The sequence below is a fragment of the Crotalus tigris genome, unplaced genomic scaffold, assembly GCF_016545835.1.
Source record: "Crotalus tigris isolate CLP2741 ecotype Arizona unplaced genomic scaffold, ASM1654583v1 scf7180000018002.1256989, whole genome shotgun sequence".
Classification (NCBI taxonomy): Eukaryota; Metazoa; Chordata; class Lepidosauria; order Squamata; family Viperidae; genus Crotalus; species Crotalus tigris.
Window position 1 is genome coordinate 295,670 of NW_024096767.1, and position 144,179 is coordinate 439,848.

Below are 144,179 nucleotides of genomic sequence, written 5' to 3' on the forward strand. Positions count from 1 at the left end.
TCTTTTACTTGTCTCTGATAAGTCTCCTGTGTAGTGTTTTTGTTACCAGCCGTAGTGAATCACTGTTTTTTAGTTTAGCTGGAGTTGCTTTTCTGAGTTGCTTCTCTTTCTCTCTCACACTCTCTCTGAAGAACAGGAGCTAAACCAGCAATGCAATTTATCAAGGAAAAACTCCTAGATCTTCTGGAAGTTAAAATTGTAAGAGCAGATTGGGATACTGCATCCAGTTTTGGTCACCACAATGTAAAAAAAAAGATGTTGAGACTCTAGAAAGAGTACAGAGAAGAGCAACAAAGATGTTCAGGGGACTGGAGGCTAAAACATATAAGGAACGGTTGCTGGAATTGGGTATGTCTAGTTTAACGAAGAGAAGGACGAGGGGGACATAGCAGTGTTCCAGTATCTCAGGGGCTGCCACAAAGTAGAGCGAGTCAAGCTATTCTCCAAAGCACCTGAAGGCCGGACAAGAAGCAATGGATGGAAACTAAGTCCAATGGAAGACAGACTATAACAGAGTGAACTAAGAAATAAAACTATGACATGTGCATGAAAAACAATATCTTTTTTATGTCCAATTTTTTAGCTTCATCATTATTCACTTTTATTCTTGCAGTAATATACACCCATCATGATTTACTAGTACTTTTTAATAGCTTCCTTTCTGAAATGTTTTAAAATTCCCTTTAAATACTGTCCAAATATGTACCATTAATACATACTGTATATGGTATTGAATCCCATACCACATTTTAGCTGTATGTTATAGATAAAAATGTATGTACTCTTTTTTTATCTGCCACATATTTCCATTACAATGAGTATATATAGGATTTATATTGCACCTTTATATTCAGTTTGATCGGTCAAACATCAAATGCAAAATAATAAGAAAAAATAAACTCTAATAACAAGCACTGTGTGAATCTGCACTTCAGAAATGTCATTAAATTGAATGTATGAAATCTTTAAATCTGATTGACAGTTTGTAAGGAGTTATCAAATCCATTGGCATAATGACTCAGAAATTCTATGTTATTATATAAAATTTAACTCGGAAAAATCACACTCAATCTATTCAATTCACACAGTCTTATTGATTAATACATCAGTGAGCAAATAGAAGCTTGGTCAAAAGGTCCGTGTTGGATTGCCTTGTGATGTCAATAAAAGTCCACAAGACAATTTCTGATAGACCCAAAGGTGCTTTTTCAAAAGGCTTTCAAGACTTTCAAAAACAAAGTCCAGTTGCCTTTTGAAAAAGCACCTTTGGGATAACCATGACCTGGATGACTGAGAATCTCCATAGACAACTTCTGACAGAGATAATAATAATAATAATAATAATAATAATAATAATAATAATAATAATAATAATAATAATAATAATAGTGGCAGAATAGAAGAGAAAGAGCTGGAGAAGATAACAAAATACAAAGACCTACAAATAGAAATAGAAAGACTGTGGCAAAAGCAAGCAAGGGTAGTACCAATAGTAATAGGCTCCTTGAGTGCAATCCCAAAATAACTGGAGCACCACTTGAACACCATTGGCATTGACAAATTCAGTATTAGTCAATTGCAAAAGGCGACTTTACTAGGAACTGCTTCCATCCTGTGATGATACCTATAATACCATCAAACAGCCACATCTGCCTATCCCAGGTCCTGGGTAAGGACTCGATAGGTAGACAAAATGCCAAATCCAGTCTGAACTTCTGGCTGACTGTGCAATGATTGATAATAATAATAATAATAATAATAATAATAATAATAATAATAATAATAGGCAGACCAGAAAAATAATGACAATGAATCATGCCCTTCATCCACGCAGTGACATTGATAGACTTTATCTACCAAGGCAAATAGGTGGGCGTGGAATGCTACAAGTACATCAGATGGTTGAAGAAGAAAAAATGGCTTTGGAAGAATATCTGAAGAACAATGATGAAGATGCACTGAAATTAGTATATCAGGAAGGCTTACTAACTACTGGAGAGACCAAACTGGCCTACAAGAAAGACCAAATGAAGAACAGAATAGAGGCATGGGAAGACAAAGCACTACATGGCCAATACATGAAAAAAATAGCTGGGAAAGCAGATAATAATAAGACCTGGCAATGGCTAAGAGCAGGAAAATTGAAGAAAGAGACCGAGGGACTAATTCTGGCTGCACAAGACCAAGCCTTAAGGACAAATGCATACAAAGTCAAAATTGAGAAGACAGCAACAGACAGTAAGTGCCGCCTATGCAAAGAAGCTGAAGAAACAGTGGACCACCTGGTAAGCTGTTGCAAGAAGATTGCACAGACTGACTACAAGCAGCGGCATGACAAAGTAGCAACAATGGTGCATTGGAAGATCTGCAAAAAATATCATTTGCCTGTAAGCAAAAACTGGTGGGATCATAAAATAGAGAAAGTCATAGAAAATGATAAAATTAAACTGCTCTGGGACTTCAGAATTCAAACAGACAAGCACCTGCAACATAACACCCCAGACTTAACAATTGTCGATAAGAAAGACAAAAAAGTCTGGATAGTGGACGTGGCAGTGCCTGGAGACAGCAGAATAGAAGAGAAAGAACTGGAGAAGATAACAAAATACAAAGACCTACAAATAGAAATAGAAAGACTGTGGCAAAAGCAAGCAAGGGTAGTACCAATAGTCATAGGCGCCTTGGGTGCAATCCCAAAACAACTGGAGCACCACTTGAACACCATTGGCATTGACAAATTCGCTATTAGTCAATTGCAAAAGGCAGCCTTACTAGGAACTGCTTCCATCCTGCGACGATATCTGTAATACCATCAAACATCCACATCTGCCTATCCAGGTCCTGGGTAAGGACTAGACAAAATGCCAAATCCAGTCTGAACATCTGGCTGACTGTGCGATGATCAATAATAATAATAATAATAATAATAATAATAATAATAATAATAATAATAATAATAATAATAATAATAATAGGAAGAAGAAGAAGAGAAGAAGAAGAAGAAGAAGAAGAAGAAGAAGAAGAAGAAAGAAGAAGAAGAAGAAGAAGAAGAAGAAGAAGAAGAAGAAGAAGAAGAAGAAGAAGAAGAAGAAGAAGAAGAAGAAGAAGAAGAAGAAGAAGAAGTAGTGATAGTACTACTAGTAGTGGAGAAGATAACAAAATACAAAGACCTACAAATAGAAATAGAAAGATTGTGGCAAAAGCAAGCAAGGGTAGTACCAATAGTAATAGGCACCTTGGGTGCCATCCCAAAACAACTGGAGCACTAACTGCGATTAGTCACTTGCAAAAGGCGGCCTTACTAGGAACTGCTTCCATCCTGCGACAATATCTGTAATAACATCAAACATCCACATTTGCCTATTCCAGGTCCTTGGTAAGGACTCAATAGGTAGACAAAATGCCAAATCCAGTCTGAACATCTGGCTGTCTGTGCAATGATCCATAATGATGATGATGATGATGATGATGGAAGGGATCTTGGAGATCATCTAGTCCAACCCCCTGCTCAAGCAGGAAAGCCTATACCATTTCAGACAAATGGCTGTCCAGTCTGTTCTTAAAAACGTCCAATGTTGGGTCATTCTGGAGGCAGGTTGTTCCACTGATTAATTGTTCTCACTGTCAGTGGGAAGTTTCTCCTTAATTCCAGGTTGCTTCTCTCTTTGGTTAGTTTCCATCCATTGCTTCTTATCCTGCCTTCAGGTGCTTTGGAGAATAGCTTGACTCCCTCTTCTTTGTGGCAGCCCCTGAGATATTGGAAGACTGCTATCATGTCTCCCCTCATCCTTTTCTTCATTAGACTAGACATACCCAATTCCAGCAACCATTCCTTATATGTTTTAGGCTCCAGTCCCTTGATCATCTTTGTTGCTCTTCTCTGCACTCTTTCTAGAGTCTCAACATCTTTTTTTTTTTACATTGTGGTAACCAAAACTCCATCTCCCACCTTCAGAAACTTTAAAACAGTTCATATTAACTCATCTCTCTAGCCATGTAAAGGTTAGTATTGACATGCTAAATTTTCTCCAGCATAGAACTGTTCGCCCTGGAGTTTTGGGAGGAAAGGCACAATTACTAGCAAGTAAAAAGATATATATGTTAAAATAACTGAAAATCCTTAGGGAGAAACTCTTTAAGCATGAGCAGTCTGGAAAGAAGGATGAATACGCCAAATTCATTGAGTATAGAAAGTTACATGATTGCCGCAATAGTGCAAAGTCTGCTTGAGAATGGAAAGGCTGCCGTGCTAAATAAAAGCCTGAAACAATTTTTGTCAAGCTCCATTTGCTTTTCTATTTTCTAGAAATAATGGCTAAAAACAAGCAGAATCATTAAGGACATGCAACTTGGTTTGATTATGGTTACCAGGTGATGGGGATGAAGAATATGGGATTCTGATGTAATGAGGCAGAAGGTGAACATGTCATTTAACTGTGGGAACATTCCCAAGAATTCAGTGTCTGCTTTGACATTTTTATTCTCGGTCAGTGGAGATATATTACCTTGTGGATAGCAGCTAGTGGTTTATAAAAATAAGCCAGTGCTACATTTTTGTTGTGTGTGTATATATACTTGGCCTTCGGATTTTTATTCTATCTTTCAGAAGCATCACTTCATAGTGCATGCTATAAATATAAAATGGTTTCACAGAAGTTATACATCCTCTGCCCTGCTGTGAACTGGTTATCTCCCATCACACTGTTATCACATAACTGTTTCCAAATGTACATTTGTGGAATTTTGTTTTTCAATTAGCTCAGGATAGAATAGAACAGACTGGAGATGCTACTAGCAATTTATCTTGGTCAGAAAGTGGCATGCCGGCATTATTATAAAAAGATCCGAGGGCTACAGCTTTAATTCTTTTGCAAAAAAAAAATAATAATAATAACAGCACTCAGATTTTTCTTTCTCCAAAATGCTAGAATGCAGTGGTGGGATTCAAATATGTGAACAACTGGTTCTCTATGTGGATGCTGCCTCCAGAAGTCCATTCTAGGTCCGGGCAGCAAAAAAATAGCTACCGTATTTTCCAGCATATAAGACGACTCGGCGTATAAGATGACCCCCGACTTCAGAGCTGATTTGCATGCTTAGAAAGTCATCTTATATGCCGGAAACTAGCATAATTTCTGGCGTATAAGATGACTCAGCGTATAAGACGACCCCCGACTTCGGAGCCAATTTGCATGCTTTAGAAAGTTGTCTTATATGCCGGAAAATACGGTACTGGTTCTGCCAAAGTGTTGTGAACTGGCTGAATCCCACCACCAAATGCAACATATAATTATATATTTGCAACTGACCAGGATCATTCCTAAAGGGACAAACTGTGAAGGAAACTTTTTTTTTTTCCTCACTGCCAGACTGGCAAAAGAAGGGGAAGTTTCATGTCGACCTCCAAAACTCTAGAAAAATTAAAATGCAGTCTGATAACTAGAATTCAGTTTTCTTTGAATAATCTAAATGACTTTATTCCCCCAAGCCAAAATGTAATTATAAAGAAAACACTGTCATGATATTGCATTTCACGAGGCTGCTATTTGTTGTATTTTCCTAGTTTTGTAGCTTTGATATGTTAACATATATCTACATTTGTCTGCTGCATTCATTATGTTTCATTTAATTATATTTCCAGTTCAGGTATTCCTGTTTAATCTTGTGTTTCAATTTAATAATTATCTTGGGACTAGCTGTGCCCTTCTCCTTCTGCATAGGTAAAAGATTTTTTTATCATAAGACTAGTCTTCTATCATTTAAATCTGATAACAACAAAACGACAACAGCCACAATAATTAAAAAAAGGTGTGAATTTCTAAAAATGAACTAAAACCTCTGAAAAATACATGGTGAAATTTTCTAAGCTTTCACAGACATTGCCTACTAAAGCTCTGAATTCATTTGATTGGAATCACCTTTGTTCTTAGGGAATATTTATGAATAAGAAAAAGAAGACACTCTCAAAAGTTCAACAACTGTTTAGGATTTAGATACAAATTCCTGGATTGTACAAAATTTAAACTAGGAATTATCCCACGGAAAGTGAATCCAAAATTGACTTTTCTTTCTGTATGGAAGAAAGAAAACCATGTGCAAATCTGAAGTTTCTCCTTCTGCTTGAACATTTAGTTTTAAGACTTGTATTTGCATGTAAAAAAAGTAGTTATTTTGTCTTTTGCATAGTTTAGGAAAGAGGGTTTGGGCAGGGGACAGAAAGGAAGAACATACAATAATTAAATATCAAGTTATAGGCTGCTGGACTAGATGGATCAGGGTCCAATCCAAAAGTATCCTGCTGGATCAGACTCTTTTCCTATTTAGACCAGCAATCTGTTCAGGCCAATCAATGCACAAGGAAGCCCCTTGATTTCCAGCAGAAGGTCTTCTGGTGAATATAAATCACTGGGACCTGATGGCAGATATTATCTCAAAACCATTGTACCCATGTATTTCAAAAATCCTGGAACACCGGGGAAGTACCTGAGATTGGAAAACAGCTGATGAGGGGAAAAAAACAGACCAAGGAAACTATAGACAAATCAGCCTAACCTCAATGCATGGGAAGATACTGGAAAAGATGATTAAAAAAACAAAACAAAACAAAAAACAGATCTGCAAACATCTAGAAACAAAGTTATAACTGATAGCTAGCCTGGGTTTGTTAAAAACAGATCATGCCAAACTAATCTTATTTCATTCTTTGACAAGGTGACTAAATTAGTAGACCAGCAAAATCCTGTGACATAGTATACTTAGACTTCAGCAAGGCATTCAACAAAGTAGACCACAACCTACTTCTTGGTAAGCTAGAAAAATGTGGGATAGATAGCATCAGCGACTTGTCACTGGCTGACAAAATGTACTCAATGAATACTCCTTAATGGTGCTACACCTACATGGATGAAGTAAACAGTGGGGTACCACAAGTTCCGTCTTAGGCCCATTACTCTTCAATATCTTCATAAATGATCTAGATGAAGGAATAGAAGGGGAGCTCATCAAATTTGCAAACCTTGAAGCTCAACACTGCCCAATAGGTACCAGCTATGAAAGCATGCACCAGTGAGTCCATAACTTTCCAAGATGCAATCTAGAATTAAAAATAAAAATAAAATTGTAGGTCTAGAATTTTGGGAAGAGGAGCATAGTTTCTTCTGGTCTACTTTATCTACACTGTCCATAAGTTTGTACAGTTCAGTCATGTGGCTCTCATTTCCTTCTTTTTCTGACCAAAAAGCCCTCAGTGTTGCAACCTCATAGGGAAGCTGCTCCAGATTCTTGGCCATCTTAGTTGTCCTCTTCTGGACCTTCTTTAGCTTCAATATCTCCTTCATGAGATGTAGCAGCCACAACAACACATGATATTCCAGATGCAGCCACACTGTTGATTTATACAAGGACATTAAGATATTGACATCTCTACTTTCAATGCAGTTTCTTAATAGTCCAGGGGTCTTCAAATTTGGCCCTTTTATGACTTGTGGACTTCAACTCCCAGAATTCCTTAGCCAGGCACACTGGCTGAGGAATTCTGGGTGTTGAAGTCCACAAGTCATAAAAGGGCCAAGTTTGAAGACCCTGTAATAGTCCCTAAGTTTTAAACATTGGATGTATACTTGTCTCAACATAATTATGGAGCTGTTTCTCTTTACTCTGAGACCTCTTTCCACATCAATCACTATTAACTCCGATCCTATCACTTTGCATGAGAAGTTATTTTTTTTTTTTTTTTGCACCAATGTGCTTCTTTGAGAACGTATCTATACTCTCAATAGTCCAAATATTTAACAGGTTGAAAATCTAACAGAATAAAGTGTTGAACAGTTTACAACAAGATTAGAAGAAGAGAAGCTTTGTAAACTTCAGGAAGTTTAAACTAGGGGGATTACTGGAAAAATAACATAATCCCTTGAATTTCCCTTGAATAAAACTTTTTTTTTTTTTACTATTCACAAAATAAAAAAAGCTAGGACCCAAACCTTGAACATTAACCTACAACATTACATTGATTTGACCAATATTTATAGTATTGATTTTGAGGATTCATATCTATTTGGAATTTATTTTCTCTGGGGATGTTTGATGTTGCAGCAAAACTACCATAAATTTGAGTTTGATGTTCTCACTGGGTTTTCAGGTTGCTAATCCATATTAATAGCATAGCAATATTTCTGAACAGCTTTTATAGGAATACTGTATACTTTATAGGTTTTTTAATGTATGAAATTATATTTTAAGGCATGCCTTTCTAATAAGGTAAACTGTGTAGCCAACAAGATACATTTTAGAAGTATTACAAATTATCAATTTGAGAAGAAAAGCATTATTTGTAATAGCAGATACAATTCCAATCTTAGGAAGAGAGCCTCATCTACAATTTTCATTAAAAAGCTCAATGCTCTCACTTGTAGAAAAGTGAAAATTTTAACCCTCACTCTATATACTACATAGTTTTCACCTTCATTGTGAAAAGGAATCTACAAATCCAGACTTAGCTTTACAGAGAAATATGCAACAAAATTATCGAATAGTATCCCCATTATCCTAGGTGTAAATCAAACATTTCTGAATATTATTCCCTTGCTCTGCTCACTTACAAATCAGATAGCACTCCTGAGGTAAGAACGCACAGCCTTGCTCATATTTTATCAGTATATGATTTTTTAAAAAAATGAATACTCAAGTCTTGCCATTGTTCTATCATCTTATCTGCTCTCTGGATGAATTAAGATGAATTAAGATGAAACAATTATCTGAGATCCTTGGTGCTTTCTGAGCTTGTTGTTTTTTTTTTAAAAAAAAGTTTCATTACACAACTAGGTAACATTGTCATTGTTAGAAGAGAGTGTGAAGTAAAGAAATATGAAATAACCGTACCACACATTTCGTTCAGGAACTTGGGGGTTGTGACCTTTTGAATCTAGACTAACAACTCAACAATCTAGGCTGGGCAGGAAAAGACTGATCTAGGAAGTTTATCTGATTGACAGGGGACTTAAACATAGATTTGCCCAGTGATAGTTAACACCTTAATCACTGCAGTCTATTCTTATCTATTTATGGACCTGATAAATCAGTAAGTTTCTATTGCTAAAAAATGGATGGATCATATCTTCTAGCTCTTCCCATTCCATCCATTTGCACATTTTATTTGAAAGCTAACAGTCTAAATAGTATTTCTCAACTTTGACAAATCTACGATGTGTGGATTTGATCTCCAACAATTTCCCAGCCAATTTCTCGGATAACATACTAGCTGGGGAATTCTGGGAGTTGAAGTCCACACAGCCTAGAGTTCCTAAAATTGGGAAACACTGGGCTCTTTTATGACTCGTGGACTTCAACTCCCAGAATTCCTGAGCCAGCCTGGCTCAGCTTGGAAACCTCTCTCTTTCCCCTCAGTGTGACTGGCTCAGAAATTCTGGAAGTTGAAGTCCACGAGTCATAAAAGAGCCCTGGTCTAGATTATGAATTGAGCAATATCAATCTTTTAAATTTGGAAGGTCAACAGTAGCTGTCTGAATGATTGTTGCTGGATGCTTAGAAGGATAACAGATTGTAAAAAAAAAAAATAGCTAGTAGTAGCCTTGTAGTGCTTGTTTGCAACACAGTTAGACAAGTACACCAGGAGATGGCTTTATTCACTCTAAGCCTCTATAATCCTAGGTTATTTGAAAGAGGGTGTACTATTTAAGTTTCATTCTGCAACCTGGTGATATGAATGCTATATCAAATCTGTGAAATATGGTTGCAAATTAATATTCAACTTCCAAGCAGAAATCCACTCTGTTAATCCAATACAAAATCTCTTATTTAGTAATGCATTTTTCCCCTAAAACTGTATTTTTAAGTACATGCAAATTAAACTAATAAATTATTGCTTTCCTGCATGGAGATTTACCTTAGCACTCAATAAAATAGGATGAAATTATGTGTTATGTAAACAAATTGCAAATAAGTTTTCTTTTAAAAAAAGTCAGAATGCCAATCCTGATTTAGAACAGCCAGCAAGAAGGGATGGGATAAATCCTAGGCCATCCAGTGATATAGGAATTCAAATAAATAAGAACTTTTCTAAGGGCAATATTCATGGGGAAAAATGGAAATTATTCTCTTTTCCTTAACCCCATAATCTCAAACCAACATCCTATAGTCGTATTATATATGTGTCTTTCTGATTGTGTCTATGTAATGTTCAGAGACCTCTGAAATCCCAAGATCAGGATATTATTTTTATTACCATTAAAATGTATAGTTTTGGAGAAATTTTTTAGGTTGTATAATTGTAAATTTCTTTTTAACTCCATCTTTATTCCTGGTAACTTCCTGTATAAGTCCCTTAAATTTTCCTGGCAACAATTTCAGAACTGGTTGATTATTGTCTCCTTCGTTGGGTTCAGAGAGAATGGTCCCTAGTCTGCCCCGTTCGTTTCATGGCTAAGATCCTTAAGTTCAGAACTAACTGGTTCTCATCCAATCATTCTTTGTTTTTAATTTCCTTTTTCTTCTTTACCTCATTAGTCCTGTCTTCCACAATAACATTTTGCAACAATGCTTTATCATCTCTCACTGATGTACTGAACTTTCAGCTTAATTGTTCCTTCTATAAATTCTGCAGGAGGTGCACTCTTGGGATCAAGGCTGCTAGCTTCCTTAGTCATCTCCATCTATAAGAGACATTCTTCTAGCAGGAAAACTGAAACTCCCACAGTGAGAGTTGTGAAGATGTCAGGATGTCATGGACGAAACAATAAGTACTTTACAAAAGACTGGAAATCTTTTATTGACTTTTTTTTTAACTGAAAGAATGAAAAAAAAAGTAAAATGATAATTTATGAAGTTGACGGTTGAAAAGGATTAAATAAAAAGCTGAAGATATTTTTGTGACACCAAAGACAAAGGGGATATACTAACTGTTGAAAAGAAGATTGGAATTATCTTTCTTTCTTTCTTTCTTTCTTTCTTTCTTTCTTTCTTTCTTTCTTTCTTTTTCTTTCCCTCTCTCTCTCTCTCTTTCTCTCTTTCTCTCTTTCTTTCTTCCTTCCTTCCTTTTTTCCTTTCTTCCTTCTTTCCTTCACTTCTTCACTTCTTCATTTCTTCCTTTCCTTGTAGTTTTGCTTTTTTATATTTTTTTTCTTTATATTTATCTTTATCTAAATTTTTTCAATAAAATTATATATGTACGTAATAAAATAAATAAGATTATTTTTTTTCTACTTGGGCTACAGCACAAGTCTGGGTGAAAGATTAATTTCTAATTTCTCCTAGCATTAGATGCAGTCTCTTTCTTGCTTTTACTAGAAGTACTTTGGTGAGAAGAAGATAACAACTACAGATAAAGTTCCTCTACAGCAGGGGTAGGCAACCTTGACTCTTCGTGGACTTCAACTCCCAGAATTCCTGAGCCAGCTATTCTGGGAGTTGAAGTCCATGAGTCATAAAAGAGCCAAGGTTGCTTACCCTTCCTCTAGACCTATTATATTCCATCCATCCCTGTTTCATCCATTTACATTTCTTCCAAGTGCTCAAATAATAACAAGAAACAGAGAGAAGATGACTAACAATGCCCTTTAGTGATCCTCTGCTTTGTTGCTGTTAATTTCTGGGAGAGTAATTCTCAAACTGTATACTGGCAGCAATGCAAGGGTTGATCATACAGCTTGTATGCTAGAGGTCAGTACCTAAGAATCATTGCAGATTTCTGTGTTAGTTTAATTCAGATTATTCAAATTGTGACTTTGACAGTCAAGCATGAGTAGACATGGCTAGGAATCAAGACAGAAATAAGTGAGTCTTGATTATCTGCTTAAACTCATGTAAATTCCTAACCCATATGTCCCAAGTAACCCCAATCAGTACAAATGTGGCACATAAAGCCAATCTAATTTGACTCAGAGTAACTTGTTGGGATGTCAACAGATGGCTTCAGACCAGAGCAAAGGCAAAGTTGACAGTGACATTTTGAAGTACTCTTACATTAACACCTGCAGCCTCTGATGGATACTTGATAGTTCATCTTGGCAAAAAAAGATACAAAAATTGGGTAGGCATTTTCCCCTCTCTTCTTATGAGCTGAATAGTTCCTTTTTCAGGGAAATATTGAATACAGCTGGGACTACTTTTGGCTCAAGATAGCTGATAGTGAAAGATTTGACAGTAAAACTCTATTTTGAGAAAAAAAAAGGGGGGGGGTTGTTGCTCGTCAACTTCTAATAGTGTCAATTAACAGTATGGTTTGTCTTTCAAATGTGTTTTGGTATACTTCTCACCAGAATCTTAGTTTTCAAATATCATTCTTGTTTTCACACTCACACTGGTGAAAATATGCTATAATGTGCAATATATTTTGTTAAGAAATACAGTTAACCCATTCCATAACTTACATCGGGGTCTTCAAACTTGGCCCTTTTATGACTTGTGGACTTCAACTCCCAGAATTCCTCAGCCAGGCACGCTGTCTGAGGAATTCTGGGCGTTGAAGTCCACAAGTCATAAAAGGGCCAAGTTTGAAGACCCCTGACTTACACAAATCATTGTAGTGGCTTCTATACCATCAAATCTTGTGACCCATATCTTGTTTTATTTTAACAGGTTGTGGAACTTTGTTTTGCTGATGTGAATTATTATTATTATTATTATTATTATTATTATTATTATTATTATTATTATTATTATTATTATTATTATTATTTAAAAAGGACATCCTTCTCATGCTGTTACTCCAGCACATAAATGCAATGGCTGAAACCAATCATTTTATCTATTGAAAAGAAGCAGGAAGGTAAGCTGAATAATTATGAGAAAAAGTAGGTTAATTTACAGGAAATATATGGAGATGGGCAATATTGCACTGAGCCAACTATATCCTACCAGCAGAGATAGCAATTGTTGTTTTGTTTCAATCATCAAAAAATAATACAATCAATAAGCAGTTAAAAAAAAAGAAAAGGGCAATATTTTTGGGTAATTTAGCACCTTTAATTTTGGATAGCAGTTTGAAAGCATATAAATATGAGTAGGTAAAATAGGTAACATTTTGATTGGAAGGTGACAGGGATCTGTGCATCTTTGGCATATAGACACACTGGCCACATGACCCTGGAAGTGTCTTTAGACAATGTTAGCTCCCTTGGCCAAAAAATGGAGATGGACATCACATCCTAGAGTCAAACACAACTGGACACAATTGGACCTTTCTAATTTTGGACAGCATTTTTTCTCCACTGTTCTTGACTTTTCAACACCCTCTGGGCTACTGCCATATACTGTATTAATTTACTAAGGAGTAGCGATGCCTAGCACATGAAGAGTCTATCTTTAAAAAAAAAAAACCACACAACTGCCAGGCTTATTAAAGCATACCGATTTACTAAGCCTACTTAGGATTGTGCTGCTCTTACAGATCAAGAGTTATAAGCATGGAGGCCCTGTTCATGCTGAAACATGAGCATAGTACTGCATAAGACAAGAAGGCAGTGCAGAGAGTGGTGAGGATGGCAGAAAAGATTATTAGCAGTTCCCTCCGTTCCATACAGGATGTGGCATGTAAATGTTGCTTGAGCAGGGTCCGCAAGCTTGTCTGGAACACCCCACATTCTCTTCACAACCTGTTTTCCTTCTTACCTTCCAGGAAGAGGCTCCATGGTGTCTGAAGCAAAACATTCCATACAGTTTCATTCCATACAGTATCAACTTTTGTGGACTCTAAAGCTTTCCCTTTCTGCTAGGTATTCAAGATGGACAGTGATTAATACTTATATGTTAGATATAAGGATGTAGGTATATACATATGTTGTATATAGCATGTTTATATGGGTATTATGTAGGTGTACACTTTTGAGAGCAGGCAACAAATTTCATTTTTTAATGTGTGCCAGTGTGCCCACAGTAAAAAAAAAAATGACAATAAAGGTTATTTGTCTGTCTGTCTGTCTGTCTGTCTGTCTGCCTGCCTGCCTGCCTATCTGTCTGTCTGTCTGTCTGTCTGTCTGTCTATCTATCATCATTATGTCTGCCTGCCTGCCTGCCTGCCTGCCTGCCTGCCTGCCTGCCTGCCTGCCTGCCTGCCTGCCTATCTATCTATCTATCTATCTATCTATCTATCTATCTATCTATCTATCTATCTATCTATCTATCTATCTATCTAGTAGCAGCACCTCTCTTTAGTTCACTGAAGAAACCTTGTCTTTTTTCAGCTTTCTATATGGACCTAGACAAATGAGTCCATTCTATAAAACAGCCACATTGTTTGTTTGCTTGCTTGCTTGTTTGCAACTCACATGGAATCAAGAAAAATAGAGCATTATAGAGTAACAGAGAAACAGGTGAGGTCCGAGTGTGTCTTCCAAAACTTTTTCAGATCCTGGACAGTCCTAGCATTTATGGGATGGCAGCCATTCCCCACAGGCTCACTTCAACCTGGATGCCATCTTATGTCAAAATATTCTGAGTAGCTAGCCTAGACTTGTGTATCTCTTAATTTAATTAGGGGATTTTGTAAAGGTCTTGCAGAAATGTTCCGAGCTGGGTTGGGAAACTCATCTAATTCTTTCTGTAATGTTTCACACAAGGAGATTGATGCAGATGAGGAAACCAAAGTTGTTTTGTTTAGGTTTTGCAGCTAAAAGCACTTATTAATTGGTCACAACACAACTTGATATTGACAGGTTACCAGTGACTGTTGCATTAACAGAGGCCTTGAACATCAAGGAATGAAAGGCAAAGAGAACCACCTGCAGACACAATGGATTTCTCCCAGAGTGAAAATTATGTTAAGCATTTAATATCTAATTTGACCTCCCAGTGCTTTCTCTAGCATATTTTATTTTGAAAACTCTCGACTGATTAAAGTTTATATTTTGAGCGTTCAGAGATATTTTTTTTTAGGATGTCATAATTATTACTTGCTAGATGGATTGACTGCTTGCATGCTATTTAAAGAAGAGAATAAAAGTTGGTGGAAATCTGCAAAACATTGTAAAAATTCACATTGTGAAGGAAAGAAAAAGAAATCGAATGACATTTTTTTCTTAGATTAAACTGACTTTGGTATTTTATCCACCTATTGAGTCCTTCTCACCTTTATATCATTTATCTCTATATCTCTATCTCTATCTGCATGTCATCTGTATCTGTATATCATCTATATCAGAGGTCTTCAAACTTTTATGACTTGTGGACTTCAATTCCCAGAATTCCTCAGCCAGGCATGCTGGCTGAAGAATTCTGGGAATTGAAGTCCACAAGTCATAAAAGTTTGAAGACCCCTGATCTATATATATCTATCTCAAAGCTGTGGACATACCTAACACACCTGCCTTCTACTTTCCTCATGACAACAACCCTTTGAAGTAGGTTGGGCTATGAGAGAGTGACTACCACAAATTCACCCAGATAGGTTTCAAGCGTAAGGAAAGCCTAGAACTTGTAGTCTCTTTTCATGTTGCTCAGAATTATATCTCTGCGCTCTTTTTTTTTAAAAAAAAAAACACTATTTCTTTCCTTCCATCCTTGATTAAAAAAAAATGTTCTTAAGTAATTGGCAAGTAGTATTTTATAATGTAACTCTTGCATTGACTCTGCATTACAAATGTTGAAGGAAAAGTCTTCATCATGGTTCAGTCCAAGCCAGGAATAAACAACATGGCTACTGCTTTAGAAAGAAGGTTGCAGTTTATTGAAGAGGAGAGCCAGACAGAAAGATGGCTCTGGAAGAAAAGAGAGTGAGCACATGTAGGGAGTGGGTTTTTATACCCTCTGGGACTCTTGAGGTTTTTTCCTGTTCCTGTTTGAGGCTTTGTATTTCCTGTGTCATGTATTCTGACCTGAGTCTGGGTGTGCCCTTTGTCATCTGTGGGTTAATCCTATTATATCCTGTCTTAGAGTTTGGGTGGGGTATGTAGATTTTAGGTGTCTTTGTCTTTTTAATTTTCTATCTGGATAATCCTTCCTGGATTATTTACATCTGCATTTCTACAGAGCTGGTTTCTGCTTGGAGGAGGGAGACTTGGAGCTATTAAGAAAAACTGGGCATGCTTTTCTGCCTCTAAGTTCCTTTGAGGAGATATATTTTCTGCCCTTTTAATATTTCTCTGGGGGGGCTGACTTCCCGCACAAAGAACATCCTTTTTTAAAGTATCTGCTTCCTGGATCATTGGCACAAAAAAGGAGGTGCAATTTTTCCCCCTTTCCTTGATTTTTCTTGTAAATATTTGATACAACATTGGTAATTGTGGTTGAAGCTTCTTGTAGGATATCTATCCAAGTCTTTTCTGATTCAGGGGGAAAAAAAGGAAATCTCTCCTAAAAAAAAATATTAAAATGCTACTGCAATCTTTTATTCTAAAGAAGAAGAAAAAAGAAAACCCACAAATTTAACTTCTACCTCTGGACAACACATTGTTGAATATACACAATAGTTCTTAAGACTTCCATCATAAACACATTTTTTTTTTTTTTTGTGAGATAGGAACTTTCCAAAGCGCCTGAAGGCAGGACAAGAAGCAACGGATGGAAACTAATCAAGGAGAGAAGCAACCTAGAACTAAAGAGAAACTTCCTGACAGTTAGAACAATTAACCAGTGGAACAACCTGCCTCCAGAAGCAGTGAATGCTCCAACACTGGAAGTTTTTAAGAAGAGACTGGACGGTCACTTGTCTGAAGTGGTATAGGGTTTCCTGCCTGAGCAGGGGGTTGGACTAGATGACCTCCAAGGTCCCTTCCAATGTTGTTGTTATTATTATTATTATTATTATTATTATTATTATTATTATTATTATTACTACTACTATTATTATTATTATTATAATACTTGGAAGAAGCCAATCCATATCTGAGTTTCATGTTGTGTTTCTGAGTTGGAGTTGCACTACTTCAGAAAGTTTTGTCGCACTTTCTTAATCTCACATAATTATAACTGATAGTATAAATATGCACTAGATCTGCAAGCCTATCTTTTTTTTTGTTTGTTTGTTTAATGCATTTGTCTTCCTGGTTGAGGGGACGGGGAGTTGGTAAAAGAAATCAAAATATCTACTTCTATTTTGTTGAAAATGTCTCAGCTCTCTCTTACTGTTCTCCTGAATCCATAGAATAAAGACAATTCATTTCTTTCTGGCTGATTTAGCAAAGTGAATGTCTCAACCAGGACATATTCAGCAAGAGAATACTGTATTTTTGCTTTGTATAGCAAACTAGGATGGCTGTCACATCATTGCCCTCTTTGGATGTGCAACCAATCAGCAGCTCATGAAACTGCCTTCCAAATTCGGTCCCGATTTATGCATATTTTTAAATGGATGAATAAAATTTAAGAGCTAGCATAGTGCATTGATCATTAAAACAGAATAAAACTCCCTGTAAGAGTCTGTGCCTTTTATATCCAAACAGCTGGTTCACCCACAGCGAATTCATTGAAGTCAGTGGAACCAACAATTGGGAAATCTATTTTTCTGAATTACAAGAACATTTATGGCCATGATAAAAATCATGGAAATATTCATCAGATGACAGTCAATAGGACTGTTCCAACATAACTTTTTTACCCTACAGTATGTGTCCTCCTCCCTTTTCAATTACCTCCTTTAATCACAGTTGTTTATTTACTATAGTCAACAGAATGGAACCTGGTTTAGATCAAGTAAAGGAAAACACAGTCAATATCCCATAGATTTAGTAGAATAGCTGATATTTGCATCGTGCACATCAGGACATCTAAATATTTCTTCCAAAGCCTTCACAGCTACTCCACAAACAGTTAATCCATTGCATATTTCTTTTTCCTGTAGTCCAGTGGTTCTCAACCTGTGGGTCGGGACCCCATTTGGGGTCGAACGACCATTTCACGGGGGTCGCCAAACAACATAGTCCGCCATTTTTTCCCCCTTTACCTTAGCTGTGCTACTCCCTTTTATTCTATTGGCTTTTGAAAGCCAATAGAATAGACTCTCTTGAATAGAGTCTAATTCTATTGGCTTTCAAAAGCCAATAGGAATTGTCCAGGCTGTCTCTGCCCTGCTGAGCCCGCCAAAAGTCCCATTCTGCAAATGGAACTTACGACCAGTTGAGTAGTCCTCGACTTACGACCGGTTGGGGGTTGCGGCATTAAAAAGGTTGAGAACCACTGCTGTAGTCAATCCTAAAAGGCAGAAGCTGTCTACCATTTCAATAATTCAGTACTAATTACTTCTCTTTTGGTGTCTAGTAAGTCAAAGTCAGTTTATTACTTCCAGAGCTGTTAACAGTTTTCTGTGAAAATGTTTTATACTGTCGTGCTGTGGGTAGAATCCGTTGCAAGTTGATCTGTAGCTTTTAATGTACTGGTAGTTCAATAATAGTTGTTGTTTTTAATATCAACAAAGGGGAACTCAGGCTGCAGAAGACATTCAGAATAGTTTCTATTCTGCAACATTATGCCAGATGTGTGATGGGAATGGACGCATCCTGAGCTCCCTGTTATAATGCAAAAGTATCTTCATCAGAACTTGTGTCAGTTTTAGCACTGAATTAGAAGGATTATGACTCTCCTAACTCTCATGTAGTTGGATGCTTTTGTTGTTCAGTCACTAAGTCATGTCCAACTCTTTGTGACCTCAGGGACCATAATATGCCAAGCCCCAATTAATCAATCAGAATAGAGCTGGAAGGGAACTTGGAGGTCTTCTAGTCCAGCCCCCTGCTCAAGCAGGAGATCCTATACCCTTTCAGATAGATGGCTATCCAGTCTTTTCATAAAAACCTCCAGTGATGGAGCACTCACAACTTCTGGGGACAACTTCTGTTCCACCAGTTAATTGTCCTCACTGTTAGTAAGTTTCTCCTTAATTCCAGCTTGCTTCTCTCCTTGATTAGTTTCCATTCAATGTTTCTTGTCTTGCCTTCTGGAAAATAAATTGACCCCTTCCTTCTTGTGGTAGTCTCTCAAATACTGGAATACTGCTATCATGTCCCCCTTAGTCCTTCTTTTCTCTAGACTGGCCATACCCAAATCCTGCTCCCCACCCCCACCCCCGTCCTCCACTGTCTCCAAGCCCAAATTCATGTTCATTGTGTCAATAACACTATCTAATCATCTCACCCTCCCGTTCTCCTTTTGCCTTCAGTCTTTCTTAACATCAGGGTCTTTTCCATTCAGTCCTCCCTTTCCATTGTGTGGCCAAAGTACTAGAGCTTCAGTTTTGGTCTCTATCCTTCCAAAAAACAGCCAGGGTTGATTTTCTTTAGGATTGTCTGATTTGATCTCTTTGCGGTCCATGGGGACCCCACAACTTGAATGCATCCTTATCGTCCAAACTAGTTAGGCTTGCAGTTCCAAACAATTTCAATATATCCTTCAAGACAGCAATTGCTACTTCAGAAAGAACAATATATCACCTATTTCTGCTTGAATTGGTACAGTGCTTATGTTCACCATATCTGATCTCTGAATAGATCTGAAAATACAATCAAAAGAATCCTGAACCATCTTTAGTACATTTCAACATAGGGCACTATCTAACAAAACGAATTTGAATGCATCCTTATCCGTCCAACTAGTTAGATGGTAGCTAGTTTAAACTGATTTCAAATGTAAAGAGTGGGGATATTAGGATGGCTATCATCATGGCTATTAGGATGGCTAAAGGAGGAGATGAAATGTTTCTTAATATGAGTTTTGTTTTATGCATCCTTTCTATGACATCTAACCAGTAATGGTGAATTCATAGTTCTGCTAAGTATATTAATTTGCTTTGCTTGCCCAGAATACGTTTCAAGAACCAGTAAGATCTATTTAATTATTGTTCATGCTATTTTGCATTCATCCTTCTCTTTATATGTCAGAAGGACTGCATTTATATGATATTTTTTAAGAAGATAAGTATTTCAATTCATTTTTTGTGACTGAACTCAAAATGTATATAATACAGCCGACTATGCCTTTTCTGGCAGAAAAAGCTAATATATGATAAGAAATTAATTAACCATTCCATATTTCTTCAAAATAGATACTGTCTATTCTGGTCATTTGACTTTCTTTTTTAACCGGAATGGGCTAAAATGAGATTGTCTCTACCATATTTTATACAAAGATGTCACTCTTTGGCTTTTATTCATGCAAAAATAAAAATGATTTACAAAGAAAAGGGTTTCAAAAAAACGTAATGGCCTAGATTAAAATACAGTCTCTTTTATTATGTGAATTAATTTTAATATTACATTACCTACTGCTATTATTTTAATAGTTCACACTGGTGACACGTGAAATAATTCTATTCATATCTTGTATATGATTGATTGGTGTGTCGATGAAATGAAAGAGTTTATTTTATGCTGGAGGTCAAAGGGCTACAATAATGCAACCTTTGGAGTCATCTTAGAAATTCCATAATAAAAATGAATGTATATGAGGGGGGATTTGGCAGTATATAGTTTCCTTCTGTTTCATTTTCTAAAGATAGATTAAGGAAAAGTCAAGGACTTGGAACAGGTGACCTACACTGATCAAATGACATCATACTGGGGCTTGCAGTTCCAAACAATTTCAATATATCCTTCAAGACAGCAATTGCTACTTCAGAAAGAACAATATATTGGTACAGTGCTTATGTTCACCATATCTGATCTCTGAATAAATCTGAAAATACAATCAAAAGAATCCTGAACCATCTTTAGTAATTTTAACATAGGGCACTGTCTAACAAAGCGGTGAAAAAAGTAAGATTCCACATTTAGGCAAAAAAAAAAACCAAATGCACAGGTACAGTACAGGGGGTACCTTGCTCAGTAATAGCAACTGTGAGAGAGATCTCGGAGTCCGTGTGGACAATCATTTAAATACGAGCCAACATGTGTGCTGCAGCTGCCAAAAAAGCCAACACAATGCTAGGCTGCATTAACAGAGGGATAGAATCAAGATCACGTGAAGTGTTAATACCACTTTACAACGCCTTGATAAGGCCACACTTGGAATACTGCATCCAGTTTTGGTCACCACGATGTAAAAAAGATGTTGAGATTCTAGAAAGAGTACAGAGAAGAGCAACAAAGATGATGAGGGGACTGGAGGCTAAAGCATATAAGGAAAGGTTGCTGGAATTGGGTATGTCTAGTTTAATGAAGAGAAGAACGAGGGGGGACATGATAGCAGTCTTCCAATATCTCAGGGGCTGCCACAAAGAAGAGGGAGTCAAGCTATTCTCCAAGGCGCCTGAAGGCAGGACAAGAAGCAATGGATGGAAACTAACCAAGGAGAGAAGCAACCTAGAACTAAGGAGAAACTCCCTGACAGTTAGAACAATTAATCTGTGGAACAACCTGCCTCCAGAAGCTGTGAATGCTCCAACACTAGAAGTTTTTAAGAAGAGACTGGACAGCCATTTGTCTGAAAATGGTGTAGGGTTTCCTGCCTGAGCAGGGGGTTGGACTAGATGACCTCCAAAGTCCCTTCCAACACTGCTATTCTATTCTATTCTATTCTATTCTATTCTATTCTATTATGTTTTATCCTGAGCAAAGGTTTGTGAATGTCTTCATGGGCTAGAAAATGCAGAAAAAAAAACCCCTTTGGTTTTGTGATTTAGTGTGCCTGCACTACAGCATTTACATAGGTGTGCTAGTCCTATGTTCTGGTTATTGTCACATCTACAAAACTTCAAAAAGTGATTGAATCCATTAATGGAAGATTAGACTGTGAACTTTCCTTGAACTCTTAATTGATTAAAAGGTACAATTTAATGCCAATCCTTAACATATTTTTAGTTCTTGGCTTTTGCACATATATAAATTCACAGTCATTCATTTTTTAAAGAAAACCTGTTGTATCATCATCATCATCCTGATCACTTCTTGACTTTGATTTAAAAATTTCACATTGGCCATATTTTGAAGGCAGTGCTTCTTTAAAATGCAAGGGCACAGTATAAAATGCATGCTTTAAATCAAACTTTAACGAGGTCCCTTCTATGGTAATAAATTTAGATATTCACAGTTATAAATTAAAATCTAGGAAAAGACATTATTTTTATTAGATTAAATTGCAGGAGAAATAAGCAAAAAACTTCTCTATTATTTATCAAAGCACTCTGGTTTACTATGATTTTATATATATATATATATATATATATATATATATATATATATATATATATATATATATATACACACACACAGAGAGAGAGAGAGAGAGAGAGATGTATAATTGTATCAAGATTATCAAAATATAAAATACAAATGAAAATAGAGACAGTAGGAAAGTGAAAAGAAGTGTAAGAGAAAAATGTGGGATAAAGAAAAAAAAGAAAAGAAAAGTGTTAACTTTCAGTATAATAAAGTTGATAAAATTTAATAATAACAATAACAACAACAATAACAATAATAATAGAGTTGGAAGGGACCTTGGAGGTCATCTAGTCCAACCCCCTGCTCAGGCAGGAAACCCTACACCATTTCAGACAAATGGCTGTCCAGTCTCTTAAAAACTTTCAGTGTTGGAGCATTCACAGCTTCTAGAGGCAGGTTGTTCCAATGTTCTAACTGTCTGGAAGTTTCTCCTTAGTTCTAGGTTGCTTCTCTCCTTGATTAGTTTCCATCCGTTGCTTCTTGTCCTGCCTTTAGGCACTTTGGAGAATAGCTTGACTCCCTCTTCTTTGTGGCAGCCCCTGTGATGTTGGAACACTGATATCATGTCCCCCCTCGTCCTTCTCTTCGTTAAACTAGACATACCCAATTCCAGCAATCGTTTCTTATATGTTTTAGCCTCCAGTCCCCTGATCATCTTTGTTGCTCTTCTCTGCACTCTTTCTAGAGTCTCAACATCTTTTTTACATCATGGTGACCAAAACTGGATGCAGTGTTCCAGGTATTCCAAGACTTGTTTTACTCCACTCCCTAGCTTTGCCTACTTTTCTTCTACACAGTTGGAGAAATGCTGAATAAATGATTCCTAGTCTACTCAGCCATGCTGTTTATTTATCACCTCTTTCCTTTTTCTTCTTAATGACGTTTTTCCCAAATTCATCTTCTCATGCTCATGATGATCCCTCTTACAAAACCTCATAGTGTCTACATGTCACACAATTCTATGTGATATATCCCATAGAACTGGCAATGGTAAGAAGACTTTGCTAGTGAAGCTCATGAAAATATAAAAGTTTACTTGCTGCTTTCACATATCTCTTTTCCTACAGAAATGATTTATTTTATACCATTCAGCATGGAAACACTTTGGGCTCGTTTGAATTCATCTTCATGGAGAACTCTCAGCTCTCTCCCTCAGAACTGGGTGTTCTGCAGTGGTGAAAAGATGCATTGGCTCGTTCCATCAGCTAAGTTGTAAAATCCCTGCGCTACAAATTTCCAATAATTTGCCTTAAAATTCCAGATAATTATTTTGCTTCATAAGATGTTGGTATTTGCAAAAGTTAAATGGGAGAACAAAGAAAAAAAAACAATTATGCAGAGTTTGACGGATGACGAAAGCTGACCATTTTAAGACTATGGTTTATAGAACCATGCCAATACATCTCCCTATTTCATAATAAAACATATTGACATGTGCTGTTGAGGCTGTTAATTTGGAAATGCGGGTAGCATTCTTATTCAGCATCAGTTCCCTGGCCCTGCTGTTGAAAATAACATCAATATTTTATAGCACGAAAACAAGAGGGGAGCACAGCATTTAATAGGGAAATGAACAATGGTAGTAATTAGTTTCAGTCTGCAGGCTTAAATTTACATAGGTTGTAAATTAACTCAAAATTGCAAATCTCTCATTGTCAGATCAGCAAAAAAAAATTAAACTATTTCAGCGTGGAAATGCACTGTTCTAATCCTGGTTCGTGCATCTCTAGGCAGATTTACAGAGCGAACTAGGTCATATCTGGAATGGACTCTGTGTGATTCCGATGGAATGGAATGCTGTTTAAAACAGATGAAAAGATGAGAAAGGATTTTTCATGACTACGGCCGCTCCAAATTCCAGATTCCTCCTTTCATCCTGTTCTTTGTCTACCAAACATTTGAATGGATTCAACCTTTGTTAAGAGTTAAAAAGAGATGAGATGAAAGAATGGGAGAAACGAAGACGGAATATGTGAAAACGCAACATCCACCCCTTCTTGTCGTTGACATGTTCCCTTTTTCATCTTGGTCTTGAGAGCAGTTGGATGGTGATGTGGTTCTCAGGCAGAGAAGAGTAGCCAGGTTTCTCATGAATGGTAAAAACAGGTGATATTTTTCTTCATATAATAGTTGGAAAATATTCTTAGATGGACTAGGTCAGGGGTAGGCAACCTTGGCTCTTTTATGACTCATGGACTTCAACTCCCAGAATTCCTGAGCCAGCCATGCTGAGGGGAAAGGCAGAGGTTTCCATGCTTAGCCATGCTGGCTCAGGAATTCTGGGAGTTGAAGTCCACGAGTCATGAAGGGGCCTAGGTCAGGGGTAGGCAACCTTGGCTCTTTTATGACTCGTGGATTTCAACTCCCAGAATTCCTGAGCCAGCCATGCTGAGGGGAAAGGGAGAGGTTTCCAAGTTGAGCCATGCTGGCTCAGGAATCCTGGGAGTTGACATCCATGAGTCATAAAAGAGCCAAGGTTGCCTACCCCTGACCTAGATCATTGTTTATATCACAGTAGTGAAATGAGAAAGGTTATATTTATTATTTATTTATTAATTTATATGCCTACCCATCTCACCTAGAGGTGACTCTATATTTCTAAAATGTATTTAGAATTGGACGACAGAGAATGAGGGGGCTGGATGGAGTCCCTAAAGCAGTAGGCGTGAGCTTAAATGGACTCCAGAAAATGGTAGGAAAGGAAGGCCTGGAGGAACGTTGTCCATAGGGTCGCGATGGGTCGGACATGACTTCGCAACTAACAACAACATTTAGAATTATTTTTTTTTACTTAATTTGCATGTTAGACCGTCTCCCAATTCTATCAACCTCACAATGTACAGCAGATTAGGAAGTCAAAAACCACCTTGCTTCTCATTGGACTGCTAATAGATAGCATCTCTCTCTATCAAAGTAATCTTTATCTCTACAACTTCATTACAGTTGATATAAATATGTTTCCAAGACAAGAAGCAACAGATGGAAACTAACCAAAGAGAGAAGAAACCTAGAACTAAGGAGGAATTTCCTGAGAGTGAGAACAATTAATCAGTGGAACAACCTGCCTCCAGAAGCGGTGAATGCTCCAACACTGGAAGTTTTTAAGAAGAGGTTGGACAATGCTTTGTCTGAAATGGTATAGGGTTTCCTGCCTGAGCAGGGGGTTGGACTAATTGACTTCCAAGGCCCTTCCAACTATGATGATGATGTTGTTGTTGTTGTTGTTGATGATGATGATGTAAGCTAACAACTAATTCTCCCAAAAGCTGGTAGAACAATCTATGAACTTAGTCCATCTGTCAGTCAATCTGTCAGTCAATCTATTCAGTTATTCCTCCATTTTTCTTTCTGGGTAATACATAAATATTGGTCATAGCAATTGACTTCAGCTCCTGGGTAAAAAAAAATAGGGTGAAAAATAGGGTGCAAAGAAGATGTTATGTTGCAGACTGTTGGCCAAGCAACAAGTCTGGATATAGTAATTTAAAAAAAAAAGATCTTCAGCTCAGCAGGAGAGAAAAAAAAAAACAACCACTTGGTGAATCAGCCTTCCTTCTGGATAAAAAATATAGAAAGGAGGAATTTAATCATTTTAACGATTTAAAATCAGCAGCAAAAACATAGATCTAAGAAATATAGATCTAAGAAAGTATTAAATGGAAAAGGGATTAGTTACATTTAAAACATTAATATTTTGGTGAAAGTGATTTTGATATAACATTGAAACATTTATTTATTCATTCATTCATTCAAGGAAAGGCATAGGTTATAGTACTTTGCACATTGACTCTCTAAATTGTCTCTTAACACCAATTTGCACATTTGAATAGTAATGCCTTTCATTGGCTGAATTTGATGCTCTGAAGCGATACCTCCCTATCTGCTTTAACGAATTTATTATATTTCATGGTGAGGTTTAGCTTCAACAAGCTAAACTCTCTTATGGAAATGCTTGCCTGAAAAAATTATTGTCAGAGCTGGGAATGTATTGATTTATACAACAAAAATAAAAAATGCCTATTCTTTCCTTTCCTTGCTACCACTTTCTGGAGAATGTAGTCGTTCCTCGGGATGATAAATTCTGAACTTGGTTGGTCTCTACAGATGTCTTTGTCACGTGCCTCCACCAGCCTGGACTTCATCGCATTTATTTTATGCTTACTTGAAAGATTTTGCTTTTCCTGGCCAAACTTTCTTGAGCGAGCATATTTCATTAACCTTCTGAGAATTTCCAAGTTATCCCATTTATTTTATATACCTAGAAAATCTGCTTTTCATTTCTGCATACATTTCGCCCCTACGGAGACGGTCATTCCCCTAATGTATTTTGGAAAGATGCAAATTGCTTCTCTGGCCTCTAAATCTGCTACTAATTCCCATGGAGCATCCAACTTGTTTGCTTTGGCTAACTGTTCATGCAGACTACTCAGCTTCCTTTAATCATTATTGCTGATTGCAGGCTGCACATGTGCTTCCATTTTATTGAGCCTGGAAATAATTGCTGCTACTTGGGAGTTTATTTCTTTAATATGTGAGCTAATGAGTCTTTTGAATTTCTAATTTCCTACAGTACTTGCTGCTTTGCTGAATTTGGGCTGTTTTCCTTCTTCTCTAAAGACAAAAACAAAAAGCTCTTAAGTTTTCCTCTAGCACAGGGGTGTCAAATTGCCGTCCCATGGGCTGTATGCATCAAACAGAAGCTGTGTTCACCCCAGCTCCGGCAATGGGGAAAAATCATGATACAACATGACGCATCATGTGACGCAGTGAGTTTGACACCCCTGCTCTAACACAGGTGGCAACGACAGAATCGCTCCATTTATTGAGAGACTAGAAAGAGTATAGAAAAGAGCAACAAAGATGATTAGAGGACTGGAGGCTAAAACATATAAGGAACTGTTGCTGGAATTGGGTATGTCTAGTTTAATGAAGAGAAGGATGAGGGGAGACATGATAGCAGTGTTCCCCTCCAGTTCCAGGGGCTGCCCCAAAGAAGAGGGAGTCAAGCTATTCTCCAAAGTGCCTGAAGGCAGGACAAGAAGCAATGGATGGAAACTAATCAAGGAGAGAAGCAACTTAGAACTAAGGAGAAACTTCCTGATGGTGAGAACAATTAACCACTCCAGAAGCAGTGAATGCTCCAACACTGGAAGTTTTTAAGAAGAGACTGTAATGCCATTTGTCTAAAATGGTATAGAGTTTCCTGCCTGAGCAGAGGGTTGGACTTGATGACCTCCAAGGTCCCTTCCAACTTTATTATTATTATTATTATTATTATTATTATTATTATTATTATTATTATTATTATTATTAGCGTCGTCGTCATCATCATCATCATCATCATTATCTACCAATGAGCCATATCTATAAATGGCAAAGCAAACCATTATATAACACACGGGTGTCAAACTCGCTGTATCTTGTGACGTGTCGCAACTTTTTTTGCCTTGCTGGAGCTGTGGTGGGCGTGGCCTCTGCATGATGCAGCCGGCCCGCTGGCCAGCAGTTTGACACCCCTGATATAATGCAACAAGTGAAATGATTATAAATGGTGGAGATGTTGTATGCTCTATGGTTTCTGTTCATGATTTCTACTTGGGGGGGGGGGTGGTGTTTCCATAGTAGTTAAAGAACATTTTGATAATGACCACTAGCTTATCTACCAGAAAGTGCAAACTGAAATATCGACCTATTTGTGTCAACTTTCAGAACTCTTTGTTTTACATTTCACTGATTTTCCATTATGTAGTTCAATTATGAATTGGTTAGCCAGGGTGCCTTGAGTTATTAGTAGAGGGACTTTGCTGTTGCATTTTTTTTTTTTTTTTGGAAAAAAATAATAGAGCTAAAGAGTAAGTTAGTCTGGATAGTAGCAAACAGGGGAAATACTAAATTTGCTACATTTCCCAAATAAAATGAAGTGAATAATGTTTTTTTTATAACAAGACTGTCTGAAACAAAGAAATTTAGAATTGGAGAACAAGCACTAAACATCTTCATCTAAACCTCTACAATTCAGTTTAAATCTGTCTTGTAAATAATCTTTTGGTTCAATGATTATCTAACTATCTACTGTGTTTTCCCAAAAATGAGACCTAACTGGAAAATAAGCCCTAGCATGGTTTTCAGGACACTTGTAATATAAGCCCCACCCCAAAAATAAGCCCCAGTTAAGATTGTCAGCCAGATGGATGCATTTAGTACCGTATTTCCCTAATATAAGCCCTAACCCTAATGCGTATTTTGAGCAAAAATTAATACAGTATAAGACCCAGTCTTATTTCCAGGGGAAAATCAGAAAAAGAGCCAAGGTTGCCTTCCCCTGGCCTAGGCTATGCCTTCTTCCTGTTTCCTCGTTCTTAAAGGGCTAGCTGGTTTAAGAAGTTGCAGATGGGTAATAAGAAGGCTTGTAGTTGAGAGAGATGTGTTTTGACTACAACCACGTTCATTCCTAGCAAAAGCAATTTAATTATGGATTTCCTGAATTATAAGCTTTACCAGTTCTGTTTTGTGGCTGTCCAAATGTTGCATTCTCTCTCTCTCTCTCTCTCTCTCTCTCTCTCTCTCTCTCTCTCTCTCCCTCCCTCCCTCCCTCTCTCCCTCCCTCCCTCCCTCTATCTATCTATCATCTATCACTTATCTATCCATTTGGGGTTGACTTGAGTCTCTGGGGGCCACACAATGACTCTAAATTGATGACACATTTGCTCACCAGCTCTGCCTGCTTTTTTCCCCTATAGGTGTGGAATATAATCAATCATTCATATGTGTATAAGGAGCCATCACATGCAGTGATTGTATCAGTGTCATCTATGTAACTTGCTACATTCATTTCAGATTTAACCTTTAACATGTGCTCCATTCACACTAATGTTCCTGCACATCTAGAAGGTGTGAATAGGCGTAGGATTTGGCCAGTTCCAGTTTTCCCACTAAAATAATGTTTGCATTGTACCTTATACATGCATTCAGAAAATATTGAGATCGGAAACATGTTGTTTCAGAAAGCTACACTGGAATATGTTTTTTTAAAAAAAATGTGCCTTATTATATCCCCCTTCCTCCCTTACAATCATCAGATATTTAAACGACCGAAGTTAATTTTTGCCCCTGAGCTGATCCTCCAAAAGTTTCTGCCTCCAACACAATAATTTCAGTTCCAGAATCTGGGTTGCGAAAATGGAAATGAAGTCACTTCAACTCAATTCTACTGTGTAATAATAATAAAAAAGGAGAGATAGGGAGGGTGGAAACTGCATTACTCAGCAGATTTTGTGGCCATGAAAAGGCTTATTGAACAGCTAGTGAAGTGGAGCCTAAGTTAAATAACTCACTGTCAGCTACCAGCTGTCATAAAAGATTAGACACAGCAGTTGAACACATAAAATTGTTAATTTGATTCTGCATTTGTATTCTTCTTTGATGTATGTTTCAAAGTTTTCCACCTCAGCTGCTACAGATTACCCATTATAGACTTTTCTATCATCATTTATGAATAAAACACACCGAGAGAGATACACACACCAATACAAAAATGGGAAGTCAGTTTTACAACAACAGCTTCTCCCAAACACAACGTAGCGTCTCTTCCCCAAAAGCAATAGACTGTTTTAAGATAATTGTAATCAAAATAAAAGAATAAAGGCTTATTCAACTGAGACTATAAATATCTTCTGCCCATCACTCCAGGATATGAATTCTGGAGGAGGTTTTCTATTAGTTCTATTTTTTTTTCCCTATACCCATATTGCACCTATTGCAAGATTTTTTGAAATTTTTCTTCCAATAGGATTTCTGAAACTAAAGCTTTTTTTTAAACTAAAAGGTTCACAGGATATATATTTAAACTGGTCTAGCAGACTGAATATTATAACTATAATTGCTCTGAAGCCTCAAAACAGCTGAATGTGCTCTCTTGACAATTATATGCTGGTTATAGAGTAGGTCTTTAAGAAGCAGTTTCCTCGGCTGATCAAAATTAAACCTTTTGACAGCGGAAAGAAAAATAAATAAATCCAAATATCTCAAGAGGAAGTTTCTTTAGTACTCTGTTCTTTGTTATACCTCTTCCTTGAAAGCTCCACCTGTTCTGGGGCTTATTAATTATGGACCATCTGTTCCTACACGCTGTGATGAGAAATAACTGATGAACATGAAACATGCAACTTCATATCTCTTCTTACAGCTGTAACTGTGGCTATTATCTGAAAACATGTTCAACTCGCCTGTGCTCAATATTTATCTTGCAGTTTCTAATGCTAACAGTGAACTATAGTATGCATCTGTTTATGACTTTGTCCCACTTTACTAACTAACTTCACACATAACCAGTGGTGGGATTCAGCCGGTTTGCACCGGTTCAGCAGAACCGGTAGCTAAATTTTGCTTCATTCAGAGAACTAGCTGGCTTCCAGAAGTCCAGTCTAGGCCTGCTGGAAGTGCATGGATGCCACTTCCAGAAGTCCGTTCTAGGCCTTGGAGGCTTGGAGGAGGCCTCCTAAGCCTAGAATGGCCCACCGGAAGTGCATGGATGCCACTTGCAGAACTTCGTTCTAGGCCTCGGAGTCCCAGCCTAGAATGGCCCACCGGAAGTGTGTGGATGCCACTTCCAGAAGTCCATTCTAGGCCTTGGAGGCCCAGGCCTGCACTGAATAAGAGAACCAGTTGTTCAAGTATTTGAATTCCACCACTGCAAATAACTATGGAATCATAGAATCATTAACCTGAAAAGGCCATTCCTCTAAGTAGAAAAATCAAAATGAAGGCATCTGCAAAAATGTTCACTCTTGAATCCGTCTGATGAAAGAGAACCTCAAAAAAAAAAAAAAGGTCCACAGTCAAATTTGCACTATAATCTCCTAAAATTCAACCACAATATATTTATATATCTACAATGTTGATCTCCATCATTGCCATCATTTCCATCACCATCTCCAATTCTTTCTAATTTCTAATTTCTTTCCCTTATATTTGGTTCACTTTATCATGTTTTGGACAAAGTCTTCCCATCTGTTGTAAACAGAGATAAGAACTAGCAATGGTTATCAATACGCAAAGGGGACTTCAATATTAATTTAGAATGGAATGAAACGGAACAGAACAGAACAGAAATTTGTCTCTGGTGCAGAAGCTCTCAGTGTACATGCAAAACAACAACATAGTAATAATAATAATAATAATAATAATAATAATAATAATAATAATAATAATAATAATAATATCAATAAGAAAAGGTAGTAGAGAAGATGAGGAGAATAATACAGCCATACTCCATGGGTATATATACTACTAGAAGTAAAAGAACAAGAATAAAATTGGAAATGTGATCATAAAGATATTCTAATGTACATTTTATCAATCTTAATAATAAGAAAATAATAACAATAACAGAGTTGGAAGGGACCTTGGAGGTCTTCTAGTCCAACCCCCTGCTCAAGCCGTAAACCCCATGCCATTTTAGACAAATGGTTGTCCAGTTGCTTCTTAAAAGCTTCCAGTGTTGGAGCATTCACCACTTCTGGAGGCAGGTTGTTCCACTGATTAATTGTTCTGTCAGGAAATATCTCCTTAGTTCTAGGTTGCTTCTCTTGATTAGTTTCCATCCGTTGCTTCTTCTAGATTGACTCCCTCTTCTTTGTGGCAACCTCTGAGATATTGGAAGACTGCTATCATGTCACCCCAGTCCTTCCCTTCATTAAACTAGACATGCCCAATTCCAGCAACTGTTCTTTATAAGTTTTAAAATCCAGTCCCCTGATCATCTTTGTTGCTCTTCTCTGCACTCTTTCTGGAATCTCAACATCTTTTTTACATTATGGTGACCAAAACTGGATCAGTATTCCAAGTGTGGCCTTACCAAAGTGTTATAAAGTGATATTAACACATAATAATAATAATAATAATAATAATAATAATAATAATAATAATAATAATAATAATAATGGAAGGGACCTTGGAGGTCATCTAGTCCAACCCCCTGCTCAGGCAGGAAACCCTATACCATTTCAGACAAAAGCTTCTCTCCTTGATTAGTTTCCACCCATTGTTTCTTGTCCTGCCTTCAGGCGCCTTGGAAAATAGCTTGACTAATCATCATAATCATACCAATAAGAGGAGGTAGCAGTGAAGATGAGGGGGATAATACAGCTGTACGCCATGAGTAAATATACTATCATATATTCCGGCGTATAGGGCAACCTAGCATATAAGATGACCCCCTAGTTCGATGCCGGGTCGCAAGATGATCGACGCCGAGTCGCAAGACGATCGACGCCGAGTCGCATGTCTAGAAAGTTGTCTTATACGCTGGAAACTACCAGTATTTCTGGCATATAAGACAATCGATGCTGAGTCGCATGCCTAGAAAGTTGTCTTATACACCGGAAACTACGTTATTTCTGGCGTATAAGATGATTGACGCCGAGTCGCATGCCTAGAAAGTCGTCTTATATGCCAGAAACTACCTTATTTCCGGTGTATAAGACGACTTGGCGTATAAGACAACCCCCAAGTTTGGAGGCTATTTCAACGCTCTCAAAAGTCGTCTTATACGCCGGAATATACGGTACTAGTAATAGAACAAGAATAAAATTGGAAATGCGGCCATAAAGATATTCTAATGTACATTTTATCAAGAAAATATGTAAGAGCCCTTCTTTTTTTTACAAAAAGAGTCACTTGATGAGCTTTAATTGGTTTGAAAATATCTTAGAAGTGGTTGGTTGTTGGAGTTGTAGCCCCCTCCTCGCCCCCTCCTTGCCCTTTCTTTGCCCTTTCTAGAGGAAACGTCTGCGGCAAAGCTCGCTAGCTCGTAACACAAATGGCAAACCGCATGACAGTTAAACAGGATGTTATGCAGAACTAAGCTCGAGAAGGCACTAACCACAGGGTTTTGTTTTGTGTAGCCAGGTGGGCAATATAGGTCAAACATGACATGTACTCTTGACATGCTCTGAGACTAAGTAATGGGAGTGGTTTTAAGCTTATGGCGCAGCAAGAAATTATATGTATGGCACAAATGTATCACATGTAATCAATGCTTATTTGCATACTGTAATCAATAAAGTAGTTCCCGGACTTCGGTTCGGGGCAGTCCCACCCCAAGAAAGCCTCTGTGTCAGGAGTCTTCTTTAGTGTCAGCTTGTGGGATCTGCCCCACGTATGGGGGGATAGCAAAAGTACAATCCCCTCAGGTGGTGACCCCGACGTGATTCGACCCGCAAGTCGAGTGTATGTCCTGTTGCAACTCTCAGGGCCGGTCGTCGCAGAACGAAGTACCCTCCTAGACATCTCTTGGTACCCTCATACTTCACTCGGCAGGACGCCTACTGCAATTCAGGGCCGGTCGTCGTGGAACGAAGTACCCTCCTAAAACTCGTGAGTATGGGGGCAGAATTCTCTAAGCCTCAGGTTGCGCACCTCCACGAACTTAGGGAATTGACCAAGACCCGACTTAATGGTGGGAAAAATCTGGCCGTTCCCACCAAGTCAGACCTGATCAGTCTGCTAAAATATATTTATCAACAATGCCCAGCCTACCCCGAGGAAGGGTCACTTAAAGAATCTGTATGGATTAAATTAGGAACATATTTTCATGAGTCCCCTAGGGCTCCGCCGAAAATATTGACCACTTGGCGGATTGTCATGGAATATTTAAAAATACACAAGAATACCATGGTCGGGGCTTCAGACCCCCCGCCGCCATATCAATCTGGCATTCAGAACCCTCCCCAGATAGAACCTGTAACGGTGGCACAAGTAGAAGCCACGGCCCCGGCTCAGACCGCTCCGAAAACATCAGAAACACCTGCCGGCGCTATTGCTCAAGCGCTGGCTAGAGCTAAACTTTCGGGCGATTTAGAATTGGATGAATATGAAATGTGCTACCCAGTAGAATTTGACACAAATGGGGCTCCATATATCGAACCAGTCCCTATGAAGTTAATTAGGGATATTAAGCAAGCTGTCAATACGTATGGCATTCAAAACTCTTATGTCATAGGGTTAATAAGTAATCTAGCCAACTCCTTTTACATGTTGCCATCCGATTGGAAAAATTTGTGTCGCATGATTTTGACAAGTTCACAGTTTGTGGTATGGGAATCAGAGTATAAGAGGGAAGCAGAAGCCATCGTTAGAAGAATCGGGGGAAACTTGCAATTGGAACAATTGATCGGCGAAGGACGTTATGCTTCTCCTAATATCCAAAAGAACATGTCACGCGCTGCATTTGCTCATTCTAGTTTAGCAGCGCAAAATGCTTTTTCAAAGATAGACGACCCAGGCTCTTCTGCCGCAGGGTCGTTCGCAAAAATTTATCAAGGGTCCAGTCAGTCCTATGGAGATTTCATTGATCAGTTGCAGAAGGCAGTTTTTAGAGAGATCCGGAATCCCATAGCACAAAAGGAACTTATAAAAAAACTAGCTTATGAAAATGCCAATGAAGATTGCAGACGTATCATTCAGCCTCTCCTCAGCAAGCCTGATGCCGAACTGGCAGATTACATCCAAGCATGCCGAATCGTCGGCACCAATGTCCACAACATGGAAACTTTAGCAATGGCATTGCAAAACATCAAAGGGGAGACGTCTAAGAATGGAAACTGTTTTAACTGTGGCAAGCCCGGTCATTTTCGAGCACAGTGTCGTGCCCCTGGGGGCGGCGCACATCAGTCAAATTCAAATCAAAACAAGCCAAAAACTGTGTGCCCCCGTTGTAAAAAGGGCTATCACTGGGCTTCCCTGTGTCGTGTGAATCCCCCTCCCCAATTTGCCAACAATAACAACCAGAACCAGGGAAACTAGTGGGGGGGCACTCAGCCAGCCCTCTCCCCAAGGCTGATTCTTTGGCTACATTTAACTTAAAAGAAACCTTTATAACATCTATGCATGCTGTTGCTGCCGAAACTGTTTCTATGCAAATACCTGGTCTTACATATTTTCTTCCTCTTACTTTACCTGATGTTTCTATGCCGACAAAAGTCCCCTTGCTTTGCTATCCGGCTAGAGACCTCATCTCCCGCGGCGTTTTCGCTTCCCCTTTCTTGGTTGACTCCGATGATTTTTCTTCTCTGGCTCTAATTTGCATTGTTGACGCTCCTTTAGTCATCTACAAGGAAGACCTGGCTGCAATTGTGATGCCGGTGGCCCTGGAGTTCGATCCCCTCGCTTATGAGGACATGGAGCCGATTGTTCCCCCCAACCCCTCTCTTAACAATTACCGAAAGCACTTTCTTGACCACCAATTGCTTGCTTTCACTTCCACTATTCATTCGGATAAGCCTTTTGTTACCTTTGTGTTAAATAATCGTTCTTTTTCAGGCATAATAGACACCGGAGCAGATATTTCAGTAATTAGAACCTCTGAGTGGCCTGCTGACTGGCCCACCACCTCTTCCCCTGCCGTCCGAGGCGTCGGAGGCATCCAAACGGCCCGAATTAGCACCTTGCCTCTGTTAGTCACTTCCTCTCACACCGACAAACAGGCACGTATTCGCCCTGTCGTCCTTCCCCTGCAAGTTAATCTTTGGGGTCGGGATCTTTTATCCCAAATTGGGGCCACATTAACCTTTTAGGAATGGCAAAAACTGCCCCCACCCCTCTATCCCTCACTCTTTTAGACCCCACTCCTGTTTGGGTGGATCAGTGGCCCCTAACAAAAGAAAAATTGGAAGCATTACAACAGCTAGTCAATAAGGAGTTTCAATTGGGCCATCTGGTTGCATCTACTAGTCCTTACAACTCACCTGTTTTTGTGATAAAAAAGAAATCTGGAAATTGGAGATTTTTACAGGATTTGCGTTCCATAAACAGACTGATTGCTCCTATGGGACCCTTCCAACTGGGACTTCCCAACCCAAATTTAATCCCAAAAAATTTTTCTTTAATTATCATGGATCTAAAGGATGCGTTTTTTTCCATCCCTCTGGATCCCAAAGATCGCCAATTGTTTGCCTTTACCATACCAGTGTTTAATAATGCATACCCATCTGAGCGTTTTGAATGGACAGTTTTGCCTCAAGGAATGATAAACAGTCCTACAATGTGCCAATATTTTATTTCCTTTTTGTTGAAGCCATTTCGTGTGAAGTATCCCACCTTTTTATTTTATCATTACATGGATGATATTTTAATTGCCTCTTCTGCTTGTTTTGAGATTGTGTCCACTGTGGCCGCTGAGCTTAGAGACCACATGGCTAACAATGGACTGACAGTGGCACCCGAAAAAATTCAAACAAAAGAACCATTTTTGTATCTGGGCCATAAGGTCATAGCCTCCAATTCCTCTCCAATACTGCCCCAATTAACACTTCCCAATCCTGCTACCCTTGTTCAGATGCAGCAATTTTTGGGAACCCTTAATTGGGCACGACCATATATGGGCTTAACCACCTCACAATTGGCACCTCTTTTTTCAGCCTTGCAAGGTCACAAATCTCCCGGTGACAAGATTTTTCTAACATCTGAACACCTGGAAATTCTCAAATTAATCACTCAAATGTTGTCTGTCAAATGGGTTGATCGTGTCTTGCCTGATGTTCCTTTGTCTCTTATAATTCTAAACACCCTTCTTCTACCCACGCTGGTTGTGGTCCAAATTGCATCGCCTTTGATGATTGTCGAATGGATGCATTTGCCCCACACTCCACGCAAAACTATCACCTCTCGTTTCTCCCTGTATGCTTCTCTGTTGTTCAAAGGACGTGTTCGATGCCGCCAATTAACAGGCACTGAGCCAGTTGCTCTTTTTGTTCCCCTGCGACTTCCCCTGTGGGAACAGGTGTACAGGGAATCCGAAGAACTCCAAGCTGCTCTAGCCCAGTGGCCAGGACAGGTTAAGTATCATTTCCCTGCTGACCCCCGTCTGACTCTTGTCCAAACTGTCCCAGTGAAATGGCAATCTCCATGTGTGTCCTTTCCTATTCCTTCTGCCCCCACAGTTTTTGCAGATGGAAGCGCCCACATAGGCGTTTGTACTTTCTTACAAGATGGTGTTTGGCAAACCCATCGCACTCATGGCCACAAGTCTGCCCAGAGGGCTGAAATGGCCGCTTCTGTATTGGCCTTTTCTATGTTTAAGGATTTTGCCTTTAACTTAATTGTTGACTCCTTGTATGTTGCTCATGTTGTTAGTAATATCTTTCAGTCCTATCTTTCACCTTCATTAGACTCATCTCTAATGGCTCTTTTTTGTCAGCTACAAGAATTAATCCATGCCCGTGCCCAACCGTTTTTTATCGCCCACATCCGAAGTCACCAGCCCTTTCCGGGCATGCTGACAGAAGGTAACGCAAAGGCGGATGCGGCAGCAAAGGAGCCTTTAACAAAGGAACCTTTGGGTAAAGAGTCTCATCAATTTTTTCCCGTGACTCCGCTCACGGCCTGGGAAAGTCATAGCTACTTTCACCAAAATAAAAAAGCCCTCATGAAACAGTTTTCATTGACATCGGCCGAGGCTTCGGCCATCATCCAGCAATGTGCCACCTGCAGTTTACAAGCACATGCTATACCAATGGGAGTCAACCCACGTGGGTTGGCCACTTGTTCCCTATGGCAAATGGATGTCACTCAATATCCCCCTTTTTCCCCGTGGAAGTTTTTACATGTTTCAATTGATACTTTTTCAAATTTTATTATGGCCTCCCCCCAAAGGGGCGAGGCTACGAAGCACGTAATTAATCATTGTCTCCGTACATTTGCAGTGATGGGATGCCCCAAAGAGTTAAAAACGGATAACGGCTCAGCGTATAGCAGCGCGCCGTTTTCCTCTTTTTGTCAGAAATGGGGAATTGCCCACAAGTTTGGGATTCCTTGGAATTCTACCGGTCAAGCGATCGTTGAACGTGCTAATCAGACCCTAAAAAACATGCTAAAACGATTCGAACAGGAGAAAAGAACTCCTGGCCTCCCCTCACTGCAAGATACCTTAAATCGAGCACTCTATTCTCTCAATTTCCTGAACCTCACAGGCACTCCACCTTTGTCGGCAGCGCAACGCCACTTTGCCACGCCAGAGTCACCGACAATCAAAAATTTGCGCCCTCCAGTGTATTATCGCGAGTTGCCTGATCCTACTTGGAAAGGTCCGGCTGATCTCATCACCTGGGGGCGAGGCTACGCAGCAATCCAACTGCCTGATCGAGTACTGTGGGTGCCAGGGAAGCAAGTAAGACCCTATCTTTGCAAACCTGCGGGCCCACCCATTGCATCGGAGCCTGATCCTCCCTCACATCATGATGCCTGAATCCACTCCTGACCTCGGAGGGGAACCAGACCCCTTGTTTTTTCCACCACTTCCCGAATATGGACCTCCGGATAGCCCCCCGACCTACCAGGAAAACGGTCGGGGGTCCTCCGAAGACTCCCCTCCTCCCTATAAGGATCCGCCGCGATGTCCCTTCATTCGAGGTGGTCTAACATTTATCGATTTGCTAACTGCGCGAATGTCCTGCTCGCATTTTGTATATCATTTTGTAATATTGACACTGTTTATGATATGTATTTTCTTGGCTATGTGGGTGGCTTTTGCAGAGGGTGACAAGGCTAACAATACCTATCAAGAAAATCGAAACTGGAACCAGACTCCAACTCCTTCGCACAGAGTGCGCAGGGAGGTGGATGCCAGTTGTGACCGATGCATCGTTCAGGTTAAACAAGGTCTGTCAACTGTTCTCACCCTGATTCATTCTAATATTGTACCAACTCCCTGTCCCCAGAAATCTTTTTGTATTTTTAACAAAACTCAATATGTGACCTGCACCAAAGGATTGTCATTCACGTGTCATAACCCGGCCCTGCCCACACGGTATAACATCTCCATTTGGGCAGGCATTGGGATTGTCAAGGGACCGCCTCAAGCAGCTCGGTTATGGTACGTGAATCACACAGTGGTCACTAAAGCCGAAAATTGGGCTATAACCTTTGATGTCTGCGGTGCCATGTCGAAAAAATCCTTCCGTGGCTGTGGGCATCGACCTGCTGGTTATAACAACGATCACAAGTACTTGTGCACTAGATACCCACCCCTAGAGCCTCCTCAGTTTCCACAGCCCTGCATCGCTTGGGAGGCCTACCAAAAAACAGTTTGGCGGGCAATTTGTTTGCACACGAATGGGGGCTACAGGGGCTGCTATAATCCCCTTAATGTTAAACAGCGCCTTGTTCGTTCCTTTGTCCGACAACCAAATAGCAACAAGGTAACTATAGAATTAGAAAAAAATCATCCTCCCATGGAAACCTATGGCATAGGCATTGATGGATATGGATTAGACCCATTGACACACATCACCATAAAGGTCCAAAACTTGGAAGATGTTCAAAGAATTGAATGGTCCGTTTATGATCATCTAGCTAAATTAGAGACCAAAGCGTCTCCCCTAATATCTGACAAAGCACGAAACCTTTTCATGGAATTTGCAGAACAAATAGCCTTTACATTGGGTGTAAAAAATTGTTTTGTTTGTGGAGGTACCAACATGGGGGAACAATGGCCATGGGAGGTTCATGAAGCAGATCCTGAGTATTTGAACAATCAAACAAAATTTGCTAATTTTACTTTTAGAAACCTGGAAGACCCTGTAGTGTGGACTTTAACTACAAATATTGTAGGAACAAATTGCTTTTTCAGGAATGGCTCCATCCCTGTTGGGACACTTCTTTGCCGTGGACAATGGGAAAGGGGCCAGTGGGTCTCCCCCACCAACGAGTCCGCTCCTGTACTATTAAATCATACCTTTTTCAATTATCTCCGCAGGTCCTCTCTCAATTGGACAGCACCGCAAGGCATGTATTGGGTATGCGGTTCCTTTGCATACGAGTACTTGCCTCCAGATTGGTCAGGGGCTTGTGTGTTAGGGTGGATCAAACCTTCCTTTTTCCTCCTTCCCCTGACTGCTAAACAGACCCTGGGTGCCCCGGTGTATGACAATTGGGGTAGAAAAAAGAGGGATGTGCCCTCGGAAGGCTATGCAGGTATACGGGTAGGCAACTGGAAGGACGATGAATGGCCACCCGAAAGAATCATTGCCTACTACGATCCTGCCACTTGGGCTGAGGATGGGTCCTGGGGTTATAGGACCCCCATATATATGCTTAATCGCATTATCCGCTTGCAGGCTGTGCTTGAGTTAGGCAGCCGACGCATTTCAGCCGCTTTAACCATTCTTGCCACTGCTCAGGACAAGCTGCGCACCGCTGTTTACCAAAATCGCTTGGCCTTGGATTATCTTCTTGCTAAGGAGGGAGGAGTGTGTGGAAAATTTAATTTGACCAACTGTTGTTTAGAAATTGATGAAACTGGAAAGGTAGTTGCAGATTTGACCAAAGAACTCCATAAGCTGGTCCATGTGCCTGTACAAAAATGGACTGGGATCGTGGATGAAGGAGGATTTTTGGGCGGGATTTTTAGGAACTGGAAGCAAGCAGCCTTCATGTTTGGTATAATCTTGTTAGGTCTCCTTTTACTTCCCTGCCTGATTCCCCTTCTTCGAAATCTGATACAAAGCACTGTGGAGGGTATGGTGGACAAGAGGACCATACACCTGGTTAGGTACAAGGCACTGCCAACCATGGATGTACCGGACCCTTTAGCCATAACCCTTAGCAGTGAAGAAGATGATTTTTCCTTTAATTAGAAAAAGACAGGGGAGATGTTGGAGTTGTAGCCCCCTCCTCGCCCCCTCCTTGCCCTTTCTTTGCCCTTTCTAGAGGAAACGTCTGCGGCAAAGCTCGCTAGCTCGTAACACAAATGGCAAACCGCATGACAGTTAAACAGGATGTTATGCAGAACTAAGCTCGAGAAGGCACTAACCACAGGGTTTTGTTTTGTGTAGCCAGGTGGGCAATATAGGTCAAACATGACATGTACTCTTGACATGCTCTGAGACTAAGTAATGGGAGTGGTTTTAAGCTTATGGCGCAGCAAGAAATTATATGTATGGCACAAATGTATCACATGTAATCAATGCTTATTTGCATACTGTAATCAATAAAGTAGTTCCCGGACTTCGGTTCGGGGCAGTCCCACCCCAAGAAAGCCTCTGTGTCAGGAGTCTTCTTTAGTGTCAGCTTGTGGGATCTGCCCCACGTATGGGGGGATAGCAAAAGTACAATCCCCTCAGTTGGTTGATTAGCAGCAGATCTCATAACAATATGTTTGAAAGTGCAAAAAGATAATTCTGAAATAAAGATGCAATGTGACAAACAAAGAAATAATTCTTTGTAGAATATATTCAGTGAAGTGTTTGTGGGAATTAGAAAGCTGTTTCCTTTGAGGCACCATAGGTAATTGGTTAGCTCTGCATTTAGTATTGTTTTAATTTATTGCTGTCTCAATTAAATGGTCCATGATAAAATAAACACTGCATTTGGAATGAACGTAAGCTAAGCAAATCTAATTTGCTGCATTTTAAGAATCTTTGCAAAAACAAATCTTTTACATCTAATTATAATTACTTTTTAATGTTTCATTTGACCTAACAGGGTGGGCTGGAGTTTAGTAAGAGCCTTTTTTTTGATACAAGTATCATTAGGAAAGCAACAGCAGATTTGGTGCAGTTCTTTGCAATGAAAAACCTAGCCCAGCATTCACAAATCTAGTCATTTATTTTCATAATTGTGGCCCTTTCTGCCATATTCCCCTTATTTTAAACCTCAGAGATTTTTTTTTAAAAAAAAAACTGGAGGTTTTTGCTTCTTTCAGATTTCTTATGTATCGACTTGTCAATGCTTGTCAACTTGTCAATTTGTCAACATATAAGGAATATATAAGGTTGCTGGAATTGGGTATGTCTAGTTTAATGAAGATAAGGAATAGGGGTGTCATGATAGCTGTGTTCCAGTATCTCAGGGGCTGCCCCAAAGATGAAGGCAGTCAAGCTATTCTCCAAGGCACCTGAGGGCAGGACAAGAAGCAACGGATGGAAACTAATCAAGGAGAGAAGCAACCTAGAACAAAGGAGAAATTTCCTGACAGTTAGAACAATTAATCAGTGGAACAATCTGCCTCCAGAAATTGTGAATGCTCTAACACTGAAAGTTTTTTAAGAAGAGACTGGTCAACCATTTTTCTGAAATGGTATAGGGTTTCTTGCCTGAGCAGGGAGTTCAAACAGATGACCTCCAAGGTCCCTTTCCATTATTATTATTACTACTATTATTATGGATCATCGCACAGTCAGCCAGATGTTCAGACTGGATTTGGCATTTTGTCTACCTATCGAGTCCTTACCCAGGACCTGGGAGAGGCAGATCTGGATGTTTGATGGTATTTACAGATACCGTCGCAGGATGGAAGCAGTTCCTGGTAAGGCCGCCTTTTGCAATTGACTAATAGCGAATTTGTCAATGCCAATGGTGTTCAAGTGGTGCTCCAGTTGTTTTGGAATTGCAACGAAGGAGCCTATGACTATTGGTACTACCCTTGCTTGCTTTTGCCACAGTCTTTCTATTTCTATTTGTAGGTCTTTGTATTTTGTTATCTTCTCCAGTTCTTTCTCTTCTATTCTGCTGTCTCCAGGCACTGCCACGTCCACTATCCAGACTTTTTTGTCTTTCTTATCGAGAATTGTTAAGTCTGGGGTGTTATGTTGCAGGTGCTTGTCTGTTTGAATTCTGAAGTCCCAGAGCAGTTTAATTTTATTGTTTTCTATGACTTTCTCTATTTTATGATCCCACCAGGTTTTGCTTACAGGCAAATGATATTTTTGCAGAACTTCATTATTATTATTATTATCAATCATCGCACAGTCAGCCAGATGTTCAGACTGGATTTGGCATTTTGTCTACCTATCGAGTCCTTACCCAGGACCTGGGATAGGCAGAAGTAGATGTTTGATGGTATTACAGGTATCGTCGCAGGATGGAAGCAGTTCCTAATAAGGCCGCCTTTTGTAATTGACTAATAGCAAATTTGTCAATGCCAATGGTGTTCAAGTGGTGCTCCAGTTGTTTTGGGATTGCACCCAAGGAGCCTATGACTATTGGTACTACCCTTGCTTGCTTTTGCCACAGTCTTTCTATTTCTATTTGTAGGTCTTTGTATTTTGTTATCTTCTCCAGTTCTTTCTCTTCTATTCTGCTATCTCCAGGCACTGCCACGTCCACTATCCAGACTTTTTTGTCTTTCTTATCGACAATTGTTAAGTCTGGGGTGTTATGTTGCAGGTGCTTGTCTGTTTGAATTCTGAAGTCCCAGAGCAGTTTAATTTTATCATTTTCTATGACTTTCTCTATTTTATGATCCCACCAGTTTTTGCTTACAGGCAAATGATATTTTTTGCAGATCTTCCAATGCACCATTGTTGCTACTTTGTCATGCCGCTGCTTGTAATCAGTCTGTGCAATCTTCTTGCAACAGCTTACCAAGTGGTCCACTGTTTCTTCAGCTTCTTTGCATAGGCGGCACTTACTGTCTGTTGCTGTCTTCTCAATTTTGACTTTGTATGCATTTGTCCTTAAAGCTTGGTCTTGTGCAGCCAGAATTAATCCCTCGGTCTCTTTCTTCAATTTTCCTGCTCTTAGCCATTGCCAGGTTTTATTATTATCTGCTTTCCCAGCTATTTTTTTCATGTATTGGCCATGTAGTGCTTTGTCTTCCCATGCCTCTATTCTGTTCTTCATTTGGTCTTTCTTGTAGGCCAGTTTGGTCTCTCCAGTAGTTAGTAAGCCTTCCTGATATACTAATTTCAGTGCATCTTCATCATTGTTCTTCAGATATTCTTCCAAAGCCATTTTTTCTTCTTCAACCATCTGATGTACTTGTAGCATTCCACGCCCACCTATTTGCCTTGGTAGATAAAGTCTATCAATGTCACTGCGTGGATGAAGGGCATGATTCATTGTCATTATTTTTCTGGTCTGCCTATCCATTGCTTTTAGTTCTGCTTGAGTCCAGTCCACTATTCCAGCTGTGTACCTAATGACTGGGATTGCCCAGGTGTTGATTGCCTTTATGGTATTTCCTCCATTGAGTTTGGATTTTAAGATCTTCTTCACTCTCTTGATGTATTCACCTCTAATCTTTTTCTTGACTTCAGTGTGCTTGATGTTGTCAGCTTGAAGGATACCCAAGTATTTGTAGTACTCTTCCTCATCCAGACTCTTAATGTTATTTTCGTGGGGCATCTTGATTCCTTCAGTTTTCACTATTTTTCCTTGTTTGATAGTAAGTGTGGCACATTTGTCCAAGCCAAACTCCATTACAATATCTTGGCTATATATACGGACAGTGTTGAGCAGCGATTCTATTTCAGATGATGTTTTTCCATACAGCTTCAGATCATCCATGTAAAGGAGGTGGGATAGTCTGGCAGATGTTTTTGATGTTTGATAGCCATGTCCTGAGTTATTCAGTATTGTTGACAGAGGAAACAGTGCAATAACAAATAGTAATGGTGATAATGAATCTCCTTGAAATATTCCTCTCTTGATATTAACCTCTCCCAGCTTTTCACCATTGATCTGCAACTGTGTCTTCCATTGTGCCATCGATTTTTGCACAAATTTTCTGATGTTTCTACTTACTCCTGTTATTTCTAGGCACTTGATTATCCAATCATGTGGCAGAGAGTCAAATGCCTTTTTGTAGTCAATCCATGCCACATTCAGGTTGGTCTTCCTTCTCTTGCAGTTTTCCAAGATCATTTTGTCTATTAGGAGTTGATCTTTTGTTCCTCTGCTATTGGGGCGGTTTCCTTTCTGCTCAGGTGGAAAGAGATTGTTTTCAACTAGATGCTGTTGTACTGCATCAGCTACCACACCAGTTAGTAATTTGAAAGTTGTTGGTAAGCAGGTAATTGGCCTGTAGTTACCTGGTGTTGCCCCTTTTGCTGGATTTTTCATTATTAGGTAGGTTTTCCCAGTTGTTAGCCACTTTTCAATTTCTCCTCCTTGTAGTATATTGTTGAACTGCTTGGCAATGAGTGGGTGTATAACAGTTAGATGTTTCAACCAAAACCCATGCAGTTCATCTTCACCTGGTGCTGACCAATTTTTGATTTTCTTTGCTCTTTTTTCTACCATTTTTGTTGTTATTACTAGTTCTTTCATTTCAACTTCTGTTTTATTTGCATCCACCTCTTTTAACCAAGCCGCATCCTTGTTGTATTTCTTTGGGTTATCCCATATCTGCTTCCAGAACTGCACTGTTTCTTCCTTGTCAGGTACTGACTGATTCCTTGCAGTTTCTCCATTGATGGATTGGTAGAAACGTTTCTGATTGGATTGAAATTGGAGGTTCTGCCTATAGTTTGCAATTCGAGCTTCATATCTACTGATTTTCCTGGCTATAGCTGTTATTTGTTGCTTTATTATTTCCAGTGCTTCCTTGATCTTCCTTGTTTCTAAGTGGTATTTCTTGATTAGGTATTCTTTGGTCTTCTTGTTCTTCAGCTTCTTTTCTTTCATCTGTTCTAGCTTGCTTGCATGTGATCTTAACTTGCTGATCTTATTTTCTAGTCTAACCTTCCATTTTTCTGGTGCACTGTTTGTTTGTTTTTCTTTTTTGTTGATTTTGCATCCCAGGTATTCTGTTATAACTGCAGCTGTGCTGTACATTAGTTGGTTTGTTTCTTGCAGTGAATTGGTGCTTATACTTGCTATTGCAGTATTTGCATCTTTTAATGCTTGTGCTAGCTGTTTCTTTGGAACAAGCTTCAATGCAGGCAGCCTTATTCTGTTGTTTTTGTGCTGTTCTAGATGCTCAATTATTCTTTGTTTCAATTCTTTTATTTCTTTAGTTAGAGGGTTTTGTTCTTCCTGAGGAAGAGGTGCCTGGTTTCCAAATGAGAACAGTTGTATATCTCTACTGGATTCTTTCACTGCCAACTCCCCCTGGTTTGCCTCTACATTCTGAATTACTTCTTGTAAGGCTTTGATTTCTTTGCCCTGGGTAAACCTTTGCAGTTCGTCCAATTCTGTTTCTGTAAATACTTTATTTCGTGTTATAAATCGGCGTTGATCTGCTAGTCTCTGTTCTGTTATTTCTGATTCTGGATGTTGTTCTTTCCAGAATGGTGCATTCGTTTTAGATATCCTCGCCTTGTTGGACTTGATCTGTAGTAACAGATCATTATTTCTTTGTTTTCCATCACTGTGTATCTGCGACGGGTAAACACCTTTTCTTCCAGTAGTTCTGCAGCTGCTGGCCCTGGTTGCTCAGCCAACAGTCCTGAGTCCTGTAACCCATTTTTCACCAGATATCCAGGAACTCCAATATCTAGTGCGGACCTTGTTAACCCGGGCGACGTCCGAGCCGGTATGGCATTCTGAAATTTACGTCTCACCATATTTTTTATGGGAGAGACACTCTTTGTCTGACTCCTCTGATGAGACCTGTCCAGTATGGTTGAACCTCTGGCATAGCTCTCATCTTCCTCAGAGTACACAAGCCCCACAACCACGTCAAGGTAGTGCCTCACTGGGGGGTTATTATTATCATTATTATTATTATTATTATTATTATTATTATTATTATTATTATTTTTTTATATAACTTATAATAATTAGGGGGCCAAATGCTAAAACAGATAAAGAACAGTTGCAGCAACAGTTCCAGCAATAGGCAATGTCTAGTTTAATGAAGAGAAGGACGAGGGGTGACGTGATAGCAGCCTTCCAGTATCTCAGGGGCTGCCACAAAGAAGAGGGAGTCAAGCTATTCTCCAAAGCGCCTGAAAGCAGGACAAGAAGCAACGGATGGAAACTAATGAAGGAGAGAACCAACATAGAACTAAGGAGAAACTTCCTGACAGTTAGAACAATTTACCAATGGAACAACCTGCCTCCCAAAATCGTGGGTGCTCTATCACTGGAGGCTTTTAAGAACAGACTGGACAATCACCTCTCTGAGATGGTATAGGTTCTCCTGCTTGAGCGGGGGGGGGCTGGACTAGAAGACCTCCAAGGTCCCTTCCAGCTCTATTCTAGTCTAATCTTAATTAAAAGTTTCTGAGCTAGTTTGTTAGCTTCTTCTCCTTCCTTCCATTCTCCCCTCCATTTCATTGTACTTATAGCTTGGGCTAATTAGACCATAATCTACAGGTAGCCTAGGTGAGAGACTGTGCTACAAATAAGTACACTAGGTAGGAAGTATTTTGTTACTACCTCTCCCTTTAAGCCATTATGCAATTTTGAGTGAATTATCTTCCTAATGTAAAGGAATGTAAAGATGACTTTGGGGAATGTATGAGTGAATGGTTTGAGAATGGGAGAGAAAAGGAACAAGTCATTGAAGACATGACTCAGAGATCACACAGTCCAGAGACTGAAGCATCTCAAGATTACCCTGCAAGAATAGAATAGAATAGAATAGAATAGAATAGAATAGAATAGAATAGAATAGAATAGCTGGAAGGGACCTTGATGATCATCTAGTCCAACCCCCTGCTCAGGCAGGAAACCCTATACCATTTCAGACAAATGGCTGTCCAGTCTCTTCTTAAAAACTTCCAGTGTTGGAGCATTCACAGCGTCTGGAGGCAGGTTGTTCTGATTAATTGTTTTAACTGTCAGGAAATTTCTCCTTAGTTCTAGATTGTTTCTCTCCTTGATTAGTTTCCATCCGTTGCTTCTTGTCCTGCCTTCAGGTGCTTTGGAGAATAGCTTGACTCCCTCTTCTTTGTGGCAGCCCCTGAGATACTGGAACACTGCTATCATGTCCCCCCCCTCATCCTTCTCTTCATTAAACTAGACATATCCAGTTCCAGCAACCATTCCTTATATGTTTTAGCCTCCACTCCCTCGATCATCTCTGTTGCTCTTCTCTGTACTCTTTCTAGAGTCTCAACATCTTTTTTACATCATGGTGACCAAAACTGGATGCAGTATTCAAAGGTGTTATAAAGTGGTACTAACACTTCATGTGACCTTGATTCTATCCCTCTGTTAATGCAGCCTAGCACTGTGTTGACACCGCCCACACCTCCTCTTTTTATACAGCAGTCCCAAAGCGTTGCCTCTCATTGCCTTCTCCTTTTACTCTGGAGTTGCCGTATTGACTGCTGTTGATTTACTCTCGCTAATTGACGACATGTGCAAGCATCAATTAGCAAGACCATCAGGTGTGAGTCCTCCGAGTCTGACTCATTCTCCTCACACAGCTGAGCTTCATCAGGAACACGACTGGAGCGCCCAGGCTCTGCATCAAACCATGACTCCTGTAATTCATCAGAGGCTCCCTCTGCCCCTGATGGCCCTTCAAATGCCTCCTCCACCTCCTCCTCAGATTCCTCAGGCTCCGCTGTTGGGAGCACAGGCTGGCACGGAATCACGACACATTAATCCATCCTAGGAACTACCACTTATAAACTTCTGCTTCACAAGGGCCACCAAAATGAGCAGGAGGAACACCTTATGGTTGAAATGGAGGTGGACGTTGCTAACTCCTGCTCCTCCCTAAGTGCCATTGTTCAAAATCCAGTTTTGGTCACCATGATGTAAAAAAGATGTTGAGACTCTAGAAAGAGTACAGAGAAGAGCAACAAAGATGATTAGGGGACTGGAGGCTAAAACATATAAGGAACCGTTGCTAGAATTGGGTATGTCTAGTTTAACGAAGAGAAGGACAAGGGGGGACATGATAGCAGTATTCCAATATCTCAGGGGCTGCCATAAAGAAGAGGAATCAAGCTATTTTCCAAAGCACCTGAAGGGAGGACAAGAAGCAACGGGTGGAAACTAATCAAGGAGAGAAGCAACCTAGAACTAAGGAGAAACTTCCTGACAGTGAGAACAATTAACCAGTGGAACACCCTGCCTCCAGAAGCGGTGAATGCTCCAACACTGGAAGTTTTTAAGAAGAGACTGGACAGCCATTTGTCCGAAATGGTATAGGGTTTCCTGCCTGAGCAGGGGGTTGGACTAGATGACCTCCAAGGTCCCTTCCAACTTTATTATTATTATTATTATTATTATTATTATTATTATTATTATTATTATTATTATTATGAGCAGAAGGGAGAAGCAGGCTGCACACCTAAGTTTAAGATGAACAGGTCCAATATCTAGGAGAATGGATTTTTGTTATTTATTCATCTGAAGCCTAACCTTCCTTGCATGAGATATAAATCAATCTTTATCCCAAAGCAGCTACTTTATACAGCCTGATCTTTATTATTAATTTACCCAGTTCTAGCTTAGCACAGGGAGTGAAGATGATCAAGTGATACATCACATAAACAATTAAAAACAATCCTTCTAGCGTTCATCTGTTAAAAGGGGTGTGAAGCGCAGTCGTCCTTGAATTTCTTTTTTGTCGTGAAGAATCAGACAGTATAAGCAATCCTAGCCCAAGTCCTTTCATTTAGAATGGTATCAAGAAATCTGTGTCCCAATTTATCTTTATTAGCAGTGGGTAACTTGACTTGACACAGGATTGATATTAAATACAGTGATGGCACATGGATTACATTAACAGGGCTGGGAAAGGTCCTTCTCTTTCTCCCAAAACACAACAACCCCTTTAATGTGACAGGTAGTTTGAATTCTGCAACTAATACTATTCATTTAATTTTAACGAACGTTCCATAGATTTCAGAAAGAATAATCTCCAATCTTTTGTTGGGGTTACTTTGATCAAAATGGGCATCATACTCACATTGTCCTTCTCTCAAAGGCTTCCTATACTATTAATGTTACCCCTAAATTCATAATAGTCAATGAATTCTTAGTAATAGTAGTAAAGTAAAGTTGGAAGGGACCTTGGAGGTCATCTAGTCCAACCCCCTGCTCAGGCAGGAAACCCTATATCATTTCGGACAAATGGCTGCCCAGTCTCTTCTTAAAAACTTCCAGCATTGGAGCATTCACCACTTCTGGAGGCAGGTTGTTCCACTGATTAATTGTTCTCACTGTCAGGAAGTTTCTCCTTAGTTCTAGGTTGCTTCTCTCTTTGGTTGGTTTCCATCTGTTGCTTCTTGTCCTGCCCTCAGGTGCTTTGGAGAATAGCTTCACTCCCTCTTCTTTGGGGCAGCCCCTGAGATATTGGAACACTACTATCATGTCCCCCCTCATCCTTCTCTTCAATGAGGTCCTTTCTGTTATCTGTTCTTTTTAGGCTTGTGAAGGCATTTTCTCAACCCATCAGTACAACAGAAGCCATCTAGTCCCTGTTTTGCTCTTAAAGAATCCTAAATCTGTCAATTTTTCATATTTTAGACCTAGAAAATAATTTCTAAGCAGTATTGAAAAGTCAATGAAAATACAATGAAATTTGTGTCTGAGTAAATGATATTCCTGGCCATTTTCTTCATTTGAAATGTGCTTATGTACATTGTCTATTCCTGTCTCCCGTGATGTGGCATGATATATTATCAGCAAAGGCCTTATATAACTTATTATTGAAACTTATTTATTAAATTTATATGCCACATAGCGTCATTTGAAGACTGAGATGAGTGGCATGTAAATTTAATTAGTAAATAAAAGAAGTAGTTGGAGTAAGTATGAAGCCTTGGTGAGGCCACACTTGGAATACTGCATCCAGTTTTGGTCACTACGATGTAAAAAATATTGAGACTCTAGAAAGAATACAGAGAAGAGCAACAAAGATGATCAGAGAACTGGAGGCTAAAGCATATAAGGAATGGTTGCTGGAATAGAGTATGTCTAGTTTAACGAAGAGAAGTACTAGGGGTGACATGATAGCAGTGTTCCAATATTTCAGAGATTGCCACAAAGCAGAGGGAATCAAGAAGCAGTGGATGGAAACTAACCAAGGAGAGAAGCAACCTGGAACTAAGGAGAAACTTCCTGACAGTTAGAAAAATTAACCAGTGGAACAACCTGCCTCCAGAAGCGGTGAATGCTCCAACACTAGGGTTTCCTGCCTGAGCAGGGGGTTGGACTAGATGATCTTCAACTCTATTACTACTGCTACTACTGCTGCTGCTGCTACTACTACTACTACTACTACTACTACTACTACTATTATTATTATTATTATTATTATTATTATTAATTGCACAGTCAGCCAGATGTTCATACTGGATCTGACATTTTTGTATGATGATGATAATGATGATGATAACAACACTTTTTGTGTTTTGCATTCATTCAGATTTTTGCTGGAAAATTGGATCCTGTTTTTTTTCTCCCTCATTCCAGGTATCTGTGCCTTAAAAGATGCAAAAGAGGACTATTTCAATCACTTACCGTGAAACTTTGCATGGTTAATGTCTGTGATGATCTACTACTTTGAGTTTTCATCCTATTCTGTCAAGTAATTTAGAAGCTTTAGATGGTTCATTATGTAGCCATCATTGCCTGGGATCTAATCTTGTCAAACTGAATCTCAGATTAGGCTAAATCACATTTTGTTGCCTTGCCTTTGTATTTCATATCTGAGCTGAATCTTAGGGTTGCTTCTAATGAATACATGGAGCCCTTTGAACAGGAGAAAGTAAGGAATAATGAATTTTGGTTGATAGCGGGTGATAAGCATCAAAAACATTTTATTCAAATTCTGAAGAACGTCCTTGCTTCTTAAAAAGAAACATGTGTACCAGACCAATTAAAGGATGTCCATATTGCGCTGTTATAATCTCTTTCTTTTTTTTTAATTCTCTTTTTATTCAGTAAAGACTAGCACCATAAAGGATGGGGTAAGTTCACAAATCTTAATTGGTCATTAGTCTTATCTTGCAAGATGCATGGTAATTACAAGAGATTTTCATATTTTGTGGCTTAACACAACAATTAGTGTCACCCTTTTTATTTTAAAATTTTATTGATAGACCAGGAATGACTAGACAGAAGTTTAGAAAGCCATTAAGCCATAGTTATACTTTTTTTTTCTAGTTGCTCCAGGGCCTGATAAATATTTGACTGGAGAACTGGATTAAATTTCATTTTCAAGTCATTATTTCCCATTTCCTGCCCTGAATTTATGACTGAAAAAGTGGGCTATCCGTCTCTACAATATAGCTGTTCCATTTTTTTTTTCAGCCACCAAAACATGAGTTCTCTGAACCAGCCTATTTCTCATTGAGAATGGGGGTAGGGTAACCTCCAGACATGTTATTGAAATTTCCTCTTCAGTTTTACTGAGGATCTTGGCATTATCGTGGTAATGATGATCTGTTTTAGATCAGAGCCACAATTCATGAGCACTTAAGGGGTAGAAAAATGCCAATCTCAATGTCACTGTCTTTAGGACTGCTGCATGCTTCTAGTTTGCCAAACAGTGCAGGAGTGGGAAGAGGGGAAAGTTTGAACCCATAGGTTCTCCTTATCACATGGGAGGAGACCCTATAACAGTGGTGGCGAACCTATGACACGGGTATCAGAGGTGGCATGCAGAGCCCTCTCTGTGGGCCCGCGCACCGTCGCCCCAGTCCTAGGCCTTCAGCTGGGTTTTATAAAACCTTTTTGCTTTAGGCCTCCACCGCCGTGTGCAAAAAAAAAAAAAAAAAAAGTTCAATCAGTCAATTTTAACTTTTCATGGGAAAAAAATGATCTTGCAAAGTTGGAATTGATTGATTGAACTTTTTAGTTCCACCCAGTCTGCTGTTACCACCACAGCCACACCCACCCCATGGGCCATACCCAGCCAATGGGCCACACCCACCTGGCACTCGACGATGCATAAGTGGGTTTTGGGTTGTAGTTTGGGCACTCAGTCTCTAAAAGGTTTGCCATCACTGATATGTACAAATATCCTTTATTCCACTTTTTACAATGCCACAAAAAAAAATTGGGGTGGATGGGTGCTTGTTAATGTCAATTTCCAAACAGCAACATCTCCAGACTGGGAATGAAGAGGTCCTATGACCCTGCCCCCCAAAAAGGAGTATATGGATTTCCCTGCTATTGCTTAGACCATGGGTAGGCAACCTTGGCTCTTTTATGACTGGTGGACTTCGACTCCTCAGTCAACATGGCTGGTTCAGGAATTCTGGGTATTGAAGTCCACAAGTCATAAAAGAGCCAAGGTTGCCTACCCCTGGCACAGACATATAAATTGTTTTGTGTTCTAAGTTACCTTGCAAAATTGAGAATTTTGGTTTTTTTAACAGCGGTTGCTTGGGCATGAAACTTCACTCAAGAAGTGTAACGACGTACATTCAGATTAAAAACATTTGAGTCAAACCAGGCCATTCAGCTGCAGTAATGAGAGAACAAATCGTAAAGAAGGATTCAATGAGACGTATTGGATTGCAGGGCAAATTACCCGTAAGATTTCGCAAAGCTGAAGTCACAAATTGATTCATCTAACACAGCTAAGATGGAGCAACAGCAACTGAGTTCTTTAAAAAGATGCCGCAGAACTCACTGGAGGTGCTACTGTGCTATTGAAGACAAGCATGCTGTGAAGTATGACACCTTTGTGGAAAATGATCTAATATCTCCTTTCTACAAAAGTAAGTCTGCATTTGCGACTTAAGGAAGGAAGTTAAGCTTCCTTTTGTGTAGCATTAACTTTCTGGCTTACCATTTCAGGCTACAAAATCACACACACACACATACCTGGGAATGACTGTGATTGAACTCGGCGTCTCTTACTTCTCATATGATGTGAGTTGAGTTGAGCTACATGTTTCCTTGACTTAATGAGTTTGCTTCTAAATAGACAAGATAGGTGTTGACAATAAAAAGTAAAGCCATGGGGTCATGGCTAAAAACGGAATTAAATCTCCACTAAGGCAGGGCTTTTCAACCAGTGGTATGGGTACCACCTGTGGTACATTGGCACCTGGGAGGTGGTATGCAACCATCCTAGAAAAGTGATAGCGGGGGAGGGGAATGAGCTGAACCAATGGCAGCATCGCACAAGCCTGAGCGAGAGAAGGCTGGAGCTGCAGGGCTGTCAGGGCTCAGTGGAAGCGCCAGGATCAGCGCTTCTTCAGGGCTGTCAGGGTTCAGCAGAAGTGCCAGGATCAGCGCCAGGCTCCAGCTGGAGCTTGGCGCTGATCCTGGCGCTTCTGCTGAGCCCAGAAGAAGTGCTGATCAGCTGGAATGTTCAGCATCTGCGGGGTTTTGTGATTTACATTCAGATGCTTGGCAACTGATTCACATTGATGATGGTCACAGTGTCATGTGAAGTGACCAAAACCTGCTGCAACCACCCAGCAGACGGGGGGGGGAATAAAAACCAAACACCTCCCACCCCACCCCCACTGCCAATCCTCAACAGAAATGCTCACAACAATGAAAACCTCGGACAGGAGGAAGAGCGCCACCAGGTGGGCAGGCAGGTATCTTGCTCGGCTGTGGCTTGGGAGGCACTTTTTTCAGTGCCATTGTAACTTTGAACAGTCACTAAGCGAACTGTTGTAAGTCGAGGACTACCTGTAGTTTATCACTTTTTTCCTTTTTTTTTTTTTTTTGGTCATCAAGTTTTTGACACCTTGCTAGGCGATTGGTGGTACTTGGATATTCCATATCCTAAAAGTGGTACAATGGGTGAAAAGGTTGAAAAGCCCTGCACTAAGGGGTTAAGCTGTTTGAAATCTAAACATGATATAGTGCACTAAAGATTCATGACTATCATAACTGGGCCAAACTTTTAATCCAGGCAAGTAGGTTATTAATTTGAGTCACCAAATAGTGGAACAATTTGATTCTTTAGTGCTATGGGCAAAAAAACAAATTGGTTTTTAAACACATCACTTTGTCTGCTAGTTGTGTTGGTTTGCCTGTTGCTGATCCTTTCTCTTCTTCAGAGGTTTGCTAACTGTTTGCTATTTTTTCTGTGCATCACTTGAGCAAGTTCTTCAAGGCAGCCTTGGCTCTCTTGATTCTATGCTCATACAGGGTGGGAAATAACTAACTGGTAAGCTGCTAGGTTTTATTATAAAGTTTCTTTATGCACAATAACTTCCAGATAAAAGAATCCTATATCAGGCCAATTAGTTTTTTCATGCAACCCGATGGTAGTAATTTCTCATTTAAAAAATCCCAATAAAATAATGATTTACCACTTTATTTTTTTAAGCATGGGAGTTTGATTGGAGAGCTTTTGAAGCGGGGCAATTGACCCAGATGTATCCAACCATTTTTCAAGCGCAAGATTATCCAAGTATTTCCACTGCTGTGCAGTGGCTGATTTTTTATTCGTTCCATCTGATATATGCTATACACCTAAATGTGTTCATGGAGGAGAGAAGTAACACACCAACCATGCATGTTTGCAAGCACAGTGAGAGACCATGGCCATTGAGAATGGGTGCTGAACACTGTGACCAAGCAAGATAGGATTGTATTATGTCAGTTTGTTATGCTCAAATACCACTAGGATGGGGCATTTAGATATTTTGAACTTTAATCATTCTGAGTTGGCAGCCCTTGTTTATCTGTCTGTCTGTCTGTCTACCGTCTGTCTATCTATCTATCTATCTATCTGTCTGTCTGTCTGTCTGTCTGTCTGTCTGTTTGTCTGTCTGTCTGTCTGTCTGTCTCTCTGTGTGTCTATCTCTGTCTGTCTGTCTCTCTTTGTGTCTATCTATATCTATCTATCTATCTATCTATCTATCTATCTATCTATCTATCTATCTATCTATCTATCTATCTACCATCTATATCTATATCTAATTATCTATCACCTATCTATCTATCTATCTATCTATCTATCTATCTATCTGTCTGTCTGTCTGTCTGTCTGTCTGTCTGTCTGTCTGTCTGTCTGTCTGTCTCTCTGTGTGTCTATCTCTGTCTGTCTGTCTCTCTTTGTGTCTATCTATATCTATCTATCTATCTATCTATCTATCTATCTATCTATCTATCTATCTATCTATCTACCATCTATATCTATATCTAATTATCTATCACCTATCATCTATCTATCTATCTATCTATCTATCTATCTATCTATCTATCTATCTATCTATCTATCTCTCCATCTATCATTTACCCCTTCCTTCCTTCCTTCCTTCCTTCCTTCCTTCCTTCCTTCCTTCCTTCCTTCCTTCCTTCCTTCCTCCCTTCCTTCTGTCCGTCTATCTATCTATCTATCTATCTATCTATCTATCTATCTATCTATCTATCATCTATCATCAAACTTTTTAATAAACAAGTTCAGTCTGGGTACCAGGACACTGTGACTTCTAGTCCTGCCTTAGCCATGAAGGCCAGCTGGGTGACCTTGGATCAGTCACTCTCTCTCAGCCCAACTAATCTTACAGGTATGTTATTGGGGAGAAAATTCAGAAGGAGGAAGAAGGTGGATATGTTCACTGTAAAAATAATAACATCAGGATATAAATAAATTAAATTATAGTGAGGCCTGCTGCAACTCTGCCAATTTGTTCACAGTAGATTTGCTTGTAATTTCCTCCATCTTCTTGACCAACCCCTTCTTCTCCTTCTTTTCACTGTTTGCTGGAATGTAGTCTGGATTACTAGGGCTGCGTTCCAGGGAACTAAGAAACAACAGAGTTTAGATGGTTTGATTGGAAGGAAGAAGATAGACAGAATTCCAGCCTAGAGGTTCTCAGTTGCAAGTAGTCACTACAGTTTGACAAGATTTTGGTCTGTAAACGAGGAACAATAAAGAGAACTGCTCAGAATTAACTTGGTGTATCTTTTTCAGTTTTTGAAGCCTGACCGTCATTTCAGGTAAGACTGATCTCTGATAGAACAAGGATGGAAAGTATTTACCTGCCAGCATGATTGGCTATAGGTTGAAATGCTTTTTGCTTTCTCAGCAGTGAAGCTGTACGAGACACAGTAGATGGGAAAATACAAAACCCCATTGTAAATAGGACTGTCACAACAACATAGCATTGCAGGATACTAATATCTCATGTTGATTAGCATGTAGCAATATGGTTCTTCTTTAAATGCATTGTGAAGACTTATTTTTAAGGCTTATCATTACAAAAGGAAAAGGATCCCTCAAAAATGCATTAAATGTTGTAAGAGAAATAGACCTAGGCAAACTGTCAGAAAACCTTCCATGTTAATCCCTCAGTATGATCCTGTTCCTCTTCTTCCTAAACTGGAACATAAAAACTGTTCTTAACAAAACATGACATATTGAGGGATACCTAAAGGTAAGCATCCTGTAGGTAGGTTTATCATTATACTATTCCGAGTTGAATGTCAAAGGCATTTGAACAGTTCCTTCTGAAGATTACAAGTCAGCTACTATCAATACTATTTCTACTAATTAGTACTATAACTATTGGCATCATTTGACCAATTGCCAAATGAAGCAGACAGAACAGCACAAAAGTGAGACCAATTCATTTTTTTTTTCTTTGTGGGCATTTATCAGTGGAGTAATGTTAACTCAGTAGTAGTGAAGAATTTAGCAACAGGAGTTCCCAGTACTCTAGTGATTAGGTCCAGACTTAGTTGCATTCCATTTTGTTTAAAGAACTAAGTCAGGGGTCTTCAGACTTGGCCCTTTTATGACTTGTGGACTTCAACTCCCAGAATTCCTCAGCCAGCCTATCTGGCTGAGGAATTCTGGGAGTTGAACTCCACAAGTCATAAAAGGGCCAAGTTTGAACACCTCTGAACTAGATGCTCCAAATTTTTTGCAGGGATATCAGCTTGATGTGACACTCAAAAGTATGTGATCTGTTCAATAGGCAAACTTTCACATCCTTTGTCAAGGAAGCTGCACATTGGATGGTTATCTCCATCACAATTGGCATTTTTTTTATATATGTTGACTCATAAACTGTAGACACTGAGGCCATAATTATGTTTATTTAATATATAGTCATATTCTATGGTAAGATACTAATAATGTATATTGTAATTTCAATGTACTCTTATTGCTACTAGGAACAAATCAAATCAGCCTTTATTACAATTGTAGACCAGCCTAAAGGGATGGAGTACAATGATCATGGAGACATGACAGCACTGCTCCAATATTTGAGGGGCTCCTACAAAGACGAGGGGGCTCAAACTGTTTTCTAAATCCCCACAGAGCAAGTTGGGAAACAATGGTTGGAAACTAGCAAAGAAGAGAAGTGTGTTATAACAGATATAGAAATCAGGAATGAAGTAGCTAATACTTTCCCAGGATACAAATTTTCAAAACACTTTTCTCTACATACAGTGGAGAGCATACTTAGATAGAACACACTTTCAGATCTTTCTGAATATGACTGTCAAGGACCCAGAATTACCACTCTATCAAAGCTCTTTTGAAACCAATCAAGGTGAGGGATTGTGTTAATGTATGCATTAAACATCTAAAGAAATAAATGTTGAATTGATCACCTCAAAATCTTCAGGTTCAAATCTATATTTGTCTTCTGGGATGTTGAATCATTGACCTGTGAAGTTGGGGGGAGATTGGGCGTAGAGGGTAACTAAATCAATGTTTCCAATGGCAACCTGCATATAAGCCTTGTGCCTGACAACGGATGGTAAGACTTGACTTTCTTTGTGTCTGAATGTCAACGAAGTAACTCTTGGTAAATGGCAGGCAACATTTCATTTTGCTTCTTTATTTGTACCTGTCTCGTCTGTTCCTTTTTCTTCAGGAAGAGGTGTCAAAATACCCCTGTGCATCTGGAACTCGGAAAAGTAGTGAGGCTGTTAGCAACTTTGATTCTCCACTATACATTTGAATGCAAGGCCAACTATAAACCATCATGTCACAATTGTAATGCAACTGTTAGTTTAAGGACATATTCAAACTGGGATGCAAATCCTGCCATCCTTACTAATTGTAATACTCTCTTTAATGACTGAGGGAATCCAGTTAAAGTGAACAGTTACAGGAACTGGGTATGTCTAGTTTGATGAAAAGAAGGAGTAGGGGAGACATGATAGCAGTGTTCCAATATTTGAGGGGCTCCTACAAAGAAAAGGGGGTCAACCTATTTTTTGAAGCACCAGAAGGCAAGACAAGAAACAACGGAGGGAAACTAACCAAGGAGAGAAGCGACTTAGAACTTAGAAGAAAATTCCTAACAGAGCAATCAACCCATGGACTAGCTTGCCTTCATATGGTTGCTTCATCACCGGAGGCTTTCAAAAGAGACTGGGGTCAACCATTTGTCTGAAATGGCATTAGGTCTCCTGCTTGTGCAGAGGATTAGACTAGAACAGACATGTCAAACTCATGACATCACATGACGCCGCACAACATATCGGGACGGTTTTGCCATTGCAGGCAATGGGGTGGGTGCAGCTTCTACATGACGCATCCGGCCCACAGGCTGGCAGTTTGACACCTCTGGACTAGAACAAGGTTGCCTCAACCTTGGCAACCTTAAGACTTATGGACTTCAACTCCCAGAATTCCTCAGCCAGCAAAGTCAGGATGGTAGGCATCTCTGTTCGAATATGTCCTTGAACTAACAGTTGCATCACAATGGTGACATGATGGATTATAGTTGGCATTTCATTCAAATGGATAGATAGTGGAGAACCAACGTTGCTAATCGCCTCACTACTTTTCCGAATTCCAAATGCACAAGGGTGCCTTGACCCTTCTTCCTGAAGAAAAAGGAACAGATGAGACAGGGACAAGTAAAGAAGCAAAATGAAATGTTGCCTGCCATTTGCTGACTTTGCTGGCTGAGGAATTCTGGGAGTTGAAGTCCACAAGTCTTAACGTTGCCAAGGTTGGGGACCCCCTGGACTAGAAGACCTTCAAGCTCCCTCCCAACTTTATTATTCTATGGTCTAGGTCAGCAGTAGGCCACCTTGGCTCTTTTATGACTCATGGACTTCAACTCCTAGAATTCCTGAGCCAGCAGGGCTCAGCTTGGAAACCTCTCCCTTTCCCCTCAGCATAGCTGGCTCAGGAATTCTGAGAGTTGAAGTCCACGAGTCATAAAAGAGCCAAAATTGCCTACCCCTGGTCTAGGTTCTATGTATCCCTGATCCTCTTCCTTTAAAATTTAACACTTGCCTAAATAATTTTCTGTGACTATTTTCCTCCGTATGCAATACCTTTCTCAATGCATTCTTTCCCACAGGTGGATAAGTTCAGCTTCAGTGATTTATCAGCTTTAGGTTGCCCTAGTTTATTTGTCAGTGCTACTGAACCTCAGTGACCTTGAAATAATCCAGGATAAAAGCAGAAATGCTAGTTATAGATGACATCACCTACTTCTGTTTTAACACTTAGTATTTTTTAAAAAAATTCATATCTCTCTCCTGCCTTCCTATTTATAGATGGGTTTAACTATATACTGGTTTGATGATTTCTGATTTTTTTTTTTTTTTTTTTTTGCTGCATCGGCTTTTTCTTATGTCAGCTATTCACTACCATCTTTCCACTGGAGCTGGAACACATTTGTTTCCTGCAAATCCTTTCTTTTTAGATTTTGTGTATTCTGTTTAAAATCCACTCTTGCTAGAAAAGATAAGGATGGCTTATGTGGAGTTCCCAAGACTCTAGTGATTAGGTCCAGACTTAGTTACCTTCCATTTTGTTGAAAGAATTACTGTACATGCTCCTGATTTTCCACAGGGATATCAGCTTGATGTGACACTCAAAAGTATATGATCTGTTCAATAGGCAAACTGTCATAGTTCCGACAGATGAAACTTGTTATGTCCCGAGCCTTGCAAACGGCTCGGGGCGTTTGCAGGTGGTCCCGGGCAGGTGCAAAGCTGCCCGGGACCAGACAGGCTGTCGCCAGCGCCGTGCGCATGCGCGGGTGCTGGCACAGGAAAAGTATCGCATTGACCCGGGAAATGTCTATATAAGAAGCTGGGAGGTTTTGGGAGTTGCTGAAGCCATCTACTTGTAAGCTGAAGGCAGAATAAAGAAAACTGAGAACTACAACTGCTTCTCGTGTCTTACATTTCCGCGAAGGACTCAACACTGGCGACGAAGGTGGGATGCCTTACATCGCCTGGAAAGGAAGAGGTGTAAGCTTACCCAAGTGAGTCATGAGCGGCGGAACGGTGTCGACTCGGCAGCTACTCGCCAATCCAGTGCGCATTCGGGGGTAGACTGGCTGATAGACCCGTCTCCTGAAGATGGCAAAAGTTGGAAGGCTTTCGGAGTTCGACGTCTCACATCCAGAGCGGTGGGAGTCCTACGTAGCCAGGGTGGAGAACTACTTCAAGGCAAACCAAGTGAGGAAGAGAGCTTGAAGGCTGCCACCCTGCTTTGTGTTTGCGGTCAAGACGCCTTCGAAATCGCAGAAAACCTTGCAGCACCTGTTCCAGTAGAGTCTGTCAGCTACGCAGATCTGAAGAAGCTACTGAAGGAGCACTTCCAGCCCAAGATGTCCATCATCGCATGGCGCCACACCTTCGAGCAGAGGGATTCAACGATCCGGTGAGTCGGCCAAAGAATACATCGCCGCATTAAGGAAGGCCGCCAAGCACTGCGAGTTCAAGGACCTCGAAGAACGACTGAGGGACCGATTCGTGTGCGGGTTAAGGCATCGAGATCTACAACAGAGACTTTTCGCTAAAGAAGAATTGTCCTTCCAAGATGCCTTAAGAGAAGTCACCGCAGAAGAAGCAGCAGGCGGCGCCGTCAAGAACATGCGGCCGATCAGAAACAGTCCAGAGGTTGCATCCGTGCACCAGGAAGACGTCCAAGGAAACTCCGAGGAGGATCCGGACGAGAAAGTCGACCGTCTCCACCCCACGAAGGAAGGAAATCAGAAGGGAAGCTCTTCAGCTCCACTCAAGTGCATCGGCTGTGGAGGTCGCCACAGGAGAACCGACTGCAAGTTCCGCTCCGCTACCTGCCGGGCATGCAGCAAACAAGGACACATTGCAGCTGTGTGTCTGGGCCGACGAAAGATACAACCTCAGGAAGAACTGCGCCTGAAAGGTACCAGGGTCCCCAGCCAGAATAGGGTAGGGTTTTTGCGCTTCGCGAAGAAGCATCCTCAGGACAGGCACACACAAGCCCATTAAGAAAAAGCTGTCACTCAAGGTGAAGCTACAAGGGGTTCCATTAACTATGGAACTAGACACAGGGTCTGCCCTTTCAATCATCTCCTTGCATACATTTAGGAAGATTTGTTCCGGTAGTGGAACTCAGGCCAAGTTAAGGCCTTCTGACATTGTGTTAACAGATTTTCAAAATTCAAGAGTGTGTGTTAAGGGGGAGGCCACCCTTAACGTGCAATACAAGAGTTTTGAAGGTCCACTAGACTTATTAGTAGTAGGGGGTGAACGAACGAGTCTCATAGGACTCGATTGGTTTGAGGCCCTGGGGATACACGTCACAGGACTCAACAGTTTACAAACACTCGACCTACAGGAAGTCTGCAAAGAATTTGCAGATGTTTTCAGCCCCCAGCTGGGCACATTCAAAGGACCCCCTGTGTCCTTAAAGCTAGACCCCACTGTCACTCCCATTAGAATTAAAGCAAGAAGGGTCCCTTTTGCTTTAAAGAGTAAAATTGACACTGAGTTAGACAAACTGATTCAACAGGGAATCCTAGAACCTGTTGATTCCAGTCCTTGGGAGACCCCCATTGTCACGCCTCTAAAGGCAAATGGGGACATTCGCATTTGTGCTGATTACAAATGCACTCTTAATAAGGCATTGCAGCAACATGCCTATCCTGTTCCTGTGGTCAGTCACATCCTGGCCTCCCTCAAGGGGGGGGGGCGTGTTTTTGCAAAGCTTGACCTAGCTCAAGCATATCAACAGCTGCCTGTTGATGATGATGCTGCTACAGCTCAGACTATTGTGACCCACAGAGGGGCCTTCAAGGTAAAAAGGCTACAGTTTGGAGTGAATGTCGCTCCTGGGATTTTCCAAAGCGTAATGGAAAACGCACTACGAGGTATACCAGGGGTTTGCCCCTACTTTAATGATGTCTTGATTGCAGGAGACTCCACACACATTCTAGCTGAAAGGCTCAGGGCTGTTCTGTTAAGGTTCAGGAAATCAGGCCTCAAGCTCAAAAAAGACAAATGCAAGATTGGGGTGCCTTCTACTGAATTTCTGGGGTTCAAAATTGATGCTGCTGGGATTCACCCTGCTGAATCCAAACTAACTGCTATTTTAGAAGCACCTAGGCCAAAGTCCAAGGCCGAACTTCAGGCCTTCCTAGGCCTCCTGAATTTCTACAATTCCTTCCTTCCACATAAAGCTAGTGTAGCTGACCTCTTCACAGGCTACTAGACAAACAAGCAGTGTGGCAGTGGTCACAAACGCATGAGGGTTGTTTTAACAAAGTCAAGGCTTTGCTCACTTCTAACAGTGTACTTGCACATTTCAATGAGTCCCTTCCTGTGTGCATCGCTTGTGATGCGTCCCCTTACGGGGTTGGAGCTGTCCTGAGCCACCTCAGGTCTGATGGAACTCAGGTTCCTGTTGCATATTACTCCAGAACATTGTCTTCTGCTGAGCGCAACTACGCTCAGATAGACAGGGAGGCTCTGGCTGTTGTTGCTGGAATTAAAAAATTCCATGATTTTCTATATGGCAGGCATTTCATGGTCTTCACTGACCATAAGCCTCTGCTGGGACTGTTTACCACACATAAGCAGACTCCCCAAATCATTTCCCCTAGAATGCTTAGGTGGTCTATTTTTTTGTCTGAATATGATTTTTCTTTACTCCACAAGCCTGGGAAAGAAATGGGCCATGCTGATGGCCTCAGTAGATTGCCTCTGCCAGTAGTAGAAGCTGACCCTGCGCCAGCTGTCAACATTCTATCAATCCAAGCCTTGCCCGAGCTCCCTCTTAGTGCCAGGGATGTTACCGCTGAAACAGGTACAGATTACACACTTTCACGTGTCCGTTCCTGGGTTTTGTCTGGTTGGCCTGAGCACTGCCCTAGTCCTGAGTTTCAGAGTTTCTGGTCCAAAAGGAACGAGCTGTCCCTTTCTCAGGGTTGTCTGCTTTGGGGAAACAGAGTTGTCATTCCCACCTCAATGAGGACTAGGGTCTTAGAATCCCTCCACGAGGGTCATCCTGGCATTGTTCGTATGAAGGCTCTTGCGCGTAGCCACTTGTGGTGGCCTGGTTTAGATAAAGATATTGAGGCTAAGGTGCATGCATGCCACCTGTGCCAACGATCTCGCCCAGAGATGCCACAAGCTCCCGTGCATAGATGGGAGGAAACACAGTTCCCATGGTCTAGGGTGCACATTGACTACGCTGGGCCCTTTCAGGGCCAGTTCTTCTTGGTCCTTGTTGACAGCCATTCAAAATGGCTTGAGGTTGTACCTGTCTCATCCACCACCACTGCAAAGACTATTCAGGTACTGAGGGGGATTTTTGCTGCACACGGGCTTCCAGATGTCATTGTGTCTGACAACGGCCCTCAATTCACTTCCTCCGAATTCCAAGCTTTCTTACAGGCTAACATGATTCGTCATGCCACGTCTGCACCCTTCCACCCGTCCACCAATGGTATGGCTGAACGTATGGTGCGCATCACAAAGGACGCCTTGAAAAGACTCACCTACGGGGACTGGCATCACAGGTTGGCTGACTTTCTCCTTTCTTATCGCACCACACCGTCCACTTCTACAGGGAGAAGCCCAGCTGAACTTCGTTGGGGGCGTCAACTTACTACTAAACTTGACCGGTTGCATCCGGACAGATTGCCTTCATCTACCTCACATCCTAGGGCACCTAGACAACTACTTGAGGGTGCCCCGGTCTGGACTCGCAATTACGGGCCTGGTCATACATGGGTCCCCGCTTCTATTTCCAGGGTCACAGGTCCTCTCTCCTACGAGGTAGCCCTGGCCAACGGTCGTGTCCTGCGTCAGCACATCGACCAACTCCTCCCTAGGTGGGACCTTTCAGATGAGACTCCTGGGTCTTTTCCAGGGGGGGAGGGGGACCCTTTGGAGCAAAGGGAAGGGCACGAGTTGCTGCCCATCTCCACTGATGGAGCCACTGACGGCCCATTTCAAGCTTCTGCAAGTGCTCCGAAAAGTAATTCATGGAGCTTACCCACACAACAGGCACTCATGCCTACTCCAGCAAGGGAGTCACCCCGGGGGCATACTCACTGTCCACACACATCACACAGCACTCCAGTCACGGAGGATACCCGGGAGCATCCCAACAAATCATTCCCCGCAAGAGAGCTGGCACACAATCCCCAGAGTTGGCCTGACCTTACCCCTAATCCTTACAGGGAGGTGGTCGAGGAACCAAGTCCCGACCGCAACACCTCTAGCCCAAATCAGGGAGTAACTGAGTTTTGGGAAGGTACAGAGACCCACACGAGCCCGGACACAGAACGGGGCTTAGGGATTGGACAGCCTCCTGACAGGTCTTGGACGGACCTAGGAGGTTCTATAGAGACGCCCAGCAGTGGCTATCACTTCAAGGGGCCCGAGGGCCTACAGCTAGGCAGGTCAACCAGGTCACAAAGTGACAGAAGCCCTGGCCTGACGAGCCCGGTGGGCGAGCAAGCAGGCCAGGCATCAGGGCAAAGTCCTTGGAAGGCACCAAGGCATGATAAGGGGAACAGGCTCTTGTCACCCCTCAGTCAGGGAACACCTGTCAGAAACCCAGAGCTGAGAAGGTCACAGAGAGCAAGGAAGTCTCCTAAATACTTAGAGGATTACATAACACTGCTGGCTAAACAAAAGCCAGGTAACGATAGGAGCACTGAGAAGCAGAACACTGCATAAAATAATGATTATATGTTGGTAGTAGTTTTAGCCCGGGGGAAAGGGGTGTTATGTCCCGAGCCTTGCAAATGGCTCGGGGCGTTTGCAGGCGGTCCCGGGCAGGTGCAAAGCTGCCCGGGACCAGACAGGCTGTCGCCAGCGCCGTGCGCATGCGCGGGTGCTGGCGCGGGAAAAGTATCGCATTGACCCGGGAAATGTCTATATAAGAAGCTGGGAGGTTTGGGAGCTGCTGAAGCCATCTACTTGTAAGCTGAACGCAGAATAAAGAAAACTGAGAACTACAACTGCTTCTCGTGTCTTACATTTCCGCGAAGGACTCAACACAACTCTTCAAAGAACTTTGAGGCATTGTTTACATTGAAGAATCTTAATTTTGAGTAGCATAACATCAGCACTACATAATCGAAGCCAAAAACTGAATTCCCCTCCCCTGAGCACATAGCATCAAAGCACAATTCCCTCCTCCAAATAACAGTCATAAATCACATTCCCCAATTAGCTTGAAGTGCAGGGCGTCCTCTCCAGTTCTCCAGTCAGCCAATTCCTTATCAGCTCTGGTTACAATAACCTTGTTTCTCACACTAGGTTTAGTGTTGTCTAGCTGGAATCTCATTCACCTCCCCAGCATCATCTAATTCTAAAAGCAAAAAGTAAAAGATGGCTACATTTCCATCTGTTGTCAATGCAAAAAACATCCGATGTCAAGGCAACTGCATACTGGATGAACATCTCCATCACAATTGGCAATTTTTTTATATGTTGACTCATAAACTGTAGACTCTGAGACCATCACTATGTTTATTTAAGATATGGTCCTATTCTATGGTAAGATATTAACAATGTATATGATACTTTCAATTTATTCTATTATTGCTGCTAGGAACAAATCAAACCAGCCTTTATTACAGTTGTAGATCAACATAAAGGGATGGGGTACAGTGATAATGGGGACATGATAGCACTGATAATAGATAATAGATTATCTTTATTGTCATTTTTTACTGTGGGCACAAAGGCACACATTAAAAATGAAATTTAGTTTCTTGCTCTCAAAGTGTACACCTACATAACACACATTTAAACATACTATATACAACATATGTATAGACCTACACCCTTACATATAAGTAACATATAAATATTAATCACTGTCCATCTTAATGGAAGGAGGGAGCTTTAGAGTTCACAAGGTTAATACTGTATGGAACAGGATGAGTAGTGTCCCAGACAATCCTGCAGACCCTGCTCAAGCAAGGCTTATATGCTATAAGTTCCTATATTTGAGGGGCTCCTACAAATATGAGGCGGTCAAATTATTTTCTAAAGCATCAAAAGGCAAGTTGAGAACCAACGGTTGGAAACTAACCAAGGAGAGAAGCAACGTAGAACTAAGGAGAAATTCCCCAATGGTGAACACAATTAATCAATGTGATAGCTTGCCTTCAGAAGTTATGGGGACTCCATCACTGAAGGCTTTCAAAAAGAGACTGGACAACCATTTGCCTGAAAAGATATAGGATCTCCTACTCGAGCAGAGGGTTGGACAAGAAGATCTCCAAGGTCCCTTCCAACTCTATTATTCTATGTTTTATGTTAAGAAAAAAAACATTCATACAATGCTATATAACATTTGAGAAGGCTTCCTTTTTCATAGACATCCATCCCCAAAATGTCCATCATTGCCCATACTTACTAAGGAATTCTCTCTCTATTTTTTTTTAATCTGGAGTGCATCCACATTGTGGGAACCTGGGTAGAAACATTACAACATTTTGACAAAAAAATACATAAGGTTTCAGAAGAAGGAGGAGGAAGATTTGAAACCACCCAAATGATTCTGTTCCTTCCTTTATTCTCCTTTGTAAAGCTTTCCTTTAGAATAATGCTCATATCCTAACAATTATTTGCCTTTTTTTTTCCAATTTTGACTTGTTATCAGACACTTTGATTTAAAGGAAAGTGCCAGGTTTCACTTGTTGTAATTATTCTGTTCTGGCATGATGTATTTTGGTGTTCTTATCACTTCCACAAGATAATATCTGGAAAAAATTCAGATCGGAAAAATGAAAATAAGAGCCAAACAGAGTGTGTTTCATGCTAATAGTATTCCCTGCATGGTTCTCTCATCCTCCTAAAACACACACAGCATTATACCATTAAAATGTAGAACAGTTGTCACCATTAATAAATAAGAATGTCTTAGGGATATTAAATATGTGTTTTAACAGAATATATGTGTAATACATTGTCTAAAGCTTACAAAACGTAAGGAAAAAGGGGTGTCAAACGACAAAGCCAGGTTTAGGCCACTATGATTAATTGTACGTCTATTAATCACACCTTTGTTGTTGATTATCCTGATAAACTGTGTTTTCACTGCTGGCTCTAAATTCTTGTATGCTTTATCCCATTTGCCAATTTGCTCTAAAACAAGTAAACATCCTTGCTTTGCAGCTTGTCTGTTAATAAAATCAACAAATAGCAATGGCAGCCATCTGTCCACCTGAAAGAAGGAAATATAAATTAATGAATGTAAAGATAGGAAAGTCACTTCTGCATCAGAGTAAAAACACCCAGCACACATGTTACTCAGAAATGGCAAACACTGTGGGCATGCCATGAAATAGGAGATTGGCAATGAACATCATAAAACGTATTTCCTAATATTCTGGAACTCTAAGAGAACTGTGGCTGATGAGGAACACCGTTAATATTTGTGGAGAATTTAATCCATTTGCTTTTCATTCATTCATCTGAAAATCCCTAGGAATCTTTTGCTCGCTATTTAATGTGAACTCCTCTGACTCAGTTGACATTTTGCTCTAAGCTTAGTCTAGATCAGAGGTCTTCAAACCTGGCCCTTTTATGACTTGTGGACTTCAACTCCCAGAATTCCTCAGCCAGCCTCCATTTTGTTTGTTAGATTTAAGACAGGGCTCTTCAAACTTGGCCCTTTTATGACTTGTGGACTTCAACTCCCAGAATTTCTCAGCCAGCGTGCCAAGTTTGAAGACCCCTGGTCTAGATGTTCCTTGTCAACTCCATAATAGTGGAGTTCTATGATCCAATTGGCTACAGTATAAAACACACAATATTGACCCAACAGGGCTTTTCTTATAGTGCCCTTTGTTTGCTCTGATTTTTACCTAACTTTCTATAAATGAATAGGTGAGAAATGAACAGCATGGATAATGAATATGCTATCAAGCCATCTCAGTTGTTTTTGTGTATACATAGCTACCTATTACCTCAGTCTTATCCCTCAATTCTCAACCAGGCTTTTCCTGTCAACTTTGTCACTACAACATGACAGGGCCTAAAATGAGTGTATCCTGAGCAAAGCTAAAGTTCTTGCTATATTTACTGTGTCACAAGATGGATGCAGAATTCACAGTGCTTAATTCCTATTGATGGTAATGTTTGCTTGCATTGGCAGGCAGTCAGCCAGAGTGGAAAAGAGGAGAATGAGATTTGCCAGGTATACTAGCAGCCAATAATTATTTGCCTCCTTTTTTCTGAAAGGAGCTGAAATAACTCAAGAGACTTTTGAAAGGTAACTCTTGTGGCTTTGTTTCGTAGAGATGTGTGAAGCCCTTCAACCATTCTGGCCTTATTTTCCTAAATAATGCTATTGCAACTTTGAAACAGCATCACTCAATCAACCTTTTCTGACAGTGAGAACAATTAACCAGTGGAACAACCTGCCTCCAGAAGCTGTGAATGTTCCAACACTGGAGGTTTTTAAGAAGAGACTGGATGCCCATTTGTCTGAAATGTATAGGGTTTCTTGCCTAAACATGGGGTTGGACTAGAAGACCACCAAGGTCCCTTCCATCTCTGTTATTCTATTCTATTCTATTCTATTCTATTCTATTCTATTCTATTCTATTCTATTCTATTCATAATAATAATAATAATAATAATAATAAAGTTGGAAGGGACCTTGGAGGTCATCTAGTCCAACCCCCTGCTCAGGCAGGAACCCTACACCATTTCAGACAAATAGCTGTCCAGTCTCTTCTTAAAAACTTCCAGTGTTGGAGCATTCACAACTTCTGGAGGCAGGTTGTTCCACTGGTTAATTGTTCTAACTGTCAGGAAGTTTCTTCTTAGTTCTTCTCTCCTTGATTAATTTCCATCCATTGCTTCTTATCCTGCCCTCAGGTGCCTTGGAGAATAGCTTGACTCCCTCTTCTTTGGGGCAGCCCCCGAGATACTGGAACACTGCTATCATGTCCCCCCTCATCCTTCTCTTCGTTAAACTAGACATACCCAATTCCAGCAGCCGTTCCTTATATGCTTTAGCCTTATTATTATTATTATTATTATTATTATTATTATTATTATTACTATTACTACTACTACTACTACTACTACTACTACTACTATTATTCAATCACCCACCCAGGAATTCTAAAAGACACACACACACACACACACACACACACACACACACACACACACACACATCTTTGGTCCCCAACTCTTACCAGCTAGTTTAAATTTCAGGGGCTTAGTAAAAGGGGAAAAAAAAAACCCTATTATGAACTGCAGAAGAAGCCAGATCCACCACTTGCATACATTTGAATTTGATATTGCTTATTATATTATTGGAAAGACAGTTCTGCTTTGTTCCTGGATATTGCTTCATTTTTTTCTGCATAACAAACTGTATTAATGGCTTTCTCCCTGCTCAACTTGGTAAGGATTTAGAGTAGAGTGATATTTTATCTTATTTACTCTTTCTTTCCTTTGCTTAAATATTCATAGTTAAATAACTATCTCAATTCACAATTTACAATTAGATAAGAACAGTGTGCACGCACTGCAAAATTTACTGCATATATTTTTAAATCGTAAAATAACACAATAACACAGGGCAGTAATTAAAAATGAGCTAGAGGGCACAATGCAGGCATTATTCAAATTAAAACCTGGGTGAACTGATATGGGATCAAAAGTTCAAAAGACCAGGTACTATCCACAACCGGGTATATAGAGACAAAACGATTTAACACTCATTTATAAAACAGCCAGTGATGTTTCTCACTCCCTCTCCTGCCTCCCGTATTATTTATTTCTTTTAAAAGCTGTAAAGCAGCTAAAAAGCTCTGGCTTTGTTCTTTTTAAATGTAGCTAAGAAAAAAAATGCAGATGTTGTGCGATCACAAAGTATCATTTCCACAAGTGTTCCTCTCTTTCATTAAAGAACTCAAAAGCTCAAAGCAGCTTTTACCTCTGCAGGACCTTTTTTAAAAATAAGATTGGAAATTGCTTTGGGATTGTTGATGATACATAGATAGCTACATCTGAAGAACCCTTGGTCTTTATGACAATACTGTTAAGATAACTGTCAATCATGCATCTGTGAGATTGTCCATTTCATTTCCAAATTAGATCTTCTGATTTGGATATCCAGTGTTCTTAACATGTGCCTTTTAAGCACATTCATCCAAATGTGTATTTTTGTATGATAACTTCCCCAATTTGCATTTGTGTAAAATTTTGGGACATTGCATTAATTTTCAAGACATGGTTCTGATGGATAACATTATGCTTGAGAAAATCCACGTGCTGGATTTCTTCTGAAAGTTAGGTGAAAATACAGGCAAATTACATTAGGGAACATGATGTTTGCTAAATATTTCTCCTCACTTCATGGACTTAACCATGCCTTCACAGATTTTGCACTTCTTCCAGTGGATGCAACTGAATTATGATGTTTTTCAGGATAATATTAGCTTCGATGTTCAATCATGTATTTTTAAAGCTAACCTACGTTAAGGAGTATCAGTTTACAAAGCATGACAACATAATTTTAATCCGTGTTCATGCAGCACAGCTTCATCAGGATGACATAAATATCCAGATTTCCAGAAAAGAGCTTATTAGAATCTAGAAAAAAAAAAATAGATGCATAATTTAGGAAGAAGTTGTACTGATCACAGGCAGAACTAAACCTATGGAGACAGAGATGTGACATTGTTCAAAATGTCATTCCAATATTACTTCTTCCTTGAATACTTACCCTATTCTAGCAATAATTTCACACAACAGATTAAACTGGATGTTTTTATCACTTTTTAAAAGGATCACATCATGTTCATACGAACCATGCCAAAGAACAATTAATCAATGGAACTACCTGCCTCCAGAAGCTGTGAATGCTCCAAGGCTAGAAGTTTTAAAGAAGAGATTGGACAGCCGTTTGTCTGAAATGGTATAGGATTTCCTGCCTGAGCAGGAGGTTGGACTAGATGACCTCCAAGGTCTCTTCCAACTTTTATTATTATTATTATTATGGATCATCGCACAGTCAGCCAGATGTTCAGACTGGATTTGGCATTTTGTCTACCTATCGAGTCCTTACCCAGGACCTGGGATAGGCAAATGTGGATGTTTGATGGTATTACAGATATCGTCGCAGGATGGAAGCAGTTCCTAGTAAGGCCGCCTTTTGCAATTGACTAATAGTGAATTTGTCAATGCCAATGGTGTTCAAGTGGTGCTCCAGTTGTTTTGGGATTGCACCCAAGGAGCCTATTACTATTGGTACCACCCATGCTTGCTTTTGCCACAGTCTTTCTATTTCTATTTGTAGGTCTTTGTATTTTGTTATCTTCTCCAGTTCTTTCTCGTCTATTCTGCTGGTATTATTATTATTATTATTGATCATCGCACAGTCAGCCAGATGTTCAGACTAGATTTGGCATTTTGTCTACCTATCGAGTCCTTGCCCAGGACCTGGGATAGGCAGATGTGGATGTTTGATGGTATTACAGATATCGTCCCGGCATGGAAGCAGTTCCTAGTAAGGCCGCCTTTTGCAATTGACTAATTCACTATTAGTCAATTGCAAAAGGCGGCCTTACTAGGAACTGCTTCCATCCTGCGACTGATGATGATGATGATGATGATGATGACGATGGGAATAAAACTGATTGTTTATGGAGATTCACAGTATACAGGTCATGAAGGTGCTTTTTCAAAGGCAACTGAACTTTCTTGTTTTTTCCTTGAAAATGTTTCGCTTCTCATCCAAGAGGCTTCTTCAGGTCTAACAGAAGAAAAACAAGAAAGTCCAGTTGCCTTTTGAAAAAGCACCTTTGGGAGAATAAAACTGATGTTAGCCAAAAGGCCAAGACATCACGGATTGCATCAAATGAGACGACTTCACAAAATACATACCTACACAGTCTGTGTGTTAATTAACAAGACTGGATCCACCCAGCTAAATTGTAGTGAAAAGGTTGAACTTTAGTAATCTGCCTTCAAGAGATGGGGATGTACCTGCAGAAAGTTTGAAGCAATATATATTAATTAGAGTACATCTAGACTGCACTCCGGGATCCCAAGACTGTTCTCTTCTTGAATTAAATTATGCCTTCCCTTCTGTTTGAGTGAAAAGTCGTAAGAGCCTTGCTGAAGCTAAAGATAAATTCTTGTTCTATCGCACGTACATTTTCCTTTTTACTCTTTCTGCTCTCATCTCTCTCTCAGAAGCATACAAACCTTCCCCTTGATATTTAAATCCCTCGCTTTCATATTTATACTGCTATCCACTCTTTATCGATTCCTTTGAAGTCGCATGTTGTCATCAGAGCCCATCAACAATGTATGCCAAGAATATTTATTCCTTAACATTTTAGCTTGTTCCTGCTGTCAGTTTCTTGCCTAGCAGAGCGGTGTGGATCCAGGAAGCTGAAAATCTGTGTTATACGTATAAGATTCTTAAAGTTCTAATTTAAACACATTCTGCGCGTATATCCGTATGTATGATATTTGCTTTATTTTGTTAATTATTCAATTTCTATAGCAGCCCATCTCAATCCATTTTCTAATGTTCTCGCAAGTTCTGAGGTGTAGGCAAAATACAATAGATGGGGTTGGAAGGCGGGGTCTAGAATAGAAATCTCACTTGAATGGAATAGTGTGAGCATGCTTGAGATGGAAGGTTTTAAGAAAAGACTGGACAGCCATTTGTCTGAAATGGTATAGGATTTCCTGCCTGAGCTGGGAGTTGGGCTAGATCAGGGCTTTTCAACCAGTGGTATGGGTACCACTTGTGGTGCATTGGCACCTGGCAGGTGGTACGCGACCATCCTAGAAAAGTGGTAGCGGGGGAGGGGAATGAGCTGAACCGGTGGCAGCACTGCACAAGCCTGAGTGAGAGATGGCTGGAGCTGCAGGGCTGTCAGGGCTCAGCAGAAGCACCAGGATCAATGCCACTTTCCAGCTGATCGGCGCTTCTTCGGGGCTGTCAGGGCTCAGTGGAAACGCCAGGATCAGCGCTAGGCACCATCTGGAAAACAGCACTGATCCTGGTGCTTCTGCTGAGCCCTGAAGAAGCACCAATCAGCTGGAGCTCAGTGCTGATCCTGGTGCTTCTGTTGAGCCCAGAAGAAGCGCCAATCAGCTGGAATGTTGCAGCATCTCCAGGGTCTTGTGATTTACATTCAGATGCTTGGCAACTGATTCATATTTATGATGGTCACAGTGTCCCAGGGTCATGTGAAGTGACCAAAACCTGCTGCAACCACCCAGCAGATGGGGGGAATAAAAACCAAACACCCCCCACCCCACCCCCGCTGCCAATCCTCAACAGAAATGCTCACAACAATGAAAACCTCGGAGAGGAGGAAGAGCAGCGTCAGGTGGGCAGGCAGGTGTCTTGCTCGGTTGTGGCTTGGGGGCACTTTTTTCAGTGCCATTGTAACTTCGAACAGTCACTAAGCAAACTGTTGTAAGTCGAGGACTACCTGTACTTTGTCAGTTTTTTTCCTTTTTTGGGAGGGGATCATCAGGTTTTTGACACCTTGCTAGGCGACTGGTGGTACTTGGATATTGCCATATCCTAAAAGTGGTACAATGGATGAAAAGGTTGAAAAGCCCTGGGCTAGATGACCTCTAAGGTGCCTTCCAACTTTATTATTATTATTATTATTATTGTTGTTGTTGTTATATAATTTATAATAATTATAATAATTTATATAACTTATAATAATTAGGGGATCGAAGGCTAAAACATATGAAGAACAATTGCAGGAATTGGCAATATGCCATTTGTCTGAAATGGTATAGGGTTTCCTACCTGAGCAGAGGACTAGATGACCTCCAAGGTCCCTTCCAACTTTATTATTATTATTATTATTATTATTATTATTATTATTATCTACCAGTGAGCCATATCTGTAAATGGCAAAGCAACCCATTATGTAACACACAGGTCTCAAACTCGCCGTATCTTGTGACGTGTTGCGACCTGTTGCAAATTTTTTTGCCTTGCTGGCACTGCGGTGGCACGATGCAGCCGGCAATTTGACGCCCCTGATATAATGCAACAAGTGAAATGATTATAAATGGCGAAGGCGTTGTATGCTCTATGGTTTCTGTTCATGATTTTTACTTGGGGGGGGGGTCCATAGTAGTTAAAGAACATTCTGATAATGACCACTAGCTTATCTACCAGAAAGTGCAAACTGAAATGTCGACCTATTTGTGTCAACTTTCAGAACTGTTTGTTTTACATTTCACTGATTTTCCATTATGCAGTTCAATTATCAATTGTTTACCCAGAGTGCCTTGAGTTATTAGTAGAGGGACCTTGCTATTGCATTTTTTTTTAATAAAAAAATAAATAAATAACACAGCCTAGCACTGTGTTGGCTTTTTTGGCAGCTGCAGCACACTGCTGGCTCATATTTAAGAGATTGTCCACTAGGACAGTGAGATCCCTCTCACAGTTGCTACTATTGAGCAAGGTACCCCCTATACTATACCTGTACATTTGGTTTTTCTTGCCTAAATGTAGAACCTTACTCTTTTCACCATTGAATTTTATTTTGTTAGATAGTGCCCAGTATTCAAGTCTGTCCAGATCCTCCTGTATCTTAAGCCTGTCTGCTTATAGGTAGATGACTCTACCTCAGGCGTGTCAAACTGACGGGCCACAGGCCGGATGCTGAAACCCCATCCATCCCAGCTCTGGCAATGAGGAAAAAGCCGTGATACATCAAGACCCATCACGTGACATTGTGAGTTTGACACCCTTGCTCTTCCTAGTTTGTTATACAGAACTGGGAGACATAAAAATAAGCTGAATGCAATGGGGATGGGGCACCTTGAAAAGTTTATTTGTTAAGGTCTGAAGAGAAAAAGGTGATGAGTGAGTAGGTGTGGAAAGAATATATTGAATCACTTCAATATCCTCCTATTATTTAGCAGTAGATTTTCCACTTTGAAAAAAGGAGGCTGAAGTGGTTTGACTATAAAAGAGAATGAATGAGATGAGGGTATATCTAGAGAGACAGAATAAATGTATTGAAAGACAGAGAGGGTGCCAAATCCAGTCTGAATATTTGGCTGTCTGTGTGATGATCAGTTATCATTATTCTTGTTATTGTTTCTGGAACTTTAGAGAGGAAAAATGCAAAGCTTCTCTGAAGCTCAAAATACTTTCTTTTTCACAGCTATTCCTAAATGTACCTGTAGGGGTCACTTTAAGACCATATTGCTCACTCCAGGCTGAGTGATTGTAAGTTCCTTGAATTTTAGGAGCTTCACTTTATTCTGAAGCGTGCAAATGCTTGTCACCCTGTAAAGCCATGTCCTTTGTTTTGTCTTCTTTCCCAGAGAACAAAGCTTGATGGAAACAAGCAAACAAAATGAAAACCTTGCCGTGACTGGTTTCCCTCCCTGATCTTTCACCCCAACAGTATGGAAGATTATCTACCTCTAAGGCTGTTCCCCCTTTTTCATATGCCTTAAAAGGCATATAGAGGGCTCACGGGTTATGAACAAAAGACTTAAAAAATAAAATAAGCCAAAAGACACAGCAGAATACTGAAACCCGTTAAGCGATACAAAACCTGTAGAAATGGTTTAAACTTTTTGTTGTGAGGGAAAATGAATCATTTGCAAATAAAAAAGCCTCTTCTAAAAGCAGTATTTCAAGTTCAAAGGAGATAATAATAACGAAACTAGAATTATCATTTTACTGTCTCTATTCCTGGAGTTTTAATATTCTTTCAGAAAATAGTTACTACTTTATCCAAGTAGGGACTCCCAAGGTAAATGGATAGATCCAATGTTTGGATCAATCTAATCTATAAAGGTAACCAAAAGAATGTAAGTGGACTGCACAAGGTCTCTAACTATCAGTTTTTCATCCAGAATCTAGTAATTCCAAAGCATTTGCAAAGTGGAATGGAATATAGAATAGAATAGAATAGAATAGAATAGAATAGAATAGAATAGAATAGAATAGAATAGAATAGAATAGGAATAAGTATAGAATAGAATAGAATAGAACAGAAGAGAATAGAATAGAATAGAATAGAATAGAATAGAATAGAATAGAATAGAATAGAATAACAGATTTGAAAGGGACCTTGGAGGTCTTCTAGTCGAACCCCCTGCTCAGGCAGGAAACCCTATACCATTTCAGACAAATGGCTGTCCAATCTCTTCTTCAAAACTTCCAGTGTTAGAGCATTCATGACTTCTGGAGGCAGATTGTTCCACTGATTAATTGTTCTAACTGTCAGGAAGTTTCTCCTTAGTTCTAGGTTGCTTCTCTCCTTGATTAGTTTCCATCCATTGCTTCTTGTCCTGCCCTCATAAATACAATCATAAATACAATTATCATAAATCATAAAATACAACTCTCAGTGATAGTCACAGGATGCTAAACAACCAATCAACACAAATCATAATAAGATACTAAACAAAAACCATCAACATAAAACATAAAATACAAACAACAAAGTTATAGTCATAAGATGCTAAGGAAATAGGTAATAAGGAAGATGAGAAATTCCTTCCTTGAAATTGCTTTTTACTTCCAAATATACAGTTGGCCATCACACTGCTGGCTGCTCAAAAAACTAATTTTTCTCCCCATGTGTGCAGGCCAAGAGGTTAGTGGTGCCCATGGGATTAACATTAATTTATGATAATTGGTGCTGTCCTTGGTATTTATTTATGCAATCCATTATTGAGGCTTTTCAACTCCTCAGTGACACTAAGCAGCCTACAATTAAAAGAAAGAATGTGTGTGTGTGTGTGTGTGCACGCACGCGCTATACAGTATATATATTCGTAGATTTTCACGGGTACAGGTATGCAGGTCTTGGTGTATTCGGATCTTTTCCCATGTAAGATTGAGAGTATCTTGGTGACGTTTTGACGAGGTTCCACTCGTCATCTTCAGGCTGGTGTCTTCGGCTTCGTGCTTGTGCGAGCAAAGTGTGATCGGAGCTACCATCTCTCTATAAATATTGGTGGGTGTATGTGGAGTACTGGCTTAGTTGCTGTAGGTGGGTTGGTTGGCTGTGTTGGAGTTATTGTTTGTGGATTGTTTGGCTGTTTCATAACATCCTGAGTAGCTGAGGTGCTGGCTGTGTGCCCATTAGTCTTTTGTGTTGTAACGACCTGGATAATGGACTGTGTGGTACCATCCTGAGATTTAGTGTAGTGATATCCTGAGTTCTGTGTTGCAACATCCTGGGTGGTTGGCTGCTATATATGGAATATAACTGAGGGAGACAATTATAAAAACTGAAATAAATGGCAACAAAAAAGGGACATGATGACCTTCGACCTCAAGGCCTGGGATAAGAAATAAGAGTTGTTAACAGTAAATATCTTGCAGAAGATCAATAAGGTGTGAGCAGTACAGTTCTCCACTCATTTTTGCTCTAAAGAGCAGGATCCTGCTATTACGGAGGAATGCCTTCTGGGTCCTACAAAGAAGACATTATTTCATTGAGGAAACCCTAAATATGGTCATTCTACCTGACATCATTGAACAGGTGAAATGATATAGAGTGAGGTGGTCCTTTGGGCATCCAGGTACCCTGCCACGAGGAGCTTCATAGATGATAATCAGGACTTTGAGTTGTTGAATGAAGAAAAATAATGCATATATCTGTCATGGTTCTGATGGATGAAACTCTTCAAAGAATTTTGAGGCATTGTTTACCTCAAAAAATCTTTATTCGAGTAGCAACACATCGGCACGTACATAGTCCAAGCCAAAATCTGACTTCCCTTCCCCTAAGCACATACAATTCCCTCCTCTAACTAACAGTCATAAATCACATTCTCCAATTAGTTTGAAATGCTGGCCTTTCCCGCCAGTTCTACAACCCGCCATGTCTTATCATGTCTTATTAGAAAAAACCTTGGTTCCCACTTTTATACAGTATTCTTATGTCTAATTAAACTCCCAAGCACATTCCTCCTCCCCACTCCACTATCATCTACTGTAATTCTAACTCTAAAAGTAAAACATAAAGTAGAGAAAAATGGCTGCATCTCCATATGTTGTGAAAGCAAGAACATTCAATGTTAGCAACGTTGACAATATCCATCACTGCCCAGTAGTTTCTGACTGACCGCTCTTCAAGGGCAGCTCAGGGTAGACTGAATTATAAAAATTCTATTGACATGCTTTCCATGTTTTTTTTTAATTCTCCTGTTTATTTTGTATTATTATCATTTTGGTTTTTTGTTTGTTTGTTTGTTTGTTTTTACATTATGATAGCCACCCAGAATCTCTGTTGTGAGATGGACAATCCTATGAAGCCGAGGAATAAATAAACATGTAGTAAGGCTAATCGCACCAATTTAGCTACTTTTTAAATATACTAAATGTATAAGAAATATACAGGCATATTTGCCTCTGTGTGTATTTTTTAACTGCAAAACAATAAGACTAATTTATTTGGTTTTTGCAGATATATACATCGCAGAGTCAAAGTTTGCTTTTAACGCAAAGAAATAAAATAGAATTAGATTAACAATTTCCCTCTTCCAATTTAAGAGATATTCTGCATTAGGCTAGTAGTTTAAATGATAAAAACTGCTTTACAGGACTGCAATATTTCTAATTAAGATGGAAAGATTACACACCAGGTGCCTGAAATCATGACCGTATTAAGCTAATGCTTATATCTTCTTTTGTGTTATGAGTTACCTTTCCAAGACTTTTCCGGGAGTTTTAGAATGAGATGTTTCTATCAGTCTTGATTCATTATTGGGATACTGGAATTCTCAGCTAAGTTGAATTTAGACTTTGTTATATTACTGTTTTTTTTTTTCAGTTTCTCTATCTTTCTCCCCCATTGTACCACCTCAGTGAAATGTCAACAGGTGAGAGCAGTGGTGGGATTCAAATATGTGAACAACTGGTTCTCTGTGTGGATGCCGTTTCTGGAAGGGCTGGAAGGTACCTTTGAGGTCATCTAGTCCAACCCCCTGCTCAGGGAGGAAACCCTATACCATTTCAGACAAATGGCTGTCCAGTCTCTTAAAAACTTTCAGTGTTGGAGCATTCACAGCTTCTGGAGGCAGGTTGTTCCAATGTTCTAACTGTCAGGAAATTTCTCCTTTGTTCTAGGTTGCTTCTCTCCTTGATTAGATTCCATCCATTGCTTCTTGTCCTGCCTTTAGGCACTTTGGAGAATAGCTTGACTTCCTCTTCTTTGTGGCAGCTCCTGAGATACTGGAACACTGCTATCATGTCCCCCCTCATCCTTCTCTTCATTAAACTAGACATACCCAATTTCAGCAACCGTTCCTCATATGTTTTAGCCTCCAGTCCCCTAATCCTCTTTGTTGCTCTACTCTGTACTCTTTCTAGAGTCTTGACATCTTTTTTACATTGTGGTGACCAAAACTGGATGCAGTATTTTGAGTGTGGCCTTACCAAGGCATTGTAAAGTGGTATTATAAAGTGTTTTGAACTCTACCCAAGTTGAAGACCAAAGGCACATCTTTTGGCAGTAAATCTTATATGTTAACATGAAGCTTTGTTGAAAATTGCTACCAATTTAATACTGTGACCTTAAATTCTTCTATTATGAAAGGAGAGTGAGAGAGAGGGAGAAAAAAAAAACACCTTGTCCCTTGACACCTTGGTGCCATTATGCAGATGTCACTTTAGCAAGGAAATTGCCTGGAATCAGCATTTGTGCTGACTTAAGTAGTGGCAAGGCAGGCACATCTGTTACCCATCATCTTACAGAATTATAAAGTTTGAAGGGATCATTCAGGCCAGACATCAAATCCAACCTCCTGTTCAATAGAGAAATCCTTGACAGATGTTCCTGAGCTTTTAGGAACACATCCAAAAAAGCAGACTCCAATGTCTCCCTTGATAATTGTAGCACTGTCAAACTACTCTTACCTTTTTCAGAAACAAAATATCCTGAACATTCAATTGGAATCCGCCTGTAACTTAATCACATTGCTCTAGTTTCTGCACTTTAGACTGATGGCTTTGTCCTCTTTCAGTGTCATATGCTTCCAGTCCTTGAAAAATGTTATTTCCCTGTCCCAAAGTATCATTCCACCTTAGTTAAACATACCGTTATTTTCCTTAATCTGTTCCATGTAATTGCTTTTCCTCTCTCTGCTTTTTATTGTACCAGTTCCAGTTTCTCTGAAACTTTCTTAAAATGTGGGGTGCAGAACTGAGAAAAATAATAATAATAATAATAATAATAATAATAATAATAGTAGTAGTAGTAGTAGTAGTAGTAGTAGTAGTAGTAGTAGTAGTAGTAAAGTTGGAAGGGACCTTGGAGGCCATCTAGTCCACCCCCTGCTCAGACAGGAAACCCTATACCATTTCGGACAAATGGCTGTCCACTCTCTTCTTAAAAACTTCCAGTGTTGGAGCATTCATTGCTTCTGGAGGCAGGTTGCTCCACTGGTTAATTGTTCTCACTGTCAGGAAGTTTCTCCTTAGTTCTAGGTTGCTTCTCTCCTTGATCAGTTTCCATCCGTTGCTTCTTGTCCTGCCTTCAGGCGCTTTGGAGAATAGCTTGATTCCCTCTTCTTTATGGCAGCCCCTGAGATATTGGAACACTGCTATCATGTCCCCCCTCGTCCTTCTCTTCGTTAAACTAGACATACCCAATTCCAGCAACCATTCCTCATATGTTTTATGCTCCAGTCCCCTAATCATCTTTGTTGCTCAATACTCAAGGTGGTATGTGACCATTGGACAATATGGAGCATGGCTTAGAAAGAACGCACCCCAATTCCACGATTACTACATCTAAGTAGGTTTGTAGGAGTGTAGAATCTCTTCCGAGGTGTCTTCTGCCAAATGCTTTCTTTTGAAAGCTAGAAAAACCCCAAGAAAATTTTGTCCTAAACGACAGAAACAATTTATAATCTACCTGGACTAGAACTGCCACCGAGAAGAGAGAAAAAAGACTTCCTGTTTCTATAATCTTCTGCAGATATCTGTCTAGGGTGAGATATAGACCTAGAATTCTCCCGTATTCAGCATTTATAAATCAGATTGGGAAATATATATATTTCTCCACTGGAGTAACACATAAAATGTGGGCTTTTTTTACTGTTACTGTTTCAAGTATTCACAAGCATAAATCTATGCAACAAGCACACTTGCCCTGCAGGCGAGAACATCCTTCCTACAACTTATAGCCTCTGCAAACAATAAAAGTAAGTCTATTATTTTTACACACTTAATTACATTCTCCTTTGCTGCTTCTTCCAAGAAACAAGGTGTTTTGTAGGATCTGCTCAAGGTTGGTCAGAAAAAAACTGAAACTAATGGAAAATCTAGGAATTTCGGCTCAGAAATTCCTGTGTTCCAAGAGAACAGATTTTTTTTTAAAAAATACACATAATACACTTGAACGCACACAATTTCCCCCACAGACGGGTCATTAAAATTGTATTCAGCTATGAAGAACAAAACAGATGAATTCCTCAAAACAAATGTAAAGAAAACCAGAAAAAATTCCCTTCAGTAGCTGCTACAGAAAGCTTTTGGTTTTATTCCTTTTATAGACTTGTTTACTATCTACTTACTAACTCCTTAGAACTTGTCATGGGAGGGGGACTGTTTTGATATAATTATCGGAAGGAAGCATGCCATTAAAAGAATTAAAGAAAAGGGCTCAACGCAGGCGGGTTTCAGACAGAAATCTAGCAATTTTTTTTTTTTGTCTGATACCATCCAAAAATAAATAAAAATGATTTTCTGATCCATGGGGTGACCTGGGAGAGATTGTGTTACCATGGGAACCGTTTTCCCCACCCGGTCTCCTTCTTAAAGTAATCAAAGAAATAGCTGGTATGTTATCGTTGGTAGGAGAAGATAGCTTAGCAATTTGAACAAAATTAAATGGGATAACCCTTGAGAGGTCCTCATTTCAATTAATTTCTGGGGCTTCTAGTCCAAGTGCTAATTGTTTTACCCACTTTCTTTTCCAGTGGAACCTGGCAGACAATACTTCCTTGTGAAGTAATAATAGGAGTCATATGGAAATGCAGATAATCCTCGCCTTAATCACTGTTCGTTTAGGGACTGAATTACAACAGGCCTGAAAACAAGTGACATGACTGTTTTTCACACTTACGACCCCCCCCCACGGTCATGTGATCAAAATTCAGGCATTTAGGAACTGACTCATATTGATAACGGTTGCAGTATCCTGGAATCATGCGATCCCCTTTTGCAAACTTCTGATGAGCAAAGTTTAACAACCATGTTATTAACTTAACAACTTGCAGTGATTCACTTAACAATGGTGGTAAGACAAGTCGTAAAATGGAGCAAAATTCACTGAACAAATGATTCATTTGGGAACACAAACTTTTGACTCCATTGTGGTTGTAAACCGAGCACTACCAATAACAATAATATGGAAAAACCAAACTGCCCTACAAGAAAGACCAAATGAAGAACAGACAAGGGGCATGGCAAGACCAAGACAGTACATTGAACAAAAAAAATAGCAAGTAAAGCAGAACGATTAGATACACAGCTAGGATAGCGGACTGGACTCAAGCAGAACTAAACGCTCTGGATAGGAAGATCATAAAAATAATGAGAATCCATTGTTTTGATTCTTTGTTCATGCAGAGATATTGCCAGTACATCAGACAGCTGAAGAAGAAAAAAAGACACTGGAAGAACATCCGAAGGACAGCGGAGAAGATGTACTACTACTACTACTAATAATAAAGTTGGAAGGGACCGTGGAGGTCATCTAGTCCAACTACCTGCTCAGGCAGGAAACCCTATACCATTTCAGACAAATGGCCGTCCAGTCTCTTCTTAAAAACTTCCAGTGTTGGAGCATTCACCGCATCTGAAGGCAGGTTGTTCCACTGGTTAATTATTCTCACTGTCGGGAAGTTTCTACTTAGTTCTCGGTTGCTTCTCTCCTTGATTAGTTTCCATCAGTTGTTTCTAGAAGAGGAAAATAGAAGAGGAAAAAAAAATGCAGAAAATCAGAAAATACAAAGACCTGCAAATATAAAGAAGTAGAAGGACCAAAAAAAGGAGAAAGCAAATGTAGTACCAATTATGATAGGTGTCTTAGGTGCAATCCCTAAACAACTGGAGCACCACTTGAACACCATTGGCATTGACAAATTCACCACCGGTCAATTGCAAAAGGCAGCTTTACTGAACCTCTGCTGACTGTGCAGCAAGCCATAAGAATAACATTGACCCTGGGACAACATTGGCTATCTTGAAAATATTGAGCAAAGTCAGCCCTTGTTTTTGAATGGAAGTTCACTAGACATCGTAAGTGGCTTTGATCAAACGGGCACATAAAACAACCCCAAAATGCAACGACAAACTAAGAAAACTGCATAGTCAGGTCCATGTCTATGAAATACTTAGGAATACCACTGAATTAAAAGAAGACCTTTTATTTATCTCCTGCTGAAAAAAAGAGAGAGAATGGCCAATGTCCCTTCAATTTCCTCCCTGGAGGAGCTGCAAAGCTTCAGGCTAGCATTCCCTTTATGGCAGGCGTCTTCAAACTTGGCCCTTTTATGACTTGTGGACTTCAACTCCCAGAATTCCTCAGCCAACATGCCTGGCTGAAGAATTCTGGGAGTTGAAGTCCACAAGTCATAAAAGGGTCAAGTTTGAAGACCCCTGCTTTATGGCAAGGGTACCAGATCTGGCAGCAAAGAGATCCAGTAGTGATTATTTTATATCGCAAGTTATTTCTATGTTTTTAGGTTTTAGGTTCTTAACTGAAACACCAAACCTAATTAAACAGGCTCTGGGGTCCTATAGAGAGCTGAACTCACATTCTAGAGAACAAAAGCACAACTCCTTTTTGAGATTTGATTGCTCCACTGTTTGGGCAAAAGAGCAAGCTGAATGCCTTTGTTTACTACAGGGGTGTCAAACTCAATTTCATTGAGGGCCGCATCAGCATTGCAGTTGCTCTTGGGGAGCTGGGTGGATGTGGCCAGGGTGGGTACGGCCTACTGGGTGGGCGTGGATGGAGTGGGTGTGGCCTACTGGGTGGGCATGGCCAGCTCTACATCGTTCGCATCAAGGGTGCCTGTGGAGGCCTGGGCAGGAGTGGGACAAATCTGAGAGTCTCTGGCAGAAGGGGGTGGAACCGGGGCAAGCACCAAGGTGTGGTCCATTTCTTCATTCCTCACAAAGGGTGACACCTCCACAGCATGCACCCAGGGGGTGTGGGCCGACACAGCAGGGGCTGATTCCTCGCTATTTCTAGATGGCCTTGTGGAGCTAACACTGAATGCGTTTCAGCATAGATGGCCACCACAAAATTGTACATTGGCTCCAGGCCAGCCTGGGCCAGGGCCAAGGCAGAGGGGGCCATTCCCTTACTCTTTCCAGGATGGCTTTGCGGGCCACATCCGGCCCCCGGGCCTTGTGTTTGACATGTCTGGTCTACTACTTTATTAGCCTGAACCCTTTGCTTCTTCAAGGAAACACTTGAAGAGATAAATTAGCATGTCTGATCAACTGAACTAGCTGAAACTGGCTCTCAGGGATCCCAAGCTAGTGACAATGAAAGAATTTAGAATCAGCTGATTATATTGGATCATATTTCACTAACATTTAAAGTATTGAATCTTTACCAACAAGTATTTGTAATGAAAAACATTTTAAAGTTGCTGGGTCCATGCAAATTTCCAAGGTAGACCTTTTTTTGAAGAATGGCAGGAATTAGGAGGCATGAACTTGCAGTGAACTATAAACTGCATGTTGAATAATATATTAAATGATATGGGCATGAGGTTATTTTCTCAATAATTCAGACTTAAGAGGTGCATGGGATGGATTTTCATGACTGTGAGTGGAAGGTAATTTACTGTTCTTTGTACACTGTGGCCCCAATTTCTCAGTCAGCTTGTAGATTTTCCTTTTTTTAAAAAAAAAAAATCATAATTGCTAATGGAATGTTTATTTTGGTTCTAGCCAAAAATAGAAATAAGGACAGATTTATCAGAGACAGACACTGGAAAAAGAAAGTCTTAGTTTGGTAAATTGGAATGACTGGAGTAAATTTAATTGTAACAATTCCAATTCCTGGAGTCAGTGTTGATTTTGACAGGACATTAATTATTATGGTGTCCTTGCAGTTATGATTCATTTTATGTTCAAATTACTAATGCAGACTATTGTTGTGATTCCGTGCCAGCCTGTGCTCCCAACAGCTGAGTCTGAGGAATTTGAGGAGGAGGTGGAGGAGGCATTTGAAGGGCCATCAGGGGCAGAGGGAGGGTCTGATGAATTATAGGACTCATGGTTTGATGCAGAGCCTGGGCCCTCCAGTTGTGTTCCTGATGAAGCTCAGCTAGGTGAGGAGAATGAGTCAGACTCGGAGGACTCACACCTGATGGACATGCTAATTGATGCTTGCACACATCGTCAATTAGCAAGAGTAAATCAGCAGCAGTCAATACGGGAACTCCAGGGTAAAAGGAGAAGGCACTGAGAGGCAATGCCTTGGGACTGCTGTATAAAAAGAGGAGCTGTGGGTGGTGCTGGTTGCTGAAGGCAACCATTTGCAAAGTACTTCTTTGGATCCTGATGTGTTCGTCTTGCTTGTGACTACTCTTCTGTTTGCATTGTGTTTCCTGTGGACTATTTCCTTCATTTGGATTGAGTTTTGCTGTTTGTGTTTTGGACTATTTGTCAGGTTTGTCACCCATATTAAAAGGGGTTTGTTTTGTTTTAAAATCTCCAGCCTATTTTATCAACAGGGGTTTGGTCCTTGTGCCTTTTACAAGGACGGCTATAGGCTGGGATAGAACAACTATTTCATAAATAAATGTTAATTATCCCTTGCAAAAGATACTTTTATTTCAAATGAAGATTGACTCCTGAATGTTTAGGTCAGGCATTCCCAACCGGGGGTGCAAGATGATATTCCAAGGGGCGCAAAAACTTGGGTTTTCAAAATTATAGTGTATATGCATGATTTGTTGCCATTATTTCAAACTTTTGTAAGGGGTGCGAGAATATATAAGAAGCATTCTAGGGATGTGATGTATAGAAAAAGTTGGGAACCCGTAAATATTACATTTGTGTTCCTAATTTTTCATCAGATTGATATAATGTTTTAGTAATAATATTGGATTTTAGAAGATCTCAGTGATTTCACTTTTTGGGATGCAGGTGTTTCCATAGAATAGGAATCTCATTTTTTTTAGGTTGTAAAAATTACCTAGTGCAAACAAAGCATAAAATTTAAAAACATAAAGAAAGAAAAAAATAAAGAAAGAAAGAAAGAAAGAAAGGAAAGGAAAGGAAAAGAAAAGAAAAGAAAAGAAAAGAAAAGAAAAGAAAGGAAAAACATTGATGGACAATCACAGGAGTTGTGGAGTTAGATTTTCTTGGGGGTGTGGCAAGATCACAGTTGTGAAGGACTTACATGCTGGTTCCTTCCTGAAATAAATATTCAAGTTCCTGAAATAAGTATTCAAGTATTTGAAAGGAAGAAACCCAGTTTGGTCTAATGACTAAGATACTGGAACTTGGAGTGAAATAACCTGACTTCTTGCCTTCCTTTAGGCCAGGATGTCAAACTGCTGGCCCATGGGCTGTTGGCATCATATGGAGGTTGTGCCCACCCCAGTTCCGGGAATGCAAAAAAAGTCACCATAGGTCGTGACACGTCAGGTGACATGTTGAGTTTGACACCCGTGCTTTAGGCATTAAACCAGCTGGGTGATTTTGAACCAGTCACTTCCTCTTGGCTCTTGGAAAGAAGAAGACGGCAAGGGCAAGCTTCTCCTGCAAATGTCCCCATACTTTCAAATATATTCACCTGTAAAATGGAATGGACATGATGGACGTGTCCATGTAGGGACCAGGATTTAAAGGCAGCTACTTAGTCAACAATTTGGTAAACTAAGCTTTAGGATATTTTGTCATAAACGACAAACATCTACAACGTCTTTGTAGAAAACATTCCTTTAATTCAAGAGACAGTAATTGTTGAGAAGGAATGTCAAGTTTCTCCCTAACAGGGAGGACAATTAACCCGTGGAACAGCTTGCCTTCAGAAATCATGGGCGCTCCAACATTGGAGGTTTTTAAGAAGAGACTAGACAATCACTTGTCTGAGATGGTATAGGTTCTCCTGCTGGATCTAGAAGACCTCTAAGGTCCCTTCCATATTCTATTCTATTCTATTCTATTCTATTCTATTCTATTCTATTCTATTCTATTCTATTCTATTCTATTCTATTCTATTCCTATTCCATTCCTATTCCTATTCTATTCTATTCTATTCTATTCTATATCACTTTTTTCAGTGCCATTGTAACTTCAAATGGTCATTAAATGAACATTGTAAGTCCAGGGTTATTTGTAGTGTCTATACAGATTGAACCATATAATGTAGTAGCTATGTCCAGAATAACCATTTACTGTATAATAAGTGCCTTTTCTGCCTAAGGCAACCAACGCTGGTGCTTTATAAAACTTAGATGTGCCTTTCAGCCCATTTTCTTAGATGTCTGATTAAGCTCACTGTTGGATCGCTGAGATTTGTTTGCTGTCTTTCACGATGGTCCACAATTTACCCTGGCAGGTAGTTCTGTCATGTTGCATTATTGAGCCCATGAGTCCAGCCATATCTCATGCAGTCATGGAGTTTTTATGCTCCTCCATTGCTGCATTGTTTTAGGAGCATTTGTTCCCTTTCTGCAAAATGGGATTTAAGGTCCTTTTTCTTCCAGTGTATTTATTAAAACTCTAAGGCAGTTTGTTGGTAGGGCAACAAATAACTATGTCAGCTGAAACCATTCCATAGATGGTTCTTCTAACCTATGCTTTTAGCAGACTGGGGAGATGTAGTAGGATGCTGACACTTGGTAACACCAGATGGTGTATATCATTTTACTCACCTGTTAGGACTTTGAGCTCTTAAATACATATGAGTGATGGACGTACATTCTCTTTCACTCACTAATGCTACATTTTTTTTTCTTCACTGAAACCATCTTCATTGCCTGTAAGAGCAAACCAACCAACATTGTTCTTTGGAACATTATTTTGTTAAGTTGGAAGTGGAAAAAAAGTATTAAGGATTTATGACATTACATTAATTCATATGCTACTCTTCTAATATATCATTATTCAAGAAAGGCAAAGACAGTCTGCTTTGGATATTTTATTTTATTATTTTATTTTATTTTACTTTTATTTTGTTTATTTCTTGATCAACATCTGGGAATATTCCATTCCTTGCCTTTTGACCTAGGTAGGCATGCCGAAAACATTAAAAAAACCCATAAATATTGGAAATATTTCAACTGCCAAGATATATCGTTATAGTTTTCAACAACAACACCTTTAGCTGAGAATGTTGGTTAAAGGCTTCAGAGATTCTTCTATAATTGATATAATTAGAGAGTCCTGCCACCTACTGTATATATGTTCTCAAATGCACCCATTAACTGTAAAACTGTAAAGCATTTTCCATGGAAAGTGACAAATGATCAGAATGGATTCTTGGTATTCTCCAAATTGTGTTATCTTTATTCAGGGCATAAATTCCCAAAATAAAAGTCATAAACTCTTGTAGATTAACTTCCACCCCAACCTATCTGCCATATCTTCAGTCAATCTAAGTTGTAGGTTGAATTTATACACAAAACAAGTCCATTCATTCATTCATTCATTCATTCATTCATTCATTCATTCATTATTCCTGATAAACTAAATTCTTCATATAAATACCTGTTTTGCTGTATTACTTTAAAGATTCTGAAGGCTCATTCTCAATTTGCTTGAGCCATTTCATGTAAACTATAGTCCCACCGATACAAAAACCACTGATATAATTGTAGTGCAGACATTTCTTTGTGCTGCTGTTCTTAAATGGTTGTTTAACCATCAGTATGAAGCATCTGCTTGCCAATACAATAGCTAGAAGATGTTTCAGAACATTCATTGTTTTCATATAGAGAAATTCATCTTTTGTTTCCAAAATTGACTGGAAGCATTGGAAGAGACAATGTAGAAAGGAGGAGGAGGTTGAAGTGATTATCCAAAGACAGAAATGAAATGAAAACTAATGTGGCCTCTTTGCTTTTAGATGCAGAAAATAAACACTGCTCTGTAGATCTGCTTCTGTGCAGTCAGAATAACAGAATAACAAAAATAGTAGAGTTGGAAGGGACCTTGGAGGTCTTCTAGTCCAACCCCCAATTTAATCAGGGAACCCAATACCATTTTAGATAAATGGTTGTCCAATCTCTTCTTAAAAACTTCCAGTATTGGAGCACCCACAACTTCTGGAGACAAGTCCTTCCACTGATTAATTGTTCTCACTGTCAGGAAGTTTCTCCTTAGTTCTAGGTTGCTTCTCTCCTTGATTAGTTTCCATCTGTTGCTTCTTCTCCTGCCTTCAGGTGCTTTGGAGAATAGCTTGACTCCCTCTTCTTTGTGGCAACCCCTGAGATATTAGAACATTGCTATCCTGTCACTCCTACTCATTGTTTTCACTGGACTAGACATACCCAATTCCTGCAACAGTGCTTCATATGTTTTAGCCTTTGGTGCCTTAATCATCTTTGTTGTTCTTCTCTGCACTCTTTCTAGAGCCTCAACTTCCTTTTTATATTGTAGCAACCAAAACTGGATGCAGTGTGGTCAGCCTTGATAATGTGGAAAGAGGGAAAAGGAAAAGAAGGAAGAAAAGAGAGAAGGAGGGAGAGAGAGCCATAGCATTCAAAGCTGGGGTATCAATCTTTCCTTCAACAAATATAGATTAGCTTCAGGACATCTCAGACAAACTTAATATGGTAAATGGATGGAGTCAATTGGTTTCAGATAGGCAGCTATAGAAACTGAATGAATAAAAAAAATTAAAAGGAAACCACAAAATTGTTTTGTGTGAGGTATATTAGTATATTAATGTCTATAAATGTCCTGCATTGGGTCTAAACAACAACAACAACAACAACAACAACAACAACAACAACAATAATAATAATAATAATAATAATAATAAAGTTGGAAGGGACCTTGGAGGTCATCTAGTCCAACCTACTGCTCAGGCAGGAAAGCCTATATCATTTCGGACAAATGGCTGTCCAGTCTCCTCTTAAAAACTTCCAGTGTTGGAGCATTCACCGCTTCTGGAGGCAAGTTGTTCCACTGATTAATTGTTCTAACTGTCAGGAAGTTTCTCCTTAGTTCTAGGTTGCTTCTCTCCTTGATTAGTTTCCATCTGTTGCTTCTTGTCCTACCTTCAGGCACTTTGGAAAATAGGTTGAACCCCCCCCCCCTTCTTTGTGGCAGCCCCTGAGATATTGGAACACTGCTATCATGTCCCCCCTTGTCCTTCTCTTCCTTAAACTAGACATACCCAATTCCAGCAACCGTTCCTTATATGTTTTAGCCTCCAGTCCCCTAATCATTTTTGTTGCTCTTCTCTGTACTTTTTCTAGAGTTTCAACATCTTTTTTCCATCATGGTGACCAAAATTGGATACAGTATTCCAAGTGCATCATTGCTGATGCACAATATCTGACTCTGGAAACAGAAATCTGACTATCATTTATATTTCTGTTAAGTTTGCATCAGCATGCTTGAAAACAGACTGAGTTCCATTTAATGGAATGCACATCAATACCATTGAACTGCACTCTAAGCACTTTTGTCACCAAACTATTCTGAATTGTATCAATTCATTATTCAGGCAAGCATGTGTACCTTTATCTTATTTTCCCAGGCTGTAACCACTGTTTTTGTTGCTAATAGGCAGAGGTGTTGTTGTTGTTGTTGTTACTGCTGCTCCTGCAATGCTTAATTTATGTCGTTAGTCTGTGTGAGCCAATATAAAAAACCACAGGGAATTGTGAAAAGGTCACATTAAGCCACAGTACTGTTAACCTTCCCAGAGTACAATAGAATATGGGCATTAAAATATCTTGTTTCCAGTGAAGATGAATTGGGGAGGGGGGGGAAAGGGATTGTTTCACATTTAATTCTAGAGACATTTTTTTTTTTATTGATGAAATGTCACAGGTTTTGCTCAAAGGCCTTGCATTTTATTCAAACCGATTTCATTGGAAGAAAATTGGGCAGATCAGCTCTTAGATTTACAAAGTAGTATCTGGGAAAGGATAAGCTCTCCATGTGATCCTGCAGAGAACTTCTAATAGTGTCCTGCAGGAGACAAGGAAATGCTAACTTGGCTTTGCGTACAGGAAGACAGCGATAGTCAACAGAGATCTTGACTCTCACTACGAATCAGATGTCAACAGTAGAATGAGCATGCTTGCAGCCATCTTTTTCTCTCTCGTTCCTAGTTGCCACATAGAAGGAGGGACGAGGTTTGCCAGATGTTGCACTAGACCAGGTTTTCAAACTGCCGGCCCGTGGGCCGGATGCGTCATCCAGAAGCCGCGTCCACCCCATTGCCAGCAATGGCAAAACCATGTCATACGTTGTGCGACATCACGTGACGTTGCGAGTTTGACATGTCTGCACTAGACAAATCAGGCTTTCTCTCTCAGACTTTCTCCCATGGGAACCAAGGTCATCGGCTGCTCCCGAGACTGCTGGCTGGGCGTTTCATGAAAAGCTCATCAACATGCTGAGTGGAGAAACATAGTTACTCGCATAGCTTTAGGGGTGGAACTTCTTAACTTTGTATTGGGCAATTGTTATCCATCTCTTCAGACTTGGTTTCACTTTTGAAGTACAATATTCTGTATCAATAAACATGTTCTTTGAGGAATTTGGAAGCCTTGTTGTTCTGCTTTATTCATCACTGTCAATCGGAACCTTGACATCAGACTTCTGTAACTTCAATGAGCACAATCAGCTGATTTGCTGCTTAAAGAGTTCATAGTCTTCTTAATTCTGACCTTAACACTGTCCCACTGATGCTATGAGCAAGCACAGCTAAATGTGTAGGAAGATCTGGGGCATTCCCGATGAGGTTCATTCTTTTGCCCCGACTGGTAACACAATAATAATAATAATAAAAATGTCTCATTTCTACATTACCATTTCTTCTTTTCAACAAAAAAAGATAAAAGGTTAGACTTCAGCTTAGATGGTGACATGGATGTACACAGTTAGTTTTCTTGCCAAGAATAACAGTTTAATTTCTTCTCACCTTCATCAATAGATACTGATATTTCAGCTGAGCTTATAGTCTTAGGATGTGTGGATCAATACCTCAAAGACCTAACTAGGTCTTACTTTTCTAACAGCGTATGTAATTACTCAATTGGCCATGTATAAATGGAGAAGGGGGATCAGATCCTTTCCTTTCTTTTGGGTGTTCACTGGCACATACAGAAGATGTTTCTGCTAGAATTTAAACAAGCACTACCTGTTCTTTTTGTAGACTAAACTCAACAGAAGGGTTTTCTATGATCCAGAGTCATGTACAGACGTTGAAGAGAAGGCCTTGTTGTGGTGTCAGTGAATCTAACAGTAATAGTATAACACAGTTGAAAGGAACTTCAGAGGTCTTCTAGTCCAACCCTCTGCTCAAGCAGGAGACCCTATATCATTCAGGACAAAGGCTGTCCAGTCTCTTCTTTAAGAATATCTAGTGATGGAGCACCCACGACTTCCGGAGGCAAGCCATTCCACTGAATAATTGTTCCCACTGTCAGAAAATGTCTCCTTACTTCTAGGTTGCATTCATCCTTGATATGTTTCCATCTTACTCTCTTGCTTGTCCTCAAGTGCTTTGGAAAAATATGTTGAGCACATGTTCTCTGTGACAGCCTCTCAAATATCAGAAGACTACTATTATGTCAACTTTAGTCCTTCTCTTTGTTAGACTAGACCAGAGGTAGGCAACCTTGGCTCTTTTATGACTCGTGGACTTCAATTTCCAGAAGTCCTGAGCCAGCCATGCTGGCTCAGGAATTCTGGGAGTTGAAGTCCACGAGTCATAAAAGAGCCAAGGTTGCCTACCCCTGGACTAGACATACCCAGTTACTGCAGCTCTTCATTGTTTTATCCTCCAGTACTCTAATCAACTTTGTTGCTCTTTTCTGCACTCTTTGTCAAGTCTCAACATCTTTGTTTTTCCTATTGTGAAATCTTTTTTTATATCATGAATCTTTGAGAGAAAGAGCTAGCTCCATGCTCCAAGCAGATTTTGAATGCCATTTTGTAAAATATTTGAGCTAGGTAGATTTTGTACAACATAATATCATATCCAGTTTCATGGTCCATGTAAACACTTCTTGAAACTCACAGTTTACTGTTAAGAATCCCGTTTTTTATACTCTTTCACATCTAAACTGGAATACTCTGTCTCCTTTTATAGTCTCATCAGGGAAGTTAGCACTACTCTGATAGCAAAAGGATATGATTGTATCCCTCCTTCTCTCTCTCTCTTTCTCTCTCTCTCTCTCTCTCTCTCTCTCTTTCTCTTTCTCTCTCAAAGTGCTTCCTTTGTATTCAGAACTGAGAGAATGTAATTTGAGTCCAGCACCTTATGCGTCAAACCAACCTTTATTTGTGTCAGAAGCACCTACAAATTATATACATATAACATTCAACACTAAGCAAATAAAATACATATAAAATAGGTCATAGAAAAGTAGAACATGTAAAAATATGTAGCATAAATAGAATTTAAACTAAATGACATTTGCCCAGTATTGGGTTACATTGACAGCTGAAAACACCAGCCTGAAGATGACGAATGAGACTTCGTCAAAACGTCGCCAAGACACTTCCAATTTTACGCGGGAGAAAACCCGAACAACCAAAGGCCTACATACAAACACCCGCGAAAACCTCAGAAAACATATATATATATACATATATATATATATATATATATATATATATATATATATATATATATATATTGAGAGAGAGAGAGAGAGATATCAAATTTATGCCTTCAGTGAAATAGTGGGTTTCAGAGGGTTTTCCCCTCCCAAAATATTATTGTAAAAAACCTTAAAAAAAAACATTTGTTTTATTCTTTATAATTTGCCTATTTAATAGGACATCCAACAAGCAGAAATAGATGAATTTCCTCCCCCCCCCTTTCCATTGAAAAAGTGAACCCGGGAAATGTCTAATTCATTAATTTTTAATCATTTATGGATGCTTTCTTTTTAGCAACAAGTTATATCCATTATCACATTCTGTACTTTATGTTCTCTGTCTCTTGAGCACATACAAAACAAGAGTACCAAAAGAATTAAGAGGAATCAATTAGTTCTTACTGTCCCTTATATATGTTATTTTTTCCTCCTCAAGGGCTGCATTTTCCCACAATTAAAATGCATAGTTCAATATTTCCTGCAGTATTCTAGTAATTATGGATTCCTTTTGAATAAAAACAGTCCTTAAGCAATTAAAAAAAGACCTCATTATGGAAGCAGTTTAGGTTGTGGTTTACTTGTTCACCACCATATTCTCCCTGAATAGCTACCTAGTTTCCAAGCATTAAATTATAGCTTTTTTTCAGTGTTAATTTTGACTCAAAATGTGTGTCTTTTGAGGCATTACATCTATTTTATGTTTTAGTGCCGTTGGTAGATTCTAAATATATATCTCAACCATTACTCTCTTGACTGTTACATTCATCTCCCATGAAATCTATTCAAAATTACAGTGGATTTCACCTTTTAAAAAAAATGAATTAAGCACAGCAGGACAACCACCACCAAATTTGACTGGAAATCTTTTCCAAGTCAAAAGTGTATTTTAATCCGATATTGAAAATGAAGCACAGTCTATGATGAATTCCTTGTGGTTAGTGGTGTGTTAAAAGGCCATTGTCTTTTGTGTATGTGTGGTTTTGGAAAGCGTGCTATGGTGCATATGATCTCCTCAGTGGTGGGATTCATATATGTGAACAACTGGTTCTCTGTGTGGATGCTGCTTCTGGAAGTCCATTCTGGACCTGGGTAACAAACAATTAGCTACCGGTTCTGCTGAACTGGTGCGAACCAGCTGAATCCCACCACTGGATCTCCTTCAGAAGAAGACCTCATGTCGGTGAGATAAAAAGCTGTCGATGTAGCCCAATACTGGGCAAATGTCATTTAGTTTAAATTCTATTTATGCTACATATTTTTACATGTGCTACATTTCTATGACCTATTTTATATGTATTTTATTTGCTCAGTGTTGAATGTTATATGCATATAATTTGTAGGTGCTTCTGACACAAATAAAGGTTGGTTTGACGCATAAGGTGCTGGACTCAAATTACATTCTCTCAGTTCTGAATACAAAGGAAGCACTTTGAGAGAGAGAGAGAGAGAGAGAGAGAGAGAGAGAGAGAGAGAGAGAGAGAGAGAGAGAGAGAGAGAAGGAGGGATACAATCATATCCTTTTGCTATCAGAGTAGTGCTAACTTCCCTGATAAAACTATAAAAGGAGACAGAGTATTCCAGTTTAGATGTGAAAGAGTATAAAAAACGGGATTCTTAACAGTAAACTGTGAGTTTCAAGAAGTGTTTACATGGACCATGTAACTGGATATGATATTACATTGTACAAAATCTACCTATCTCAAATATTTTACAAAATGGCATTCAAAATCTGCTTGGAGCACTGAGCTAGCTCTTTCTCTCAAAGATTCATGATATAAAAAAAGATTTCACAATAGGAAAAACAAAGATGTTGAGACTTGACAAAGAGTGCAGAAAAGAGCAACAAAGTTGATTAGAGTACTGGAGGATAAAACGATGAAGAGCTGCAGTAACTGGGTATGTCTAGTCCAGGGGTAGGCAACCTTGGCTCTTTTATGACTCGTGGACTTCAACTCCCAGAAGAATATGCAAGTCAGTCTTATAAATGGCAGCAGTAGCTATAACATTTGGCAATCAACCTGATTCCTCTCCATGTACAGATAGGTATTCCAGAGGGAAAATAAAACTGGAGAAGGAAATGTATCCTAATCTTTGGCCCACAAAGTGGATTGGAATATCTCTTCCATGATAATTATATTACCAGCCAACATGTGTGGATTAGAAGTAAAGATATAATTCACACAGTTTGCTTCGCTACCACCAGGCATAATGTTCCTCCTCCTCCTCCTCCTTCTCCTCCTCCTCCTCCATCACCACTACAATCACCACCATTACTAAACATTTTTTCGGTCATTGCAGGAGATGACCAACCTGAGGGAGAGATCAAATATGTCATCAGTTCATGAGTCCCTGCATACCCACAAGAGATCTAAGATCCAGCTCACCTTGAATTCCTTTCTATTCTTAATTCCCGCCAATTTCCCTTGACCGTTAGTAGTTCAGATTCTTGTAGAGAACTTATGCTTGCAATAAATCTTTATATTCATTTGAACTGGCTGAATCTCCCAATTTCCCAGGTGCTTGATAGTCATGTTCTAAATGCCCAACTACAAATCTAACAACACCCTTAGTAATGGGCTGAAGTGACATTTGGCATTACAGTTGCAGTCTTTCAAGATTATACCAAGAAATATCTTTATAAATTTATTATACACTTCTTTAATATTGAGACTTAACCAGAGCTGAGACCGAAAGGAATTTTATCAATATTTCTCTGTCTGGAGCTTTCTGGCTACTAGTTTTTGAAAAGTATCATTCATAGAAAATTTTGCTTCAGGGGAAAATAATAAAATGGGAAAATTGTTTTGTGTTTGCTTTCTGTTTCTGGGTTGTAGAAGAATTTACCACTGCTTGGAAGGAGTTTTAACTCACTGGACTTTCTGGATTTATCCTATATATATCATGAAGTTCTAGACATATAGTTCTAGACATACATATATATATTTGTAACTGTATGATTTGTTCATAAAAATGGGGCTGTCATTATTTGAAATGTATTTCTCTTCCAAAAAAAATAAAATATTGCATACAAAACTCTGGTGGGGAATATTCTAATTTTTGAAGTATTAATCGAAGAAGACTGTGTATTCTGGATAAATGTTCCCTCATCCATTTTAATCATAATTAACCAAGTTTTTGGAATGTTCACCTGTTTTTGCCTTCCCTTTTAAGCTAGAAGTAACATGTTATTTTTATGATACCTCTATATCTGAAACTTGCTTAGGAGTCAGTTTGTTATCTAGTTCTAAGTAAGGATGCAGGAGTTACCTTTCTTAATGTTCTCAAACTCATAGCCAAGACAGGATAGTGGAATTTGCTTCTAATTTCAGAGTGGATATGAGATTATCAGCCAGACAATGCTGAAAAATTAAATCTATTTATCCAATTAAGTTATAACTGTATAGGTCTGTGATAAGGGGACTATTATAAAGCTGACAAATTATCTTATGTATAAAAAAGAAAGCTACACACTCTTCAAGAGATTAACTATATAGAATAAATTTATTTCTTAGTAGGAAAGATATTTCAGGAACTCATTACATATGGATTATAACATGAATTTATTAAGCCTGATTTACATGTAAGGTGAATAGGAAATAAGGGTCTCATCCATTAGGTGGACATGTAATAAGTAGATAATTGATCAGCACACTGAATTGTTCCCACAGACTTCTGGAGCTGTGGAGTTGGATGATTTGTACATTGCAGATGGCCTGGTGATATACATTTCAGCCTCAGATTGGCTGTATGAATGTGCTAAAACAGATCTGGAGACCACCAAACTACCAATCTCCCAATAAATGGCTAGGACATGGGTAGGCAACATTGGCTCTTTTATGACTCGTGGACTTCAACTCTCAGAATTCCTGAGCCAGCCATGCTGAGGGGAGAGGGAGAGGTTTCCAAGCTGAGCCATGCTGGCTCAGGAATTCTGGGAGTTGAAATCCACAAGTCATAAAAGAGCCAAAGTTACCTACTCCTGGGCTAAGATGTTCAGGTTTGAGGCAAATTTTTGAGGCCTCAGATAGGCAAAGTCAACTATTTTGCCGATCAGGAAGGATGCAAAGGATGAATCAAAGCCCATGTTTCAAGTTGATTGACAGGCTGGGACTACTGAGAATATGGGCCAAGACATTGGCCTTGTCAGTGCAGAAGCCATAACAGCTTTGTGCTGCTGCAGTTTGATCCACCACGGAAGTCCAGTTCTCCAGAATGTTTTATTGTCACCTTCAGATCACCTCCATGGGCTGATACACAATATAAAAGAATCAAGCCAATTGGTATTTCTCAAACATAAAATACATGTATTGGTAAAGGATAATATTTGTAACTCAGGGTTAACATGAGGGGTCCTTGATGCTTTCCAAACTTGGCTGTTTTCTTGCAGATGTCTCATTACTCAGACTAGATAACATCATCACAACAACCATGTTATCTAGTTTAAGTAATGAAACATCTGCAAAAAAACAACTAAGTTCAGGAAACTCCTTCAGATACAATATATGTATTGGGCAAAGATGTGCACGAAAAGGGAAAATAATTAAGGTGACCAACTGTCCTCCTTTAGGGAGGACAGTCCTCTTTTTGTAAGTTCTGTCCTCCCTCGAAAAGTGTCCTCCTTCATGTTCTCCTTTTCGATATTTGAAGACTAATCTGCAGGGCTTTTGTTTCTCATAGAACACTCAGAACGGCGTTCTGGCACCTTTTTTGATGTTTTTTTTTTTCAACTTTTGCATGAGCTGTGCTATTCCTGCTATTGGCTTTCGAAAGCCAATAGGAATTGCTGCTGAGCGCGCCAAAACACCCAGCCGGCAAACTTTGCACATGCAAGTTGTCTGCAGCGAAGGCAAATTGCCAGGAACTTAGCACCCCTCCCTGCTACCCAACTACACCATCTCCTAGTTAGTCCCAAAGATACCTGGAGGAGACTGGAGCGGTAAGTTTCTCTTGATCTTCGGCTCTGCTAGGGCAATAATGGCTGCGGGCACAAGAGGCAGGGGCGGTGGGGGTGCTGCGGGCAGGGGTGTGAAGGGCGGCAGTGGCCGGCTGCCTCCCCGTGCTGTGGGAGCCGCGGGGCCCTCTCTACATGGGGCTGCACAGGGTGGGCGGTGATGCTGGCGGGGCGGCTGCAGGTGGGGTGTGTTGACAGTGGGCTGCCCCCCAGGGCCGAAGCTGGCATGGCTGGTGTTTTGGGAGCTGCGGGGCCCGCTCTACACGGCAGGGCAGCGGTGCTGGCAGGGTGGCTGCGGGCGGGGGCACGGTGGGCGGTTGACCTTCCATGGGCCGAGCCAGCTTTTACAATACTTTTTTCTTCAGTTTATTTGTGTCCTCCTTTTCATTGTAAAAAAGTTGGTCACCTTAAAATAATTGGTTCGTAGGAGGAGACATTTTCATAGACCAAGGACAATTATTACAAATATACTAGCTATGCTATTATGAGAAAGAGAGAGAGAGAAATGCCAAGCAGAAATTCAAGAATTTAAGACAGAGAGAGATAAATAACTTATGTTGGTTTTGAAATAATAGAAAATACTTGAAGTTTGGGTTTTAGATTTTGGCAATGGTTTTGCTCTCCAAGCTTGTTTCACTAACCTACAGTAGTGCCCCTTTTTTATTAATATTTATTTTAATCATCATTTTTAACCATAGTCTACATCAGCGGTTCTCAACCTGTGGGTCGCGACCCCATTTGGGGTCGAACGACCATTTCACGGGGGTCGCCAAACAACGCGATCTGCCATTTTTTTTCCTCAGCCGGCGCGGGGGCGGCACAGGGGGCAGCACCACGCATGTGCGTCGCGCGTGCGTGCCGTGCATGCGCGCCGCGCAGGGGGCAGCACCACGCATGCGTGCTGCAAAGGGGGCGGTGCAGGGGGGTGACGCTGTGCATGCGCATCATGCAGGGGCGCCACCGCATATGAGTGCCGCGCAGGGGGTGGCGCCGCGCATGCGCGCCACCTGCTTATGACCGGGGTCGCTGGTATAAAAAGATTGAGAACCACTGGTCTATATCCACTGCAGGATGAAAGCCTCTTCCTCATGTTTCCAACCAATACGGTCTTGAGCTTTCTTTTGGCAGTTGGGCAAAAGACAATTGATTGTTGTATTTTAATATATGAGGTATTTCAAGGATTGCAGAAGGAAAAAGGAGGAAAAATCTATCATGGACCTTTGGCATGTTTCTCTATGCATTGGAAGTAACACTTGCACTTCTGACTTTTGGGACTTTTTTATGGCCCAGATCTAAGCTGAGAAAAGGTAGGGAATATTTTTATCCTAGTAGACTTCCGCTGCATAGACTTTTTCATTCTCTACTGGCAATAGAGGAAAAATCAATATCCTACGTTGTTTTCATCTCTGTGCATGTTGTAATGAATCTAATTTGTTCTATATCTGCATGAATCTGCAGTAAAAAAAATAAAATAAATCTAAGACACATTTAAATTAGCGGTGTGCATTGATCAAAAGGTTTATTAATTAATCAAAAGGTTAATTAATTAATTTAAGGCTCTTTGGGATTTAGCCTGCTTTGATTCGCACCAGATCAGAGGTTGCCAATTCTGAACCAGTTTCAAGAAAGTGTCATTTCTCCCGTTGATTAGCGCTGTTACAACATCCAGTAAAATAGAGATAATAGTTGGCAACAAAAATAAGAAAAAAAAGTCTGCAGATGTGAAAGATAATTCTGAGCAATGGGGAAATAGATGCATCAAGTTTGATTGAAGGATCTTTTTCGTTTGGTTAAGTTTAGAAGAGTTTCTTTAGCTCTAAACTTTGGGACAGAATGAGGTAGCTTTTTCGGTGGTCCCAACCAATTGAAATGTCAAATAGATATATCAGGGTTCTTTTTTACAGAAATGGTTCCTACACATTTAAGATAGTTAAAAATAAGGATTCCTTAACTCCCTTATTGCTGGTCAATATCAATTAAAATTACTGATATTTTTGAGAGTGCCCATAAGCAAGAAATCTTCCAAACTTAAAAAAAAAAAAAGGTAGATGAAGTGCTTGGGGGAGGAGGCAGAATTTAAATTCAACCTGCTATATTGAAAACTATTTCAAAAAGTTTGTTATATTGTGGATGTCTCCTATATGTATAAAGCAGATAATATTTATTCATAACAAGGAATTGTTTAGGAAAAGGTGTCTTTTTGTATTTGTTTACTAGGGGCACCGGGAAGTAATTAGAGTCACGTAGACACACATCTGTAGGCCAAAATCTCATGAAAATATCATGACTGGAAGTTTTTTTTGAATTAGTCTTTGAAATTAGAAACTAAGCTTGCCAATCACCTGACTTGGTTCCTCTTTTTTTTTTTCTCCCCAACCCACTTTGCTATTTTTACCAATAAGTGGAATACAAGATATTACGGTGGATTCAAGAAAACGTTCAATTGATTTGGAGTTTCAGAATCCCAAATGGGGGAAAGTGTCAGTTCTAGAAATGAGCTTAGGCTATTGTAGATCTACTGGGGATCCGTGGATGATCAGTGTAATGCTTGCAGTATGTTTATCAATGTGTTGCCAATGTTCTACTTACAATATATATATATATATATATATATATATATATATATATTGTATATATATATACAATATTATTTCTGATTGACATAGATTTGAAGGTGTTTTACAAGAAGGGCCAAAGTAAGAGAGGAAGACTGCCAAATGGGAATAAACAAAGAAACATTGTCCAGAATGTATGTGCTGATGGTGCAAATGCAGCAAATATCTTAATTTTGAAGTAGATCATGAAATAACTGATTCTCTGCCGAGGCAGGCTGACTCAGAACAACTTGCCTCCAAAAGTTGTGGGTTCCCTAACACTGAAGGTTTTTAAGAACCATTTGTCTGAAATGATATTGGGTTTTCTGCTTGAGCAGGAGGTTGGACTAGAACAGGGCTTTTCAACCTTTTCACCCATTCTACTACTTTTAGGATATGGCAATATCCGAGTACCACCAGTCGCCTAGCAAGGTGTCAAAAACTTGACCCCCTCCCCCCAAAAAGGAAAAAAGTGATGAAGCTCAGGTAGTCCTCAACTTACAACAGTTCACTTAGTGACTGTTTGAAGTTACAATGGCACTGAAAAAAGTGCCCCCCCAAGCCACAGCCGAGCAAGACACCTGCCTGTCCATCCAGCGGTGCTCTTCCTCCTGTCTGAGGTTTTCATTGTTGAGGATTGGCAGTGGGGGGTGGGGTGGGGGGGTGTTTGGTTTTTATTCCCTCTGCCTGCTGGGTGGTTGCAGCAGGTTTTGGTCACTTCACATGACCCTGTGACTGTCATAAATATGAATCAGTTGCCAAGCATCTGAATGTAAATCACAAGACCCTGGAGATGCTGCAACATTCCAGCTGATTGGCGCTTCTTCTGGGCTCAGCAGAAGCATCAGAATCAGTGCTGCTTTCCAGCTGATTGGTGCTTCTTCAGGGCTCAGCAGAAGCACCAGGATCAGTGCCAAGCTCCAGCTGGAGCCTGGCGCTGATCCTGGCGCTTCCGCTGAGCCCTGATAGCCCTGCAGCTCCAGCCATCTCTCACTCAAGCTTGTGCGGTGCTGCCACCGGTTCAGCTCATTCCCCTCCCCTGCTACCACTTTTCTAGGATAGTCGCATACCACCTGCCAGGTGCCAATGTACCACAGATGGTACCCATACCACTGGTTGAAAAGCCCTAGACTAGAAGACCTCCAACGTCCCTTCCAACTCTGTTATTCTGTTACTCTCTTGTAACCTTCCTCTCTGTGCCTTCTGGAATCTGTCTCCACTTTGCTTGAGGTCCAAATATACATACATCTTCTACAGTGGACATGTTGTCATGCTAGAAGGCATGTTCTGATCTAAAGGCAATTTCAAATGATATCGCCCATCTTTGAATCTTAATAGGAATATACTGCTTAGAGCAGAGAGACCTGATTAAATAACCTAGTTATTTGTGAACTCTTAGTGTTTAAACCATGCAAACTATAAAGTTAAGAGTCATTTTCTTCATCTAGTGTCGACCATTTGTTTATCTGTGCTGGAAACAACTTCCACGTTTTCTATGTTTGTTATATTTGCTGGCAAAAGGACAGTAATATACTTCATTCATTCATTCATTCATTCATTCATTCATTCATTCAACATTTCTACCAAATATGCTTCCTCTTTTTTGCAGAGTATTTATGCCTCTATTTCCCAGGGCCTCTTGCATTCAGAATATCATTCTTTTTTTAATTTTATTTTTTATTATTATTAATTTGCAACCTCTTACATACTGCTCAACTGGATTCCCTCACAGTGGTTTATAGAAATCAAAAACACAACAATATCATAGAATTCAGTGCCTTCAAATCCCCATTTACTTTAACTATCCATTTAAAACATAAGACCAAAATCAATGCCAATTCACCCCAAGTAGAAAGTGGAGAAGCATCACCTTTAGTGCTCAAAATGGTGCCCCATAAGTTCTTTGTTGAGAATGGTCTTCACTGCCTTTTGAAAAACCATAAAGAGGGTGTCTCTAGAAAGAAGCTGTTCTCTAATTTGTTGTTGTTGTTGTTAGTTGCAAGGTCATGTCCAACCCTTCGTGACCCCATGGACAATGTTCCTCCAGGCCTTCCTGTCCTTTACCATCTTCTGGAGTCCATTTAAGCTCACGCCTCCTGCTTCAATGACTCCATCCAGCCACCTTATTCTCTGTCGTCCCTTCTTCTATGGCCCTCGACCTTTCCCAGCATTAGGCTCTTCTCTAATGAGTCCTTTCTTCTCATTAGGTGGTCAAAGTACTTGAGTTTCAACTTCAGGATCTGGCCTTCTAAAGAGCAGTCGGGGTTGATCTCCTCTAGGACTGACCGGTTTGATGGCCTTGCAGTCCAGGGGACTTGCAGGAGTCTTCTCCAGCACCATAGTTAAAAGGCCTCAATTCTTTGGTGCTCAGCCTTTCTTATGGTCCAACTTTCACAAACATTGTTCTCTAATATTACAGCACAATTATATATTTTCTTTCATGAACCCCTAACTCATTAACCTCTTATAGGTTGGAGGCTCTCTGAAACCTCTTTTAGAAAATTCTTCACAGCTTGGACTGGGGAGAGTTTTCCAGCCAAGCAGCAGCTGAGTCAAATAAGATTTATAGGTAAGTGCAAATCACTTTGAACTGAGTCCAGAGACCCACTGGCAGATAAGACAGTGAAGGCAGAACTTGAATTACAGTGATGAAATGGCTAGTTCCAGCAGCTGGATTTGGGATTTGTTGTAGTTTTTGAACCACCTTCAAATGCAACTGTATGTAGAGGGTGCGTTGGTGTAAAGTAAACACTTTGTGATGAGACCAGTGGGACAAATGACCTTCTAGCCAAGACTGCTACTTGCTGTTTGAACAGGAGCTGAGCCCAGAATACCAAGCAATGGATCTTCTCTATCTTGGTGAATGTGACTTCATCCAGAGCTGAATAGCAATTTCATTATGTGGGCTTCAATTTGAGCTAGTTCTGTTGTATCTAAACCTGCGTAGCCTCCCAGCAGTTAATGAGAATATCCACTCCATCTCCACCCTGATGTGGAGAGTTGATGCTAGACCAGGTGCTATTCTTAAGAAGAACTATAAGGCTGTGGCTAAATAAGATGGACAAACTGCCCTGATTTCCTAGGGTCCTAAAAACATGGAGAAGTGAAGTGGCAAGTGACAAAGCATTGGGAGCACGAGCAAGAGGACTGGCAAAATAAACAATTTCATCACTGTCTGATGAAATAAGCAACAACCAGACTCTAGGGAGATGCCGTATTTAAACTCACATTTCAGAGTGTGGTGGTGCTTCTGCCTACTGCAGCATCATGCTCAATTGCAGTCAGTTTCAAACAACATCATTCCTAGATTCACAGATCCTGCTCAGTGCTGAAGCCTCCCTGGTTGAATCTGGTGATGACCTGGTGTAACATAGATTCCCCTTGACAAGCATCCTGAACTCTCCCCGTTTCCTTACTTGCAAGTCTTTATTAATAATCCCAGCCATAAAATAGGGTAGGCTTATGCAAAGCACTTTGAGGTTGCTTTGCAAAGCAATATTCCTCCCCCCCATCCTACTTCTAGAAGTAAATGGCTTCACCTGAAGGTTGCTTTGTTATACAAAGGAATTGTGCCTTGACAGAAAAGTGTTTGTATTTTTCCAGATGGCTGCTGGAATAAAACCTTGAGGTGACTAAAAGACCCATCAAGGAAACTCATAGGGTAGAGAAGGAGATGGCAGAAACTGGTGGCATCATGGAAAGGGCAATCAGCCTAGAATCCCTATGTAGCCACAAGAGAACTAATGTTGTGATTCCTCACCAGCCAGTGGACCTGGCAGCTGAGTCTGAGGAATCAGAGGAGGAGGAGAAGGAGGGGCCTGGAGTGACATCAGAGTCAGAGGGAGGCTCTGAGGAGCTCCAAGACTTAAAATCTGATGAGGAGCCTGGCCCCTCTACTTGCGCTCAGGCTCAGACACAGCTATGCTGGGAGTCTGAGTTGGACAGTGATGACTCATAGCTGGGAGATATCCAGGATGCATGAAAACACAAGCAAGAAAACAGAGTAGTACAGAGGAATGCAGTGGGGTAGCTCCAAAGGCAAAGGAGAAGGCGTTAGGAAGCCACATCTTGGCTGCATAATATAAGGGAAGGTGTGGGAGGTGCTGGTTGCTGAAGGCAGCTGTTCATGTTGAGGATCAAGTTTCTGTGAACTGTGTTTGTTTGCCTTGGACATTGAATCAGGTCTGTGAATAATAAAAGGGGCTTGTTTTTTTTTTTTTTTTTTGCAGTTCCAGCCTGCTTGTTGGAAGAGGGGTTTCTCCTTGTGAACGTAACAAGGACTCACGTAGGCTGGGACAGAAAAACTAAGTCCAATATCCCTTGAGTGCCATTGACCCTTATCTCTTAGCAGGTGCTGTTTATGAGATGAGAAGATTCCGGTGCATGGGCTTTTAGTAATAAAATATTTTAACTGAAACGTCATGCATGGGCTTGGTTCTTTACGAATGACACACAGCTTCCTCATTCCAGGGGATCCACGCAGTGATGGGATTCAGCCAGTTCACACCACTTCGGCAGAAGCGGTAGCTAATTTTTTGTTGCCCAGGCCCAGAATGGACTTCCGGAAGTGGCATCCACATAGAGAACTGGCTGTTCAACATGGATTCATGTTGCTTCCATGACATTTCATTGAGATAAAGTTAAACTGCCTAGCAATCTACCTAGAAAGTATGGAAAATATAGGGTCATTTGGGTCAAGGAAGTGCGTGGAAGTGCATTGATGATCAAGGTCCTCCTTCTCCTCCTATCGCTACATTAGAATGCTGCTGTTGCTGAGCATATATGTGCATCCCCCCTGCATTCTTGCAGCTCATTTTTCTTTCTCTCTCTCCTTCTCCTCTGACCTTCCTTGAATGGTTATCCTTTGCAGTATATTTGTCAGTGTCTTTCCTGTTTCTCCTGCCTGGCAACCTGTCTATTGCCATCCTTATAACATCTGTCACAAATGTCTGTTGACACTATTCCTGTAGTCCTTCATTTGTTGCCATGTCTGTGGGCCATAATTGCCACATTTATCTTCACTACCTATTGTCAAGTAAAAGCTCTATCCCTCTCAGATGTGGAAGCTAATGTCTTCCTTGTAGTTCATTTAGGTTTTCATCTCTCAAAGTGTTTATGTGGTCAATCAATAGATGACAATAGGACTCCTCCAGGAATATTTTCACAGATGCCTTCATATATCCTTTTCATAGAACTAAAGGTCTGAAACTGCTACATCACATATTTATCTCGTGCGGACCAGAACAGCTGCCCTTGAGTCATCAAGAAGTATTTCATTTCTTGGGGATTGCTCTAAGCAAAGGGAAAATACATACATTTATAAATCAATCCAGTTTTCTGTGGAAAGAAATAATCTCAAAAGTAATTTTTTGAGGGAAGTTTCAGCTCATAGAGCAGTCGTTTTCAACCTGGGCAACTTTACGGGGTATGGACTTCAACTCCCAGAATTCTCCAGTAATCTTATAGTTGCTAAGGCGGAGGAACACTGGCATTAGATGGTCTGTTTTTTTCTAAAATCTAGAGAAGCATAAAACAATGCTGTGGGATATATATCATTGAAAATAATGGTGCCCTTTGTTTGAAGTTGACTTAGAATCATGTCTGAACCCAGTCATCATGCTTTATAAACAAATGGCTTAGCATTATCTATGATCTAAGTCAGGGTCTCCAAACATGGCAACTTGAAGACTTGTGGACTTCAACTCCCATAATTCCTCAGCCAGCCTATGAATTCTGGGAGTTGATATCCACAAGTCTTCAAGTTTAGAGGTCCCTGTTCTAGGTCATGAGGCCTTTTCACGAGATCAAGTTTTCAACATACAGTACCTTATTGAAATCAGAGGAAGAAGTGACAGTGGAACTGTGATTCCACAAGTAGGACATATTATATTGTCTTTGGCAAAGTTTCTGGTTTAGTGCACAGTAGATACAAAATAAATTGTGTTAATTCAGAGAACAATGGGTTTAATTTGCCATGGGAAAGTCTACAATCATCTTCCACCAATTCTCTTCTCTCTTTTTCCCTCTCAGCATTAGCACTTAGACTTATATGCCACCCCATAGACCAGGGTTAGGCAACCGTGGCTCTTTTATGACTCATGGACTTCAACTCCCAGAATTCCTGAGCCAGCCATGCTGAGGGGAAAGGGAGTGTTTCCAACTGAGCCATGCTGGCTCAGGAATTCTGGGAGTTGAAGTCCACGAGTCATAAAGCAGCCTAGGCCCAGGCCAGAGGTAGGCAACCTTGGCTCTTTTATGACTCGTGGACTTCAACTCCCAGAATTCCTGAGCCAGCCACGCTGAGGGGAAAGGGAGAGTTTCCAAGCTGAGCCATGCTGGCTCAGGAATTCTGGGAGCTGAAGTCCACGAGTCACAAAAGAGCCACGGTTGCCTACCCCTGCCATAGACCACTCACTGAGGGGTTTACAATGTCATAATATTGTCCCCAACAATCTGGGTCCTCATTTTACCAACCTCAGAAGGAAGAAGAGCTGAGTCAACCATGAGTCCTTTTAGGTTTGAGCTCCAGGCTGAGTCAAACTTGAGCCAGTCAGAATCGAACTCCTGGCTGTGGGCAGAGTTAGATGCAATACTGCATTTTAACCATTGCACCACATTGGGAGAAATGTGAAGGAATAAAGCCATTATCTTCTGAAAGTTCTGTTTTCTGTGAAAATTGGTTTGAAAGGCATGAAAAAAATATGATGGGGAAATTAGTGTCTTCATTTCCTTCAATTAATCCACGTTTAGGAATGACAGCCTTACAGTAGGTGGGGCAGAAATAGGGGAAGACAAGGTTTGTAATGGGAATTTGAGATATTTTCTTTTATTTTTGGTGTACTTCTTCCTGCATAACTGCCAACTGCAGACTTTCTTGAAGATCAATTTCTCTTGCAAAGAAAACATAATGTGGAGGATAAAAAAAAAGGAAGATGAAAGTAAAACATTTTGGGATGCTAGACCATGAGTTGTGAATGTATGGCTATGGAATAATGAAAGATAGCTGCTAGTAGAATAATTCTCTCTTCCTGGAGAATTTATTGATGAAATTTACCAGGTGATTCTTTTTCTCAACAATTCCCCAATTCCTGAACTGCTGTATGAACAATGACATTATTATTATTATTATTTTGCTTTTGCTTTTTAATCTAATCCCTATAAACAATGTCACTTTCATCATACATTTCATAAGCATTTATCTTCGGTAGCCTGATTGCTTTTCCATAAAAAGCAGAGCTATTTACAGCTGTTCTTTGTTGACTTAATCATTAATAAGTCAATTTCTTTGCATTGTTAAAGGTAAGCCAAATGTAGTACAGCTAATGTAACTAACCAACAGAAATATTAGTTCCGTTTTGAAAAAAGCAACATATTTATTGCTTGTTCAAGCATTTATTCCATGATGTTTGAAGCTTCTGAAAAGCAGCTCAGACCAGAGGTGATAATATTGTAGAAATAGCTCAGAGAGAGAGAGAGAGAGAAAAAAAAAAACAACTTCAAACAATCCCCTAGATGTCTTTTAGTTCAATAATTAAGATGCAAATACATGGCTGAATCAGAGAAGTTGAAGCTTTTTTTCTTTTTGCAAAGCCAAATATTTGCATATGGTTCATTCGCTACATTAGAGCGATTCAGCATACATTTTACACTCATCGCTCTTCTATTAACCGTAGGATATCTCTTGATATCTAGTTATATCGGATATACCTCATTGGTTGCACTGATGGTCACGCTTAGATCCTCTGGTAGGGCAACTTTGACAAGGAAGAGTGACATCCGATCAGTTTTTCACATAGTTCTCATCCATCTGTGCCATTTTGATAGCTCGGCTTCACGGTTCAAGAGAGTCATTCCACCTTCTGAGTCATTTGCATCCATTGCACATGGATAGTCGAGCTGAGGTGGCACAGCAGTCAGAGTGCAGTACCGCAGGCCATTTTAGCTGACTGTGTTCAGCAGGTCAGCGGTTCAAATCTCACCGGCTCAAGGTTGACTCAGCCTTCCATCCTTCCGAGGTAGGTAAAATGAGGACCCAGATTGTTGGGGGCAATGTAAATATATATATATATATATATATATATATATATATATATATATATATATATATATATGTCTTTGGTGTTCGGGTTTTCTCCCGCATAAAATTGGAAGTGTCTTGGTGATGTTTCGACGAAACATCGCCAAGACACTTCCAATTTTACGCGGGAGAAAACCCGAACAACCAAAGACCTACATACAAACACCCGCAAAAACCTCAGAAAAATATATATATATATATATATATTATATATATATATATATATATATATATATATGTTTTCTGAGGTTTTCGCGGGTATTTGTATATAGGTCTTTGGTTGTTCGGGTTTTCTCCCGCGTAAAATTGGAAGTGTCTTGGCAACGTTTCGACGAAGTCACATTCGTCATCTTCAGGCTGGTGTTTTTAGCTTCTTGCTTTGAGCAGCAAATATATATATACACACACACACATATATATATATATACACACATATATATATATATATATATATACATTGCTTACTGGTGTACACCGCTTAGAGAGTGCTTGCACTTAAAGCGGTATATAAGTCTCATAAATAAATAAATAAATAAATAAATAAATAGGATTGATAAGTTGCTCACTCTCAGAATCGCCTCCTCCTATTTTCAGAAATGGATAAAAAATGGAGCTCATTGCAGATTGGCACCGTTTAACACACACACACACACACACACACACACACACACACACGCATTAAAGGGATTTAACTTTCTTTTTTTTTTCCTGGCATCAGAACAAAAGGGATTTGTTATCGCCTATGGCTTTTTTTCCAATCTGGTCTACAGCTCTGATATTTCCTTTTGGTCTTCCCTCTGTGCCCAAATTCTACTTGAATCAGTTTCTAAATTTTCCCAATGACCAATCAATCAGGTGTTGCAACCAGGTGAGGAATACATAACATGAATGTATATAGTTTAGTGGCCAAAATTGTGGAAACCTTTTGGGAAAAGTATACAGTAGAAATGCCATCTTGGGTTAAGTTTCCAACCATTTTTTCTTCTAATTTCTTTATAACTGTAGCCTTGTTCACTTAATAATACTATTTTACATCGCTTTCTGGGCAACCAGTCAACTCTTTGCACCATTACTTTAATTGTATTATGTTTTACAAGCTCACTAAACAAAAGAACACAAAAAACCCCAAAGAACTTGATAGCCATCACATAACACACTGACAAATATCCTCCTCCCAGCTTCAATACATGACATCAATAACTGAATCCTATGGTGATCTGATTGTCTCATGGCCAAAATAAGATGACACGTGATTGGCTCTCTAGACACTCATGCTCATTGGCTACAATTAGATGAAGGAAAGCTACCTGATATCAACCTAAACAAGTTGTGCTTCCTTTTTCTGTTTTTTTGGCTATAAATTTTCATAGCATACAGTACAGATAATTGAACAAACCTTGTTGCATTACATTCCTGATTAAATTATCTTTCCATTGATATATAATTTTATGGTACTATTTGCCCCAAAAAAGTGGTGTTATTAACCATCAAACCCCAAAAATACACTTTTTCCAAACGGTTTCCACAATTTTGGCCACTACTGTATGTATGTATGTATGCATGTATGTATGTGTGTATATTCTAATATTATTTATTTACTCAGGTGCCAATCTGGACAGCAAAAAAAAATGAATTAAAACAACAAACACAAAACTACAGTCATTGTTAACATGTAAAACAAATATTACTTTAAAATAAAACTGCTCCTGCTTGAGCAGGGGGTTGGACTAGAAGACCTCCAAGGTCCCTTCCAATTCTGATATTCTATGTTATGAAAACCATATGACACAGAACAAAATAGTTATCAGGCACAGGTAATGAAGCCATACTATAGATTTTCACCAGTCCCCGAGAGAAACATGTATGGACACACACACACACATAAACAAACAGAAATATATATATACATATACATGCATACAGAGACTCACACTTACACATAAATACCCATGATTGTACACACACACACACACACACACACATGTCATGTACATATACTGTATGATTGTTTTTCATAGATTGGGTTTTAAATAGTTGGTTTAAGTTTTGTGCATTTCTCATAATCACATATGTGAGATGGGCAGCTATATAAACACAACCAATAAATAAACGCATAAATAACCCCAAAGACTGTTTTCAGCCATAATTGGCACACAAACAGTTCACAAAGCAGGGAAACTAGGCATTCTACAGGATTTCTCTATGTTTATGCATTTCTCTCCCCCACTTTAGCATCTCAAATGTGGGATTGCCTTCGTTTCAAATAAATATTATAATACCCCAGCCCAGACAAGCATGAGATAATAGCACATCAACAGTTTTATAAGCAGAGAACGATCGTAGTTACACTAACCCAGCACATAAGAAGCACAACATTGTGCTGAATATACGGATTATCCCCATAAAGGACAAGACAATATGATCTAAAGTGCCTCTTTTGTATTACACTGATTGAGGAAGATTGCTTCTTTCTAAGACGATGCTAATATATTCACCAATTCTATTTGTCACTATTCATGGCAAATGTCTAAACTGCCCTCTTTTGATGCCCTGTATCATCAAGCAAGATTATGGGTGTTAGACGAAACTTACTTATCTTTTGCTCCCAATTGTAGTGAAAAATCCCTGTGCTTGGCACAGCGTAGGTGGCCATTTGTGAGCCGAACATTGAGTATCATTATCGAAGTTTCAGGGGGGAGAGGCGTTAACAAGCAAATGGAGAATATTAAGTCTTTGTAAGGGATTTGTAAAATAGATTTCCTATTATTATGAGCCAGTTAGAGTTGCAGTAAAGTTCTGTGCGCCTCTGTCTTTATGGTGTCCCTTCGGGATGGCAGCTCCTGGCTGATGGTAATATATTCAGATGAGAAATAGAATCAATCTTAGGAAGTCCTTGGACTGAATATTTTCACGGAATTCTAGGATTGTAGCTTACCTTGTAAGTGAGGAAAAGCATCCATGAAGAAGCCAAAGCTAATCCTTTCTCTATTGCTACCAAGAAAACTGCATGGACGTATCTACGAAGTCAAGAGTTGAGTTCTCCATCATATCGGGAACCATAACTGAGTCATGATACCCCGTTTTAAGAGACTATGCGGCTTTTTCAGACGTGGACCCCTGGTTGTTCTCGTCAATCCTTCCATTGACTATGCCAGGAATGGCTGATGTTTGTTGGAAGCAGAACACTGGCATTGTCTATGTGCTATTTCCCTATTTGATGCAATCTATCTGGCCACAAGACGGAGCTGCATTCAGATAGCTTCAGTGTTAGATTTTATTTATGTGCTTTAGTATCTTTTCAAAGCTTAAGTAGATAATTGTGACTTAGTGCTTAGATGGAGAAAGTAGGAAAGTAAAAGAGCTTTCAGAGAAAGTTTATCTATCTATCTATCTATCTATCTATCTATCTATCTATCTATCTATCTATCCATCCATCCATCCATCCATCCATCCATGAATGCTCCAACACTGGAAGTTTTTAAGAAGAGACTGGACAGGCATTTGTCTGAAATGGTATAGGAATTCCTGCCTGAGCAGGGGGTTGGACTAGATGACCTTCAAGGTCATTTCCAACTCTGCTATTGTATTGTATTGTATTGTATTGCATTGCATTGCATTGCATTGCGTTACATTGCATTCAGTGGTGGGATACAAATATGTGAACAACTGATTCTCTGTGTGGATGCCACTTCCGGAAGTCCATTCTGGGCCTGGGCAACAAAAAATTAGCTACCGGTTCTGCTGAAGTGGTGTGAACTGGCTGATTCCCACCACTGATTGTATTGTATTGTATTGCATTGCATTGCATTGCATTGCATTGCATTGCATTGCATTGCATTGCATTGCATTGCATTGCATTGCATTGCATTCCATTCCATTCCATTCCATTCCATTCCATTCCATTCTATTCTATTCTATTCTATTCTATTCTATTCTATTCTATTCTAATCTATTTTCCTATAGTTCTTCATACCACTGTCTGGGCTGTTTACAAGGTAAACATTATTTGCATATTGCCCTCAATAAACTGGGTCCTCATTTTACCAACTTTGGAAGAACGGAAGGCTGAGTCAACCTTGAGCTCCATTAAGATCAAACTCCAGGCTGTGGACAGAGTTTGACTGCAATACTATATTTTAACCCCTGTGCCACCAGGGCTCAGAGAAAACGGTCTTCTTAGCCAAGAAAATCCTAAATAAACCTACATCTGTTGAAGGATACTTAATATTCTGTTAACACAAGCATTTATTTGGACTCAAAGTTTTGACTGGACAGGCAAATTACCTTGTACATCATAATTCCATAAATATTCTTCACAATATAATAGTTTCAACCGAAACATACTTGCATGTGATTGGCAAGCTCATTGTAGCACAAAATACCCACAGATTTTTTTTTTTTTAATTTGCTAACTGATGTTCTCTGCTTCTTCGATGCCTCCTTTGTTATTTACCTTCCTCGCTGTTGGCTACAATGAAGAAAGATTAATCTCCTGTCATTCCCGCACCAACAGTGTCGCTGCTTTCATGCATGTTGACGGTGTGCAGATTCATTTCTCAGGTTCCTTTCCATACTCATCTAGCTTCTCTTGAGTGAAAGGGTAGTGTAACTATAAATATTTAGTTCAAATGAGCCTTCACCCATTTAAAATATGAGGATTACACAGCATACAGTCTAGCCTAGTGGCAGACCTTAGTAAGACCCTTTCTGGCCTTCAGTTTTCTGGATAAAATCTGGAGGGGAGACTAGCTGAAAATATAGATTAGGGAAGTGGTGGTGAACCTGTGGCATACGTGCCAGAGGCGGCACTCAGAGCCCTCTCTGTGGGCACGTGCACCATCACCCCAGCCCCACCTCCCCCCGTGGCCCCCTCCTCACCAGCAGCCCTCCAGGAGGAGAGTTGCCCTAGAGTGCGACCCACACGGAACAGTGCTGCCAAAGACATGGCAGCTGGGCAGCGGGTACAAGAATCCTCCCTTGCACCCTGTCATGTGCAGTTGATGCTGCGGGTCATGGGCGGACGGCGTGGGTGCCATGGCACTGCTGGGCAGCCTGGGCAATTTGTGATGGGTGTGGTGTGGGGAGGGCATGGTGGGGACAGGGGCAAAGCAGGGTGTGGTGGGAGTGGAGGAGGGGTGGGGGATGGGCAGAGGGAAGGGCCAGTTTTGGGCACTTGGTCTCTAAAAGGTTCGCCATCACTGGATTAGGGAGTAAAAAAAAAAATGAATCCTAGAAGATAAGAAAAGCAAGTTATTTGATGTAGTTGTCTTGATTTAAAAGTGATATTATATTTGTCTTTTACCTATCATTTTTTAATGGAAATTCCTAATCAGATAAAAACATCTCCTTGTTATGCTATTTGCTATTTATGCTCGCGGGTGTAGGTCTTTGGTTATTCGGGTTTTCTCCCACGTAAAATTATATATATATATATATATATATATATATATATATATATATATATATATATGTATGTTACACCTGTTGCCCAAATATGGGAGAGAGAAATCTTTTGCCTTGTATCAGTTCAAACTAGAGCCATCCACATCCATATTTGGGCAACAGGGTGTAACATACAGCATTCTAGATAACTCCTCCCCTGTTTCTTCCCTCCCTAACACAGCTGGCAAAAGTGAGACAGAGCCTGTGGCCTAGAGGTTAATACAGCTGCCTAACATGCAGACAGCCCAGGTTCGAATCTCAGAAGGGTTATGTCTGGTTGAAAAGAGCTAAAGCGTTCGAAATAGCTATTCCAGTTCTCCCTTAATTCTTTGCTAGCAATCCAAATTTTATTCCATTCCATTTCAAAACTCATTCTTTTAGAATTTCTCTTTTACCCAGAGAAATCAGTATTAGACTGCATTGGACTGGTGATCAAGATAAATGTATCTGGCCTCCTTATTAATGTTGTAATATCTTTCTTCTATAAAATATGGATTGGGATACTTAATTTTAGAAAATATCAGATTAAAAAAAAATCAAAGCAGCCTTGTTGGTCTTAAAGCCTTCAAGCTGATTTTGATACAGTTTATGGCATGGAAAAAATAAATTGATATATAGCACACACAGGTGTGTGTGTGTGTGTGTGTGTGTGTGAGCACACATGCATATGCGATGCTCAGCAATAGCACTTAGATTTACATTCCACTTGACAGTGCTTTGCAGTTCTCGCTAAGTATTTACACAGTCAGCATATGGCCCCCAACAACCTGGGTCCTCATTTTACTGACCTCAGAAGGATGGAAGGCTGAGTCAACATTGAGCTGGTCAGGATCGAACTGCTGAACTGCTGGCAGACAGGAACCAGCAGAATTAGCCTGGAATACTGCATTCTAACCACTGCGCAGCATGGCAGTTTAAATCGCTACCCTCTGGTTCCTTGCCCCTTCCTGTCCACTTAGCAATTTGAAAGCACGCTGGCCACATTTAATAATAATAATAAAGTTGGAAGGGATCTTGGAGTTCTTCTAGTCCAACCTCTTGCTCAGGCAGGAAACCGTATACCATTTCAGACAAATGGCTGTCCAGTCTCTTCCTAAAAACCTCCAGTGTTGGAGCATTCACCGCTTCTGGAGGCAGATTGTTCCACTGGTTAATTGTTCTAACTGTCAGGAAGTTTCTCCTTAGTTCTAGGTTGCTTCTCTCCTTGATTAGTTTCCATCCATTGCTTCTTGTCCTGCCTTCAGATGCTTTGGAGAATAGCTTGACTCCCTCTTCTTTTTGGGCAACCCCTGAGATATTGGATCACTGCTATCATGTCCCCCCTCGTCCTTCTCTTCATTAAACTAGACATACCCAATTCCAGCAACCGTTCCTTATATGTTTTAGCCTCCAGTCCTCTAATCATCTTTGTTGCTCTTCTCTGCACTCTTTCTAGAGTCACAACATCTTTTATATGTCATGGTGACCAAAACTGGATGCCGTATTCCAAGTTTTCTACCTTCAGTACATCCTATTGCGTTTCCATTTCAATTTACAGTTTTTTAAAGAACTCCTAATGAACTTTTGATTTATTCTTCCCTGAAGTTCTTCTAATATATACCTACTTTCAGGGATATTATTTAGCGAACATATTTTATTCCTCACATAGGAGTGGAAACCTAGCCAAGCGAAAACAGGGTTAATTATGTCCTGCTTTTCTTATTTGCTCTAAAAGTACAATTGTGTACATTTGTATTTATATTATCCCCTTCTTTACATTGGCTTATTGAATATTTACAGTAGCCATGCTCAGACCAAAAATATAACTTGCATAAATAAATGAATAATTAAATAAATAAGGGAAAACCCTTTTGGTATATTAAGCCTGAATCGATTCACAGATCCTTTTTTTTTTTCACTGAACCTGTTTTTTTTTACATGTTATTATTCCTTACATTTTATAATAATAATTATAAAAGCACCCATAAATGAGAGGTACACATGAAGTCCTGGATAATCCCTGAAAATGTAACATGTGATTACAAATTAGCCAAATGTGAAAGATTGGATTGATTGATAGATTGATTGATTATGTGCCATCAAATTTCAGCAACTACCACAATTTTTGTCCACAATGGTCTATTCCAAACTTGATCCTTTCTATCTTCCTATGATGTATCCCTTTCTTAATCTCATCACCCATGCTCATGATATGCTCAATTCTGCTTTCTGATTCTTATCTCAATTGGAACCATCAACTTTTATTTAGTCAATAATATGATTTTTTTTTGTCAGATCATGATACAGTTACTGTTTCTAAGTCCATCATTTTGGAGGCATCCATCTTCTTTCTTTTATTTTTTTTTCTCAAATTCCAACTTCTCCCCCTTGTTCATTATCATTGAAAACAAGCATTGATTTCACTATCTTTGTTGTCATAGAAATATCTCTATCCTTCCTGAACCTGTCCAAGGTTGCCCTTGTCTTCCTCTGAATGATAAATCTCTTCTTTATTTCTGTAGCACACCATCCTTTTGTATCAGTTGGCTGAGCACAAGGGGAAAAAAAACAACACTTTCACATCTTTGTCATTTACTGTGACCTCACTATGTTTTCAGATTAATTTTGCCTTTTTATGTATGTATGTATGTATGTATGTATGTATGTATGTATGTATGTATGGTTTTCCCAGATGCAATGTATGGCTGTGAAAGTTGGACCATAAGAAAGGCTGAGCGCCAAAGAATGGAGGCCTTTGAACTCTGGTGCTGGAGAAGACTCCTGTGAGTCCCCTGGACTGCAAAGCCATCAAACCGGTCAGTCCTAGAGGAGATCAACCCTGACTGCTCTTTCGAAGGCCAGTTCCTGAAGTTGAAACTCAAGTACTTTGGCCACCTAATGAGAAGGAAGGACTCCCTGGAGAAGAGCCTAATGCTGGGAAAAATTGAGGGCAATAGAAGAAGGGGACGACAGAGAATGAGGTGGCTGGATGGAGTCACTGAAGCAGTAGGCGTGAGCTTAAATGGACTCTAGAAGATGGTAGACAGGAAGGCCTGGAGGAACGTTGTCCATGGGGTCGTGATGGGTCGGACATGACTTCATAACTAACAACAAAAAATGTATGTATGTATGTATGTATGTATGTATGTATGTATGTATGTATGTATTTATGAATGAATGCATGTATACACACACAAACACACACACACATTAACCTGAATTTTTATTTTTTCATCTAAGAAAGGATCTGTTAATTTCTGATTGCTAACATTTGACTTCCCTTCGGATTCTAGCTTTATTGTCAATCTGCCGTTAATCCATATATTGGTTCTCTTAAGTTTAAAAGATTTGGAAACAATATCAGTTCTTGTTTTATCCCCCCCTGATGAAATACCACGGTTCTTCCCATTTCCTGGTCTATGGAGATTCTCAATCATCCAGGTCATGGTTGTCTCAAAGGTGCTTTTTCAAAAGGCAACTCTGCTTGGTTTCTCCTTGAAGACATCTCACTTCTTCTCCAAGATGCTTCCTGGCTGAGATGCAAAACGTCTTCAAGGAAAAACGAAGTCCAGTTGCCTTTTGAAAAAAGCACCTTTGGGATTCCCATTCCCTTCTCACCAGTGAAGTGACATTGAAAATGCATTTATTTGGGACACGTTTTCATTCCCAGTGGACAATTTAGTTCTGTTTACAGTTTTAAATAACTTGGACTGATTCCAATTTTTTTTTTTTTTTGAAGTAGTACAGTAAAGATGAAGCATTCCGAAGAGAATGCCCAGTTATTGTCTTTAAGGTTTAAAACAAAGGAAAGATGCAATAAAAAGGAGTTTTCCTTTAGGAGAGATACCAACAGTGCCTTTCTGTTGGCATTTAAGGGGAAAGAACTGGAATAAAGTATTATTGGGAAGGAAAGCAACTTTCATAGTGAGCCAGCTTTAATCCTTCTAGGATAGTTTTGAAAATACCTGGAAACATCTGTTTATTTTTGCTGCTTGTGGAATCAACAGTAAGAAAGACAGTCAATCTTTCTTGTCACTCTAGTTTCAGTGTCATCATCCCTGTTAAAACAAAAACAAACAAAAAAAAAACCTCTGCTTAGCTTAATTTTTCCTGCCTCTGTGCCCAACACAGGAGACTGGAGGCTAAAGCATATAAGGAATGGCTGCTGGATTTGGGTATGTCTAGTTTAATGAAGAGAAGGATGAGAGGGGACATGATAGCAGTCTTCCAATATCTCAGGAGCTTCCACAAAGAAGAGGGAGTCAAGCTATTCTCCAAAGCGCCTGAGGGCAGGACAAGAAGCAATAGATGGAAATTAATCAAAGAGAGAAGCAACCTAGAACTAAGGAGAAACTTCCTGACAGTGAGCACAATTAACCAGTGGAAGCACCTGCCTCCAGAAGCGGTGAATGCTCCAACACTGGAAGTTTTTAAGAAGAGACTAGACAGCCATTTGTCCAAAATGATGTAGAGTTTCTTGCCTGAGCAGGGGGTTGGACTCAATGACCTCCAAGGTCCCTTCCAACTTTATTATTATTATTATTATTATTATTATTATTATTATTATTATTATTAGTAGTAGTAGTAGTAGTAGTAGTAGTAGTAGTATTGCTGCTTGTGTAATCAGCAGTAAGAAAGACAGTCAATCTTTCTTGTCACTCTAGATTCAGTGTCATCATCCCTGTAAAAAAAAACAAACCTCTGCTTAGTTTAATTTTTCCTGCCTCTGTGCCCAACATACCCCAAATTCTTGCCCTACCTACCATCCGTCTGTTTCAAAGAAACAATACATAGGAAATTAAGTGCTTAATATCTGTGTAATATATGCTCAAATTTTTCCTGAGTGTTGTATGTTGTATGTTCCAGCTGATTGGCGCTTCTTCTGGGTTCAGCAGGAGCCAGGCGTTGATCCTGGCACTTCCACTGAGCCCTGATAGTCTCGAAGAAGCGCCGATCCTGGTGCTTCCACTGAGCCTTGACAGCCCTACAGCTCTGGCCATCTCTAGCTCAGGTTTGTGTGGTGCTGCCACCAGTTCAGCTCATTTCCCTCCCCCGCTACCACTTTTCTAGGATGGTCGCGTACCACCTGCCAGGTGCCAATGTACCACAGGTGATACCATACCACTGGTTGAAAAGCCCTGATCTAGGTCATAGTTGTCTGAAAGATTCTTTTTCAAGAGGTCTTTCTTGGTTGTTGTTGTTGTTGTTGTTGTTGTTGTTGTTGTTGTTGTTTTTGAAGACGTTTCACTTGTCATCCAAGAAACTTCTTCAGCTCTGGCTGGATGATGGAGAACGGAACGATTTATAAAAAAAGAATGCAAATGACCAGCTATCTGCAATGAATACAAATACTGCATCATCAGTATTTTAAGGCAGAAATTAAACAGGTCCACAGTCCATAAATATATATTTTTCAACAACTATATCTTCCTGATTGATTTATACCTGACTGCAGCATTCTGGCATAATTCACAGTATCTTAAAACAGTTCCTGCTATTATCACAATGGTGCAGGGACAAATTAAATATATGCACTCTTATTCATATACCTGATATCTTTCTGTCTGGTGCTTTATGAATTATGGAATTGTCATGTGTACCTTCTGCATTTCGTATCTTTTAGACATAGATATTCAAATTGTCTCCTATCAAGCACTCCATAGACGTCTCCTTAAGATCCTGGAAATTCAATTGATCAGTGTAATAAGTAAGTGGCAGTAGTTATGACAATTCCTCTCTTTTACATTCGGGATTGTCTCAACTGTGTACAAAGTAGATGTGGAGAAATAAATTATCATGAGGTGGGGGGAGAGATGAGAGAGTCCCACAGCCCTGCTCATAAACTTCTGCTCCTTGTCTAAGGTCACTTTTGGCATCAAGAGCTGGAAGGGTATCCCAAGTCAAGTCTAGTACTTTACTCATGAGCCACAGATATTTCTCTAAATGTTTTTGGGCTGGTTATATTTTTATAGCCCAACACATCTAAGCGGGTTACTGTTGTGCTTCTAAAATGAAGCTAGATCTTTGTGCAAACATTTAACTCTTTGAAGAAATGCCACAATATAATCAGTACATCAGCTGACAACTGATGGCAGTCTTTAATTCAATTACAAATGTAGGAGTACCTAAAAGTTAACTAGAAGAGATATCTTCCTTCCACTTTTCAATAACTAATGTCAGAATTATTCAATCATTAGTCTGAATCCTGATGTCTTGATTAATACAATACAATATTAATACAATATGCTATTAATACAATAGTGCAAATGGGATTGTCTTGATTAATAGTGCAATTTTTCTTCCAAAAGTTCTGAAATCATTTTCTAACGCCATTTTCCAGGATAGGGGCTTGTGTTTATAAGTGTGTATCTTCCAAGTCTAGTCTATAGCTCTGGTGTTCCTGGTGGTCTCCCATCCAATGCTAACTAAGCCACTAACTGCCAGCTGAGATTACTTAAGGTTGGTTTTCTTTTTATTATTCTCTAGCTTATTAATGAATTGTGCAGATCTGCATTTGAAAGATTAAATAAGTAGATATTTCTTGCATCAGAATGGAAAAAAAAACTTTTCTGTTTTTTTAGGCTAGAAAGCTCTTTGGACATGCACAATAACTGCTAAACTTGAAACAAAATGCACGGACAAAATGCATTTATCAACTTCCTTTTTCTCTATTGCAAAAGGCTTACTTTTAACACTCAGAAAGATATTGAAATGATTCAAATTTCTGTATCTCATCATGTAGCACATGCCATGCTAGTGAAGCTACATAAGCTCTTGCAAGTTATATAGAACCCATAAATTGGGCAACTGGAATTTTAATAGGATGTTAATCCATGCATAATATTTCTTGAAATTAAATTCCAGTGTGATGTGACCTGATCATGCTTGGAATTAACGTCTCAATCTTCTGATCCTTCTATGAGTTCACAGTTATTAGTGAAGAATTAGAAATAAAGCAACTACTTTAACTGTGTATTTGGTGATAATTCCTGGCACAGAAGGTTTCTCATCATTTAAAGGTACAGCATCCTTCTAAAGGCAACAGATAAAACTTTGAGGTTGCAGCTGAACGGAGTGACACTTATCACAGATGGTTTGAGTAATAAAACATGACAACTGATCTAGTTACATTGATTAATAGCAACCTCAACACTGCAGTAATTTGCAAGTTGATGCTGTGAACAGGAAAAAAAAAGTATTTTGCTTTTACGTTTTTCACCTCAAAACTTGAGAAAGAAATTTTGGAAATCAGTATTTCTTTTCTTTTCTCTTGGACTGGTTAATTCATTCAAGAAAGATGTTTCAGCTGTTTTTAAAATAAAAAAAAAAACCAGATAAACTTGTGTCTAGACATAGCCACCAATGAAAACTTTGTTCGTTAATAATAATAATAATAATAATAATAATAATAATAATAATAATAATAATAATAAAGTTGGAAGGGACCTTGGAGGTCATCTAGTCCAACCCCCTGCTCAGGCAGGAAACCCTTCACCATTTGGGACAAATGGCTGTCCAGTCTCTTCTTAAAAACTTCCAGTGTTGGAGCATTTACTGCTTCTGGAGGCAGGCTGTTCCACTGGTTAATTGTTCTCACTGTCAGGAAGTTTCTCCGTAGTTCTAGGTTGCTTCTCTCCTTGATTAGTTTCCATCCCTTGCTTCTTGTCCTGCCTTCAGGTGCTTTGGAAAATAGCTTGATTCCCTCTTCTTTGTGGCAGCCCCTGAGATATTGGAATACTGCTGTCATGTCCCCCCTTGTCTTTCTCTTCGTTAAACTAGACATACCCAATTCTAGCAACCGTTTCTTATATGTTTTCAATGTCTGCATTTCAGCATTTTCAATATTCAATCCAATTTCAATCAGCCAATTAGAACAGAGCTGTGAGGGACCTTGGAGGTCTTTTAGTCCAACCCCCTGCTCAAGCAGGAGACCCTATATACCATTTCAGACAAGTGACTGTCCAGACCTCTAGAGATGAAGCACCCACAATGTCTTTCCAATCACAATGATCAAAACCAGGGACATGGTTTTGCATCATTTAACACAGCAAAAATTAGATCTGTCTGAAGCTTTTGTTGGGACATTAGGCTTAGAGTGATTTGATCACATATCTGAATTAGAATGATTTTCTGTACTGGATCAACAAGTCATAAGAGCTTTAGTACATTCTTTGTTCTAATAGGATGACAATAGTGAGCCGAGGTGGCGCAGCAGTTAGAGTGCAGTACTGCAGGCCACTTTAGCTGACTGTGTTCAGCAGGTCAGTGGTTCAAATCTCACCGGCTCAAGGTTGACTCAGCCTTCCATCCTTCCGGGGTAGGTAAAATGAGGACCCAGATTGTTGGGGGCAATGTATATATATATATATATATATATATATATATATATATATATATATATATATAATATATATATATATACACATTGCTTACTGGTGTACACTGCTTAGAGAGTGCTTACACTTAAAAGCGGTATATAAGTCTCATAAATAAAATAAATAAATAGCATAAACTGTGCTAAAATCAAAACACTTGAGAAGAAATGTTATGTCATGCCATCACTCCTGGAAAATGGATGACCTCAGCATAGAACAATCAGCTCATCTAAATATCTCACACTTTTCTTTAGGGCACCCCCTCCTGAAACACTCAGAAAAGACCAACAACCTGTTGAAGGAAAAATCTTCATCAGGGTCCAGTCCAAGCTGGGAATAAACAAAATGGAGACTGCTTTAGAAAGAAGGTTGTAGTTTATTGAAGAGCAGAGCCAGACAGAAGCATGGCTCTGTGAAAGCTGACCACATGTAGCTGGGAGTGGTGGGTTTTTATACCTTCTTGGGCTTTTGTTTGGAGTTGTTCCTGTGGCATGAACTTTGACCTGAGTTTGTTTGTGCCTTTCTGTTATTCTGATGGTGGTGGTTTAATCCTATTATGCCCCAAAGGTCATATCCTGCTTCCCTGGAGCTATGGCTGATGACTGTTGGATTTTTTGGTGTGAGGGATTGTTGATTCTAGGGATCTTTTTTTCTAATCCCAGCTTCCTGGCTCCAATCTTTCTGACAAGATTATCACATCTGCATTTCTGCAGTTCTGGTTTCTGTTTGGAGCAGAGAGACTTGGGGGGGGGGGTGTTGGTTTCTGCACTTAACATTCTTTTGGGGAAATATATTCTGCCTTTGAGGAAATATATATTCTGCCTTTTTAGTATTTCCCAAAATATTTCTTTCTCTGGATTCTTCCCACAAACCAAGTTAAACCGTTCTACTGGTTGTCCCAAAGATGCTTTCTCATGAGGCACCTGGATTTTCTTGTTTTTCTTTGAAGATGTTTTGCTTCTTATGCAAGAAGCTTCTTCAGCCAGGGATAACTATGACCTGGATGACTGAGAATCTCCATAGACATTTATACATTCTACTGATTATTTTCACTGTTAGGAAATTTCTTCTAATTTCTAGATTGTTCTCTCCTTGATTAGTTCCATCCATTGTTTCTTGTCTTGCCTTCTGTTGATTTGGAGAATAGCTTGACTTCCTCTTCTTTGTGGCAACCCTGGGATATTGGAACACTGCTATCATGTCAACCCTAGTCCTTCTCTTCATTAAACTAGACATATCCAGTTCCACCAACCATTCCTCACATGTTTTAGCCAGTGGTGGGATTCAAATATGTGAACAACCAGGTTCTATGTGTGGATGCCACTTCCAGAAGTCCATTCTGGGCCTGGGCAACAAAAAATTAGCTACCAGTTCTGGTGAAGTAGTGTGAACTGGCTGAATCCCACCACTGGTTTTAGCCTACAGCCCACTAATAATTTTTTTTGCTCTTTTCTGAACTCTTTCTAAGTGCAAGAGAAGTTGCTGTCCTTTGGAGTTTTTCTTTCTTGCTTTTTTAATGTAATTCTTTATAAGATTTTGAGGAGTTGGGAGTAAAAGGAATCCTTCTGTATTCATAGGCAGTGCACATACATTAAAAATAATGAAATTGTTCTGCATATAATAGCTTACCTAGCAGATTGTCACAGTGTGCATTCTCATTAGGGTGCCTGGCTTGAAGCTTAGAACATTTGCATGAAGCAGTGCAAGAATTTCAAGGTGTGAAAAGCTAGACACCCATATTTATCTTCATTTCTAAACTGGTGCTCCGAACATTGCAACAGCTCCAGAACTTTGCTTTGAACAAATCTTGGAGGTCCATATTTTCATACCCTGCTTGTCCATATTCTTAAAGGAACGAGTGAGATTCTGGATTGATTGTTTCTGGTTTTGAATTTCTAAGACATTCATCAAGAGTTATGTTAGGAAATTGTGCTGTAATATTACTGATGACAGCTCAATGGAAGCGTTGTGCTTAAAGGCAGAAAAAACTTTATGGAACAGATGTTGGGAATAAACAAGGAAGGCTGCTAGCTTCATTGCTGTTTGTAAATTTGGATTCTTCTTAAAGAATGGAAGAGACTGCAAGTGAGAATAATATGGACCTTTGTCTTAAAAAAAAACAAAAACAAAAGAATGCATGATGCTTGGACTCATTTAGCTAGCTTGGATATCCAAGGTTTATGCTTCTCATTTTTCTGACTCTTTCAGTGAAATCTGATTGATCAGTCATCAGGTTCTTTCAAAAATATAAGAGAATTTGAATCTTCTTCTTCTTCTTCTTCTTCTTCTTCTTCTTCTTCTTCTTCTTCTTCTTCTTCTTCTTCTTCTTCTTCTTCTTCTTCTTCTTCTTCTTCTTCTCCTTCTCCTTCTCCTTCTCCTTCTCCTCCTCCTCCTCCTCCTCCTCCTCCTCCTCTCCTCAACTTTTAATTCAATATGTGATTCAGAGCCACAGTCAGCAAATTGGATAGCCATTACATAAATAAATAAATAAATATCAAAAAATGGAACTGACCTATTTTTGATGCAGTATAAGTCATCAGCTGTGATTTATATTGGAACAATGTTTCTTTCATATATACAATTAACTTTTTGATCAGGTTAATTTTAACCTTCATTGTCCTTATAATTATCATGGAATGCTGAATGTGACCTGGGTATAAATCAGGCTGATAAAGCAGTTTATCCCTTCTCTATCTTATTAAAAATCATTATATGAGAACCTCAGTTGGAAGTGAACCAGCTAGGCCCTAGGGAATTGTGATAACAGAATAAGATATACAGCCTTGAAAATACATTTTATTGGGGTGGTGGGCTATTTTGTTGAATAGATGAACGACACAAGACATTAGAGAAAAAAAAGTGAATGGACCATTTGCAAAATCAAATATGAATGTGACTGGTGACTGGCTAAGAAAAGGGCTTGTTTTTATTCATAACTGTACAGGGGAAAGGATGAACTCAAATCTAAAAGGTATTATTAATTGGATTCCCTACAGTCCAAACCTGAGAGAATTAGGGAAGGATAGAAGGTTCTGGGAAGTTATTGGATATTTTTTTAGGGGGAAAAAATGGAAATTAGAAGGAAAAAGAAAGAAGAGAAGTAAATGAGCATTATAGCTTTTCTTCTAAAGGAAGAAAAAAAAATGAGCCCTGTACAAAAGAAAAAAAAAGAAAAAAAGTATTAATGGTTTGGTAACTGTCCTCAAATAATAACTGAAAAGTGGTTGTAAAAGAAAGAGGATATTGAAGCTGCTCAGATCACAATGAAAAGAATTGTGTTAACAAGTGTCACTGAAGTGTGACACGCTGAACTAATGGGAAGTGTGCAAAAGGATGTGTGCTGGAATGAGAACTGAAAGAGGCAGTAGACAAAGGAAAAATAAAATTGCTTCAAAATAAGAGAATGAAAGCCAGCATAATGCAATGGCTATAGCATACTTAGGTTCTGATAGAAAAGAAGATGTGAAACTTAGGGTTACATGGTGGGGGTCCTTGGTTTTCTTTCAGATGTTTCATTAGCAAACCAGGTAACATCATCAGTGCTACTAAGAAATGGAGCTTTCTCTCAATTTACATGAGAATGGCTTGTCCTGTCAAGTAGTCAGTTCTCCTGGTGTCTCTTTGGCTGGGCTGTTTACTATCATGTTTCCTCAAAAATAAGACCGGGTCTTATATTAATTTCTGCTCCAAAAGATGCATTAGGGCTTGTTTTCAGGGAAATATGGTACTAAATGCGTCTGTCTGGCTGACGATCTTAACTGGGACTTATTTTGAGAGTGGGGCTTATATTACAAGCATCATAAAAATCATGCTAGGGCTTATTTTCTGGTTGGGTCTTATTTTGGGGGAAAACATGGTATTAGTTAGCTTAGTAGTTCCTTGATTGGGGTGTTATTTGTTTCTTAACTGTTAGTCTAATGTAGATCTTGGTGTTAATCTCTGCTCATCTGGGTGTCGATTGCTGGTGAGGCATTTAGAAACTTTTGTTTCGTTTGGGACTTGTTGCTTGTCTCTTTTTTTAATTAAAATGTTTTATAAAAATTACAATATAAACCCACCCAACCCCCCCTCTCCCTCCCCCACTTCCCAGAACTGAATACAGGGTTACAAATATGATAATCATAATCTAACTAACGTTACCAACTATATAAATAACCAAATCCATAATGCACTTTAACTCCCCTTTAACATAAATATAAGCAAATTAACAGTGAACATAATAATAATGAGAACATAAACAAATTAATATCCTAATTATTGAACAATACAGTCCCCAAATAGTTAAACAATACTAATATGAAAATAATAATAATATCATAATAATACTCTAAAATTCACTCATAGGCTAAATGAAACTTTTTAGTCCTATATTTATTCTGAATATAATTTATCCATCTTCTCCAAACCGAAATATATCTTTCTTGTGAGTAATCTTTCAAGTAAGCAGAAATCTTAGCCATTTCTGCTAAATTTGAGACTTTAAGCATCCATTCTTCTATAGTTGGCAAACAATCCTTCTTCCAATATTGCCCTACCAATAACCTTGCAGCTGTTATCAAATTCAACATCAAATTAATTTCTTTAGTTTCTTGTCTCTTTTGAATGGTAGGAAGATGTTGTTTATGTCTCTGGGACCGTTGATGGCTGATTTCTCAGTGTCAGGCTTCCAGGAATCCTCTGGTGCTTTTGGACTTTGTTTGATCTAGGTTGGTCACAGTTTCCCAGTTGAAACTAGGATTAGGTTTGTCCATGTGTTGTGAAATTAAAGAGTTTTCATCATGTCGTGTTAGTCTTCTGCCTCCTGGTCTTACGGAATGCCTTGCAGTCCTTACACTGGATATTATAGATTTTTCTGTAGCAGTAGGAGTAACAACAACAACAATAACAACAACAACAACAACAACAACAACAATAATAAAGTTGGAAAGGACCTTGGAGGTCATCTAGTCCAACCACCTGCTCAGGCAGGAAACTCTACACCATTTCAGACAAATGGCTGTCCAGTCTCTTCTTAAAAACTTCCAGTGTTGGAGCATTCACAGCTTCTGGAGGCAGGTTGTTCCACTGGTTAATTGTTCTAATTATCAGGAAGTTTTTTCTTAGTTCTAGGTTGCTTCTCTCCTTGATTAGTTTCCATCCATTGCTTCTTGTCCTGCCTTCAGGCGCTTTGGAGAATAGCTTGACTCCCTCTTCATTGGGGCAGCCCCTGAGATATTGGAAGACTGCTATCATGTCACCCCTCGTCATTTTCTTCATTAGACTAGACATACGCAATTCCAGCAAACATTCTTCATATGTATTAGCTTCCAGTCCCCTGATCAACTTTGTTGATCTTCTCTGTACTCTTTCTAGAGTCTCAACATCTTCTTTACATTGTGGTGACCAAAACTGGATGCAGTATTCCAAGTGGGGCCTTACCAAGGCATTGTAAAGTGGTATTAACACTTCACTTGATCTTGATTTTATCCCTTTGTTAATGCAACCCAGCACTGTGTTGGCCTTTTTGGCACCTACAGCACACTGCTGGCTCCTATTTAAGTGATTGTCCACTAGGACTCCGAGATCCCTCTCACAGTTGCTATTATTGGGCAAGGTACCCCCTGTACTATACCTGAGCATTTGTTTTTTCTTGCCTAAATGTAGAATCTTACTTTTTTCACCATTGAATTTCATTTTGTTAGATAGCGCTCAGTGTTCAAGTTTGTCCAGATCCTTCTGTGACTTATGCCTACCTTCTGGAGTGTTGGCTATTCCTGCCAGCTTGGTGTCGTCTGCAAATTTGATGAGTTCCCCATCTATCCCCATGGAATTCTTCTGGGGCTGCTCGGGTTCTTTTGGTTTACTTAGGATGTTTTGAAGGGCTATAGTTGGTTTGTGTGCTACGCTGATGCCATGTGGTTGCAATAATCTGTTAGAAGCTTCTGAGATGTTTTTGGATGAACGGCAGTGATGTAGGATTTCCCCAAGGTAGATTAAAATATGTATGGATACAAGTAAAAGAAAATCTTGTAGTGGTGTTTGAAATGTTTTGGTTTGGGATATGAATGTACATGTACTGTGCCATGCATGCGATGTTGTTGGCTGATAAGCCAGAGGATCTGCAGCACATCTCACATAGACTTCGGATGCAATGAAAGTATGGTTTTGAAAAATAACGCCAAGCTAATTGGATGCAAAGGGAAAATGGAGAAAATGATTGCAAGTTTTATATATAAGTAACCTCACCCATAAAAAGAGAAAAAGCCACAACTCCGGAATAAATATATTAATTTGCATATGCCTGCAAAATATTGATTAAAATGGATGGAGAAATTTTAAGACACGCCAGTCATGGCAAAAAGGTCACGGATGTGTTCTGTTGTGGAGAATGAATGTCTGCTGGAAGAACAAACAATAACTATGTATAAAAGAATGCTTCTGCCTATTTTGTAATATTGAAGGGAGAAATAAATATTTCAAGAGAAATATAAATGTAGGCACAGTGCAAATGAACTACTTAAGATAGATGTGTTAGAAAAGAGGAAAAAAACGGGGCCAGGAAGGAAGGAAGGAAGGAAGGAAGGAAGGAAGGAAGGAAGGAAAGATAAGGGAATTAATAATGAATGAATCTTAAGTGTATGATTAGTTTAAAAAAAAATGCAGTGAAGTGATTTAATATAGGGACAGGATGAATAAAGACTGAATAAAAAATGAATATCAGAAGGGAAAGAATTAAATGGAAAGGGTTGAATAAGAATAATGTAACTGTATGGAATTAGTAAGACCCTTAGAAAAGGAGGGGTAAGATGTTTAAGGAACCAAAGGCCAAGTATGAACAGCTGAGACATGCTGGAAGCCAGGTTGGTTGATAACATTAGAAAGATGAGGAAGTAAATAGTGTTTTACGCAGGTGTCCTTTTGTTTTTATTGTTTCCTATTTTAATTTCTTGGTTTGCTATTTCTTACAACTTCTTTGTGCATCACATAATTTTGTTTACTCCCAAGAGGAATTGCCTGATGGGTATGCATGTACGTGAAAGCAACTAAATATTAATTGAACATCTTATACTTTGTAAGAATTGCAGATGAGAAATTTAGGTTATCAGGCTGATGAAAACATTTCTTATTTATATTTCCTATTTCTTAATCCCCCATCTTCCTCTGAAAACAAGATAAGGATGGAATAGAAATTCATTTGCAGCAGAAATTCTTTTCCACTGTGTTTACAAAGTTGCTCAACTATCAACTCCTGAACAATTACGGTATATAAACCAGAAAACACTTGCGTATAAAACTCCCCTGATTTTTGTAATGAGTTGACAGCTGAAAAAAAAAAACAACATTCCTGAATATTAAGGAAAGTGTGTAACAAGCGTGCATTACATTGCAAGAAATACAGATGCAGCTTCTTGTGAGGGAAAAGATATGGAAAGGGTAAATTCATAAACTGATACACAGATGGATCAAAGCAAACTTATACATTGAAAAAAATATGAAGAAGTGAAATTGATGGATTCATTTAGCCTTATATTTGGGGATTCCTGGCAGGCTATGAATCATTGCTGACCGTATCTGTGAGATTCTATTATAGAGATGGTACAATTTGTGTACTGCATGGAACAGTCTAAAATCAATACTGGGACTGCATCGGATGATTATTCATGAAGAAAACTTTGGGACAGGATCTTATGATAGTCATAGACCTTTTCATCAACTACTGAAGTTGGGGTACCCTTTTCATTCTATAAATTTTAATTTAGTAAGCATCAGCAATCAGATAAATGCTGGGCTCTTTTTTCACCAGGGAACAGAAAGAATAATACGAAGAACAGGGACTTGGGTTTGGCTAGTCTACAGAAAAGAAGAAATAGGGGAGACTTGATAGCAGTGATCCAGTATCTGAGGGGCTGCCATAAGGAAGAGGGGGTCATGTTGTTCACCAGAGCACCAGAGGGAAGGATGAGAAACAATGGTTGGAAACTGATCAAAGAGAGAAGCAATCTGGAATTAAGGAGAAACTTTCTGACAGTGAGAACAATTAACCAGTGGAACAGCTTGCCACCAGAAGCTGTGAATGCTCCATCACTGAAGGTTTTTAAGAAGACACTAGACAATCACCTGTCTGAAAAGGTATAGGTTCTCCTGCTTGAGCAGGGGGCTGGACTAGAAGACTTCCAAGGTCCCTTCCAGCTCTATTCTATTCTATTCTATTCTATTCTGTTCTGTTCTGTTCTACTCTACTCTACTCTACTCTACTCTACTCTACTCTACTCTACTCTACTCTATTCTATTCTATTCTATTCTATTCTATTCTATTCTATTCTAAAGCATTGAAGCAGCATTGTTTTCCTTGTGATTCTGCTCCTATCCCATCTCTTCTAATCTTCTGGATTTACTGTAGCTTAAAAAAAGTATCTTGACTGAGGACTTTTTTCCTCCCAGACTTCTCAGGCTTTGCATCAAAGGATAACAGCTTTATTTGTGAAACTGGGAATATGGGCTGTTGAGAGGTTCCAGTGGGATGGGTCATAGTAAGCTTGCCAATAAAGATACTTTGTATCTGAGTAGACCTGAATTAACCACCTTCTGATTGGAAAAGTAGCATCTCAACAAAACCCATCATGGTAAATTCAAATCATGGCTGTTCTTCATGGTCCTGTCGCAAAAGTGCTCCTCAGAAAAGAAGAAGCATCCGAAGAAACAGGCTATGAGGGGATATAGGAGTAACTTTGAGGAGAAGAGGAACTGCTGTTATCAAGACAATGCTCAGACAAAAAATTGAGTCTGACACAGAAGTGAAATTTGAAAAAAAAACACATCTCAGACTTGTCCATCTGTAGTTCTCTTTTTTCAAAAAATATGTTATTAAATACTTAAATATTTAAATTGACCATGCTCAGAAGGACAAAAAGCAGCTGTATTCTCACCTAGTGCGGGTGTTCTGGTCCTTAGTAAATGGCAGTATGAAGATTGCTGAAGCAATAGAGGCAGTCTTGACTCAATTGAGCTAAACCACAGCTGTCAAACTTGCCACGTCATGTGACATGTCATGATGTATCACAACTCTTTTTGCATTGCCGGCAATGGGGTGGGTGTGCCTTAGTATGATGAAACCAGCCCGTGGGCTGGCAATTTGACACTCTGGAGCTAAACTGAATCTTTGTGTTGAAGAAAAAGTCTTCATCATGGTTCAGTCCAAGCCGGGAATAAACAACATGGTGACTGCTTTAGAAAGAAAGTTGCAGTTTATTGAAGAGGAGAGCCAGACAGAAAGATAGTTCTGGAAGAAAAAAAGAGAGAGCACATGTAGTAGCGAGTGGGTTTTATACCTTCTTGGGTTTTTGTTTAGCATTGCTTCCTGTTCCTGTTTGAGGCTTTGTATTTCCTGTGTCATGTAGTTTGACCTGAGTCTGAGTGTGCCTCTTTGGCATCTGTGGGTTAATCCTATTATGTCCTGTCTTAGAGTTTGGGTGGGGTTTGTAGATTTTAGGTGTCTTTGTCTTCCTAAGCTTCTAGCTGGGGGCCTCCAACCTTCCTGAATGGATTATTTACATCTGCATTTCTACAGAGCTGGTTTCTGCTTGGGGAAGGGAGACTTGGAGCTATTAAGAAAAACTGGGCATGCTTTTCTGCCTCTTTAAGATCCTTTGAGGAAATATATTTTTCTGCCCTTTTAATATTTCCTTCTCTGTGGGGCTGACTTCCAATACTTGTTCCAGATAAATGTCCAGCATTGAATTGTGTCTCATCTCTTCTTTACTCTTCTCCTTATTCTTCAGGATGATGTTTATCCAATGAGCCTGTTTTTGTGTTTTGAATGTGTTGTAACCAAGAAATTCAACCTGATGAATTATTATCATTACTCCAGACCACAAATTGCCTTCTGAGTTCAAATTTTTATGATATTTTCTCTGTAGCTCCTGAACTCAGCTGGTTTGGGGTTGAGAAGGTCAGAGTTTGTTTTTAACCAAACACACACCAATGCTACTATTTCAGGAATACCTTATTTCTCTCTCCTTTCTTTCTCCTCCCCCCCAATGCATTTGACTCTTTTTGAAACAAACCCCTTCCTATTAAGATGTCCAAAGTGAATGATGATGCAAACAAATCTGTATAAAGAACCCCAAGTAATAAGATGTATAACTACAAACTCCTAATTATTTACACAAATGCATGTACTCTGCTTTTATTGAGCCTGGAATGCAAAATAAACAGTGATTAAATCAAATACAATCTCATAAAGTATATGCACTTTAAAAACTGGAGGTTTTTAAGAAGAGGCTGGACAGTCATTTGTCTGAAATGATATAGGTTCTCCTGCTTCAGCAGGGAGCTGGACTAGAAGACCTCCAAGGTCCTTTCCAGCTTTATTCTATTCTATTCTATTCTATTCTATTCTATTCTATTCTATTCTATTCTATTCTATTCTATTCTATTCTATTCTATTCTATTCTATTCTACCCTATCCTATCCTACCCTACCCTACCCTACACTACCCTACCCTACTCTACTCTACTCTACTCTACTCTACTCTATTCTTTCTGAATTCTATTCATTCTGAATTCTAATCTAGTCTAGTCTAGTTTAGGCTAGGCTAGTCTTATCCACATCTGAAAAAGCTCAGTGTGTTGGACCAAATTATTACTTGAATGGAGACTATGGAAATATGAAGACTATAGAGTTTAACCAAAAACAAATTGACAAACAAAAACCAAAAACAAACTAACAAACAAACCGCAGATCAGAAGATAAGAGCAAATCAGTTCCTGCCAAGAAAGCCACATGGACATGCCAAAGTGGTTACCAGAAGCTTAATTTGAAGGAGACATTACATTTAATGCAGAGTTCAGAGACAGGAATGTTCAGGTTTACACCCCCCCCCAAAAAAAAAAAATCAAACAAGGTCTGAGCAAATGTTATGTTTCTGAATGAAAGCACGTCAAAAGTAAAGAAACCAATTTTTTTTTTTTGCCCAGTCATTCTTTTAACGACGAAGCATTTTGCTTTTCAGAAATTCCATGGTGGTGGAAACGTAACAAAAGGTGTTCCGAATAGCAATTACCACCGGAAATTGTACGAAAGGATGGAAGCTTTTAAAGAACACAAAGATCCCATTTTTGCAACTCCTTTCCTTTCACAGATATTCCAGTGTACATGCAGATTAAAAAAAAAATACAAATGACATTTTTCCTACTATGATAGGCTTGGGTTTTCAGTGGATATACATTAGAGCTTAGAAACACCCATTAGTTGCTAAAATAACATTTCCATCCCACCTGTACTGAAAATGGATGTTCCTTTTGGCCAAAATGCCTGATCTCTTTTTAAAAGTTGCAAAAAGCCTCCACCCAGTAAAATGGTAAAAAACAATAATTTGCAAATATTTTATAGGAATAAGCTCTGACCTGAATTAAACAATAGAAGCTACAATAAACTGTCCTGCATTTTAGTTTTTAAGACACAAACATGCTTCATTTCGAGTCTTCTAAAGGAATTACAGTGCTTCCAAAAACATGTTTATCAAATGTCCGGCACTGAGCTAATGTAAAAATATTTTACACCATTTTTGAAGAGGAGTAGAAATAGCCAATTATTTCTCTACCTTCACCAGCATATGGGTAGCGACATAATTCTGAAAATGAGAGTAAGAAAGAAAAAAAAGATGACAGTGACTTTATACATAGGCCCATGTGATTTTCACGATGCCTTCAAGTTAATTGGGTTATTTAATAATGAACCCCAAGTCCCTGGGAGAGTTCCAATAGCTTCTTTGGGGATATTTATCGAATCGTCTAGACCAGGGCTTTTCCACCTTTTCACCCATTGTACCACTTTTAGGGTATGGCAACACCCGAGTATCACCAAGCCACAGCGGAGCAAGACACCTGCCTGCCCGCCCGGCAGCGCTCTTCCTCCTGTTCAAGGTTTTCATTGTTGTGAGCATTTCTGTTGAGGATTGGCAGCGGGGGTGGGGTGGGGGTGTTTTGTCTTTATTCCCCCATCTCTGGGTGGTTGCAGCAGGTTTTGGTCACCTCACATGACCCTGGGACACTGTGACCGTCATCAATATGAATCAGTTGCCAAGCATCTGAATGTAAATCACAAGACCCTGGAGATGCTGCAACATTCCAGCTGATCGGCGCTTCTTCTGGGCTCAGCAGAAGCATCAAGATCAGTGCTGCTTTCCAGCTGATTGGTGCTTCTTCACGGCTCAGCAGAAGCAGCAGGATCAGCGCCAAGCTCCAGCTGGAGCCTGGCACTGATCCTTGTGCTTCCCCTGAGCCCTGATAGCCCTGAAAAAGTACCGATCAGCTGGAAAGTGGCACTGATCCTGACGCTTCTGCTGAGCTCTGACAGCCCTGCAGTTCTAGCCATCTCTTGTTCAGGCTTCTGCAGTGCTGCCACCGGTTCAGTTCATTCCCCTCCCCCACTACCACTTTTTTAGGATGGTCGCGTACCACCTGCCAGGTGCCAATGTACCACAGGTGGTACCCATACCACTGGTTGAAAAGCCCTGCTCTAGAATGTAAATCCATTCAATGAATCAAATGTTATAGGACAAAGGACATGTCAGGCTTCAGATGTTCCTCCCTCTCTCTTCCCTTCCCTTTCTCTCTCCTCTCCTCTCCTCCCCTTCCTTTCCTTTCCCTTCCCTTCCCTCCCCTTTCCCTCCCTTCTCCTCTCCTCTCTTCTCCTCTCCTCTCCTCCCCTTCCTTTCCCTTCCCTTCCCCTCCCTACTCCACTCCTCTCCCCTTTCCTTCCCTTCCCCTCCCTTCCCCTCCCTTCCCCTCTCCTCTCCTCTCCCCTTCCCCTTCTTTTCCTTTTCCTTTCTTATCCTTCCTTCCTTCCTTCCTTCCTGCCTGCCTGCCTGCCTGCCTGCCTACCATCTGCCTTCTTCCTTTATTCTTACCATGTAAGATAGAAGATTTGTCCCTTCTTGCGGACAACACATTTTTACATTCATATCACTAGGACATCAGCATTAAGGTATCAGCATTAGGGTATCAGCATGTCTGCTAGAGACATTCAGCAACAGAATGTGTGAAAGTCAACAGGGAAGGGATGGAGATTAGTGCATCCACACTTTCCTGAATACTTTCCTGAGACATCATGTGATTCAATATAAGCCTCTCTGTGACTGGAATGTAAACACCTGCCCCTAGGTTCGGCTCTGAAGTCCATTGCTCTGGAATCCCTGCTTTACAGATATTCTAATTGAAAAAGCATAGAAACGTAAGTTAAGAAAGATTTGCCTCTGTGTCAGTGGAGTGGGTAGCACCAGATGGTAAGGGCAGCAGTGACTTAATAAATGGAATTCCCTACACTTCTCAGCATGACAAACATATACTCCCAACACAGGGAGACCACGACAGAGAAAATGCAGCCAAACATCTGGCAGATGTAGCCTCAAAATAAAAATCTCAAAGCTAGAGTATAGACAATATTCCCAAGAAAACACGTATTGTAGATCAGCTTCGTCTTTTTTCCCCTCTGTATTTTCCTGCAATTTTGTTTATACTGCTAGAGTGGAACTCTCCCTATCTTTTATCTGGAATTTCAGATAAAGCTTATAAAGAACTCAATGTTTCTTGTTCAACGTTCAGACAATAGAGAAATTAGGCTTTGGGATGAGGTTTTTCTAATTTGTCAAGAAAACTCTTCCTGAAGAGAAATGAACATGACTCATCATTCAGAAAAAAAACAACAACAACTAGGTTTGAAGAAAAGAAAAATCACAATAAAATTTCTACAACTCTTTTGGTGCAGAGAAGAAAGCAGTGTCTTATAAATTTTACAAATCTAGATTATTTACTGGATTTTACTTACCCAACTATTTTCTTTCTTTATTTTTTTCTATGTTGAACAAGAAAATCGCACTCATGATTTCTGAAGGCAAGCTGTTCCACTGCTTAATTGTCTTCACTGTTAGGAGGTTTTTCCTTAATTCCAGGTTGCTTCTCTCTTTGGTCAGTTTCCAACCATCGTTTCTTGTCTTGGCTTCAGGTGCTTTGGAGAATAGCATGACTTCCTCTTCTTTGTGGCAACCTCTGAGATATTGGAAGGCTGCTGTCATGCCACCCCTTGTCCTTCTCTTCATTAAACTAGCCATACCCAATTCCAGCAATCATTATTTATATGTATTAGCCTCCAGTCCCCTAATCATCTTTGTTGCTCTTCTCTGTACTCTTTCTAGAGTCTCAACTTCTTTTTTACATCGTGGTGACCAAAACTGGATGCAGTATTCCAAGTGTGGCCTTACCAAGGCATTGTAAAGAGGTATTAACACTTCACATGCTCTTGATTCTATCCCTCTGTTAATGCAGCCTACAATTGCATTGGCTTTTTTGGCAGCTGCAGCACACTGTTGGCTCATATTTAAGTGATTGTCCACTAGAACTCCTAGATCCCTCTCACAGTTATTGCTATTGAGCAAGGTACAAATGTATTTTTTTTTATTTTTATGTTTTTTATATTTGTGTAACTGTTTTGTAAATGAAACTAGGTTGCATTCCACAATAGATTCATTGAAGAAAGTGATGATTTAAAATTTCTTTCAAATGCACTGCTTTCAGTAAGAATTGAGACTTGCTACAAAGAAAGTGCAGATGACACCAAGAACAATTCAATGTTCTTAAAGCTGTAAGTAATAACAAAGAAGAATATTTAGAAATTCCATTTACTAATTTGACTAGGAGTATGTGTACGCGTTTCTGGCTTGGAAATAAATCTGAATTAATTTTCTTCATTATCATAATTCAAATTAGCATATCTAAGAAATTTTGTGTCTGGGTTAGTGAATTTCATGACATTCATAAAGAAATGATTACACCAATTAAAAAGAAAAAACACTATGAGTCTCTGGAAGGATTATATTTATTATTTAATATCCCTGTAAGTTTTGGATTCTGACAAAGCAAAGCCTATTCTGGGGAAAATGCACCATTTCTCAGCCATAAGGACCCCTGCAATAAAGCATACTCTTGTCATTTCACAGACTTTTTAATATTCAAAAGTGCTTCTTCGAACCGTTAACAGAATCAACCATCATAAAGATTCATGTCCTCGTTCCCAATCAACATATGGCAAATTCAGAGAAGAATACTTAGGTCTAAGTCATCCAGAGATAAATACAATTAGATCCCGTTGACCTAATGAAATTGGAAGCTGCTTCATTCTGTTCCACTAAAATTAATGGGCATGATCCTGCAGATGTTTCACAAACTGTTTATGTTAATGGAAATGTAATTATATGTGTAATTCCAAACATTTCTTCCATGGATCTCAGTGGAATTTAAATGCATTTAGAAATGGTTGAATTAATAGGATTTAATTATGATTAATGCTGACTGAACTATATACCCAGTCATAATTTATGCGTTGTTAATATTTTGGAAGTGATGGCGATATAAACAAAGACAGCAGAAATGTTAGCTTTTCCTGCAAAAATGGGGCATGACTGCAAGTGTGTTTAAGCTGCAACTACAATTGAAATCAGGAATTATTGTTGTTAGTTGTAAGTTTTCATTTGTTTGTTTTGCTTTCCAGATTATTGAAAAAGAGAGGACATTTTAATGCAATAGAGAGATTCCAAATGTATCACTCATTGATTTTTGTGGGTTCACTGGAAGCAGAAATATGTACCTGAATATAGAAAGGTACTAATGAGTAACTGCCAAACATTGCTTGATCTTACAAAATAAGCAGGATTAGACCAGTCAATACTGACATTCAGGAATATCAGGGCTATAGGATAAACTGTGAAGTTGAAAAGGAAGTAATGGCAAATGATATCAATGTATTAATATTTTTATCAAGATATTTTATACAATAGTAATAGCAAACATTCAATATATAATCTGAAGAAGAAAAAACCTGGCCAGAGTTGCTTTTCAGAGTGAGATGGACAGCATATAAATTTATAAGAAAGAAAGAAAGAAAGAAAGAAAGAAAGAAAGAAAGAAAGAAAGAAAGAAAGAAAGAAAGGAAGGAAGGAAGGAAGGAAGGAAGGAAGGAAGGAAGGAAAGAAGGAGAAAGAAAGAAAATAAAGGAAGAAAGGAAGAAAGAAGAAAGAAAGAAAGAAAGAAAGAAAGAAAGAAAGAAAGAAAGAAAGAAATTAAGGAAGGAAGAAGAAAGAAAGAAAATGAAGGAAGGAAGGAAGGAAGGAAAAAGATAGAAAGAAAGAAAGATAGAAAGAAAGAAAGAAAGAAAAAAAGGAAGAAGGAAGGAAGGAAGGAAGGAAGGAAGGAAGGAAGGAAGGAAGGAAGGAAGGAAAAGAAAGGCAAGTGAATAAGAAAAAGTAAATAGAAAATGAAAAAAAAGGATAAGTGGTCAGCTTCCAATCTTCTTTACATCATATACACATAAATTTATCATCTACCCTCCCTCCTTATAATTTCCTTATTTTCATTTTTAAGAAATTGCAAGGCAAATTTTGGAATGGAGATGTTTTGGTTGTTCCACATCTCCCAATATCCTGAATGACTTTGAGCTGAGTGGGGAAGAGCATCAAAGAACATTTTCAATAGGAGTGAAATCTGATGGTCTAAAATTCCCAGATACAGTATATTGAATCTCCAATTTATGCCAGGGTCCTCTTTGAGGAAGATAGATGGCTATATAAATGTGATTACTAAATAAAATACATACATAAACCTGGACTGGACTTGGTGGCTGTCAGAACTTCAAGATAGGACTAGGTATCCATTATCGTATAGGTGGGGGCTACTTTTATTGTTAAGTATAGCAACAGAATCTTGCCAGTCTAAATACACTTTCCCCCCTCCCTCCCTTTATCTTTGTGTGAATCAGGGAACAGCTTTTCAGAGACACTTATTCACAATACATTCTTCCCCTGGAGTCAGGGCTCTTTTATCTAACTTTCTCCTATTTTTCAAGACTGTTCCTTCTAACGGCAGGTCATCCATTACCACAAAGAAGTCATGATAATATAAAAGTGAAGTTATTTTTCTTCTACAGGTTTATATTTCTGACTCCGTTGAGAAACTGCCAGAAACTGCCAGCCAGACAAGGAGGAGGGGTCAAGCAAGGAACCAGCGTTGAGTTGTTGCACAGGCACAACAGACCCCCGAGTTCCATAAAATCTGAACTATTCTCAAAGGAAGACAAGAAATCTAGGGAGAATCCTGTAGTATAAATAGCCTACAATAGTTACCTTGAACCCTCAATGGTGGACCTTGTTGCCTGTATCCTGATAGGTTCAGATATAATGTCTGAATCGGCCTTTTAAGAGAAAAGTAATTTATTATACTCAATAAAATAACTACTTTAGATCATCAGCACAACAGATTTTGATTCTAATAAGCTTTAAGGTTTTTTTGAAATCCATTGTCATTTTTTTCCCTAACTTGAATCTAATACCCCTTTCTAGCTTTAAACCTGAATGCACCCCTGTTTTTTGTCACTGTTTGAATAATAATAATAATAATAATAATAATAATAATAATAATAAAGTTGGGAGGGACCTTGGAGGTCATCTAGTCCAGCCCCCTGCTCAGGCAGGAAACCCTATTCCATTTCAGACAAATGGCTGTCCAGTCTCTTCTTAAAAACTTCCAGTGTTGGAGCATTCACCACTTCTGGAGGCAGGTTGTTCCACTGGTTAATTGTTCTCACTGTCAAGAAATTTCTCCTTAGTTCTAGGTTGCTTCTCTCTTTGGTTGGTTTCCATCCGTTGCTTCTTGTTCTGCCTTCAGATGCTTTGGAGAATAGCTTGACTCCTTTTTCTTTGGGTCAGCTCCTGAGATATTGGAACACTGTCTCTGTCTTGTCTTCCTGCCTTCCTTCTTTTTAGGCTTTCTATAGTTTCATAGTTTGGTTAGTTTCTCCAACCAAATGTACTTCTTCCTTGTCACTAGAGTTTGAGAAACTGTCCTTGGAAGAGTCTTTCCTTGCTTATTTACTTATGGAGAGGGAAATGTCATTAAACTGTATACTTAACCTAATTAAACTAGGATGTTAGCAATATTTCCCGACTGATAGACTGCGATTCACAGATAATACCTCCTTGTGGCAAATGGAAGGACGGGGGAATCAATCTGATTATCTGTATTTAATTGCATGTGATGAAGTGCATCAAAGTGTTAGTGCCTGATTCATCACTCATGTTTGCTGCATTCCCCACCCCCCTGCCAGTATTCTGTCAATAAAAATGATTTTATCGCCACGTCTGACATTTTCAAGTCAGCTGCAAGTGCCTGAATTCGAAAGGTCTCAACTAATGATATTGTTGATTTAAAACAGGTGATATCTTCCCTATACAAAGCTGTGGAAAACAAGCATTGTTCTGGGGATGAGGGAGAGAGTTCTCAACACTTTCTTAAGCAGAGGCCTCAACACAGTTGGAATCTTTTGAAAAGACACAAGCTCCACCTCTTTGATGTGTCAATGTGGCATCACAAAGTGGGTACAATTGAGCAAAATTTGTATTACAATGGCTCCACACTCATTTGTCATTTGATCCTTGGCTCTGCCTGTACACTAACTGTGGTGGCAGAATTCTCAAAAGGGACTGTGGGAAGTCAGCCCCCCAGGGAAGGAAATATTAAAAGAACAGAAAAATATATTTCCTCAAAGGATCTTAAAGAGGCAGAAAAGCATGCCCAGTCTTTTTCTTAATATTCCCAAGTCTCCCTCCCCCAAGCAGAAAACAGCTCTGTAGAAATGCAGATTTAAACCATTCAGGAAGGTTGAAGCTAGAAGATTAAGAAGACAAAGAAACCTAAAATCTACATACCCCACCCAAACTCTAAGACAGGACATAATAGGATTAACCCACAGATGTCAAAGGGCACACTCAGACTGAGGTCAAAGTTCTTGCCACAGGAACAACTCCAAACAAAAGGCTCCAGGGGGTATAAAACCCCACTCCCTACATGTGCTCACTCTCTTTTCTTCCAGAGCCATCTTTCTGTCTGGCTCTCCTCTTCAACAAACTGCAACCTTCTTTCTAAAGCAGTTGCCATGTTGTTTATTCCTGGCTTGGACTGAACCATGATGAAGACTTTTCCTTCAACAATTCAGGACAATGGACCTACACTAACTAATGTTGTAGCATCATGATGCAAACTTTACCCTTTTTTATATTCACTACAGCATCGCACACACAAACCTAAGTTATGATAGGTTCTTTCGGACACTGCTGTGTAAACTCAGGAGTCATAGAATTCTATGCTCAAAGCATCTGGATATCTGTGTATCTCCGAATAAATAAGCTATGTAGTCAAAAACATTTCAGTTGTGTTTTCAGCTAGAGTTACACTCAAAGGATTGTTTTTAAAAAGAGAGGAATGTAAAGTTATGGGGATCATGGGAATTGTAGTCAGAGAATGTAGCCAATTGAGAAAGTTTGCAAGGAGCAATTGATAAATCCTCCTGTTTTAACTACCACAATAAAATAAGAGTAATTTAGCCTTACACTTCTTCTTTAGAAATAATTCAGATTTGCTCCACATTTGAACAGCATCGCAATCCTATCCCTAGCATTTTATTTTCGCGGTTCATGTTCTCATGTATTCATAGCCTCGGTAAGAAGCAATAGCATTAGACCAAAGGCAAGAAGGATGCTGGGAATGGCTTTATGCTTTTTTTTTCCCTTCCATTCTGTTTTATAGTTATCACTTCTGTTAACTGCTTTCCAACTACATTTACATTACACAAAACGCTTAATGTGAGACAGTCTGCAAATCCAATATGCATGTTATTAAGAAAATGGAACTTTTATCAGCAATTGTGAAGAAAATAAGCAGTTAATATGGAGGGAAAGGAAACTCATAGACAACTTACATCAAGTCAGTGGTACGTATGTATGTATGAATTTATTTATTTGTTTGTTTTTTTGCTTGTTTGTTTATTTATTTATTTAATATCCTTTGTTTCTTATAGTATTTTTTTAAAGGCATATAAATCACCTGACGTGCAAAGACTGAGCTTGAGTCAAAATACAAGAACAGACACCTGTATGCCAGGAGTTAATATTGTGAAGCTTGTTATCATGATGCTTAGTTCTTAGATCCCTCAATGCAGGGATAGGCAACCTTGACTCATGGACTTCAACTCCCAGAATTTCTG

General features: G+C 39.6%; 1 protein-coding gene across 1 annotated transcript; it reads left to right on the forward strand.

Annotated features, from left to right (window-relative positions):
• The first annotated feature begins 38,542 nt into the window (after nt 1-38,542).
• Nucleotides 38,543-40,732, forward strand: LOC120309366 (endogenous retrovirus group 3 member 1 Env polyprotein-like). The gene has a single exon (XM_039346527.1). It carries the CDS (start codon nt 38,543-38,545, stop codon nt 40,730-40,732), a length of 2,190 nt encoding a protein of 729 aa, XP_039202461.1.
• The last annotated feature ends 103,447 nt before the right edge of the window (nt 40,733-144,179 follow it).

Coding starts and splice junctions, on each gene's coding strand:
- LOC120309366 (XM_039346527.1), top strand. CDS start 38,543: ATGTCCTGCTCGCATTTTGTATATCATTTTGTAATATTGACACTGTTT.